Source organism: Rosa chinensis, chromosome 3, assembly GCF_002994745.2.
Source record: "Rosa chinensis cultivar Old Blush chromosome 3, RchiOBHm-V2, whole genome shotgun sequence".
In the NCBI taxonomy this organism is placed as follows: Eukaryota; Viridiplantae; Streptophyta; class Magnoliopsida; order Rosales; family Rosaceae; genus Rosa; species Rosa chinensis.
Genome location: NC_037090.1, coordinates 16,039,722 through 16,181,857, shown reverse-complemented (window position 1 = coordinate 16,181,857; position 142,136 = coordinate 16,039,722). Strand labels below are relative to the sequence as shown.

Here is a 142,136-nt window from a genome sequence, read left to right as displayed (position 1 = left end):
TGCAGGCATGTTTGCAGCATATTTGTGTGATCTCGTCACTTTAATGGGGATCGAGATGAGACATAGTGGAGACAGGCCACGACAATTCCTGTCATTCTGTCTCATCAAAATGACAACCTGCAAATCTAGCGGTAAAGAGATCACCTTGCAAGGGAGTGGCTGACAATTGTTGGAGTCTCAAATCGTAGTTGCCCATTTGTCTGTAAGGACCCATCAAAGAGTGTTGTGATTGCGTAATTGGCACATAAATGGCACACTCAAATATGCGTAAGTACGATACTTGTACCAAGTCACTAGCTATAACGCAGAGGTAGATTGAGTGGCAGTGGGTCGTAGACGAATTAGCATAGCTGCATGCAATATTGCATCACCCCAAATGGATATAAGGAGATTGGTGCTCATTACTGATGTCCTGACTACCATCGTAGTCGTTTCCAAGAGACCATTTGGTTGCGTTCATGGGACTATAATGTCTAACATCAGTCCCATTGCAATAACCATCAAAAGTTTTCGATGTAAACTCTCTAGCATCGTCAAGTCTGATTGACGGAATAAGATGATCTATGCCAGTTGTTATATGATATGTGCTAGGAGTGTAGCACAAGTAGCATTACAAGCGGACAATGGCACAACACGTGACCAGAATGTTTGCGTGTCAAGCAACATCATGAGATATTTAAATGTCCGCAAGTTGGTTAAATCAGTCCATAGAATCCCCATGGGTTCTATGAAAGAACAAAATGAGTATTATCATATCCTTTGCATAGGACGGTCTCAGTCCTAATTTTCCTAAATAACGGGCTTTGTAAAACAAGCGAGAGGCTTTAGAAGAAACCAATGAGGATTTTGGTTAGGCCTGAGCGTTTGAAATGCTACTTGAAGCAAGTTGGTGATTGTAGCATCACCTGGGGTACCATCACCTGGGGTACCAGCACCATGATGGACGACATGTCATGGATAGGGACTGCGCCAGCCCTAGGCTGGTGTTGGACTGAAGCGGTGCACTAGGCAGCATCGTCGGTCACACTTAGTCTAGGAATCAACTTTTGATTCATACTTCGTTTCGCTTGAGAGAAAGGATGTCCATGTGAAGTCTTTAGTAGATGGATCATCATATCATGACCAGAATGACCTATCCTGTCGTGACAAAGCCAATATGTGTCTAAATCCAAGAGATATTCTCTCATAACTTCATTGGATTTAATAGCTTGAATAGTGACATAGAGTCAACTAGAGAGACACATAAATTTTTCTAAGATGCACCTTTGTTCGCAATCATTAGAGGTATTGCAAAGAAACTCATTTATGTTCTCTACATGCGTTTACGCATGGAATCCGTTGGCTATTCATATGTGTGATTTGCCTTAGGAGCGTAGAGAGTTTCTGTGACAATAATCAAGGTGCCATTTGGCAAGGGGAACTTGGGCTATTCCATGTCCTTGAATTAATATTGATGGACTAGCCATCGTAGTCACAAAGTCATATGCTCAGAATCAAAATTGAGTCATAATGAAAAGAACTCGAAATTTTATTCATAAGCGAATGAAGTTACATCATTATCACTTTGACCAAAGAAAATATAATCTAAAATGCTAGTTAATGCAAAAAAATGGTAGTCGTCTAACTTCTTTAGGTAATTCCAAAATAAATGTGACAATGTGAGTAGAGAGATATCGGTGGAGCAAGACTCGCTTAAGTACCACTAATCTCAGAACCATCCTAGACATCACACTTACTTTGGGTGAGCCTACTTTGAAGAAATACTAAACCATTGACATTTACTACAAAGTATATGGCAATTGCCTATTACATCTCTTGGAAAAATAAAGACTTAAACAGAATTGGCGATCTATTAATCCCAGCCAGATTTGTAGTCTTCAACCCTTCACTCTAGATCATCTTCTTGATCTTTTTGTTCCACATAGTGAGCTTCTCTTGCTTCACAAAATGCTTTGTAGGCGGTGACAATTTCTTCACAAGCTCTACAAATGTGTGCCCAATGACCGGATACTCCACATCGAGAACATACATGTCTTTGCTCAAACTCCATTTATTGAAGTGCTTTGAAAGTGTCATTTAGATGGCTCTTAGTGTTGGTGGCGCCACCAACATGGCCAGAGGCGTTACCTCCCTCTCTCTTTGCACGTTGACCTCTTCGGTTCCGTGTTCACCTATTTTGGCGGTTACCTTCCCAAGTAGAGTGATTATATGGACCAGAACGTTCAAAAGTATCCCTAAGATTAGGGTTTCGCTCTTGGTGCCCTCTCTTAGGGGCACGACTATAATTGGATTCCGGAATAAGCTCTGTTTCCACGGATCTCGAATTATAGTTCTTCACAAGGATGTTGTCATGCTTTTCAGCGACATTCATAGCTCCAATGAGCTCATGAAATCTTGTGATCCGTCCTGCAGTAACATCGGTTCGATAGTTCTTAGTAACCATCAATGTAGAGACGGGGAAGGTAGAGAGAGTCTTCTCAATCAACATCGCATTTGTGATCTCTTTACCATAGAATTCCATTAAGGATTTAATGCGAAATGCTTCTGAGTTGTAGTCAAGAACTGACTTGAAATCACATGAGCGGAGGCTATGCCATCTCACTTATAGGTCAGGAAGCAGGGAGTCACAGAAGTTGCCAAATCTTTCTTCGTGTGAGACCCACAACATTCTGGGGTCTTCTTCATTCATACACTCGTATTGGAGCGAATCATCCATATGACGAGTCATTAGGATGATGGCTTTCGCCTTATTTGCCTCTAAGGCTGCTCTATTTGCTTCCAAAGCTTGAGCTTGCTCAACAGTTCGCACGACCTGGTTAGGCTCAGGAATCGTATCCTGGATTCCATCGGCCTTGAGATGCTGGCGGACATCACGTATCCACCTGTGATATCTAGAGCCAATTGTTCCCAATGGAGCAAAGTTCAATTTGTTCAGGTTACTCATCCTGAAAGAGAACAAGAAATTAGGGTTAGTTTCGGAGCGTAAAAGGCTACCACAAAAACATATAAAATTTCTTAGCGTAGTTGTTCCCAATAAATTATGAATTTCTAAGCGTAATCGCTTCCAAGAAATTCAATTCTAAGAGGTATTGGATTAGATCGAAACAATGATGTAAGTGGTTGATCATAAATTCTCTACAAACTCTAAGTTTGGAGATCTCAACAAGCTCCAAACTTGGAGTAAGCACGAACCGCCACAGTTCGGCTTAATTTGGTCTCCTCTGTGATGAAGAAAGAGAGGTAGAAGAAGGGAGGTTGCAAGTCTTCGAGAAAAAGAAGAAAAGAGTGAAAAAATTCAAAAACGGGAACTTCAGTCTTAAAAACTTACTTGTCGAGGCTTGAGAACATGCGCGTGTTGGAAAACAGGTTGCGGGGATGTGCGAGGCAGGCGAGATTTGGGCGAGGCTAGCTGAATGCGGGAGCTGCGGGGGTAGGATGAGGGCGCTACAGGGATACGAGGCAGCTGTGGCAGAGCGCGCAGGGGCGCGTAGGAGCTGCGGGGGCAGCGAGCGAGCGTAGTGTTTCGGGGGCAGCAAGCGAGCGTAAGGTAGGCTGCGGGGGCATCGAGCGAGAGTAGGGTTGCGGGGGCAGCAAGCGAGCCTAGGGCTGCAGGGGCAGCAAGCAAGCGAGCATAGGGCTGCAAGCGCAGGGTGCACTCGCGGGGAGCAGCGAGCGCAAGGGTGCGTAGAAGTTGCAGGGGATTTGGTGAGAAGAGTTTTAGGGTTTTGGTTTTTAGGGTTAGGGTTAGGGTTAGGGCTTGTGCTGATAACGTGTTTAAGGAAAACTAAAATTGAGAGAGAATTGAGTCGTACTCTCATTGATAATAGGGGACTCTTTATATAGAGGATTACAAGGCATAGAATCAGAGTTTTACAAGGAAGCTTAATATTACAATTGATTGGATATCTCGAAGATTCTCCGATATTATCTCTAATTCTAACCATATTACCACTAGGTCAAGTAACCTAGAGTTTGGGCCAGACACATATTCTGAATTTACTTGAACAATTCTATTATTATTCAATCTATATTGAAATTAGTCTATTTACATTATTGTTCTATGTCGTTAAATTTAAATCAAATCTCAACTGAATATAAACAATCAACTAAACATATGAACATGAGTATTTCTTGACTAGCTGATCGACTTGATTTATGACCCGATCGCATAATATTTTCAAGAAATTCAAAAGCTAGTTTTCTTATTTTTGCTGTTGGAGAATTATTAGTCGACTACGTGGGTTTGACAAGACTCATTACCGCCAAAAAGCTAGCTATCAAGCCACGAATGTAAAGAGCCTTTACTAGAGACAGTGTTTCTTAAAGCTAAAAAAAGCGGTCACCCATTTTCGTTTCTTTAGCTAGTAACATCAAGATCACACTATTTTAAAGCATCCGAAATCATTTTTCTGGTTGATTGCAACTCGTGGATGATTGAATCAAAGAATGTGCAAATAAAAAAGGACAAAATTTGATTATAAAGAAATGTAAAGGAGACGTGAAGTTAGGTGGTGTTATACTTAATTTTCTTGTTGTCTCTTTTATTTTTGACAAGCACTTAATTTTCTTCGTTGGAAGAGGACGAAAGAGCAGCCAATCATTTTGGGGATAAGAGTTCCGGTTAATTACGTATCTACATGCATCATCATGCAATCATGCATGCCTGTTGCTTCTAGCCGGTGATCGATCACTTCGATCACTGTACATTAAAGTGTTTGATAGTGATCCCAAAAAAAAAAAAATTGTGTCTGATAAGGATGGCCAGCTGGGTGAACAATGAACAAAATATATCACACAAACATATATACATATATATCTTGAGTTAAAAAAAAAATGTAAATGTCTACACATACATGTCTTCATTTTAAATTATATTTATTTTTGTTTTCGTCTTGCAAGTGTTTTGCCTTTTCTCTATTAATTTGATTTTTGTATAACTATTATTTTTATTTTCTCGAGTTGCGTACCTAATAATGGTGGGTTTCTGATTAGGGATAACAATGACTATCTTTAAGCTTAAGGATTATTATGGGCTGATATAGACTGCATTTTCATAAATTTACAGGTAGGAGATACTCTTCTACGAGATGATCTCAAGTGTTTATGAAGCTCCTTGGACTATTGGAGGGTCTCTTCTATTTTTAAGGATATATTAGCATCTTAGAATTAAGTTCACAAACATTTTCTTTCGCCACACTTTCACGGGGCCAACTGAAAATGTTGAACAATATGTAACTAATTAACTCAGATTATATTGATCACAATTATAATTGGTGTGATAAGGTACTCTTCTACTCGAATATATTATAATATATATATATATATATATATATTACTCGAATATATTAATATATATGTATATATTTTTAAGTGAACCTTGTATTAGATCTCTTGTAATTTTATATTCATATTTCAAGTTTATACCACTCATGCGTGGAGTTGAAACTTGAAGGTCTCACTATAAATTATTATGAATCCACCATTGACAATAAAGACAAGAATAATGTAGATGGTTGGACGATGGTGTTGCATTTTGTTAATGAGAGTGAGGCGGGCTACATCATCATCATCATCACAGTCTTATTCCCTAATTATATCGTTGTTTTTTTAATTAATTAAGAGGCACAACCGCATTATCATTTTCGTATTTTTGTTTCTCATGGAAAATACAAAAGTATACACATTGAGATTTTACATTAGAGTTTTTATCCATTTACCTCATTTTTATGGATTTTTTTTCCACTTAACTTATTAAGTTTTTTTAATTTCCTCTTACCGAAAACATTCTAAGGAGGTATTCCTTTAGGAATGACAAAAATCCTCAGCGGGGCGGAGCTCCATTGGATACTCGCCCCTAATGGGGGGAGAATTCGGGGACAAATGGGGAATGGAGATGGGGATCCCCAATCCCCTCTATCTAAAATTGGGGATGGGGCGGGGATGGTATTGTGATCCCCATCCCCAAACCCGTCCCAATAATATATACATATATTTAACTTATATATTTTTTAATTTATTTTTTATAATATAAATAACAAATATATACATTTACTACTTTACTTTAATAGCTACAATTTTACTTTAATGGTGTTTTGACTTTTGCACTCACTGAATTATGATTTATGAATTTAATCATATTTTAAATTTATTTGTTGTAGATTTTGATTTTAAAAAAGAGAATATGAGAAAAAATTATTTTATTTATTAAATTCTTATTGGGGATTTGGGGCGGGTTTGGAGGCTTAGTTCCCAATGGGGATGGGGATGGGGAATCCCCAACATATTTTTATTGGGGATTGGGGCGGGGATGGGGGTAGAAAATGACCCCGGGGATGAGGATGGTATTGTGATCCTCATCCCCAACCCGCCCCATTGCCATCCCTATATTCCTTAATACCCTATTATGATTTTTTTTTAAAATTTTTGTTTTGTTTTTAATACCATTTGACCCTCACCCCTTTGCTACTTAGAGAGAGAGAGAGAAACTATAGGAGACTTTGTCGGAGCCGATCGCCGGAATAAGGCCAACTTTTGTCGGATTCTGACCAACTTTAGCCCGAGTCCGATCACCGGTCTCAGGAATCTGGTCACCGACCACATGAATTTCTGAAAACCTCTATTGTCCCCAATAGACGACTGTTGCCCCCCAGTAGAGGGGCAATAAACCTCTATTGCCCCCCAGTAGAAGGGCAATAAACCTCTATTGCCCCCCAATAGAACTTTCTATCACCGGAATGGGAACTAATATTCCTAAAATTAGACAAATAAACTTTGATTAAAGAAAAAACGAAGAGATTATATCAATTCAAAACGTCTATTGCCTTCCAATAGACGTCTATTACCCCCCAATGGACATTCAATTTTTTTTTCCTTTCCTTCTGTCCCATTACTTAAAAAAAAATCATCTAATTTGGGCACCCAGAAAATGTTTTGAGCACCCACACATCCTCTCCCTTTTGTGAAGTCGTGAAGTCGTGAAGACGTGCCACCGCAGCTTGCTCCGGCTTCTTCCCGTCCGCGCCACCGCAGGTCACTCCGCCTCAGCCTTCTGCTTATCACCTCCCTCTACGATCAATCCCCGCTTGCCACATCCCCAGCCTCACTCTCGCTCCTTCTTCGCCTCTAAATCACAGAAGATCAAACCTCTCCTTGGCCAGTGTTGTAAGGGCGTCCTCTACTCCAGTTTCTTAGATGCAGCGTTGAGGTCGAATCGGAAAGCAGCGTTGAGCCTCGAGGACGTAGTCAGATCCAGTGGTGATTTGGCTCCTCAGAAGCGGAAGTTGAGGTCCGATTCGTCGTCGGCGATGAAGCCAAGTTCGGTCTTGTCGCCGGTGGAGTGTTCGGTGTCGTCGCCGATGGAGTGTAAATTGGCCCCTGTTCCAGCCAAAACACAACCAGAATCTACTTAGTCAAACAAGAAAAAATGCAACTATTTTAAATATGGCCGGATGATTCAAGGATGTCAATTTCCTCCAAGACAAGCGGAGAAGTGTTGCAGGTACATCAGCGCTTATAGTTAAATAGGTACAAGAAGATCAATTTTATAATCTCTGTTTGTATATATCATAGAAAGACAAGACCATGGCAACTGCCATTGAACTCATATATAGTCGTTTTGGTAAACACCACACAAGCTAGCTAGCTGTGTCGCCTTGATCGATCAGCTCTTTCAACATGAAGTGCTGGACATCTTGTTTTGTTGATCATCAACAAGAATAAATGGATGGTTCTTTCCAACAAATCCGATTGTTTTTTCCGTAGAACATTTTCCTCAAGAATTAATTATATACTACTTTAAGGAAAAATAGAAGGTTTACAAATTGACGTTTTTAGACCATAAGAAACCCTTAGAATATTGAGGATTGATTTGGATGTGTAAACTCATTAGATCCAAGTGTACTGGGGACAAAAAAAAGTGTATTGGGGAAGAAATGGAAGCTAATTAAGTTTCAATTTTTGTTCAATCAAATTAGAAGTTAGTCTCAGATCTTCCTTTTAATATAATGAGTTGCATATCCGGTGCAATTTTACCGACCAAACAGAGCCCTAATGGTGGAGTACAAACCTCGAGTAAAAATAAAATAAACAAACAAACCAGAAGAAAGGGTGCATGAGACAAAAGACCTTTTCATCATCATAATCGAACTAATAATATGTATAACTTCAAGATCGTTTCAAATTATTTCGTTTGTCTACGGATTTCAATCTAGGACTTGAACCACAACAATAAGTAAATGAAAAACTAGGGTAAAAATTCAGTTAAACAAATTAAGAGAGAAAAATAACTCAAGACCATGTTTGGTAGTTTTCTTATAAGGACATTTTCTTTTGAATTCATTTGAGGCCCTCGAGTGCTATTGCGTACTAGTTCACTTCTGAGCCCTTCAAAATTTGCTTGAAATCCCACTAGTCTAAGCAGGAGCAGATCGAGCCTGAAATTTCTCTTAAGAGGGCTCTACTAGCTTGTAATATAGATATTGTAAAGGACCAGCCCCCGAGCCTATCTGTAGTTCTGTCATTGCCTGAAGGGTGGACACAACTTCTCAGGAGTAAGAGCAAGTGCACCGGTGCTCTTTTGCCCGGGCAAAGTGAGGGAATGATGATGTGTTGACCGGCCATTGTCAAAAACACTCCTCCATCGGTTGTATTTTGACCAGCTAAAAGATGGCTTTTGATGACCCAGGCCAAGGAAAAGGGCATGGCTGTGACTTTTTTCTTGCCCAAGTCATGGAGCTGCCAGCGTTGTAGGACAGGAGAATGTGGGTGACATCAGGAAGGCTGCGAAGAGACAGACGCGGCTAAATCCAAGGGTGGAAGACACGGCTAAATCCGGTGCTCTTCATCTCCGCCTGTGTTGCTTCGATCTAGGCCTGGGGGTAGCTTCTGGGCGGTTTGACGCCACAGAGCGGCAAGACGAGGTGAGGCGACCTCGGGGGGGGGGGGGGGGGGCAGGTCCTTGGCCGGAGGACAGAGAAAAATCCGGGTCGGGTCGGACGAAACTCGCTAGGCCTGGTGCAGCTGCGAGAGAGAGAACCGGAGGGGGGGGGAAATGAAAAAATAAAAAAATTTCGTCCTTTGAAACAAAATAGAATTTTTTTTTTGCTATTTATAGAAAATTTTCAGATCTCAAAAATTCATAATAAATTCATACGAACTCCGAATATTGCGTTCCATGTATGCACGAGATCGTATCGACGATCTCTATAACTTTCATGAAGGAAGTCTCAAATTATGTATGTGTAAAAAGTCGATTTTCGAGACCCCCTAAAATTATATAATAATGAACAGTGTTGACCGGGCAAGAAAAACAACGGGTGTAAACCCATGTCCAGTGGCAGTAAATAGTAACTTGACTGGTCGAATTCTTGACTTCTCGACTTTACATTTTCTTGACTACGGGTGCACCTGCTCTAACAATAGTGCTAACATTAGGCTTGACAATGAACAAGCTCGAGGTGGGCCCTCTTCTACTTACCAAGCTAGGAGAGGCTCAGAGCGGAATCTAGGCGAGGAGGAGGTAGGATCAGCAAAAGCGGTTTATGCCGTTGGGGAGGAGTCGACACAGTTGTTGCCCTAAGAATGTTATGAATAAAGAGGGGTTCGTATCTTGTGCTTGGAATACGTTGCTGACGAATGCTCCGATCAGATACAAAAGCAAAATCCCTAATCGATGGAACCATGTTCGGTTGCTTGTTATAAATATTGTAAACTAGGAATGCAAGATCAAACATTAGTAAGTTTACCAGTGTAGTATTTTAGATGTGCGACAAAAGATTTGGTAATCATGGGGACAAGAATGAATTTGGTAAACTTGTAATGTGGGTTTTGATCATCGTGTATCACCTTCACTAATCTAACCACCACACTACTGTAGTACCGTTTACTATGTCTTCTTTTAACAACTTGGTTTTGCAGTCTTTAATTAGTTAATCCAATATCATCAGCTAGCTATATCGGTAGTTACTAAACTAGAGGCAACCGCCGTAATTGAAAAAGACAATTAGTGAATGGTAGAAGAAGAATGACATCATACATCCAGAAGTTATCAACTGCCACCCAAAAGTTAGTTGCTTTAAAATGGTTGAGGTATTGGACCCGACACAAATATTACAGATCTTGTCTAATTTTTTTTGTTGTCTAAGAATTAATCGCTCTAAGCCCGCCATACATGGTGCTCTCCATGAGGTTAACTAAGAAATTTGTATTTAATTTATGTTCCTTCAATTATTACACGAGAACGAAAAAGGAGATCGATATTCTTAATACAGAGGCATGACTCGTGCATGATTGAACCATGCCATTCTCTCATTGCTAATCACACGAGGGCCATCTAAACAGTTGTTTGATTGGTTGGAATCCATTGTTAAAATCAGAGGCAGAGGGGCCAAGGCCTAATTTATTCTAAAATCTTTCTTACATGGAGCAAGTCTGTGTTTCATTATCAGTGGAGATGGATCTTCTTGGATCCAGATTCCTCAATAATCAGCCTAACTAGCTATATAGGCATTACATTACATGCATGTACGCTACCCTGTCTGATATTTTTATTACCAAATCAGGATCAATATCCTCAAAGCTAGTATCTATAAACAACAAGATTCTAGCACTATGCCAAAATAATGCGTCCGAATCCGAAGCACGACAAAAAGCAAATGGAGGGAGATCAAACTAATTGGAGATAAATAGTCTGATAACTTAAGCAACTCCTTTAGTAGATAGTAGATATCTAGGAACTAAATTAAATTACTTCAAATTTGAACAATGATTCACATGTCGCATAGTTAAGGCGTAATGAAAGTTTCGAGGTAGCAAGCTAGCCTCCTCCACTAGTGACACCGGAAACTAGTATAAAATCTAATATAGGAGATGAACCTAATTTAGCAATAATACAAAGATATTGAAACTAATTGAGAATGTGATTTGTTTGGTCATTCATTTTGTCACCACCAGCTAGCACTAGTGCAGGGCCGGTCCCGAGATTGTACAGGCTTGAGGCAAATAGTTAAAATGTGGCCTTACATGAAGTTTAAATAATTTTTTTTTTCAAATAGCTATAGAAAATCATTTTTCCATTATAAAAATAATATCAACGTACAAAAAAGTATATAATAAAAATTATGTTACTGTTTATAGATTATAAAAGAAAAAATGAACTGAAAATGTAAAACAGAAAAACTTATATTTCAAAAGTCATCAGAGCAAAGACTATATCACCACCGCACTAATACAACCAACCAGTTTCAAACTCGCAAAGTTGATATATATTATACGAAGCATATTGGAACTCAAAGCTTCAGAGGCCCCCCAAAAGCTGGTGGCCTGAGGCAGCTGCCTCAGCTAGCTACCCTCAGGGCCGGCTCTGCACTAGTGTATAACAAAGACAAACAGGTTGGAAGGAAACAATTAGAGAGAACTATAGGAAGGTGAGTCATGAATGAGGTCTCCAATTCTGACTCATCCATGACTATGACTCACAAAATATTGCTGGCCCTTCCCCAGTCGTGCCACTGCCACTTAAAAGCGACGATGAAGGCTAGCATTACGGTGATGATGATGATGATGATGATGAGTCATGGCCTTGTATGGATTCATGGTCATGCATCCATGTTCTGCGTCGACCTCAAAAGCGTCTGAAAAGGGTTAGGGTTTTCGCGATCCTGCGTGCTGGAATTTGACCCATCACCAGAATTCGGGTTAGCCCCCCGGACAAGAAATGACTAAGCGGGTCCCACTCCACGTCATCCTTACATGGCGCCGTGTTGGAGTTTGTGTTTGCACGCCAAGTGTGGGCTTCTGGTTCATTCAAAGACGTCTCTTGCCACATTCCTAAGAGCAAATGCACCCATGAACCAAGGGCAATTGCTGATTTGCTAATAAAATTGGTACTGCCAATCCACTATTCATCTCAAATTAGCAATTGCCTCCAGCTTATACAATGCACCAGTGAAAGGCAATTTGACTGCCAATCCACTATTCACACTTCAAATTTGAATAATTCATTGAATTAATAATTTGATTAAAAGCATAAAAATTTTATTTCATAAAATTAAAATTTTTAATCGATTTTTTTTTACCTTCCAGATTATTTTTAAAAGTGAAAAAATAAGTTACCGTTGTCAATTAATTGCAGCCATTGGATCGACTGATCCTATGGCTGCAATTAATTAACCGTTGCAAAAGAGGATCAGTGAAAACAAAAAAGAGATAGAGCGGCTGGCAGCAAGTCATGTCAGTGGGGAGCCCACCACCATCAGTCGGGCGATTTGCTTGCTGAAAATTAGTCACCCAATTGCCTGGGCAGCTGGGGCCCTCCAATTGCCCGAGCAATACTCTCCCGCTGCATTACCTCATTTCACTTTTCTATCCAATTGGTCAGCCAATTGGTACTTGGCTGCATGTGCTCTAAGGGTTTTGACCTTCTTCTTGCTTTGGGGTTTTATATTTCAACAATTCTAATATGGACTAAGGTATACGTGGACCTTAGGAAAAATGGAGGGTAACTCTTTGTTTATATTTGCATATGGGAAAACCAAATCATACCTGTGACTTTTTCCTGGTTGGTTTGTTTAGTTAACTTGACTAAATAAGCAGCAGACGTTTTCTCCATACCCAGTCGTTTAGGGTTTTCAACTTTCAACCAAGTAGACCAGGTTTAGACAGCAACGGTTCTATTTAGAATTAGCAAGAGAAAAGTGAGAGGGAAACACCGTTTCGTTTGTCTTAGCAGCCAGAAGTAGTCTCTGCCCTCTAGTAGTTTTGTTCACAGTCGTTCCACTTGTTTTTTTTTTTTTTTTGTTGGCATTCGCAGTCATTCTACTTGGTTGATAAACCTTGTTTCTTCAATTCTAGTCTATTCTATTCATTAATTCTGTAAGGTTGGAAAGAAACAAATTAATCGGAAATGAATTAGTCGCCTTTTGTCCCTATTACTTGTCTTATTCTATGAACAGAAGCCCTAGAAAGTTCATGCATGAGTTTAAAGAATTGAAGTTGGTTTTGATTTTTGAGTACATACATTTGACTCTAAATGGAACCCTAGTAATAAAGCATGTGGGAGACAAGACCAACGTGCGCTTACTTGAGCTGTATTTGACATTTGGAAATTGTGGATAAGCTTAATTTCTTGGTTCAATTGGAAAGAAGAAGAATGAGTTAAGAGATAAGATAAGGTTGAAATTTCTTTTAGGACACTGTTCAATTTGGGAGTAGTGTGGGTTTTCACTTTAGCGATTCTTTTCTCGGCTGTGAAAGTAAAGTTTTCTCCCTCCATCATGATTCTTAAAAAGACCAGGGGCTACTAGCTTTCTTTTTTGCAAGTGCATGAAAAACGACTTTTATCAACCTCTTTTGTTTGAAAAAGAGGAAAACTATCTTTTTCTGGTATCATGTATTGATACTACCTGGACCTGGTAGGTACCTTTATAATGCATGCAGACGTTTTAATTTCTTCAGGAAAATTCTATTGATTTTGATCAAAAATTAACTTGGTAATTTGGTAGGCACCTTTTGCTGAACTTTGCATATACTTTCTGGCGACACCGGAAGGTGTTTGATGACTTTAATACTACATTCACTAGTACGCCATCCGAAAATTATCCCGGTCCGAGTTAATTTTTCTTGTTTGTGCAAAAACCAAAGTTGGTGATAGTCAATTCCAACGGCCATTGAGTCTAGAAGGAGTTTACGTACTGACGATAGGAAAGGAGCCTGGTTAGTGAAGCTACATCTAGGTTAATTAAGTAGGAGTTTATGTGTATATGGTAATGCATGTTGAAAAATTAGCAATCTTTTGTTTAACTTTCTCACTTAATATTCCAATTGCATGAACAATCTATCACGAGAATCAAACTATAGTGAAAACCATCCATCGGGTAATATTAAACAAGCCAATAAAAAGATCTATGATTTAATTAGTATTTTGTGAAAATATCTCCAAAAAGTAAATAGTTCGGATCATAATACTTCACTTTGAGATGAGAAGTATAATTCAAAAGGTTGAAAATGATAATGTCCAGAGAAAGTTGCATGCATGATTTGGTACAATCTTACTCTACACTCTGAAAACGATGCGAACGTAGATTTTAACATGCGGACTAATATTTTTCTTGACTTTTCGGTCGTAGATGCTCATTTTTGACCATCTAGTGTACTATAAATGATTTCAAATGTAATTTCACAAAAGAGACGGACCAAAAATTAAGATGGGCTTTGAACAAGAATTGCCAACACTATTTTTCTAAAAATAGCACCCACTTATGCAACTCTGAATTCTTATTGGCACTTTGCCCTCTTCCCTTCACCAAAATGCATTTCAGAACCACGTACCCAATGGGGTTGGTCTAGTGAAAAAATACTAGACTGTAAGTGAGGTGGACGCTGCATGGCTTCTCCTAATAATAGGAGGTCCCTGATTCGAACCCCATCTTGTGAGAAACATCCCTTGGGGAGGGGCTATACCCAAGTTGCTCTCAACCCCAGAGTGATAGCTCACCCGGCTACGATTTTTATAACCAAAAAAATAAATTTCAGAACTTGGACCCAATAGTGCAACAAAACTAATACGCCATCAGAAAATTATCTCGGCCGAGTTAAGTTTTTTGTTTGTATAAAAACTAAATTTGGTGATACCGTGATAGTCAATTCCAACGGCCATTGAGTCTGGAAGGAGTCTGCGTACTGAAGATAGGAAAAGGAACCTGGTTAGTGAAGCCACATCTAGGTTGATTAATATATGGTAATGCATGTTGAAGTATGAGCAATCTTTTGTTTTAGTTTCTCACTTAAAGGCTTGTTTGTTGTTCTTCTAAGTACACTGTGTAACATTAGGATTAGAACCGTTCATTTTTAAGATCTTTTTGAGAGACTACTTATGCAAAATATTGATCAAATTGGAGATTCTTAATATTCCAATAGCGTGAACAATCTATCACGAGAATCAAACTGTAATGAAAAGATGTATGATTTGATGTTGATTTGATTAAAGAAATAAAAAGAGGTATGATTTGATAAGTATTTTGTGAAAATTTCTCTAAAAAATAAACAGTTCAAATCATAGTACTTCTTCACTTTAAGATTAGAAGAATAATTGAAGATGTTGAAAATGATCGCTAATGTTGGAGAAAGTTGCATGCGTGCTTTCGTAATGTTTATGTTGAAATCTTACTCTGAAAACGATGTGTTTAACGTGCGGAGTGCGGACTAACATGTTTCTTGACTTTCACGTTTGGGTTGTAGATACTCATTTTTAACTATCTAGTGTACTATGGTTGATTAGTTGATTTCAAAGGTAATTTCACAAAAGAGACGGACCAAAAATTAAGATGGGCTTTCACAAGAACTAAAACAAAACTGATATCCGTAGTTAGTGTTTGGAAAACGAAAATTTATGCCGAGACTATTGTTTTTTGGACAAGAGTTGCCAACACTAGTTTGGGTTCTTCCATTTGCACCCACTTATGCGACTCTCAATACTTCTTGGCACAGAGGGCCCTTCACCAAAATGCATTTCAGAACCTGGGCCCAATACTGCAACAAAAACTAAAGCCCTAGTTTGCCAACAAAACCAGTGTCTCTCTGTGGCCTGGTTTTGATTTGTTTTGTTGTTTGGGGGCCTAGCTTAGCCAGCTCTTTCTAGAAACTACAAGGTGAAGCAAGCAATGGCTGAGCCTTCAGAAACCCCCTGAAGAATAAAACCAGTGTATAAATGCAAATGCCACTTCCACACAGTACCAGATTCCTCGCATCTTGGAACAAATGGACCCAAATCAACGATGCTGCTAGTTCTCCTCTTAGATTCATCACCCATCTCACTTATCCTCGCCACCATCATCTTCATCTTTCTCTTTCGTTTCGCACTCTTCTTCTTCTACCTCGCCCTTCTCTTTCTCCTCTGCTCAGACCTCGTTCACCTCACTTTCCACCTTCTCGGATTTTCATGACCACCACACAGGCCGCCTCCGAATCCCCCCAATCCTCCACCAAAACGGTGAGTTTTCGTTGCTTTGATCAGTTTAGAGTAATGGGTTTCTGTTAATTTGTGGCTAGGGTTCAATTTTCTTCGAAACAATTTGACCTTACTTGAGCAGTATTCATAATATCTTCAAAATTAGTTATATGTATCAATATGTATCCATATTTATCGAAATTTTAATTGATGTTCGAAATTTTCATGAAGAGGGCTTGATTTGTGGTTTGCAATGTGAAATTTGGGATTTTGGGTGATGGGTTTTGGATGTGCAGGTGAGGCTTGTGATAAAAGGGAGGGTTCAGGGTGTGTTTTACAGGAACTGGACTATAGAGAATGCAACCCAATTGGGGTTGAAGGGTTGGGTGAGGAACAGGAGAGATGGGTCTGTGGAGACTCTGCTATCTGGGAATTCCGATGCGGTCCAGGAAATGGAGCAGAGGTGTCGACGAGGTCCTCCATCTGCAATGGTCACTGGGCTTGAGGTTAATCCCAGCACTGATGACCCTGGTTCTGGATTTGAGCGCAAACAAACGGTTTGATCCGTCTTTTCAGATTCAGCATCCATTTCGTATGTATAGACTTATACGGTACATAGATTGCGCTTCTAAGGTTCTGAACCTTTAATAAGAATTGAGATCAATCACGAATTATGTGGTGTTGTTGTTCAAATATTACACCACTGGACGACTTCTTATCATTGCATATATATGGACTTATTGGGTATATAGATTGTGCTTCTAAGGTTTCGAACGTTAATAAGAATTGAGATTAATCACGAATTATGTGGTGGTGTTGTTTAAATAATACACCACCGGAGGACTTCCTATCGTTTTGTTTCAACTTTCTAGTTGGATGTTGTTGTATTGATGAGTATTTTGCTTATGAAGCACTATAACAACTATGATGGAATAGAACAAAAATATGCATGGCACATTTACACATTATGCTTGTTTTCGCTAAACCTATAAGGAATTACTGATATCATGTGAGATTTACAGAACAGTGTGTCACTTGATAAGTTAGCTTGGGATAATGTAGAAGTTGATTGGTAGAAGTGTTTGATAAGGATGTTTGTGTTGTAAATGATAATTACTATTCATGCAATATGTATTGCTTAATGTATGCGATTGACAGACTCGTAATGTATGCGATTAACATACTTGTAATGTGCGATCGATTAGTATAGCTATTATGTATTGCCTTTTGTATACATGATGTAACCCGATATAAACTTCATGGTGAGATGAATACAATACAATTATCTAACTCTCTACAACACGTTATCAGCACGATACTCTAACTCAAGCCCTAGCCAGAAAAAAAAAAAAAACCCTAACGCCCGAAATTTCTTTCACCAAAAACTACCGCAAGCTTTTAGCCCTTGCTAGCCATACCGTGCGCTACTCCTGCAGCCCTTGAGCACCCGTGTGCCTCCTACTGCCCTTGCAGCACAGCAGCACGCTCGTTCCTGTGCAAATTAGCCTGTTTGCACGCCCCTAAACGTCTTGATCAGGACCTCAGATCAAAATCTTTCCTTCATCAAAGTTGTTCATCTCTGCCTCTTCTATCTGACCTCCAAATTTCAGCACTATTGGAGTCGTTTTGAGATCTGTACATCATTCGAAGTGGGAGCTGTTTAGAAGTGAATCTGCTCTGAATTTCAACGAAGCGAATATTCTCTGAATTTCAACAAGTTTTAAAGATTAAAGTTCCTGCTTTCTTGTCTTTTAAATTCCTTTATTTCCTGCAGGATTTTCAATATACGAACAAGGGTTCGATTATTAATAAAGCGGAATTGTGGGGATTCACGCTTAACTAACTAAGAGTGTTCGTATGAACTAAGAGTGTTCATAATGCTCGGACTAAGAGCGTCCGTAAGCATCAAATTGTGACCATATTAAAACATTATTGTTTGGTCTAATCCAAAAGAGATTCTTGGAAATTGTTTTCTTGGTAGCATAGCTTGGAAATTTTATTATTTTAGTTTTCGTAGAAGTTTAGCTCCGAAACTAATATATCTTCTCTTTTTATTTTCAGTATGTCGAATGAACCTAGACTCGACTTTCCCATGCTTGACTCAATAGGCTCGGATTACCACAGTTGGGTAACCGATGTTGAGAACCACCTCACTTCAAAGGGAATATTACCCATAATCCAGGCACCTAACCCGGATCGTGTGTTCGTGCGAACACCTACAAAGCATGCTCAAGCAGTTATCTTGATGCGACACCATATGGACAAGGCACTCAGATTGGAGTATATGTCGATCAAGGATGTAAGAGAGCTATGGGTAGCGCTAGAAGAACACTTTGGCAATGTCCAAGATTCCCTCCTCCCTGACTTGAAGGTTCAATAGAACAATCTGCGTTTTGCTGATTTCAAGTCTGTTGCTGAATATAATTCAGAAGCTCTTCACCTACAGTCCATGTTGAGGTTTTGTGGACAACCTGTCACAGAGCAAGAGCTAATTAAGAAACCTCTCTCTATCTTCCCCGTTTCAGCCATTGTGGTATCAAAGCAATATCGCACTGAAGTCAATGCTAGACGGATCACGAGGTTTCATCAGCTTATCAATCTTATATCTGTAGCTGAGAAACATGATAACATACTCATGAGGAATTATAATTCAAGGCCCATTAGAACTAAAAACGTTCATGAGGCGAATTATAATGCATCCAAAAGAGGGCGCAAGGAGCGGAACCCTAAGAATAAAGTATATGAGGGACGTATGGGTCCATATAACCGCCCTAATAAGGAAGGAAACCGCAGGTTTGGTGCGGATACACGTGGTGGCAATGCCACACGTGGGAGAGGTGGTCGTGGTGGAGGCGCCATGGCTCGTGGTGGTGGCACCAACCCTCCTAGGGAATGCCCACAACGTGCACCTCAGTTAAAGGGAGACAACCACAATGACATGTGTTATCGATGTGGATCAAGTGATCATTGGTTCAAGCAATGCAAGGCAAGCGAGCAACTAGCTTCAAGATACATCGCATACAGGGGCCTGAGGGAGCAAGAAGTGTACCTTGCAGAAGAAGAAGAAAATGGTGGAGACATCCATCTCACCATAGAGGACTTCAAAGCTGACGATGAAGTGCACAAGGATGCCGCAGACTTTGATTAGATTAGTCCTTTTATTTTCCAAGAATTTTTGTAATGGCAATATGCCTTAGTCAATAAATGACAATTGTATTAAACTCTTTCTTATGTGATGCATCCAATGAAATATGATGTCTAGGAAAGTCATTGAGATTAATGGTACTTAAGAGAGCTTCGCTCCACCAACATCTCTATATACTTTCCTGGTCATATTTGATTGGAGTTACCAAACGGATAGAGTGACTACAATGTGTCTTAGTTTTGTTATAAACTAGAGAATATGAGAGAGATAGAATAGAGAAACAAAATGTAGGAGGAGGTAGAAGTGTCTATTTCATTCTCATTAGACCCCTTTATATAGGAGTAATTTTTACATCATAAGGACATAACTAATGAATGTTTACAGTGGACAACCACATTTATATAATATTTATAACACTCCCCATTGGATGTCCACCACTAAATGATATGGTGTTGGACGTGCTTAATGTTGTCTCATCAAAAACCTTGCCAGGTAACAAAAACCCAGTGGGATAAAAACAACCCTGGTCGAAGGAGAAAAAGAGTGCAACGCGCATATGTCCTAGGTAGCATAATTTTGAATGTTCCCCCTGATGAGAATCTCTCTCTGATTGTTGCAAGCGTTAATCATGTATGTAATAAAATACATACACCATGTATATTAGATATGGTGTGTTGATCACATAGGTGAGACCATGTGTGCTTTGCATAAAGGGGACTCATCATGAATTGCAATTCCTGCAAAAGTTAGGGCATTACCAATAAAACTATGATGTTCTTAATGAATCTTACCAGACATGATAAGAGTAGAACCAATTTCATTTGCTCAAATTATAGATAAAGATATTAGTTAAAGGATAGCAATATAAATGAACAACAATTGACACATTTACCTTTATCCGAGCATTGAAATTTAAGTATGACATACTTAGCTATAAATATCAATTTGTGTAATTGATAATTTCATATAGGCTCAATATGAGCTCTAGATAAATTCATAACTTCGCGAATTTTAGAATATGTTGCAACATTATGAGTATGATTCGAATTCGATTTCTTAGTCTTATCATAGTACTCATTGAGGCAATCAGTCACTTTGACTATAATTGAATGAGTATGTATGAGCTTTAGACTTTTGATTCCATGAGTGAGGTTTAAGCTCATTCATTCATGGACTTGCCTTTTGTTGAGTCACAAATTACTTACGCAATTGTGCCCCATAATTATGAAAATTGATTTGTCTTCCATGCTATTTTACCTTTTTAAATCCATTTCTTTTTATTTGTAGGAAACCTTGCATTGAGAATAAAATGACTATTTGAGGCTTGAAATGTGGAGATTTGAAGCTAGGGGAAGAAGATACGGAGATTGGAAGAAAATTGCAAATCGACTTTTCCAGCGATTTTTCCGGCGACTTTTCGGGCAAACTTTCCAGCGAGCTGCCACTCATGGAGGGTCTTTTCTCCAGCAAAGGAGGACCATGGTGGTGAGAATCTCCCATCACTTGAAATTCAAATATCTCCCTACACCTTGTCCTTTTATCACCTTGCCAATTTGGGACCATTTGGGGGACAATGGTGTAAGAGCATCTCTTGCACACTTGGGGACCAAAAGATGACACAACTAGCTGATCAAAAAGAGGCCAAAGACCAATTATTCAGAATTCTTGACTCCATTCAATCATCTTCATCCTATCCAAGATCCACTTTTCTCTCTAGAGAAGACACCACCATTTCCACCACTAAAACCACCATCTCCATCTCTAAAACCTCAATTTCCACCACTACAACCTTCATTTCCTCCACCATTCAACACCACAACTCATCTTGGAGATCCCAAATTTCACTATTCTTACAAATATCAAGAGCTTGGAGCAAGGAGAAGGAGGTGACTACCACCACATCATGTTCTTGGAGACCCATCTCCACCACCTCTTCCGGCATCATCAATAGTCACCTTTTACTCTCTATCTCTTTATGTATTTGATGTTTAATAGAATGTTGAAGCTTGTGTATCTAGCTATGTGTGAGTAGTGAACTAGTTGGGGCTAGGGTTGAAAGCCCTAGCCAAACTTGCTTGGATTGATGCTTTTGTTTATAAATTAATGAAAATTCATGTTGTCATTCTCACATGCTAAGTCAATAGTTGAATGCATTACTTAGACCTAATCAATTTGAGTTATGTGTTTGCCATGACATGAAGTTTTTCCTAGAGATTGATTACCTCTAGGCAAAAAGGGAGCATGAAAGCACACCATGTGTGCATGTGAGGGCAGTGAGCTAAAATCACCTAGAGATATGATTGGTTTGCTTGCTTGGTTACCTAAACTCTAAGCTTTATGCATTTAGGGGCAAATGATTGAGACCTATCCGGTAATTGAATTTGTCTCTAGGTAGTTAGCTCTAAACTTATCCGGTTAGAGTTAATAAAATGAAAGGGGTTTAAGCCTTAGTAGTCCTATCCGGATGCTAAGAGGGTAGTTGGACAATTAGCTTTGCATCATTCATATTCAATTGCTTTAATGCTTGCAAGGGAGGCAAAAGGTGAAACCCGATGCCCTAACTCCCATCCATTTGATAACAACTTGTTTTGTTTAGGTTAGTTTATATTACTTGCTTTCATTGTTTCAATTTGAATAGAAACCAATCTCAAAATCAAAATCAAATCTCTACACACCATCTTGCACATACTCACCATGAACTTTGGTTCACTTGTGAGCCTTTGTTTGTGATTGTACATTTGCATATTCTTCTAGTTTTTCCTTAGGTTTTCCCTAGCTAGGAAAGGATTTACCAATCTTCGTGGGTTCGACATCCTTACTTAATCCCCTATTCTATAACTTGTACCTCTTGCACTTGAGGGTGGCTTTAATGCTAACACCTTTGGCAATATGAATCGGTCAATGATTTGATTAAGCAATATGCTTATAATGACACATAGGATTTGGGGATTTGCTTTTAGCAATTTTCCTTTAAGATCTTCATATTAGCCAAGACAACATGCCATAAGTCTCTCGTCAATATAACACTGTACTTATAGAAAAGTTGTCGCTTGGAGAAGAATGATAAGCCTATGTCTCTATAAAGAGACTTGTGTCATAGTGATTTTAATTCACTAGAATGAACACCCTCTTGTATTTTAGGGGTTATAAAGTCCAAATATATCATCACGTTTACAATATTCAAATTCATTAGAATTGCCTATTTCCAATTTGTCCAATAGTATAATTTATCGACACAATGAAACGTGGTGGTATTCAACCCTTGATGATATTTAGTAGCGCTACTATAGATGAGATATCATCAAATTTCTATCTCACACATTCATATATGCATGCATTAGCTATAGTAAGCTTTGTTGATATCAAGTATTCATTCCTCTTTTAGGAATGTATTGTCTCTTTAGGACAAATTAATTAGAGAATGTGGATATTTGTATAACCTCATGAAGAGTGTTATAGAGCTTGTATAATATTTCCTTAAAGGGAGATTAAAACATTGGACTTGGTGGATATATCCCACATAATTCACTTCGTTATATTAGTCTTTCCTCCCCCTAACGGCAGGAAGACTACCAGATTTGACCACACAAAATATGTGTTCATAAATATTGGATTGAAAATCCATTGGTGGGTGGCGGGCCCAAACTAATTTTTAGGTCAAGAAGATAATGAATTGAGATTTTTTCTCAAAGTTAAAATGAGACATGGTGAATAGATATTACACACCAATTCATGTCTTTTTTCATAAACGATATTGCTCCCTTTAATGGCGGGAGGATTGTCCCATTAAAGTGACAACTGGCCAATATGCGATAAATTATAATTTCCTTGTTAGGAAGATTTGCAATTATTGTTGTATTATACAACAATGTAAAGTATGTAGATGAGTCTACATGATATAAACAATGAGACACTAGACACGCCAAAACAATTTTCATTTGGCTTAATGAAATTTTTAGTTCATGATACAGTATACAGTTGTATACTTATAGTTGATTAATACAACTTAATTTAGGTGAAAATTTCATCACCAAATATATGCAATATATTCCACATAGGTAACATAATACGAGCTCGATCAGTTGGAGCCGGCCATCAATCAAGATCTGCAGCTCTTGAGATGATTGTTACCTTAGCTTTTGGAAGCATCAATTGTGAAAAATTATCAACAATTGCAATGGATCATGTCCATAGTTGCATTATATGCAAGATAACTATGTTTGTCATTATATTTATCATGAACATTCATGGTTCAAATTGAATTTATTAATGAACATGTGGTTCATATTATTGTTTGACACTGAAAACAAATGTCAAAATTATAAACTCAAATTTCGAGTATGGGACATTAGTCCATATGAGTATAAGCATATACTTCAATAATTAATAGATTTAGGAACCATAACCCTCATACTCAAAACATTTGGTTTGAATCTGCACAATTAGAAGCATGTTCTAAAAGTGGAGTGAACAGAGGTTCACATGTACTCATAAAGAGAAGGGACAAAGGTCCTGACATAATTGGTGATTAAGAAATAAGAGGTTTCGATCTATTTGATTGTATAACAATCAGTAGAGGAATTTTAAGTCCTCATATAATTGGATCAAGAAACATATAGTTTCGATCTCATTAGAAATTGACAACTTTATGTCAAATTATCAAATAATACAATAATAGGAAATCGAAATGAAGTCGTCGAACTTATGAAAAATGCATACCTCGATTCTGTTGGAAACATAATTAACATTGTTGATACCAATATGTGAGTACCATATGCCAAAAATAGAGGGGGTACTCATTTAGAGTAAATAATTGATATATGCATTAATATGACATTATAACAAAATAATCAATAAATTTGCTGTAGTCTAGTTGGTTAGGATATTTGGTTCGCATTCAAAAAGTCTTGGGTTCAAGTCCCAGCGATGGAAAATAATTTTGTTATTTTTTTCACAAACGACATAATCATATGAGGTAGATATGACAAAAATAATCATAAGACATCATGATTGAATAAAATAAATAATTATGATAAGTATCAAATAATGGTAATACAATGAGCTATTAACAACAATAATTACAGGAGAATAGTAATAAAATTAGTTATTAATAACAATAACTACCAAATAATGGTAATTGAAAACATTATCATGATAATGGTTGCTCTTGCAACAAATACTCATGACAAATTCAGTTATGAAAGAATTGTAATAAAGGTAATTTAAATATAATAAATATGATTAAACAGATAAAGATAATGAAACATAATTATGTTTAATCGGTACCAAAACATGGGCTTAAAATGACTTAACAAAATAAATATAGACAAAAAAAAACTCCTAAACATAGGCTTAAAATTTATCGGTGTCAAGAAAACCGCCGCTGATCATGTAATCAATATGTTTTCTATTGTTCACAAAAAATCAGAGACTTTGAGCTTGTAATCTTCACTGATAGATTCTCCACATAATTTTAGTTGGGAGGTAATCATATGTATAGTGGAATTGAAAATCAATGACGGATTTAAAGTTCTGAATGAGCAAAATGTGTCTATTAATATCGTGCTCTAGATAGAACAATGATTTTCTGATGAGCAAATCGATCAGCCAATGCTTGCCAAATCTCAAGTGGATCGTTCACCGTAAGGTATTCATCTTTTAGGATCTTATCAAGATGATAACGCAAGAAAATCATAGGCTTGGCGGGATCTTGCATAGATGACTTATTGTCGACTTTGATGGCAATGCCAAGGTTTTTAGCTATAAGGTGAATTTCAGCATCAAATAGTTCTTGCCAGAAATTTGAAGAGGATCAAAGTCCAATTTTGTTAGATGCGTCATCTTTCTACAAAGAGAAAAGATGAGATATATTAGGATCCACAATTATTAGAACAGTATGTTCTATGAAAAATTCATATACGAAACAAAGGTTTCAAAGAGTTCATAAATATGAACAATGGATCCCATAGGGAACACACAAAAAAACATTTGTGTGATGTCTATAAAACCATAGGTTCTAAGACTACTCGGTCAGAGGACTCGAGTCTTGAGCAATGGAACATATAGTTTTCATTGTCGTATTTGAAATATAAATTTTCAACAATTATATTATATAAAATATACATACAAATATATGTAAATGATCGCATAAAGAAAATTGATATTCATCTAGGAGAGAAAAAAGAAAAACTCACAGATCATTAGCCTTGGTCATAAGCAACTATGTTGCACCATAAGGCTTGCGGATCATCATGGTGTTCAAAGAAGAAGAAAAACAAAAATAAGAGCAAATTCGTGCTGATTACGTGTTATAAACTAGAGAATATGAGAGAGATAAAATAGAGAAACAAAATGTAGGAGGAGGTAGAAGTGTCTATTTCATTCTCATTAGACCCCTTTATATAGGAGTAATTTTTACATCATAAGGACATAACTAATGAATATTTACAGTGGACAACCACATTTATATAATATTTATAATAAGTTTGAATTTATTTTGGATTAGACTTTTTGAGACATTTGATGTAATTATTGGATATCTTTATTAATAAAGTATCGTATTATTATTCAATGTCATGGACGTGTTTTAAATCCGAACATGATTATTTTTCAGTATGTTTCCTGGAGAGTTGGAATGCCTTATTGATAGTGGCACCACACATACTATATTGCGACATAGGAAACTATTTCTATGGACGACGCCTAGTCGATCTTCTGTGACTACGATGGCTGGACCATCACAATTGATTCATGGTCGAGGACCAGCTCAATTTATGTTGCCACATGGCAGAAGTATTAATGTCACCGAAGCTCTATATGCTCCTAGGGCTGGAAGGACCCTATTGAGTTTTAAAGATATAAGAGCCAATGGTTTTCATGTGGAAACACATTGTGAGAATGGAAAAGAGTTCATTTGCATCACCTCTAATGACTACAGACATAAATGAATATTAGGGAAATTTATGTGTTGATCTAGTGGGCTGTATGCAACCACTATTATATTATTGAATCCAACCATGTCATGAGAGATGACTTGTGGTATTCTGACACATATAGGCTTTGGCATGACCGTTTGGGACATCCAGGTCGTGATATGATGATCCGTATATTAAAGACTTCACACGAACATCCATTTTTCAAAACGAAAAGAAGTCAGAACCAAAATTCAATCCAAGGTAGGGCTGGCGCCACTTATTCCCTGTGGCCCAAAAGTGGTATTAACGCCACCAATACCTCATTGGTTCCTTTTTCTACTTCTAAAGTTAATTGTGACTTCGTGGCTCAACCGGATACTTCCATGGTTGCTTCTAAAGCCCATCTTTCGTTTTGCAAAGCTTGCTCTTTAGCAAAATTAGGATCGAGACCATCCTATGCAAAGGACACTAAAGAAAATATTCCATTCTTACAAAGAATCGAAGGTGATATTTGTGGACCTATTCAACCAACTTGCGGACCATTTAGATATTTTATGGTGTTGGTTGATGCATCGACACGATGGTCACATGTCATGCTATTGTCCACAAGAAATGCTGCATTTATTAAACTCCTAGCACAAATCATTAAATAAAGGTCTCACCACCTTGATCATCTCATTAAGTCAATTCGTCTTGACAATGCTGGAGAGTTTACATTAAAAACGTTTGATGACTATTGCATGTCCATTGGGATTGAGGTTGAACACCCTGTTCCTCATGTTCACACCTAAAATGGTCTCGCAGAAGCTACTATTAAAAGACTTCAAATGGTCGCTAGAGCATTGGTTAAGCGCACCAATCTCCTTGTTTCTGCTTGGGGCTATGCAATATTGCATGCAGTTGTGCTCATTCGTCTGAGTTCTACTGCCACTCAACCTTTTTCTGCGTTCCAGATGGTTTCTGGATATGAGCCTGATGTCTCACACTTGCGCATATTTAGGTGTACAGTTTATGTGCCAATTGCGCCGCCACAGCGCACCAAAATGGGTCCTCAAAGACGATTAGACATTTATGTTGGATATGACTCTCCAACCATTATCCGCTACTTAGAACCATTGACAGGCGATCTATTTACAGCTAGATTTGCGGATTGTCACTTTGATGAGACAGTCTTCACATCGTTAGGGGGAGATATGAACAATAATGTTCAACATGAATTGTCATGGTCTATTCCTACTTTGTCTCATCTTGATCCCGAAACCGCATAGTCTGAAATTGAAGTGCGGAGAATTCTTGATCTTCATAACGTAGCAGACTCTATGCCTGATGCGTTTTCTGATATCGCTAAAGTGACAAGATCACATATACCTGCTGCAAACGTGCCTGCAAGGATTAATGTCCCTAAAAGTCATGGACATGGTGCCACCCCTAGGGGTATTGAGTATGGCACCTCCACCACTAATAGTGATGGCAATGTGGCTTAAGCCACATGGGAGGCCCAAAGGTTCGATGGATTCTCGCCCGAGAAAGAAAGCGAGTTTGGCACAAAAAGATCTATATATTAATCATCGACATAAATAACCCGTCTCATGAAGATATTCCGGATTATGGTTATGTCCAAGAAACATCATTGAGGGACGCTCCAATGTTAGAACCAATTCTAGGGAATAGGGAGATCTCCATGAATCACACTAGTGTACATAAGACGTTGAATCGAGATTCTATTACCTTTGATGATGTGTTTGCATATTCTATTGCTCAAGGAATTATAGAACACGATGATATCAAACCTCGCTCCATTGAGGAATGTCAACAAAGAGCAGACTGGCCTAAATGGAAAGATGCTATCCAGGTTGAATTGGATTCACTAACAAAGAGACAGGTATTTGGGCCTATAACGCTGACTCTCCTAAGTATAAAGCCTGGTGGTCATAAATGGGTCTTTGTTAGAAAGCGTAATGAGAAAAATGAGGTTGTTTGATACAAAGCCTGCCTTGTGGCGCAATGTTTCTCACAACGCTCTGGAATCGACTACGAGGAGACATATTCTCCCGTAATGGACGTTATAACGTTCCCCTACCTTGTCAGTTTGGTAGTTTCCGAAAAACTTGACATGCAACTTATGGATGTGGTTACAACATATCTCTATGGGGATTTAGATTTAGAGATATATATGAAGGTTCCAGATGGACTTCAATTACCCAAATCAAGTGGCTCTAAACCACGGAGCGCGTTTTCAATAAGATTGAGATGCTCACTATATGGAATGAAACAATCCGGATGGATGTGGTATAACCGTCTAAGTGACTACTTGATTGGGAAATGATATGTCAACAATGAAATATGACCATGCGTGTTAATAAAGAGGACAAGTTCCGGATTTGGAATTGTAGCAGTTTATGTCGATGACATGAACCTAATTGGAACTCTAGATGAGTTAAAGGAAATTGCTAAGTACTTGAAATCCGAATTTGAGATGAAACATATTGGGAAAACACGGTTTTTCCTTGGACTAGAACACGAGCACCGTAGTGATGAGATTATGATCCATCAGTCAGCATATACTCAAAAATTATTAAGGCGCTTTAATGAAGATAAAACAAATCCTGTGAGTACTTCCATGATCGATCGTAGTCTTAAGTCTGAAAAAAATCCGTTTTGTCCAAGGGATGAGGACGAAGACTTATTAGAGGCTGAAGTGCCCTATTTAAGTGCAATATGCGCATTATTGTACTTAGCTCAATGCACAAGACCGGACATCTCATTCACAGTGAACTTGTTAGCTCGACACAGTTATGCACCAACACGCCGCCATTGGATTGGCATAAAGACAATCTTTCGATACTTAAGAGGTACGATTGATATGGGCTTATTCTATCCCTACAGAGAGAAAAGAAATAACGGAAGTGTGGGATCGGACTCCACAAGGCAAAACGCCACCTTCCGTGCTCCTCCTCCCTTCCATCAAAATGACAACGATGTCTTGATGGGATTTGCTGATGCAGGGTATCTCTTTGACCCTCACAAAGGTCGCTCCCAAACAGATTATGTCTTTACTATGGGAAGCACTGCGATATCTTGGAGGTCTACAAAGCAGACCCTTGTTGCTACTTCCTCAAATCATGTAGAGATTATCGCTCTACATGAAGCCGTGCGAGAATGCATATGGCTAAGGTCTGTAGTTAGACACATTCGTGGAACTTGTGGTTTGAAGTCTACCACAGATGAACCTACATGCATTTATAAACATAATGCAGCTTGTATTGAGCAAATGAAGTTAGGTTTCATCAAAGGTGACAACACCAAGCATATATCGCCTAAGTTCTTTTACAATCAGCAACAACAAACACTTCTAAATATTGAAGTGAATCAAATCCGTTCAGTGGATAATGTAGCTGACTTGTTTACCAAGTTGTTACCTAAATCCACCTTCGAGAAACATGTGAAGAACATAAGATTAAGAAAGTTATCCGAACTCCCATAATTGTAGAAATCAGGGGGAGACCTTGACATCAGGAGGAGGTATGATGTCTACATGTTTGATCTCGAAGAGTGAAGGAAGTGTTGTGCTATTTTTCCCTTCGACCAGAGTTATTTTTGTCCCACAGGGTTTTTGTTACCTGGCAAGGTTTTTAGTGAGGCAAATATCAAAACGTCATCTCCGAGTTTGAGCAGCACAAGGGGGAGTGTGGAAGGATGTCGACTACTCCACATTCACGCGCATTGTGCTCTTTTTCTCCTTCGACAAAGGTTGTTTTTTCCCACAAGGTTTTTTTTACTTGGCAAGATTTTTGACGAGGAAACTTAGAAGCGCATAGCAGAGGCAACACTATTGACATGGAATATCCAAGGGGGAGTTTTGTAAATGATAATGACTATTCATGCAATAAGTATTGTTTAATGTATGCGATTGACAGACTCGTAATGTATACGATTGATAGACTCGTAATGTATATGATTGACATACTTGTAATGTGCGATTGATTAGTATAGCTATTATGTATTGCCTTTTGTATACATGATGTAACCCTATATAAACCTCATGGTGAGATGAATACAATACAATTATCCAATTCTCTACAACATGTTATTAAAAGAATAGCATGAATTTGTGTGGATTATACCCACCAGGTCTAAAGTTTTAAGCTCCAAAAAAGGGAAGATCATATAAGCCTTATAGAGCTCGACATGAGATTATACGTAAAAAGATCCACATTCTACATAATTTATCTATGAGAGATGATTGTCTTGGAAGTGACAATGTATGCCCCAGAAGTGGCATGGGTAGCCAATATCAATAAGCTTATTATAGCTAATGCATGCATATAAGAATGTGTGGGATCTATAATTAATGATCATCGATGATAATTTACATTTGGTAGTTACTAAAAATCATTAAGGGTTGGATTGACACGTTTCATTATGAATGTCAACGAAGTATATTACTGGCCAAATTGGAAAGAGACAATTCCATTGAAATTGAATATTTGAAACGTGATGAAATACATGGACCTTTAACCATACAAGTTACAAAAGGGTATTTACTAAAGTGAAGATAAATCACTACGACACAATGTCTATTTATAAAGACATGAGATTGTGAACATCTTCCCTTATACGAATGACAATTTTCTATAAATACAGTGTTACATATAGCTGTTATATTGATGAGAGATTTATGGCACGTTGTCATCATATATTATGAAGATCTTAAAGACACATTTCTAAAAGCAAACTCTCAAAAGTAAAGTGTCATTATAACCGTATTGCTTATCAAACCCTTGAGGGATTGAAATGCAAGTCCATAAATGATTGAAAGAGTCTGATGCTCACTCATGGAATCAAAGAGTCTAAAGCTAGCTCATAAGTACTCATTCAAATTTCCTCAGTGAGTACTATGATAAGACTATGAAATCGAATTCAAATTACGATTATAATGTTGCAACATTTTCTAACTTTCGCGAAGTTATGAATTACTTAGAGCTCTTGAAGAGCTTACATGAAACGTATCAATAGACAAAGATATTGATGCGTATGGCTAGGTATGCCATGATGATTTTCAATGTTTTAAACTATACAAAGTTAAATGTGTCAAATTCTTCATATTGTTTAGTTGTTACTTTGTGTATGAATTTGAACATATGAGATTATTTCTAACCTTATCATATGAGGTAAGATTTATTGAAAATCGTCTAGTTTTGTTGGTATTGCTAAAACTTTGCAGGTATGAAAATTTGTGATGAGCCCCTATATGCAAAGCACACATGGTCTCACTTCAGTGATAGACACATCAAACTACTATACATGGTACATGTAGCTTATCACATACATAAATGAGGCTTGCAACAATCAGGGGGACATTTTCATGAGGGGGAGCATCCAGAAGCATGCTACCAAGGACATATGCGAGTTGTGCTCTTTTTGTCCTTCGACCATGATTATTTGTTGTCCCACTGAGTTTTTGTTACATAGCAAGGTTTTTAATGAGGCAACATTAAGCGTGTCCAATACCATCATTCATTAGTGGACATCCAAGGGGGAGTGTTGTAAATATTATTATCTATGTGGTTGTCCATGTAAATACTCATTAGTTATGTACTTTGATGTAAATCCTACCTCCATATATAGAGGCTAATGAGACTGAATGAGAACACTTCTACTTCCTCCCAACTAACTCTCCATCTTCTCTCTACTTCATAACAAATATTTATTTTCTATTATTTATAATTTTACCTCTTTTCCATTCCAATTGATGAGGTTTTCATAGTATTTGTATAAGAGATAGTTACGTAAACACAATTTGCTATTAAGATTAGGATTAATTATTCAAAAAAGATTAGGATTAACTAATATATCCTAGTGTAGTGTGTACCATAAAGACTGACGTACCGCGTACCCGTACCGCAACGTTCCGCATTTCAGGTAACACAGATCTAAACATCTTAGGACCCCTTGGCAATTTCCAATTAGAGCAAGTTCACCTGTCCTCAAGAAATGTCAAGTAACTGTTCACTGCCACTGGACATGGGTATCCACCTGTTCTGTTTCTTGACCAGTCAGTACTGTTCATGTTTCATTGTTCATTGATGTGAGCCTTGGAAAAATGTATTGAGCTTATTGGAGTTCGTACGAGAAAGTATTTAACGATCTCGACAAATGTCAAAGTACTCGAGAATATTTTCAGAAATTTTCACAAGGTGAGATCCTCAATGTAAGAGTTGGAAAATAAAGTACACGTCACGACGAGTTCGTGAAAATTTTCGGAGAATTATTCAGATCACCGGGCTATTTTTCGTGGTTGTTCGAACTTTTGGAATTTTGGAAAATTAATTTAAGAAAGAGAAACATGTGGCGTGATCCTAGCCATCCACCTTTTCCCACCGATTGATCCTAGCCTTCATTCATTAATGGGACACATCTATTTAAAGTGGTGAGCTGTGGGAAGAGACAGGAAAATTCGAGAGAGAGAGAGCTCGGTGCTCTCTGACCTAAGACGCAGCGCGACCCGACAGGAAACCCGACCAGAAATCGCTCCTCCGGCCACTCCACGGCGGCGCACGGACACCATTGTCTTCGTCTCGCCGTCGCCAGCAACCCCTTGCCCTTGGATCATCCATGCACTGAACGGAAATGGAGAATCGACGACAAGAAGCAACGACTGTTCCGGCGGTTCTGTGGTGTTTTCTGGCGACTCCGATCACCGATTTGCTTGCATTTGGTATGGAAATTCATCCCCTCGTCATCTCTACACGTCTATGTAATTAGTTTTTCAATTCGATCGAGTTTTGATGAATGTGTTTCTGGGTTCTTTCTGTCTCCATTACAGTTCCTCACTGCCGGCGATTTTTCCGGTTTTCTGGGCTTCGCTTCTTACGCGATTGCAGCTCTAGACGAGAAATTGTGAAGCTTTTTGGTGCTGACGTCACCCACGTTCAGGGTTGGACCGAGCTGGCAGATGGGTTGGCTGGGCAAGAAAAATGTCAAGCCTTTGGCTTTTTTCTTGTCTTCGGTCAAGAAAGTCAGGATTTTGCCCGGTCAAGAAGCTACCGGTGGAGATGCTTTTTTCTCCTCCATGGTCACCACCTCAGCTTTTCCTAGCTGGTGACTTGTCAAGAAGCAACCGGTGGGCTTGCATTTATGGAAGCTTCACTACGGTTGGTACTTTACTACATCCGAGCTGGTTCTGTTTGCCAAGTTGATTAGTCCTGTATATGTCATGGACTCGAGAATATGATCTATCAACAAGAGTGAAGCTTGATCAATAATCTCTCGCTGAACCAGACATATATGCACATGGCTGTGTAACTTCATTGCCATGGCATATAGGCCTTCTTTCTCAGGTACTTTTTGTCCCTAATTCGTATAGCACTATCTCCGACCCCATTTCAACAAGCGCAGAAAAGAACCAAATGGGACCCAGAAAAAGTGTTGCAATGAAAGTGATGAGTCGATCACACTGATCACATGCTTTTGCTCCATCTCGAACTTTCGTTGTAGGATTTGGAAACAATATATGTTGATAATGAATGAGCGATGATCGGTAGATTGATGATAATTATAACCCGGCGGCCATGTCCATATCGTCCTACCGATGAGATAAACAAGCAGATGCCAATGATAAAATGATCTCATATCATTCTTTCCTATCGGAGAAGTGACGATCTTCGCTACCCGTAAGGCATTACCCACAATTATGCCCTACAATGCGTGCTATTATGGTTTTTCAGCACAGCCAATTGAAAATTGCAATTCATGCAAAGCTAAGTTCTGCAGATAGGTATTTGATACCGAATTTAAAAGGATAAGATCGTGTCCTCCAGAAGTGGAGGCCAGATTTTGATTCGGATAATCATCTAATGACTTGGTTGGCCCAGCTATTTTACTAATTTGAATCGCAAGCTTCTTTTTCATGCATATAAAGGCTTTCGATATATGATCTGGAATTAACTTCGTCATTCCCATGCACACGAAGATTTATTAGTTTATTAATAAAAATGAAATTTACAAGTTCATCTATTTTCATAATGTTTGATCTTTTCGTCATTTTGGATATTTCACATTTCTTTTGTATATTTATCTTACTTTTAAGTCATAAGGTTCTATTTTAATTCAAATCGATAAAAATGGCATAAATAAAAAATATTGTTCAACCCAAAGTCTCGAACCGCATTATTGGCCTTCTAGCGGGTCGTTCATGTCTGGTTTTGGGTCGGAGGCGACGGCGATTTGGAGTAGTTGTGGATTGACGGTGTTGACAATAGGGTGGTGATGGTGTTGGGTTTCTTTAGTCTCAGGTCTGAATGTCCGGCAATCCTTTTGGTCGGGTTTAGGTCATAACGAGTGTTGTCTCGGTCGATCAAAAACTGGTTAGGAGGACTTTGGTTGGTGAGTTAGTGTTGACACAAGTGAGTTGTCTAGTTTCAGAGTTCTGATTGGTTGGACGAGATGTGAGATGTCAAGGATTCACTGCTCTTGCGTTTGTTATCTTTGCCATACAATTGTAGTGCAAATTTGGAGTCAATCTTTATAGAGTTCCAGTGTGAAATCTAGAGGTCATTTCTGTGTAAGAGATGTTGCCTAAAAGGCTAAAACTCATTGTAAGTTGTTCATTATTAACGAAGTACGTATTTGATAAAAAAAAAAAAGGGTCCCGAACCGCAGATGGCATGATGTCTTTGGTCCATTCCGCCCTTACTACAATTATCACTGTGCACAAATATCTTAACGTGAACGTCAGACAAAACACTTCCAGATCACAGTTCACAGTTGACAGTTCAGAATTAGGTTAAACAAATTAATCACCAATGACATCAACATTTGGAATTGACTGCTCGACACTGCATTAATTGAAAAGCGTCGACCATAACTACATGTAATGGCTCCACTCCGATGACTAATCCCAACAGACTTAATTCCTTCTCTCCAGTTCCATGCTTACTTTCCTTCATAACCGCACTATAAATATCCAAGCTCTCCACAGAGCTCGACATCAAAACTCAAACAAGCTCATAGAGTTCACCACCGTCTAGCCAGAAGAACATAAAAAAAGCACAAGATCAGGCTCCATGAAGCTCAGGCTCATAATCGAGAAGCTACAAAAGGGCCTCTTGCTCTTAGCAACCAAAGGTCCTCACGATGATCAGCACGATGAATTCGATGAAGACTTGGACGTAGCGAAGATGGTACCCGAGGATGTAAAGGAAGGATATTTTGCAGTGTTTGCAGTGAAGGGTAAGGAGCCAAAGAGGTTTGTGATTAAGCTAGAGTCCTTGAATAACCCTGCATTTTTGAAATTACTAGAGCAGGCCAAGGAAGAATATGGTTTTCAACAGAAAGGTGCTCTTGAAGTTCCATGCAGACCTGAGGATTTGCATAAGATTCTGGAGAACAGGAGGGAGAAGAGTAGGACCAGTGCTACATGTAATAATACTAATAGTAATATCCCTACCCTTATAGAAGGATACTAGCTAGCAAGATAGCTAGTCAAATTAATGTATCAAATTTCATGTACGATTTAGTTCTCTCCCAGTTTACAAATGATTATGTTTCCTTAGCTAGTTTGCAGTAAAAATACTTTAAGAATTTATCTAATTGCCATTTTATTTACTTGGGAAAACATCACCAATTGTCACTGAGTTATTACTTATTCGACACTTAACTCACTGTATTTTCAACAATATCACTTAACTCACTCAGTTTTACATCAGTCTTTCACTTAACTCACTGTTGTTAATTCTGCCGTTAGAAGCTGTTAAAATTGAGGGTATATTTGTCATAACTCATATATTCACAGGCTTTTATTGTACATTTATGGTGCTGCGCCCTGTTAGGCAAATTGCCTTGCTGAATGGTGTTGTTATTAGTAGGCTGGAAATGGACTTGGAATTCGCCTTCACCTTGGCTCATGCCTTGGGTTCGCGGCTGTTTTTGTGGTGGTTACGACAGTGCTTGGTGGGCCGGTTTGCCATATCTTAATTGGAAGGCTAGAGATTATAATGTCGTGCAAATTTTTAGATTTTTATGACATTAAATGGTTGTGTTCCAAGAAAGCAATTTCTCTAATAAAGAGTCTAAAGTGCCTTAGTGATTTTGTAAAGAGGCACTCATTCACTTTGTATTGAGAAAGTGAAGGTGCATATGACCGTCGAGAAATTTATAAAATAGAGATACTCATAAAAGATTATAGTAAATCTGAACTCATTGTCTCAGACCCTTGATAGGACTCTAGGAGGAAGACCAAACGTATGAAAGTACTTCAAGTGCATATATTGAAGAGATATGCAAAATACATAAAACGAGAAGGGTAAGAGATATAGATGTGCATACCTAAACTATAAATAGTTTTAGAGATATGTATAAATTAAAGAGTTAAAAGACTTGAGAAATTAAAGTAACAGAATTCATGGAAGAATTAATTTGGATATAAGTTCTACCCAACGTTGTATATTTCTCTTGATTTTATTTTATTTTATTATTATTATTATTATTATTTTGTAATTTCACGTTATCAATATGAGACAGATATTCAAAATAGCTTCAAAACTTACTTATAAGGGTTGATTTATGTATTTGATAATACTGTTATCAACTAGCACTCTAGCAGTGGCTTACAATTTTCAAAAATGACTTGAATGAGCTTGGCACCATCAACATCATGTCCTTTACAAGTTCTAATAATTAATGACTGATGCTTCTCTCGAGTACTGATCTAGTATTAGTATTGCATCTAACCTGGTTTTGTTAGATACAATATAAAGCGGGTTCTGCTATCCAACTTTATTAGCTATGTTAACCGAAAAACTAAATTGGGTAAGTCGTACTCATTCATTATGATATGTGGTTCGACATAGTAGAAGGACTCCGATTTCATTAACAACTAGCAAATCGCTTACAATTTTAAGAAATGACTTGAATGGCACCATCAACGTTGTCTCTATTAGTACGAGTTCTAATGATCGATGCACTTCACTAGGAATGTACTAGTATTGCATCTAATCTGGTTCTGTTAGTTTAATTATTAGCTATGTTAACCTCAAGATATAATCTATTAGGTATAATACTTCAGAGTATTAAAATTTTAGAGCTGAGAATCGTTAGATTGTAAGTTGTTCTTGGTATGTGTCACTCAATGAGTTAATCCAACAGCTTTTAACTCTAAATTTCAATATTCTGAATCACTGTAGACAACCCCAAATCTAATCTAATAGTACAGCTCCTTTCTTTCCTAAGGTACTTTCTTTGTCCTATGATAAGTACTTCTCCGACCCCATTAACGAGCACAAAGGATTGGCATCAAAAGATCCAACCAAATTAATTGGACCCCGAACAAAAAAAGGGTGGCAATGAAAGTGATAAATCGATGGCACTACACTGCTACACATGCACTTGCCCCATCTCCACTCCCTTTTTAGAATTTGGTGACAATATATTTTAATTATGAATAAGCAATGATTACTAGCTATAGCTTGATCGATAACAACAAGGTCTGGTAAGCAGGAACGTTTCTCTTGCCGTACTAAACTATCTATATATCTTCATCACACATTCAAATGAAAATGCATGTATTAATTAGTTTTTGATCATAATTCAGATTGATAATTGATAGTCTGGCGATCAGTCGAGATGAGACTTAAAACATCTTTGGTTAGGAATAAGGTTTACATTACCTGCTATCCATATAGAGTTCTTTCTAGTTGCCATCAGAACCGAGGTTGAAAATGAAAAGTTGATCAATGAAGACCAAATGATGAGCCAACGCGGCAAATGGACTCCAAAGTTTTATAAATATCTTTTGAACAATGGAAATTTCCATAGTTTTGACTTGATGATATTTTGCACTTTCTGAAATATTTTCAAGTAAACAATTGCTACTTTTCTATTTTTTTTGTTTTATGTAATCCAGTGGTAAGGTTAATATTTTCCACCACGAAACCTCGCCCAAAGCGGGGCATTCACCAAAACATTCAACTACCAATGCCAGCAAACCCAGCCACCAAAGGAGCTAACCACATGCAACTATGCAAGTGACCAGTTCACCATATATCAATCGAGAGAAACCAAAGGAACCACACAACAAGAAAGGTGTTGGCAACATCGATCCTTCTCGAGCCAATTGCTTAAAAACCATGAGGATAACCCAAGCAAGATCCGCCATAAGGAACGAATAACATCATGCATTTGCAGTAAGCTTGAACATAGTCAACCGTCAATGGTGTAGAACATGTGCTAGAAAAAAAAATTCTAACAACCATTAAGGAAGAGAGGATCAATCGTATTTCCAGTATGTCACCACAATTGTAAAGAGAATGAAATAGCCAGTAGAGCACTCTTCGCTAGTCGGTGCTTACTAGAATACATTATTTTAGTTGGGAATCTTGTTATTATCTCATGAAGTATGCATAAAATTGTAATCTGGTGTTTACGCACCATGTATTCTGCAGTTTCATTAATCAAAGCTAAGGTCAGCCGCACAGACGCTTCTTCAAAAAGAAAAAAAAGGAATAGAGGAAAGCAGTGAGAGTGAGCACGTGCATGGTTTTCACTAACTTCTTTTTATCATGCGTGAGATAATAATTAAAAATACATAAAATAAATAACAATTAAAGATATAAATATAACATTTTAAACGAATTCACTCTAAATCGTATTTCCTAACATAAAGGAATTTAAAGACAATTTTCCGTGTGTTGTTCAAAGCGTAATTGTGATGTATTTTAAATTTTCTTAACTTTGGTCTATGTGTTATTTGAGTGCACTCTTAAGCGTCTGTTTTAGGATCTATTATTAAAAGTATATTTGTGACTATCCAAATTAGCATATGCTCTAGAGTTGCTAGTAGCGGCATAAGTACCCATTACATTTATAAGTTTCTTGAACGCCTAGTACTAAGTACTATGTTTTAGGGTTCTTGTGATGTCTCGAGTTCTCTTCATGCTTAATGATTTCTAGGTGTAAACTTGAGCAAATACTATGTTGCATTTTATAAACTAAGTTATGACATTGCTACCAAATGCTTAACATACCAAGTAAGAGAAAAATAATATGACTCGCATCTTCATACCAAAGATTGGTCATGATCATCTTCATCCAAAATTAGAGAAACTCAATTGAACATGATACAATTGCATGATTATTCAGTGGTGGAAAACAATCCCCCTAACTCGTATATTCAAACGATATCAAAATCCCAAATCAAAATAGTCTTTAATTCTGCCCAATTTATGGGTTTATTCGGTATTTGGATAAGCATCTATTGTCATGTGTTATAAAAATCGAAGACCGAATCAACCTAAAAACTAAATTGAATAATCGGTCCTCATTCAATGTGGTGTGGTTTAACAGGGTGGAAAGACTCCAATTTCATTGCGCAACTACAAGCAATTGGCTTACAACTTTGATAAATGACTTGAATTCCCCCACCATCAAATCATGTCCTTTACAAGTTCGAATGACTGATGCACTTCACTAGGAATGTACTCACACCTATCCAAGTTTATTAGCTATGTTAACCTCAAGAATATGATCTATTAGCTATTTGAAAGCTCAATCTAAACACTCATTGAACTGAAGATCCACATGATGGTGTTACTTTTCTTCGAATGGTACATAATATAATTGATCCCTTGTTTCATATGGTACTTTTATGTCCTATAATTCGTATAGATTGGCACATCTAAAGATCCAACCAAATTCTAATTGGACCCCGAACAAAAAAAGGGTGGCAATGAAAGTGATAAATCGAGCGCACTACACATGCACTTGCCCCATCTCAACTCGATCCCTTCTCAATATTTGGAAACAATTTTGATTATGAACAAGCCATGCTGACTAGCTTGATAACAACAAGACCTGGTAAGGTACCTTTTCCTTACCGTACTAAACTATCCATCTTCATCACATATTCAAATGAAAATTTATTAGTTAGTTTATGATTCAGATTGATAATTGATATTCTGGCAACCGATCGAGATGAGACTTGACACATCTTTAGACATGAATAAGGAATTGCTATCAGAACAGAGGTTGAAAAGAAAAAAAATATCAAGGGAAAGACCAAATTGAAGAGACAAAGAAGCTAATGCAGTGTAGAGTTTTAACTGTATTTGAAATTATGGAAGAAAATGTCAACCAGCAAGTTAAGCTAAATTCCATTATTTTGACTTGAATATATATTTTAGAAACTACCAAATATCTTCAAAATCAGTAAGTTAAGAAGCAATTAATAACTTATGTAACGTAAATTGTAATGAACTCAGTTTTACAAGCTAGTCAGTTTGTTGCTTTTGGAGAGCTTTTTTTTATCCGGCTACTACTTGACATGTTCTTTGGTAATATTATCGGTTTATGAATGTAAGTTTATGTATTTCTCAAAAAAAAAAAAAATGTAAGTTTATGTAAAAGAAAAAAGGTTAGCTAGTTGATTCATCTGATGCTCATTATCTCACTTTATATTTGAAATTTTATCATGAGTTTTTTGCACCAATAGTGTCGGGACACTTAAGGGATTGTCAGAATGATACCCGAACTTACAATGTTATCAATGTAATATCTGAACTCAATTTTTCTTATCAACGTAGTACCTCCGTCCAATCTCCGTTATGAAACCATTAACTATGATCATGTGTCTCGCATGTGAGGTAAAAAATAAGGGTAAAAAAGACTTTTTCACATGCCTTCAACCCTAAACGAGATCAAAGTCTCCATTCACTCCAAAAAAAATTCTTCTTCATGAGTTAATTCTAGATTCTATGTTAGAAAAAAATAAAAAAACTTCCAAAACCAATTCATATTCTTCAACCCAGATCAAATAAAAAGAAGGGTGGGGTTCTAGTTGGACCTCTAAATTTTCTATTTGGACCTTCATCATTTTTCAATAGTTATTGGACTTTGTTAACTCATATAAAAAGACATATAAGGATACAGAGAGAAAGAGAAAAAAAAAAAAAACTCTTCTTACCTCCCATGACAACGTCGTTCGTTTTTCTTTTTACTTTCAAAGTATGTTCTCCCTTCAATCTCCCATACTTGGATGCGAGATGATATATTTGTAGAAAATTTTAAATTATTATTGTTTTCTATTAAAGTCTCATGTTTTGAAGATGAAATTAGATAAGTTTGGCCTTTATACTTGTAAGCAAAACTACTCCTTGTTTGTTTCAACTTTTGGAAGGGATAGATGAACGCAACAGTAACAAAAAATACTTGTAATTTCTCAGTTTATTCTGCTGCTTCCCTGAACTCTTTCTTCAAAGCTTATATCTTCAATTCTCCATGGCTTATGACACTCGAAAATATTGGATTGATTCATAGAACCAGGGGAACCAACATCAAAGAATCTCGCTTTTAGGAAAGGCTCTTCTTCGAGTTCGAGCGTTAATACCAAGAAGACTCACGAGCAGTGTTAATACCTAAAACTTGACTTGACCAGTCCAAATCTGCAATTTGGTCAATTGATTATGCTTCTTCTTCTCTTAGTTGAATTAATAGAGATGATAAAAAATAGAACAAAAGATTGTTGAACAATAAATTTAATTGTTCAAAGATATTTTTGTAAAATTAAGGAGGTGCACTTAGCTATTTAAGTATTTAGAAAAGTGAATTAGAGGTCCAATAAGTATGAGAAGTTCAAATAACAAATTTTGAGATCCAACTAGAACCCCTTAAAAAGAACAAAAAGTCATTCTAAAAAAAAGAAGAACAAAGTCACCCAGATTATAGAAAGAGAGATGCCAATCTCTTCTCCATGGCTACACTGGTTGCTCTTCTCCAGACTCCACATGTTGGGAAAATTTCAACCCATATAAAACTAGATCTTCAAAATTCAATTACAAATCAAGCATTTTCACTATATGATTCATATAAGATCACTATAGAAAATACAATCGGAAACTAAAAAATCAAATTATTCAAAATCTCAACAGAAATCCACAAGGCCAACCTAGGTTTTCTAAGCCCAAATATTTACTTTAATCAAGAGAAATTGGTAGAGGAAGAAGACGAATTGGAAATGATCTTCATGAATTTAGAGAAGACAAATTCAAATTAGTAACACTTGAACCCAGAAGAATTATCTTCATGTTCTTGAACCAAGCAAAAAAAGGAATCACAACAATGTTGATTCATTCATGTTCTTGAACCCAACAGAAAAAAAAAATCTAATCAATTGTTGAAGATCAAATTTTGGACTTGAGTTCTTATTGATTAATTCAAGTATTGTTTGATAAGAAAAGAAACCCATAAACTCATACTCATACAAACCTAGAAACCAAGAACAAAGAACCCAGAAATTTGTCGCCAAAGATACACCAAACGTTCATGAGGACTGAGAATGAACCCTTAATTACTTGATTCAAATTGAAACATATTTCCAATTAATATCGTGAGTTTAGAGAAGAGAAATTCATGTTGGTATATCAGAGAAAAGGTCAAGCATGGTAATGGAGGTAGAGTAGAGTCTAGAGTGAGAGATTGCATTTGAAACTGGGCTTTTAGGAGGAAGAAGTTGAGAGGCAGAGAGGGTAGACGAAGAAGACGAGACTGTAGGAAGAAAAAAAAAATATTAAAAAAATAAAAGGTAAATAGGTTTTTATTTTATTTTTTATTTTTATTTTTTATAAAATATATTAAAAATAAGTAAAATGTCGGGAAAATGATCATTTACCCAATTTCAGCTTAAAAATTGCGCACTTGCTCCACCAACTGTTTTTTAACCCCATTTATCCAAAACACTCTAAGAGATTATTTCCCTAATACCTAATTTATTTTTTTATATTTTTTATGGGACTTTTTTGCCCTCTCCTTCTTTTTCACTTAGAGGGAAAAGTCATCCTCCACCTTGCCGGCCTCCGGTGACCAGTGGCCGGGGCGCCGACTCCTGTGACCGGTGACCTGAATCCCGCGACCGGTGACCGGAATCCTGCGACCGGTGACCGGAATCCTGCGACCGGTGACCATATTATTGCCCCCCAGTAATCAGATTATTGCTCCCCAATAATCTATTGACTCTATGTTATTATTTGTGAGAATTATGTTTTTGATAGCTGATACGTTTAATTGTGTTTACAGAGTGGAATTGTACTGTACTATGTTGGTCTATTGGGGGGCAATAGACATATTATTGCCCCCCCCCAGTAATCTATTGACTCTATGTTATTCCCCCAATAATCTATTGACTCTATGTTATTATTTGTGGGAATTATGTTTTTGATAGCTGATACGTTTATTTGTGTTTATAGAGTGGAAATGTAGTGTACTATGTTGGTCTATTGGGGGTCAATAGACATATTATTGCCCCACAATAATGTGATTTTTAGACGTCTATTGCCCCCAATAGACATTGAATTTCTCTCTATTGGCCTCCAATTGACATTCAAAACATTTTTTTTTTCTTTTTTCTTTCCCTCTGCCTCTTATGTTACTTAAAAAAAAAAAATTAATTTGGCACCCAGAAAAATGATCGGGCACCCACATCAATACCGGACGCGTTTCTCGCCTACCCGGTGTTGGACTCCGGCGAGGTAGGCTGACCAAAGCTGCTTTGTCGTCTTCAGGAGTGGATGCTGCTTCTGCAATCGTCGCCGCAGACCGGAAAGCCCAGATCGCCGAAATCGACCCTGCTCGTCGCCGTCCGATCTCAACAGAGTCCTCGATATGCGGCCTCTGAGGCGTCGTCTTCGGCCTATGGGGCGTCGTCCGACCTTTGCGGCGTCGTCCGGTCTCTGTGGAGCGCAGCAACGGGCACGTTGCGGGGAGAGAGAGAGAGAGAGATGAGGGAGAAAACCCAGATCGGAGGGATGAAAGAGAGAGATAGATACGAGTGCAATTTAGAAATTAAAATGAGGGCAATACTGTCAAATACTGTTGAATTGGGTAAATGAGGTTAAAAAACTCTTAGTGGAGTAAGTGGACAATTTTTAGCCTAAAATCGGGTAAGTGGTCACGGCCCCTAAAATGTCAGATATAGTCATACATTTAGGGAAAATCAGTCTTTTTATTATCATTCGATGCGTCACATGCGTCTCACATGCTTGGATTAATGGCACCGTGATGGTAAATAGACAGAGGTATTAAGTTGATAAGAAAAATTGTGATACCTGGACTTATTGATAACATTGTAAGTTCAGGTATCATTCTGACAGTCTCCTAAGTATCCAGACACTATTGGTGCAAAAAACCCTTTTATCATAGATAGACTATTTGAGTCATATCGTTAGCTCACACATTATCGGTGGGTTCATGGATACTTCTTAAATTAACATGTTTACCCAGTACTTGGTTACTGTTTCATAGGTCTCGTCCGGTTGCGTCGGTGAGAATTGTCGTTCAACGTGTTCATATTTGTGATATTTTCTTCAGACAAAGCAATAGTACTTTGAATCACATCACATCATCAACTACCAGTCGGCCATGCACTTAATTTTCTTATACTTATCTAGTTATCTGACTCTCAAAGATCCCTAAGTACGTAGATCAGCATATATACTCTGACTAGGTGGAAAAAAAAATGATCCCGGAAACAGGCAGGAACTTGCACAAGATGCACACTGAATGTAAAGATGTAATCTACTCCAAATAATGATCCAAAACAAATTTTTGGTATTTGAAATATTTGATTTCTTAAGCCTCGAGTCGCCCCCAAAAATTTTAATTATGAAAAGAATTAATAATGTATGTCAAGCTAGTTTACTTTACGAGTAGTCTATCTTTCATTATCTGGTAGGAAGAAGAGGGGTTTGTTCCGGTTTGAGCACCTTGTGTGCCTTGTCTGTCCTAGTATTGCGGCGAGTTCCTTACTTCGTCAAATAATCACAACCTTCTAGTGACATGATGAAACTAAGTGTTACTGGATTTATTTCTCGGTGATAACATAGTGGGAGTGGGAAAGCTGGTATTAATTATTGACGTATGGCTTCGCCTGAGTTGCTTTCCAGAATGTAACTACAGTTGTAAAGCAAACAGAGAAGCCAGTATAGCACTCTTTGACTCTTTGCTAATATGTGCTTGTTAGAATACATGGAATTTGTAGAGACGCCTAATATTATTTTGGGACGTTCTCTTGATGCTTTTTATAATACGAGGTTTAGGGAATATGTCTCATCTCCTTGTATTTGCAGTTTCAATAATGATCAAGGCTTAAGGACAGCCTTACCAACTCTTCCTAAATTTTTTTTTTTAAAAAAGATAGATGTGACATATATAGCAAAACAACAAATATGTAAAACTAAGATAAAAGATTTAGGACCTTTAGAAACTTTATATTACTTATTTATTAATTACCACACACACACATATATATGAAGAATTGAGGATTAGACGATATTAGTTTCTCGGAGGCGGACAATATAGGAACCATGTCCCAGCCTCAAATTCTAAGGTAAAAGGATTGACATTGGTTAGCCTCTTCTGCTATTCATAGAATTACTCGCATGCAATTTAAGTTAAATGCTAATTCTAATTTGTTGGCAACTTTGGAATGGCATCAATGCAAGAAGATGATATTCTTCTTCTCTAAAGATGTACTCATTTTGTGAGTAATTCTATGAATAAAGAAGAGGCTAACCAATGTCAGTTTCGTGTTATTTAACTCTCATTCTGTACAAATATCTGATATGCATGGGCAGCATGCATGGTACGTCAAGACTCAAGACCAAACTCTTCCGGATCACGAATCCACAATTCGTGAAGCAAACTCAGCACTGACCTGGCCATCTGGGTTCCGCGGTGAGGTCAACATTTCGAATTGACTTATCATGCTCGGCATTTAATGACATGTCGTCGATCACAACTACATGAAATGGCTCCACACTGATGACTGACCCCTACGAAACTTCCGCCATTCCAATTCTTGTTTTGATTTCCTTCCCACACCCACTATAAATTTCCATGTTCACCGCAAAGCTCGACATCAAAACTCAAACAAGCTGGTAATATGTGTCCACAACAGTTTCCCCAGACCAAGAACATGAAGAAAGCAGAAGACAGTAGCTTAATGAAGCTCAGGCTCATAATCGGCAAGCTACAAAAGGGTCTCTCACTGCTAACTGCAAGAGGCCCTCCTGATCATCGTTGCAGAGGCTGTGATGAAAAACTGGAGGTAGCAGCAATTGTACCAGAAGATGTCAAGGAAGGACATTTTGCAGTGTTTGCAGTTGTGGGTAAGGAGACAACGAGGTTTGTGACTAAGCTAGAGTCCTTGAATGACCCTGCACTTATGGAATTGCTAGAGCAAGCCAAGGACGAGTATGGGTTCCAACAGAAAGGTGCTCTTGAAGTTCATTGCAGGCCTGAGGAATTGCATTCAATTCTTGAAAACTGCAGGATGGAGCAAAGTAGATTTGATGTTGCATCTAATGATAATTTTCTTACTGCCCTGGAAGGGTACTAGCTGGCTGGCTAGTACATGCAAAGCATCCTCATGTATGATCGAATTAGCTCGCTCCGAGATTACAACCTAATTAAATGTATCAATTGTCATGTATGAGTTATTCCTATAAGACGCGTTAGTTATTATATAGAAGTACTCTGTGTCGTAATCTAAATGCACATTCAACGAATGAGATGAATAGATAAAATTCATATTATTTCATTGTACTTTTGATTTTTTCTTTCTTTCTTTTCTGTTAATTTTCTAAGTCATCGCAACATTCTAGAGGATTGGCTTAGATAATCTCGCTGCTCTGCACCCCGTCAGGGAGGGGAAAAAAGGGTCCTTGCTAGGGCTTGGGAGATATCCTTAAATTGGCCAGTTTAGAGAAATTGCTCTAATTAAGCTGGCCTATGTATGTATATTATGTGATATGTCTAATATCTTGGCTAGCAGATCAGACTGATGAACAGATTTGTGAACATCCGGGCGGGTTTGGCAATTTTATTTTTTGTTTTTTGAAAGGAACAATTTTGTTTTTCTAAACATGAGATATTTTGTCAGACAAAAAAAAAAAAAAAAAAAAGAAATTTTGGCATTTGTCATGCTAAATGAGTTGTCCTTATTGGTCAGCCCTACTGCCCCTACATGCCTTGCCAAAGTTTTGCCCAAAGGCAAGACCACACGGTAATATATTTTCCTATGTTTATCAGAAATTAGCTATTTTTCTTTATCTTCTTTGTGCATGGTTCGTTGGATACTTGGTGGTTGGTGCTTTATTGGCAGTATTAATAGGGTTGGAGATATTAATATTTAAGAGTTGAATTTACTCCTTCTGCCACAAGTTAACGTCAGCACCGTCACGTACATTTCCCTTCATGCAGGCATCATCCATCCCTCGATTCTTTTCCAATTTAATCCAGGAATGGGCTGTGACCACAAATGGTCACTTTTCAACTGCGAACACTAATACCTGCAGGTTTCTTATTTCTTTTTGCAGGTCCTAGATAAACAGTAGCCGCAGGTTTTACATAGACTTTGTTTTAACTGTGACATATACCTGTGGTACTGCCTGTGATGTCAGCCAATGAATCTGTTGGGTAAAGAGATCTCAGAGGTCTTTCTAAAGGAACTAGTTTGTCCAAATTAACACAGAACCAGTTTTAAACTTTATCAGCAGTTAACACTTACGAGAGAACAGAGATCGATAATTGAAGTGCATCATATATTAAACAGAAAATAACAAAGTACATGTAGAGGTTACAAAATTTCAAAGAGCAAGCAACTTGTAATGGTTATCAGGTAAACAAAACACAAGCGCTTCTGAAATACCAAAGCTAGGTCCGATTTTGCATATTAGCTAGGTACAAAAAGTGTCCATTAGCTTGCTAGGTAACTAACTTATCTATGCGGCTAATGAATATAATGATCTTAGGATTCAAGGATCAGTGCGAGGCTTCTTGGGGGCATTCCCATTGTGGTGAAGTGGATCCGGACCAGATGGAACCTTCCTCAACGTAACACCAACAAGCAGCTCCTTCTTCTCTTTCAGACCAGCAACCATCTGTGTATTTGCATGCAAACAAACCAAGATCAGTAACGATTTAGTATAATTAATCAACGGGATAGATTAGATTATAGTGGTTGGATGAAAACCTTTCTGTTTTGAGTACTCTCAAGAGTAACAACACCCTCAGCAGGAAAGCAACCGAGATTTGAGAGCTTGCAATCTGGTAAAGACATCATTATACAACTTTAGTCTCCAAAATAACCACCAAACTTTGGCAAAGAAATAGAGAGGGAGAGAAAGAAAAGAGATACTGACCAGCAGCAGCTTCGACATCTATGATCAGCACCAGGCTGCAGGTAGCCACAACCAAAACCAGAAAAAAAGCTATAGACTTTGACGCCATTGTAGTGCTTAATTAATTAAACCTAACTGCAGAGAGAACCAGCTGTAGTACAAGAGATTTCTCGCTTGCTGTAAATGAGACACTTTCTTGCGAACCCGGACAATTTATAGATGGACCAGAGGATGCAGTCAAGTGTGAACCCTAGTTATTAGTTAGCTCACAAATCATTACTCTTGCAGCCAATATTTCCCTATAATTATTACACTGTCTCTTAGTCTTTGATATCAGAGAGAGAGAGAGAGAGAGAGAGAGAGCTTCTCATTAGAGCCTAAGACATCCCCAGGTGTGAGAGTGGCAGATAGCTGACAGCGCCGTCTTACAGTGGATATCATAGGCAGCAGCTAGAGCTAGCAAGGTATAGGTACGTCACTCCACAGCTTAGATGGTTCGGTTCCTTTATGATATATAACGAGGCCAGATATGTAGTAGATTCCTTTCCTCGCTGCCATAGCTGCACATACCACCTGGAAGTAGTACTCGAACTCAAAATTCAACCTAGTTAAACCCAAAAAGCCTAACCTTACTGGTACCATATGCATGCCAATGTATCGTATCTCAGTACTTCAGGAAAAATTAATGATGTCATATATGCGAAGTAATATCTATCTCTACATGTCAAATACCAAGTGTACCATCATATATATATATGCTTATCGATCCTCGTTATTACTCATGAACTATGCAGGGGAATAATGTACGTAATGTACGTGTACTTAGTTTGCTGGCCGGTTTGCAGGCCTGAAAGGGTATAATTAAGGGTGATGGTGATGGTGATGGTGATGGTGCATTATGGTTAAATGGACTTATATGTACTCTATCACAATTAGCGAGATCAACTAGCAAGATTCTGCAGGATTATATATTCAATTTTCGTGGAAAGAAGTGAATGATTGAAACGATAGATGGGAGTTTTGCTTTCACAACTAATTACTCTTTACTGGCTTTGAGTTGAACCTGTAAATTTTTTAGTTACCCAGAAGAGTAATTAAGTTAAAGACTTTTGTGACTGAGACCTGACGTCACACACTAGATTTGGCAGCTGGCTTTAACTTCATGCAATCTGCCGTTGGCAAATATATCACGTCAATGGATAACTAGTACTCCAGTGCAGTAACAGAAGGATATCTGATTTCGTCTCAAAATACTTGAGTAAGATGATATGTTATCATATACCAACTTCCTTCAGGCTAAACTTTTTTCTATGGTTCGAAAACTTCAGGTTAACCTACGCCTGCTATGAAGTATGAACTCATTGTGAATTTGTGATCTCTACTCCCAAGAATACCATAAGTTAACCTTTTGGATATGTATAAAAATCTTCATTTGGTAAACAATATAATATGAATAAATTTTTCAAACTCTCTAATATGTTTCCAAGGATTGAATTTTTAAGAGAGTTTTTCAACTATATTGAATTAGTAAAAAGGTTAATTTAACGTTTCAGGGATTGAACTTTTAATTCAACTATTGAATTAGTAAAAAGGTTAATTTAACGACTTAAAGTTCAGAACATCGCATGCTCCAAATGTAATACAAGTTTTTGGTGAAGAATAAACCAAAAAACTTCTAGAGCATTTCACAATTTTACTTTAATACTTTTAGATAGTTTAGTCATCAAAAAACTTTCGAACACCAAATTAATGACCGACTCAACAAGTTATATGTTGAATTCCCTCAAACTTCCTTAGAGTACTGGACATGAAATGAGGTATCCTCCTAAATCCTATAATCTTTTTTTGATCAAATAATTGCATTCATATGAAAAAAGTTACAAGCGGTATGCATGCTACAATCAAGGCCACTAATGGACCACTCACCACTTACAATAAGGTCAGACCAAAAGGCCTAAATACCACTTCCAAATAAAGCTACTAGATTTCCGGTACACCATGAGGCAAGGAAAATGGTCATACCGACCAAAGAGACTCAAGATTCGACGAAACGCCAACATCGTTGGTAAGGAAGTGTCGGCGTACCAACTGAGTAGTGGCTCTAACCCATGAAGGAATAACAAATACTCGAGCCAACTTCGCCTCCTGAGTAGTGACTACTCGTGATAAATGCGGGTGAACAACGTCATCACTAGATAAGTGGTGTTATGTAATGAGGCACCAGCAGGACCACAAAAGGTCAACAATAATCAAAACATGCATTTTTAGCTATGCTAGTCTTTTAAAAATTATATAAAATAACTTAAAATGAATGTTTTAAATTATAGAGAGCCTCATCTCGATCAAAATAGTTAAAAGTTATAATAGATAGCCCCTTAAGAGTCTGGTGTAGCTGCTAAAATAGATAAAAAAATAAACATGCTCTCCAAAATTGCTATGGAGTCAAAATAGAGTCGGCTAAAGATACTCTAAAGATGATGTTGCCCTTCCACTCTTGCACTTTGAAGAACAAGAAAAAAGTTTCAAAACTTCGCAACTCAGATTTAAGTCCTTTAACACCAAATATCAATATTTCAAAAAAAAAAAAAACACCAAATATCAATTAATTAAGTGTGTCATGCTAAATCACCGTCATCCAATAAAAACGCTAGAAACATCACAAATAAGGCGATAGCCCATTTCATAAACTAATTTAACAAAAATTAGAAAAGAAATGAAAAAAAAAGGGGAAAAAATCACACTTTCCCTAGTCTTCTTAAACGGAACCGTAATCCTACCTCTAGATGGAAATGCTAGAATTCCAAACTGAACACGGAAACATGTTTGGGGTTTTTGTCCATTTACCTTAATTTTTAGAATTTTTTTTAATTCCCCCTTATCCATGAAGACTCTAATAAGGTCTTCCCTAATATCCAATTATGTTTTTTTTTTTTAAAAAAAATTTAGACTATTTTACCCTCACCCCCTTGTTACATAGAGAGAGAGAGAGAGAGAGAGAGAGAGAGAGAGAGAGAGAGAGAGAGAATGAAATAGAGAGAAGCCATATGAGACTTCACCGGAGTCCAGTCATTCAGTCTCCTATCGCCGGAATTTGGTCCCCCCCCCCCCCAATAGAGAGGCAATAAACCTCTATTGCCCCCAATAGACCTTTATTGGAGGGGCAATAAAGGTTTATGAAACCTCGCCGGAAGTCTCCAAAGATGTTGTCGGAGATCTCATATGGGGCCAAAGGGGTTTATTGCCCCCTGAATGAACCTGTATTATCCCCCACTAGACGTCTATTGCCCCCAATAGAACTTTCGGTTACCGAAATGAGAACCAATATCCATAAAATTAGACAAACAAAACTTTGATTAAGAAAAAAAACGAGGAGATTACATCAATTCAAAACATTTATTGCCCTCCAATAGATGTCTATTGCCCACCAATAGACATTTAACAGACCTCTATTGCCCTCGATAAAACCTTTTTTTTTTTTCTTCTTCTTTTTTCTTTTCTTCTAGGCCATCTGCCCCCATTTTACCAAAAAATAAATTGATTTAGGGGGCAAATAATACCTCCGAAGAGGGATTCTAAAGTTCATGCTTTTGAGAAGAAGTGGTCCTAAAGTTATCCTATTGAGATGGAGAAACTGGACGTGCCACAGATGATTAAAAAACATGCTATCGCATTTTTTTTTGAAAGGGCTATCTCATTTTAACAACACGCTAAACAAAAAATCTACACAAACAAAAATCAAACCGAGAGTCACCACCCCAATCAAATCATAATAAACAAAACAATCACTAACTAGCAACATCCCAAATTGAAATCAAATTTTGGATTAGATGATTATTTTTTGTTATAGATAAGCCCAATATTTCGGAGAAACAAACCACCGCAACAACATAGACGACGTTGGAGGAGCTCCTCCTCTCCTACATCGTTCGCTGCTACGACACTCAGAGCTGGGATTCTGTTGCCGCCTAATTCCTCAAGCGTAGTTCCAACCTCCACCGCCTCACTCCTCAGATATACAAACGCAAGTTCTACGACCTCTGACGCCACTTCAACCACCTCAAAGACGCCGTTTGCAACGATGACGACGTCGACGACCCCTCCTCCTCTATTCCTTGGATCGATCATTTGCGGCTGTTCATATTAGAGAGAGAGAGAGAAAAGTCTCGGTGATTCGCAGAGAGAGAGAGAGAGAGCTCACAGTGATTCCATTTGGTGGTGGCGTCGCGACTGTTCAGATCGGAGAGAGAGAAAAGTCACTGCTGATTCACAGAGGGAAAGAGAGAGGAGAGAGAGCAGTCACGGTGATCAAAGAGAGAGGAGAGAGAGATTGATGGTGAGTGACATACAATGTAGTTTATTAATTAAATTAAGGGTAAAGTTGTCATTTTATTTAAAATTGGATTAGTGAGAATAAAAATATGCTAAATATGTGAAATAATTCTTACTCATTTTGATGCTTTAGGTCAAATAGCCTACGTAGCCAATCTCTCTAAAATTTCCATTTCTCATAATAGCAACAAAACCAGACCATGAATCAGTGGTGTTTCTCGAGACAGGAGATGGAAGTCCACTTTCCGTCGCTGAGAGATGGCATCTCTTTGAGTAAAGAGTCAAATTGTGCTCTCAATACTGCTCCTATCTCCACCAGCTCGGCTCCAAGCTCAGACTTCCTCACCTCACCATAGTCAAGGCCATCATGTTCTGCCACCGCTTCTACGCGCGTCAATCCCACGCCAAGAATGACCGGCACACCGTTGCTACTGCCTGCATTTTCTCACCGGAAAAGTGAATGAGTCACCGCGCCCTCTGAGCGACATTGTTAGTGTGGCATTTGGTAACCAGATCCAGGATCAGATCATCAACCAGATGGTGCACTCCACTATCAGTCTTCATGATATGAGAGAAAGAGATGAGTTCTGTAGAGAACAAGGGCGTGTTTTCAGAGAGCAAAAGAAGGAATTGATCATAGCTGCGGAGAGACTTGTGCTGAGAACAATTGATTTTGATCTCGACGTTCAGCTACCATACAATAAGACTCTTGTTGCTGCTCTCAAGAGATTGAGTAAGGAGAAATTCACTGGGTTTAGGCTCCCTGAGCTTACTAAAGTGGCATGGTGTCTTGTGGATGAGGTGCTTACTACATCGTTGTGCTTGCAGTACAAGCCACAATATATTGCGGCTGGTTTATCATTGTCAGTGCTTCGATTCTGAAAATGAAACTTCCTGTAAGTGACAAGTGGCTGGAGGGGCTTGATGTTTCACCCAAAGAGTTGAACGAGGTCATTCAGAGCAATGTTTTAAAAAGCGCGCGTCAGGCGCGCCTTCAAGCTCAAAAGGCGTGAGGCGTGAAGAAAACTGAGTCTGTTTTGCAGATGAGGCACAGAGGCGGAGAAAGCGTGCCTTAAGGTGTGCTAAGCATACGCCTGGAAATTTTTTTTTATGACACCAAAACGACGTCGTTTTGGTGTTTTGAGAGGGTTTTTCATTTAGTTCGTGTATTATACCCGAGCGAAGCCCCAAATCCCTCAACAGCCTCCTCCTCGAGACCCCGACTCTTCACTGTCAAGAGCACCCAATCCCAGTCCCAATCTCTTACTTGAAGATAAAATCATGAAGAGCCCATATGTTTTTTGAAGAACTGGAACAAGAAGGAGGTATGATCTGATTGGCGAATTGGAGCTCCGGTTATAGAATCTGATTGGCGAGTTTAGTGTCGAATTCGGATCGGCCAATTCTGCGTCTGTGCGATTGAAGGTTTGTTGTCTTTTAAGAGTTCGTATTGTTCTTTAATTTGATTACTGAATTAGCTTTAGTGTTTTTGCTTGATTGTTCATACTGTAGGTGAGTAATCAACCTGGATTAGCTTTAGTTTTTTTGCTTGATTGAAGGTTTTTTGTTCTTTTAAGAGTTCGTATTGTTCTTTAATTACATATCCTAGTTTGATTTACATCAACAAACCTTCAATCAACAAACCTTGATTTGATTTACATATCCTAGTTTGTTCGTGTGAATTGTGTGTGTTGAACTGTTGATCTGCTTGGTAGTTGGAAGGATGGTGTATCATGGATGTGAACATAGCTTGTTTCATGACTTCACACATGGTTATTTGATAAATGGCATCCCTTAGTAGAACCCGATCCACAACCTGGATGCTTTGATGTTTATAATTGAACATTCAATTTCAAAGGTTTAATAGGCTGAATTTTTGCTAAGAGAGTAAACAAGTTAAGATGAATATCCTGCCTTTGCTGAAGCCTCTGCTTGTCTTGCTTGTAATTTTGTTCCCCAGTATTGTTAAACCAATTAGGAAAGCAGCTGATGATCACGACTGCCCAGTTTGTGACTATGAATGAACAATACCTTTGATTCCTTTGTAATATTCTCTCCTTGAAATTGTGTAGGCACAATGAGTTCTAGTACTAGTGGGACAACAAAGAAAGATCATGCTTGGCGATGGACTAAACCAATTACAGGAGAGTTGAAGTACTTTTTGTGTGCATTTTGTGATCAAAGAAATACTGGTGGCATCTTCAGGTTCAGCAGCATTTAGTTGGCACTCATAAGGGAATCAAACATTGTAACAAAGTTCTACCAAATGTGACAGATTGGTGCACTATAGCGCTTAAAAGAAATGATGAAGAGAAACGAGCAAGGATTGCGGTGCGTCGGGAGATAGGGGGATTGGAAAGTCTAGAAGAAGATGATGTAGATGATCATGAGGTGACAAATGTGGCTGCAAGTGAGAGTGATAGTGCTCAAACTCCACTTGGTGGTGGTTCTACGGGTCAACCGAAGGCTAGAGGACCGATGGACAAGTTTGTATCCTCAAAAGCTCGTCAAGTTACATTGAATACCTCATACAAGAAAGAAGAAAGACATGATGTGTGTAGAGCAATTGGGCGCTTATTTTATACTAGTGCATTGCCTTTCAATGTGGCAAATAATCCTTATTATTTTGCCGCATTGGAGATGGTTGCCAAATATGGTCCCGGTTTTCAACCTCCATCAAGTCATGAGTTAAGGACTTGGATTTTGAAGGAAGAAGTTGAAGATGTTCAAAAGTTGATGGTAGCACACAAAAAAGATTGGAGCCACTATGGATGCACTATTATGTCGGATGGTTAGACGGATGGCAAGAGTAGGGTTATACTAATTTTTTTAGTAAATAGCCCTAAAGGTACATGGTTATTGAAATCGGCTGATGCATCAGATACAATCAAAAATGGAGAGTTGATGCTAAATTACTTGGATAATATTGTGGAGGAGGTAGGGGAGGAGAATGTTGTCCAAATTGTTACGGACAATGCTTCCAATTATAAGTGGGCGGGAAAGGAACTAATGAAGCATATAAGCAAATTGTGGTGGACTCCGTGTGAGGCTCATTGCATTGACTTGATGTAAGAAGATATTAGCAAGATGAAAGTCTTTGAAACTACCATTCAAAGAGCTAAGTAAATTGTGAAATTCATTTATGGGCACACACAAGTTCTTTCCATTATGAGGAAATTCACCGGCAACAAGGAGATTATTCGGCCGGCGGTTACAAGGTTTGCCACATCTTTTCTCTCTCTTCAAAGTTTATATAAGCAAAAGGAGGCTCTTATTAGTATGTTTTCATCAAAAGATTGGTATGAATGTGGATGTACAAAACATAAGGATTCTTATGAGGTGAGGAAGTGGATCCTTCGTGACACACATTTTTGGAACCATGTTGCTTATTGCATAAAGAGTGTCTTGCCTCTTGTTTGTGTCTTAAGAGAGGTTGATTCGGAAGTGAGACCCGCCATGAGATTTATCTATGAGTTGATGGATGCCGCAAAAGATAAGATTGCAAATAATCTTGGAAATGTGGAACAAAAGTATGAACCGATTTGGAGGAGAATAGATAATAGGTGGAGTCCACAACTTCATCAACCATTGCATGCGGCCAGTTATTACTTGAACCCTCAATTCCGATATGAAAACAACTTTAAAAATACCGAGCATGTGAAGAAGGGTTTGGAAGAGTGCATGGATAGGATGTTAGTTGGTGAGGCGCGTGTCGCAGCGGAAATACAATTGGACTTATATGAGCGAAAGCTTGGTAAGTTTGGAAGTGCGATGGCCGAATCTACTAGAAAAATCCGATCACCCGGTTAGTTGTTATTTGCTTAACTTACTACTTTTAAATGCAATTTTACCAAATGTCTATATGATTTTGATTTATTAATTTATATTCATTTTATGCTCTTAGTGTTTTGGTGGGAAAAATATGGGACACAAACACCAGAGTTGATGAATTTTACTACTTGGGTCCTTTCCCTTACTTGTAGCGCATTGGGGTGTGAGAGGAATTGAAGTACTTTTGAAATTGTAAGTTCTTTTTATCATTTTTAAGTTGAATTGTTAATTGTTAATAATTGCTAGTCTATTGAATTAATTGTCGCATTTGTGTGTTGAATGTTGATTGTAGATTCATACTAAAAAGAGGAATAGACTTGAACACAAGAGGATGCATGCTTTAGTCTATGTGAAATATAATATTACTCTAAAAGATAGGACTTTGAAAATGAATGCTACAATGACCGATCCTATTGTAGTGGAAGAAATTGAATCTGATGATGAATGGATAACAGAGATAGAGGATCCGGTTCTTCCCGCCGATCCATATTGGCTTGAGGACAATGTGGAAGATCTAACATTGAATGATGAGGCGGTAAGAAATGTGCCAATTGGTACATATCAAAGTACCCTAATTGATAGAGAGCCTACTCCTTCTCTTGATGAGCCTATTGTTTTATACAAAAGGAAATCTAGTGAAGGAGCATGTTCAAGTAAGTAACCATGTTTAAATAATTGTATAACACTATAACATAGTATTCAAATAATTTCTCAACTCTTATCTTTAATTGTCTATCACCTTTTTGTATAGGTAAAAGAAAGGCTCCAAGGAAATCAATGCGTCTTGATGACATTGCGGATGATAGTATTAGAATTAATCCATATGATGAGACCAATCCTCTCTTCGAGCACCCACTACTAGAATAATGTCATTAGACATCACCACTATTAAATCGGTCAGAATTGCACCTGATGTTAAAAATCATGTTAACATCAGTTTGTGAAGAAACCGATTTCTATTGTTATTATGGACATCAATCACCAAAGAAACCGATGAGAAAAGTTTTGTACGAAAAATTTACAAAAACGCGGAGGGACTAAGTTTAAAAGTTTGAGAAACGCGGGGTCTAAAATTTTAATTCCCCCCCAACATTTAGTAATTTTATCTAAAAACTCTCACTCTAAGTCTCTGACTGCCTCCTTCGCGTCCCCGACCTGAGCTCATTCTCTCTCGCTCTTCTCTGAAACCCTAGCGCTCTCTTTCCATGGCTGCTGTCTCTCCCTTATTGAACTACTGCCTCCGTCCCCTCACCGGCTCCATCGCCTCTGCCGGTGCTTCTCTTCCAACGCCACCACGTCGTTGCTCCGAGATCCGAACCCCAACTGGTCCAACCTGTTTCCAAGGAGTTTATCCTCCTTGATTGGTGCAACTTCTGATAGAACATGCAGACAAGACTTGTCTTGGAGGACGGACATTAGCATGCTTTGTCTTTTGTACTTGGGTGAGAGCACGAGCTGTCTCCTTTTGATGTAGTGCACGGGTTGTCCCCTCATGTGCTACTGTAGTGCTCATTTCTTTATCTTTTGTTATATAGGTTTCCTTGTTAGAATTGTCTCTTTCTGTTAAAGTCGTAAAGGCTATAAAGCCATGTTCCTTGCTTTGAATTATTAAGTCATTCCTATATTGTTAGCTTCGTTCTCAGTTCATTCCTCGAATTGATTAACAAAACCGAACAATTTGGTATCAGAGCCCCCACTGGGCCTGAGAAAGAGAGATAAGCCGCAGCTTAGAGTGACTTTCAAAACAGGAGAGATGACGAGTGAGGGGAGTTTTGTGCAACCACAAATTCCTCGATTTGATGGTCACTACGACCACTGGAGTATGCTCATGGAGAATTTCCTTAGGTCAAAGGAATACTGGAGCTTGGTTGAAGTTGGCTTCGAGGAGCTGACGTCCAGTTCGAACATGTCAGAGACTGCTCAGAAAAGGCTTGACGAGATGAAGCTAAAGGATCTCAAAGTGAAGAACTACTTGTTCCAGGCAATCGATAGGACAATCCTGGAAACCATTCTGAAGAAGGATACATCAAAAGACATTTGGGACTCGATGAAGAAAAAGTATGCTGGAAATGAAAGAGTGAAGAAATCAGTTCTCCAAGCCTTGCGAAGGGACTTTGAAACCCTAGAAATGAAATCAGGTGAAACTGTTACCAATTATTTTTCTAGGGTTATGTCTGTGGCAAATAAAATGCGTATCTATGGTGAAGTAATGAAAGATGTGACTATCATAGAGAAAATCCTTAGGTCTTTAACAGACAGATTTAATTACATAGTCTGCTCTATTGAAGAGTCTAAGGATCTTGATGCAATGTCCATTGATGAGCTACAGAGTTCTCTAATAGTCCATGAGCAAAAGCTCCACAGACAGCATGGTGAAGATCAGGCTCTCAAGGTGTCCTACGAGGAGAGAATAGGAGGAAGAGGACGTGGAAGAAGCACAATGAGAGGCAGAGGCAGAGGGAGAAGACGTCAGACATTCAATCGAGCCACCATTGAATGCTACAGGTGTCACAAACTCGGACACTTCCAATATGAATGTCCAGGTTTGGAAAAGGAGGCTAATTATGCAGAAATGGAAGAGGAGGAGGCTATGTTGCTCATGTCTCACGTGGAGTTATGTGGGAAAAACACCGAAGGGACTTATGTAGAGTTGAATGAACATGAAGAACTGACATTGATGGCATATGTGGAAGAGCATGGTGTCAATAGAAAAGATGCATGGTTTATTGATTCCGGATGCTCAAATCACATGTGTGGTGACAAGAAGATGTTTCATGAACTGGATGTTGGTTTCAGGCATTCAGTAAAGCTTGGAAACAACTCCAAAATGAACGTGATAGGAAGAGGAAGTGTGAAGCTACATGTTAATGGAGTCCATCACATTGTAGCAGAAGTATACTATGTTCCGGAGTTGAAGAATAATCTTCTCAGTGTGGGGCAGTTACAAGAAAGAGGTCTCGCAGTCCTAATGCAGGGAGGGAAATGCAAAATATATCATCCAGACAAAGGATTGATCATTCAAACCTCGATGTCGGCCAATCGAATGTTCATACTCTTTGCCAATGCAATAACAAAGAAGACAAGCTGCTTTCACACAACATCACAAGACTTGCCTCATCTTTGGCATAGCAGGTATGGACACCTCAGTTACAAGGGATTAAAGACACTACAAGATAAGGGCATGGTGTATGGTTTGCCTAAGTTTGATGCTTCCAAAGTAGAGTGTGAAGATTGCCTTGTTGGGAAGCAGCACCGAGACCCCTTTCCAAGAAAGAGTGCATGGAGAGCAACTCAAAAAATGCAACTCATCCACGCAGACTTATGTGGACCAATCACTCCAGAATCAAATGGCAACAAGAGGTACATTTTGTGTCTCATTGATGATTATAGTAGAAGATCTTGGGTGTATTTTCTGGTGGAGAAGTCGAAGGCTTTCAATTATTTTGTGTGCTTTAAAAGACTTGTGGAGAAAGAAACAGGTTTGTTCATCAAGTGTCTTCGTACTGACAGAGGTGGGGAATTTAATTCAAATGAGTTCACTGAATATTGCAAGCAGAATGGGATTAAGAGGCAATTGACCACCGCCTACACTCCGCAACAAAACGGAGTTGCAGAAAGGAAGAACAGGACGGTTCTAAACATGGTTCGATCTATGCTTTCAGAGAAGAAAATGTCAAAAACGTTTTGGCCTGAGGCAGTCAACTGGACTGTGTTTGTGCTGAATCGATGCCCTACCGTGTCAGTCAAGGATGTGACTCCACAAGAGGCTTGGAGTGGTGAGAAACCCTCGGTGGAATTTTTCAGAGTTTTTGGGTGTATAGCTCATGCTCATGTCCCTGATGCCAGGAGAACCAAGTTAGAAAACAAGAGTGTTGCTTGTGTGTTACTTGGAGTTAGCGAAGAGTCTAAAGCTTACAGACTCTACAATCCTATCACAAAGAGGATAGTGATTAGTCGAGACGTGGTCTTTGAAGAAGATAAAGAGTGGGACTGGGATGCAAGCTATGAGGAGCAGTTGTTGATGGACCTGGAATGGGGAGAAGATCAGAAGGATACCAATGGCAGTGAAGATGAAAGTCCAAGTAGTGAAGATGATAATGGAGCTGAAGACATAGAAAATGCTAGAGGAAGTGGTTCAAGTGCTGGAGAGGTGAATGAGGATGTGACTAATTCACCAAATCAAGGTTTCGAAACTCCTGAAGCTAGAGAAGAGAGGAATAGGCAACCACCAGTTTGGATGAGTGATTACACAAGTGGAGAAGGACTTTCTGATTTGGAACTTGAGGCAAACATGGCTCTAGTGATGTCTAATGATCCTGTTTGTTTCGAAGAGGCAGTAGGAAGCTTGATGTGGAGAAAGGCCATGGATGCTGAGATAGAAGCAATTGAGAGAAACAAAACATGGAAGCTAGTCGAGCTACCCGCAGGAGCAAAGAAGATAGGAGTAAAGTGGGTTTATAAGACAAAGTACAATGAGTTTGGAGGAGTGGATAAGCACAAGGCACGACTAGTTGCCAAGGGCTACTCTCAGCAGCAAGGAGTGGACTTTACAGAAGTATATGCTCCGGTGGCTAGGATGGATACAGTGAGGTTGATACTTGCATTGGCTGCCCAGAGGAGTTGGACAGTCTATCAGCTTGACGTCAAATCAGCCTTCCTTCATGGTGATCTAAATGAGGATGTTTTTGTGGAGCAACCTTTGGGTTATGAGAAGAAAGGTAGTGAAGACAAAGTGTACAAGCTACAGAAAGCATTGTATGGGTTAAAACAAGCACCTCGTGCTTGGTTTAGTCGAATTGAAGCTTATTTCACAAATGAGGGTTTTCAAAGGTGCAGCAGCGAGCAAACATTGTTCATCAAGGCTGGTCATGGAGGTAATATCTTAATAGTAAGTGTATATGTTGATGACCTGATTTACACTAGTGATGATGAGTCAATGATGGTTGATTTTAAAAGCTCTATGATGAAAGAGTTTGAAATGACTGATATGGGAAGGATGAGGTTCTTTCTTGGCTTGGAAGTTTTACAAAAGGAGGATGGGATCTTTGTTTGTCAAAGGCATTATGCCTTGGAAGTTCTCAAGAGGTTTGGTATGGAGGATAGTAATGGAGTGATGAATCCAATTGTTCCTGGAGTCAAGTTAGGCAGAGATGGAGGTGGCGTTAGAGTTAATGAGACCTACTTCAAACAAATTGTTGGAAGTCTCATGTACATTACTGCTTCGAGGCCTGATTTGATGTTTGTTGTTAGCCTAATTAGCAGGTTCATGTCACAGCCAACAGAGTTACATTTCCAAGCAGCTAAGAGGGTGTTGAGATACTTGAAGGAAACTGTTAATTATGGCATATTTTACAAGAAGGAGGGAAACAATAAACTCATTGCTTATACTGATAGTGATTATGTCGGAGACTTGGAGGATCGAAAGAGCACGTCAGGTTATGTGTTTATGCTTAGTGGAGGTGTTGTGTCATGGTCGTCGAAGAAGCAGCCTATAGTTACTCTTTCGACCACCGAGGCAGAATATGTAGCTGCTGCAGCTTGTGCTTGTCAAGCAATCTGGGTAAGAAGGATCTTGGAGAAAATGAATTATGTTCAAGATGGAGGTATCATTATGATGTGTGACAACAGTTCTACCATTAAGCTTTCAAAGAATCCAGTGCTTCATGGGCGTAGCAAACACATTGACGTAGGGCTGGGCACGGGCCGGGTCTGACTATAATTTCACTGGGCCCGGAACCGGCCCGTTTTTCACTAGGCCCGGAACCGGCCCGTTTTGACAGAAACAGGAACAGGCCCGGGACCTGCCCGTTTAACTTCGGGCCGGGCTTGCGGGCTTTCGGGCCCAGAACCTTTATTTTTTGCTTAGTAGGATATATATCTACCTTGCTATGTTCCAGATTTCATTCATTTCATCATTTCAACCAGTTCAGATTTGAATCAAAACACAATATCAAGATCCAATGTTGAAGCTGCAAATTGAACTATCCAAAATACATAAAATCCAAATTCAAATACAAGTTAATTACAATACCCGCAATTGAAAGTTTGAAATACAATGACTCAATTTAAATATGAAGTTCAAATGTCCAACTGTCCAAGTTTGAAATACAAATATGCAATTGAAATAGAAAGTCCTAATTCAAAATTTCAAATACAACAATTTAGCAGCCCTTTTTCCAGTTCTCCATCGAGCAATTCAACAGCTACCATCCATCAATTGGACTCCACAGTTTTGCTTTTGCCTACAACAACCATCATAGAGAGATTTAGAAAGCTAAATATGACATACAGTCGAATTGAATTCAATAATAAAAAGAAAGCTTGATGCATTTATGCTCTGAGGGCTTGTGTTCCATCTATATTTATCAATGCACTACCTTCCAGAGGTTGCCTCTATAAATCCTATTCTTCTACCAAGTCAGCCAGCAGCTATTCATTGCTTTCTATACTAACAAAAATTTGCGGAAATATATAAGCACACGTACTAAACATTTTTTAATCGGCAATTTAAGCTTTTTTCTTCATGATAACATTCCATCAGACCAATCATGAATTCTGAAAATTCCCACAGACTTCGATTGAAAAGCACTAATCTCATTAAGTAGACAAAATTTGCATCCAGCTCAGAGCTTAATCTAGTGATTAGAATACAAGTGAAAGGCCAGAGATCCCTCACCTTGACCAAGAGTGAACCTGAATGGTGTATCACGACTCGAATCGAACTCAGTCCCATCCAGCGAAGTCCCGGTGTAATGTACTGAAATTCAATCACAATTGAAATCAATCCCAATCCAAAACAAACCAAAAACGATTCCAGAAAAGCTCAAATTCAAGAAAACACAAATTCAAAAGCAGTGTTGAAATCGGCACCGCACCTTCAACCTCGTCGTCGCTTTTTGGGGTTTCCCAGCTTTCACCTTCCTTGAGAAGTTTCTTCATCAGGCCCTGCTTTCCGATCTCCTTCTACTCACCGACCTTGAGAATCGGGGCTTCAATCTAAAAGTATTGAGACGGAAGGAAGCCTGCAATCACAGTTTTTGCCTACTCACTATGTTAGTAACATAAGTTCATCTAAAAGTAAATGAAAAGAGAGCATATTGTTCCAATGAAGAAAATAAACTTTACACGATCACAGTTTCTGAAGCTTGCCACTGAAATATGCATAAAGAAAGTGAGAAGTAATCATTAAATAGAAAACTCTACCTCTTTCTAAGCTGAAAGATTCAGACTCCAGAAGTGAAGAAAGGAGGAGCTGTGCAGCCGCGCAGGTGAAGTGAAGAGAGAGAGCAGTCTGGGCGGCGTAATTGTCGATCTGCGTCATGGCCTCGGCGTGGTCTCGATCTGAGTCTCGGCCTCGGCGTGGTCTCAATCTGCATCTCGGCCTCGGCGTGGTCTCGATCTGCATCACGGCCTCGGTGTGGTCTCGATCTGCTTCACGGCCTCGGTGTGGTCTCGATCTGCATCACGGCCTCGGCGTGGTCTCGATCTGCGTCACGGCCTCGGCGTGGTCTCAATCTGCGTCACGGCGTCTGGGCTTCACAGCATCGGCGGAGGAGACGGCCCAGCTATGGAGAAACTGAGCAGCATGAATCATGTGTGTTCTGTGTTCATATCGACTGGAGATTAGAAATGTGGAGGAGGCGGCCTGAACACACGAGATCTTGTAGAGATTAGAAATGAAGGCTGAACATTAGGTTTTAGGTATTTGAGTGTAGAATATAATCTTGTGTATTCGATCCTATGATGAGGATTTTACTCTCTATATTATGACTAATAATACAAGGACATCTGTACTTTAATCTCTTAGACGGGCCTGACGGGCTTTTGTCACTTTGAAAGACAAGGCCCGGCCCGAACCGTTTGTTTGAAAGTCAAGGCCCGGGCCCGGACCGTTTCGACAAAAAAAAAATAGGGCCCGGCCCGAACGGGTCGGGTTTTGACGGGCCGGTTCGGATTTGCGGGTTTTCGGGCTTAAATGCCCAGCCCTACATTGACGTAAGATTTCATTTTCTTTGTAACTTAACTCAAGATGGTGCTGTAGAACTTGTGCAGTGTGGTTCACATGAACAGCTAGCAGATTTGCTAACTAAACCGTTGAAGTTGGAAGCTTTTCAACGACTACGTGCTCAGATGGGAGTTTGTGACGTGATGGATGTAAACTAATTGCTCAAAACGCATTAGTTTAAGGGAGGGGAATGATAGAACATGCAGACAAGACTTGTCTTGGAGGACGGACATTAGCATGCTTTGTCTTTTGTACTTGGGTGAGAGCACGAGCTGTCTCCTTTTGATGTAGTGCACGGGTTGTCCCCTCATGTGCTACTGTGAGCACCAAATGCCAGCATGGTTCTAAAGCTCGCCTCTCTCTCTCTCCCGCCGCCTCACTCTCCTCTCTCTCTCTCTCTCTCTCTCTGTGTCTCTCCCCGGCACGGCCGCACGACGCCTTTTCTTTCTTTGACGGTGACGCCGTGATGGACTGACGGTGCGCGGTGAGTCTGGGTTTCTATTTCCCTTAATTTCTGCTTCTGGGTCTTCACTCTTTAATTGATTTATGGCTTCCTCTTAATTTCTGCTTCTGGGTATTCAATTTTCAATCTTCAAGTCTGGGTTTGGCTCGAACTCTACTAGGTGAAGCAGCTTCAATTTCAGTTTTCGACTCGATTTCTGAAACTTCAATCTTGGTAAGTTGCTGCCATCTTTCTTGCTTCGATTTCTGGGTTCGAATTGCATCTGTTTCTTTTGCTATACGCTATACATATATGACTGATATGAGATGAAAATTGGATATGTGATCTGTTTTGTCCTTCTGGATTTCTGGGTTCGAATTGCATCAGTCACTTTTTGCCTTTCTGTTTTGACTTTGGGTTTGGATCAATGATGAATTTACACTACCTACCTGCAATGTGGTTAACTTTCAGTTTTATTTTTAACTTTCCTGCGTTTAACTTTGCACAACTACACAAAAATTCAATTAGATGTACCTAGCTAGCTATCATTCAATGCAGATGTAAGTTCAGTCTTTAATCGGATCTGTACTATAGCTTCCTGCTCTTAATTTAGTCTTTGGTTTCTGTAACCATAAGAGTACATTTATATCTCTTTTTTTATTCTGAGAAGAAGATGGCAAGGCTTATAGATTCAGTAATTGGAAACTTTTTGTTGGATTTGATTGATTAGAAATTAGGATTATAGCTGAAGCCTCAAACAGAATTAAACTTGCCTAATATTATAACAATGAATGTAAACTGACATAAAATGTGGAGTTGGATTTCACTGTGATGTTATCTGCCAGATGATTGTTTTATAGAAACAAAGAGTGTTGCTTCTATTTTGATTTTTGAACAACAAATCTGACCTCTTGGTCAAATAGTTTCTTCAAATACCTTCATTAGGTTTAACTGAAGGGAATCTTTTGTACTACAACTCTTGCAATGGTGATATCTATGAGAAGTATTCCCACTTTGTAATAACAAATCAACTTATCGTACATTGATAATATTTATTTTTTTGTATGTTGGTGTGTATCTATTCTTTGAGAGAATTGCAATCTACTGGATGGAACCAAATTGTACCTCAATTATATTTGACTTCACCACTGGTTCTAATTACCCCAGGGCCTACGGCACCTTGTCTTGTACTTCAACTTTGATTTTCACCACGGAGCTAATTTTTCAAAAACAATAATGATTAGTGCTCAATTTAGTGTACATTTTTTTTTGTTGATTCTCATGAAAGCAGATCCAACACGGTTGCATCCACTAAATTTGTGCACTAAATTGTGTTCACCGTTTTTGATAGATGGATGAAAAATTAGCCAAGGAAAAGGCAATTAATGAGTGGCTTCCAATTACTTCTTCGAGGAATGCAACATGGTTATGTGCATGTCTTTGCTGCTATGAGGTTAAAATAAACTTTTCTTTAAAGAAGAATTTTGTGCATGTCTTTGCTGCTATGAGGTTAAAATATATCTGCAACATGATTTCATTTCATGAAATATGTGACCTGAAGTTTTCCTTGATTTTTGTGATTACAGAACATCCATGGTTACAAAACACAAAGAAAGCCCCAAATTTTCCATTAGGAGATATTGCAAAGCCCAGGCTCAAGCAGTTTTCAGTAGTAAGCAGTTCTCAGTAATAAATAAATTTATGGGTAAGCATCTGTTTATGAGTCTCAGTATTGACTACTATTGCAAGTGATATATGATTCACGAAATATGTGATTATGTGAAATTTTCTTTTTCTATCAAATGCTGCAAGAATTGCAGAACACTTTTGTTAACGAAGTAGAAGTAATCAGGGACATGTTCACATTGATGGACGCTGATAAAGATGGTAAAGTAACTTACGAGGAATTGAAGACTGGTCTTGAAAAGGTTGGTTTGCAGTTGGCTGAACGAGAGGTTAAGATGCTGATGGAAGTGATAAGGTGTGTGCTTTAATTTCATTTGAAAACTAAAATCACGATAGCTTTGCTTCTAACAAATTTTTAACATTATGTAACGGCTTATGTATCTTTAATATATACAATCTATTCAACAATTAAAATAATGCCTTCTGTCTTCTCTTTGCATAGGCTGATGTTGATGGGAATGAATTTCTGGATTATGCAGAGTTCGCAGCAGTTACAATTCACTTGCAAAAATTGGAGAATGATGAACATCTCTGGAGAGCATTTATATTCTACGACAAGGATGGAAGTGAGTATATTGATTTAGTTGAGCTAAGGCAAGCATTGTTAGATATGCCACTTTCAACCCACCTCTTCTCTTTGATGGCACTTCCAGGTCTTATCTCAATACACTATGAGGTTTATGCTTCAATTTCACTGTTTCCATGTGTTAGTGTTTTTGCTTTGTATCTTGAAGGTTGTGTACCTATTACTCAATGACTTCCTGTGACTCTCTCTCCTTCACTCTATTATGCACACACTGAATTTGAATTTGCTTTCAGTTGGTGTTGCTCATTTGTGAATCTTTGATGAGATTGATTTTTTTTTTTTTGGGGTATCATGATAGACTATCATGAAGCGAAGTGATTAACATGGTTGTAACATGGTTATGCAAGTTTCCGCTGAAGTTCATGGACTTGATTTCTGTTTGTGTAAATGGCTTTCAAGATTAAACTCCACTGGTAGGTTTTATTTAGTCAAACCTATTAATGTTTTACTGCACATTTCTGTTTACTCCAGTATGTTTTATACTGCATTGCTTGTCCTGCCTCTTCTTACTGGGTGTCAAATTTCATTGAGAAAGGTTGGATTGATTGCCAGTTGAGCTATATTTGATGTATTTGAACTTTTGGTGTCACCTCTAATTCATGCAATTTTGAAATGAGACAGAGATCGGACTGGGATTGACAGGATTTGACGTATTTTTCTCATTCTTGGGAATGATTTTTTTCTTTGACAAGGGATTACTTGCAATGGGAAATGTGAGTGTATTTTACATCTACTCTTCTTGCTAAGTTATCTGCTTCCTGTGCATTTATGTTTTGTTTTATGTATTATTGGATACGATATGTGTTTTAACACTTCTTATTTTTTAATCAGATCCTCTTCTTCTCAGGGGTGACTTTAAGTCTTTAACAAGGGATTATTAGAGGTGTTTTTGTAATTGGAAGATTGTATTTTTAGTGATATACAGTGATTGATTTTTGTTATGTTTGTTTTGTCATGAATTGATCATTGATCATTGATTTTTGAATTTTGTAGTTGTGTAGATACTTTTCACGAAGAGAAGAGCAAACGTGAAAGAAGAAAAGAAAACAAAGCTTTGACTATGGAATTGTTGGCTGTGGCATATTCGTCCCTTGTAGCCAAAATGGAGGAGATTATATATAGGTTGGGCATGCTGGAATTTTCAGCCACACAGAAGTATTCTCTTGCATCTAATTCAACTTACAATGTGGAAGAGGCTGGTGATCTGTAAGGCAGAAATAGAGGAATGTATAGATTTGATAATGGAAGAATTAGAGAGAGTTTGTAAGAGTTAGTGAAAAAGTTTGTGAACAAGCTTTTATGATATGTAAAACGATAGCATATTCGGCAAACATTATAAGATTGTGATTACTACTCTTATCGCCTAAACCTGCAGCATCGCGCGGACGTACTTTCTCTAGTATGATGTCTAGATATAAAGTTGAAATCAGTTTTAACCATAAAAACTGATGTCTAGTAATACAGATACATCAGTTCCAAAATGAAAATCGATGTTATTGAAATATACAAACATCGATTTTTTGTCGAAAATGATATGTTACTGAGTACCAGACATCAGTTCCAAAATGGAAATCGATGTTACTAAAATATACAGACATCGATTTTTCGTCGAAAACGATATGTTACTGAGTACCAGACATCATTTCCAAAATGGAAATCGATGTTATTAAAATATATAGACATCAATTTTTTGTCGAAAACGATATGTTACAGAGTACTAGACATCAGTTCCAAAATGGGAACCGATGTCTGTAACAGTATCAGTCATCGGTTCTTAAATCAATAACGATGTTAAAACGCAAACTTGTGTTGTGTAATCTATATTTCTTTAAGCATTAAATACAATAAAATGTGGGTTTAACAATAGTAAAACATGTAAGTTTGTTATCATTTAAACCTATTTACATCGATTTATAATTAGGAACCGATGTCTACACAAATACTAGACATCGGCTAAAAACCGATGTCTGCATTTTCCGGATCTTTCTCATCACCCACAAAGACATCGGTTGAGTTTTTGTTTCTCATCGGTTTTTGGCCGATGTCTGGGGCCATAATTCTAGTAGTGACCATGGTGATGATAGTGATGAAGGTGGCAGTGATGGAGGTGATAGTGATGGTGGTGATAGTTTGGGTGATGATAGTTTGGATGGTGGTCTTCTAATTGATGAGGATGATGATTTCCAAGGATGAAGTTGATTTCAATAATTATTGTTCTTCTTTGGTCTTTCAACTTTATATCTTTGAATTTATTATAGGTTTGGTGATTTTGTTGAATCATATGGTTTTAGTACTTGCTTATTATGAATGGATGACAATTTATAATGTTTTTTTGGTTACAATACATGTTCTATGTATAAGACTAGTTCTGTAAGTAGATACAGGAAATTTATACGTAAGGCTTACGCCTTACGCCTCAAGGCGAACGCCTTGCTAAGGCTCTCCCGGCTACGCCTCAGCCTTTTAAAACATTGATTCAGAGGATGCAAAGCAAGATCTGCAGAGTAAAAACCAAGCTAGCTAGTCATACGCTTTGTTAATTTATGTGCAAGTTTCATGCCATTAAATGAGGGGATTCCTTTGTAAATTTGATAACATTGCCTTAACATCAGTTTTTGGGCTGAATTGAAGTTTCATGCCATTACCTTGTAATTATGTTAACATCATTTAGTACACTAAGAGTTGAGTTTACTTGGCATAATTTGGTGTTAGTTCCCTCATTCAATGGTTTTGGAGAATGGTCTTGTTCGTGGGAGGCCAGGCGCTCTTCTCTAAACGGCCGCATGTGCCATGATCTTGGGTGATGGTAAATTTTGTAACTGCTAGATAGCACATTGGTAATGGTAAGATGAAGCAAGATGTGCCATTTCTTCAACGCTGTCATACATATTTCAGAAGCTGCAAATGTGCTACATTTCCATTGTTTATTATTACTTCAAAGCATATGAGAACCTACAGGTTCTCTGTGACCCATTAGCTTAAATTGCTGCATCTTCCCGTTGTTTCATCCAGAAAATGCAATCGTATTCTTTCCTCACTAGATTCACATAAATTTACAGCTACAATCTTTCAAAATGGGTGTGACTGATTAATAATGGGGTATAGACTCGAGATACCTTGACACATTGAAGAGCTCATTGCATCAGGTAGGATGAGACTTTCCCATCAAACTTGTTTCCATTTCCATGCCCACTTGAAATTGACATGGAATGGGGCCAAATTGGTTTCCAGTGTGGAAGAAACAAGATTTTCACCTGTTAGTTATGCAGCAGGAGCCTGCAGCCAGGCCTCAACAAACCCTGGTATCATATAGTCTCTGTGGTTAACCATGGCATCATGAAACTTCTATGCTGCCATCCAAGCCTATGTTCAAGCACTTCGTGAGCTGTTTTATCTGCCGATTAACTCATCTGGAATAACATCTCTGTGGCTTCTGGAGATTTGACAAAGAGACCCTTCTGGAAATAGTATGTAGAGAGCATGGAGAGATCGGCCAGTCTGTCAGAAGGGCTGTGTAGATTATTCCGAAGCATACTCAGAAATGTGTTCCCGCACATAATTTCACAGTATCGCCAGCTATGCAGATTCTCTTGACATTTCCTCTTTGTTAGCTTCTTATCGAGTGTCATACTTACCAGAAGCTCCACTGCAGGCTCCAGCTTATGAATTTATGATATTTAGTCAATAACCATGGGTCACCTTTCCCTAACTCTGCGGTTATTCCTGTGTTGTAACCATGATTCATCTTTCTGTAAATAGTATGTAGAGAGCATCGAGAAATCAGCCAGTCTCGCTCAGAAGGGCTGCTTAGATTCTTCCGAAGCATACTCTGGAATCTGTACCCGTACATAATTTCACAGTATGCTGGTTAAGCAGATTCTCCTGACAATTCTTCTTTGCTTAGCTGCTCATCAAGTGTCCGACTTACCAGAGGCTCCAGCTTATGAATTTATATTTAGCGAACAACCATGGCTCATCTATCTTCAACTCTAGACAGTCTAACTACTCTATAAAAAGTACAGACCATTGACATCTTTTCATAAAAAGAAGGGAGTAAATAATGTTGTACGTGTTCCCCCTTAAGGAAAGAGAAACCAAGCGTTGCACATCAGTAATTGAAAAGGTTCAGTTCATTCGTCAAGGGAGGAACAAAAAGTACCATATATTCTTTTTCTATACTAGTGCTTCTTGAGGCCAGACCAAATTGAGACAATTAAAACCAACATAACAATAGTACTATATTTCTCAAATGTAGTCAATACATATTTAACAAGATGATACGTTCCTACTTTAAAATCTTTTTTACAAATCGACAGGGTTCACTTGTATTAATTTACCTCGGAGCAATTATTAGAGCCTACAGGTTCTCTCAAGCAGTTAGATATTGCAGTTACAGCAGCTTCAATTGATCCATCTTCCCCCTGTTCCATTCAGCAGATAAAATCATACTCTTTTCTAAGAAAATCTGTGCAATGCAATGTCATAACAAATATAGCTACAAGGGATCGTGCAACTTCACCTTCTCTTTCCAATAAAACATATTCCCATACTTCCCAGCCAGACGACTCCAAAAGCTACGTGGAACATCTAGATCAACCAAAGCTCCCACATTGAAGTTTAGTATATTGCCTGCTCAAAAACCATCAGCATAAATGATCCATTTTAGGGGTAGTAAAATAAGCACACATAACACTGGCATGTAAAACCACTGCAAGTGGCCTAGTGGTTCTTGCCTAGTTGGGTGTGCTCCCCAACCTAGGTTTGAACCCCGAAGCTGTAAAAGTGGCCAGGCACTGTGCTGCAATGCACAGTTGAAGTATTTCACATGCACCGAAGCGGTTTATCTTGGGCCTAGGAAGCCTTTAGGTACCCCTTGACAAAGTTCAAAAAAAAAAAAACACCGGCATGTATGAATCATTTACCAAATGTGGGATCAGCAACAAACACAATAGTTCTATCATCCACTTGCCAGAAATCTTTAATCGCCAAGCCTACGTACACAATATCGATACATTGTAACTATCTCACCCAAAACCATATCAGAACCATAATATCAAAAGCAAAACCTCAGTACCAAACTCCTATCAACACTAAACACACCTGGTGTGTCAGGATAGTTCTGAGCAAGAACCCTCAACTTGAATCCAGTATCCTTCTCTATATTAGCAATCTCCTGAGCTAGCCTTTTCTCCTGAAAATTTACATACATTATACGTGAGTGGTCTTAATTCTTGAATTTCATCCCATTGCTAAAAAATACAACAACAGTCCACAGTTCGTATTAATAAAGCAGACCTGGCCATCGGAGAGGAAGCCGGCTACATCAATCACTGGACTGAACTCTTTTGGAAGCAATTCTGGCTTGTTCACCCCAACTAATGCATGAGCAACTCCTACACCTACAGAAATGTAAAGGGTTTTGACGTTTTCAGTATGCTAATATTTTATCTTGCATGCAACTGAAGAAAAATGAGAATACTTGCCTGAGAGAGATAATCCGAGCGTGAGAGCCCCCGAAAGCGCGAAATTTAAAGATTTGGAGCGGAATTTCGAAATCCAGTCATTGCTGGATTTGGTTGGAATTTGGGTTGAAGAGAGATTTGACGAGGACGTAATGGGTGGATGGAATGAGAGAGGTGAGGGTGTTTGGGAAGTGGAAGATGAACATGGAGGAAGGAGAAATGCCATTGTTTCCTGGTTCTGACAGCTGCAAAGGGCTTCCAGAGTTTCAGGATTTTGGATAAGAGGATAATTGAATAGATTTTGGTTTCTCTTTAAAATTCTTAGATATAATTAAAATTTTGTGCATTTATTTCCAGCCAATTTTACTTGTTTCCTTACAGTTCTTTACTGTAAATTAAGATTTTTTTTTTTTTTTTTTGAGAATGAAATTAAGATTCATTTGATGGGATCGATTTGGTTGAATTTGCTGCAGCTACGGGTTTCGAAGTTTTTTTTTTCACCCTGAAATTCTTAATCCATTTATGCTGAAATGTAGTTTTTTTTTTTGAACCAAAAAAAATTTCAATGGATGAACCAGCTATTACCTGTAATTTATTCCCAGTAATAAATGGATATTTTATCAGTTCCACAACTCATTTATTAATTAGGAAAAGACCTTCACACACAGGCGAATGAGATCCACACAATAATATCATTTAAGTAATTGAGACTTCGAGATGGTAATTGTATGTATGTTTTAAACACTTGTATCATAAACATGCTTGGAAGAAACTAGGACGTAAATCTTGAAGGCATGCTTTGTGGAAATTTGGACTCAAATGAGAGTCCTACAAACTGATAACCCTCTGCCACATTAGACTCTTTGAATAACAATCAGCTGAAAGCAAGAGTTCTTTTTGTACAATCTCAACCAAGTCAGAAGACTTAAATAACACTGAGAAGTCTTTTCCAAAATGACAGTAAAAGAACTACAGGGGTTCTTTTACTAATAGACCGGCAGGCAAAACCATGTCAGGAACACAAAACTTTGACTTGAGGATCACAAGACCACACGATTTGCCAAGATTTCTAATATTCACTTGTAAAGCAATGGAAGTAGCTGAATCCTGTTGCAGCGCAGCTAGGAAAGTTATCCAGGCAAATCTCCTACAACTAGGTGCTTTTCACCCTAACCTCTTCACAAGCTGGTGCCAAATCAAATAGCTTGACATAAACTAGAAATCAAGACTGTTTGCACACCTCATATTTTTCATACCATTCCCCAATTTATGCAAGTACCAGTATTCATACTAACATTAGAAGAACAGCTATGCATTCTTGCCTTCTAAGGAACACAAATTTAGTATTTTCAGTAACAATTATGTTTCAATACGAGTATTAGATGATTTACAACCAACATTGTTCACCGACCATCAACATCTCAGATTCACAATTGTTTAGATGTCAGATTGGTCCTCTTAGAATAGCAGAAGTAGATGGCAAAAAGTCTTAAGACACAAAATTCAACAACGATGAGGAAAAGCCTGAAATTGAGCAGATTTGATTTAAGCTTGCAGTACAAAAGAAGTATGATAAACCATATCACCTTCAGTCTATAACAGTTTCAGCTTAGCAAAATGATATAACAGTTCAAATAGCCATAACAAGAGCATGCCCAGAAACAGCTAAGGGAAATAAACCGGCCAGTTGATATAGTAGGCATCTCTGAGGTCCTTGTCCATGTACTCATTCCACTGCAACAAACAAAAATTTCATCAAAAATATCAACACCCATTAGATTTCACCAAAACAACATAAACCCACCAAAACTCTCAATGTCTTGCATAAAAATCAGCAAAAAGATTAAACCTTTAGGTCATAATCATCCGAAACAGCATAACATTACCTTAAATTGATAGGGCTGCCCTTTCTTCAGTGCCCTTTTCCAGTGATGCTGCTCAAACAGCATTGCCTTGTCATGCCAACTGCAACCATTTCAAATTAGCCCAAACACAAAAATCAACACAAACCCAAACCCAACAAATTAACCTAAATCACAAACTGGGGTATCAATCCAAAACTCAAAAAAAAAAAAATACACATACTTGAACTGATTGGAGAGCTGCCACATGTAGGGATTGAACAAGGTCAGCACAGAGAAGGCAGCGGATCCGATCCATATGTTCACAAACCTTTCCGGGTCGGCGTGTGGGACCCCCGGGTCTCCTCTGTAAGCGTTCCCAAAGTACTTCTCCATTTCCACACTCTCTCAGTCTAAGCCTTTCCTTATCTTCTACCTCTCCGATGAGTACAAAGCACCCTTATATAACTTTGTATTGGGCCGGGCCGGGCTAGTGTAATTAGGCCCACGAGCCCATATACCCCACGCTTGGTTTAGTGAAAAGCCTCTATAAAACAAACCCAAGAGCCCCCGACTCTCTTCATCGACTCCTCTCTTCTCTCTTCGTCCCCAAATCTCATTCCTTTTGAATTTCGAAGCCAACATTGCCATCAGGGTCTGGTGGTAGATTTATCAATTTCAATTTTTGAAAATTCGTAAATTTCCCTCCATATACCTAACCTCCTCCCCCTCTCCAAAACCCTAGTTCTATCTCTTTCTACATCCTCGTCTAGGGTTTTCGTTGTTCCTTTCAATCTGATTCGGTACTCTGCTTCTCACTCTCTGATTCATGTTTCGGAGTCTTCGAATTGAAGAAAGACTCCGAAAATTTCAATCTTTTGAACCCAATTTGTAGGGAGAGCCGTTCGGGATCGGGGTCCCCGAGTTTTCTAGGGTTTCTGAGACTGTGGTTTCTTCCTCCCTCCTCTGCTTGTATGATTCTGTTTGGTTTCCGGGAAAAGGAGGGGAGATGCACGCGTTGCGGGGGTGACGGGTTTTCGGGTTATGATGCGGGTTCAAGAAGAGGCTGAATTTGATATGAGGGTTTGAATATGAGCCATGGAGATGGGGAAAGTAGCAGAGTGAATGATTCCGGCGATGCGGCCCGAAGAGCACAACCGGGAGCTGATGAGTTTGGGCGGGCGGTTTCGAAGGTCGCCGTGGCGCAGATATGTGAAGGCGTGGGGTTTCTGGGCATCAAGGAGTCGGCTTTGGACTCCCTCGCTGACATTGCCATCAGATACCTCCGTGACTTAGGAAAGATGGCCAATTATTATGCTAACTTGGCCGGTAGGACTGAATCTAATGTGTTTGATGTTGTTAGAGGGTTCGAAGATTTGGAGTCATTGCAAGGGTTTTCGGGTGCCGCGGATGTTACACATTGTCTAGCCGGGTCGGGGACGATGAAGGGACTTGTTCAGTATGTGGGTACTGCGGAGGAGAATCCGTTTGCTCAGCCGTTGCCTAGGTTTCCGGTGGTGAAGGATCGGAGGTTAATTCCGAGTTTTGAGCAGATGGGGGAAGCTTCGCCCGGCAAGCATTTGCCGAATTGGTTGCCGGCTTTCCCTGATCCACACACTTACATTCACTCACCAATGTGGAATGAGAGGAAGACAGATCCTCGCGAAGATAAGATTGAGCAAGCCAGGCAGCGGAGAAAGGCTGAGAGGTCTTTGTTGAGTCTGCAGCAGAGGTTGCTCTGCAATGGTTCATCTCCGGGTTTAGCCTCAACCTCTGTCCCAGTCTCGGTGGTGGCGCTGGATGGTGGTAATGATGGGAAGGGATTGCAATTACAAGGGAGTGAAAGTAATCCCTTCCTTGAACCACCACTCCAGCCGGGTGAGAAAGATGTGTCTCCAGTAGTCTTACCATCAAAGCTTTCAGATGAATCGGCCAAAGGGAACCGTTCTTCTTCAGTTTTAGAGGCATTTGCCCCTGCCATTCAAGCAGTGAAAAATGGGGTATGGATGGATGGAGAGGGAGAGGAAGAGAGGAGGCTACTTCCGAATTCAAGGCCCCCTGTTCATTTAAATTTCAGACCCGTGAAGAAATTTCTTGGCGAATCATCGGATTTCAGCCTCCTAAAGAAGGGTTCAGGGAGACCAGCAAATTGGGTTTTGCGAGATGAAGAAAGGGATGAAAAGAAGAGGAGAGCTGAGTTTATTCTTAGACAATCCATGGAAAACCCACAGGAACTCAATCAGGCATAGATTAATCCATTAACTGGGTTTATCAATGGAAGCTCTGCCATCTAGGATTTGGCACTAGCAGTGGGGCTATCAATCCTTCGGAGTAGAGGAGGATCGTGGCTGTTGATGTAGAAGAGTAGGAGTGGGGCTATGGATCTTCAAATTAGAGGAGGATTGGGGTTATTGACGCTCAAGTAGAAGAGGATTGTACCGTGTTGTTCTAGTATGGATAATGAGATGTAGTGACTAGCTGTAGTCAGTCCCACTCTAACATTTTTACATAGATTTGTGGATGTTGCTTTCTTTCCGTTACATGTTAGTCTTTTGCTCTTTTGGCCAGCAGTTGAAATTGTATCACATTGAATGAATTCTATTATTCTTGAGTTTATATAGCAACAGCAACTCCCATTGCCTTTCGAGTCTATATTTGGGCATTTGGCAGTCATCTCTTTTTAATATATCCTAAACTTCTCCGCTTTGTAGGAGAAGAATTTGGAGTCAAAATCTGAGATGACTTCCAAATTTAGGTGATGGGGCTACAAACAAATCCCATTGCAATAGCTGGAAAAGCAACTAGTTCAAATAACTAGAACAGGTATCCTCTGGTTAGAAGCTACATAGGTAAAGGCAAAATAAAGTAACATAATCCAAGGAAACAAAAACAAGTAACATAATCCAAGGAAACAAAAACAAGTAGAGAAGCAGTATTCATGATTTTCCAGATGCTGTCAAATGCATATAAAGCACTAATGCGCCACATGCTGCCACTCTTCTCTCTGAAGGCTAGAAAATTAACTGAAAACAGTGTTCTGCTTGAATGAATTGAAGACCTTAATGTTTCAGCTTCAAATCCATCTCCACGGGAAATACTTTCCCACGATGGTTGAAGATCATAAAGTCTAGGTTAGCCGGTAGAGCAACTATCCTGCAGTTCAGAACAATAGGGTCGTCACATATCCAATCAAGCATCTTATACAGCATTTAAAAGTCACACCTCTGATTTCAAGTACAGAAAATGTAGACGAAATGGCAGCAACTGAGATTTTGCATCACCAAAACTACCAAAACTAGGCTTTTGCAAATCTTACACCTACAAATCATAAAAACAATTGGCCAATTGCTCTGTGAAGAGTGTACACTAATCACCTCTATGAATATGCAGCAATGCTTGATGCTTTTTTAGTCTTTAATAATGCATTACAAATTACTTCTGTGGAAGAAAGAATAAACTTGAGAACTGATACAGATGAAGGTATGGTGGTAGATCCACATTTCATATTTTTAAGTAGCATCTGTCTGTGCAAGAATGGGCTACAAAGACTACCATATATGAACAAATTATGTCAGAACCAAATGAACTCAGAATGCTTCAAAAAAGAAAACAATGTCAGGATGTTTATACGTTGCTGAGACCTATTACGACAACTGATATGTGCATTAAGGGGCAGCCCTTTTGCTCTCTCCCTCTTTTGTCTAAATTCAAGTCCTTTATCTTTTTGGTCTCTATCATTATAAAGATTTACTCTCCTCAATCCTACTACTCTCACTTTGAACTCTCTCTCTATACTTGAAATTTAATTGAACTTTGTTATGTCTTTCCAAAAACTCCTTTCAGAATACAGACATAATGTTTCAGTCCTACATACTGAAACTTGTGTCTAAGCAATAGCATTCTGATTTTCAAGATAACTATAATAGTAAACTATGTACTACATCATTACCAGAACCATTGAACACTCCCTTGTACTTGCAAAAGGCGAAAAAGTTACATAAAGGTTTCTTTTTCAATTGGTAGGAAGTGCTATACATCTTCACAACAGCATGTCAACAGGTAATAACTCTATCAATAACCCCACTACAAGGAGAAGTAAACGCAGCCCGTACCCTATGCTTGTGTTACCAATCTCCCCCAAAAACAATGAAGAGAAAGGAACCAAAAGCTTTCTCTTCAAAATAGTTAGGATATGAACAAATTTACCCTATATGTATTTTGTCCTGTTACTTCCCTCAACCAAACACATGAAAATATTAAAACTCCTTACATTCTCTCTTCTTCATATCTCTAACCGACACCTAACACTTAAAGAGTTAAAATTTAGAAGTTGCAAACAGTAATGTGCAAACTTAAGCACTAACAGTAATGAGCAAAATATCGCAAGCTCAAGTGCATAGCATAACTACTACAGATTCAATTCAACTTCCAACAAAAAAAATCCAATCACACCATGTCATCGATTTCGGAAACAAACTCTTAACACATACCTATTCTCTTCAGAATGGGGATGTATTGACAGAAACGTGCCCGGAACCGTGAGCCCTGCCCACAAACTCAACACTAACCCTAGAAGCAATTCAGCCACCACCTGTATTTCCCAGTAATCCACTCTCAGATACATAAACACTTGAACACAAAACAAAACCAACTATAGCTATATATATATATATATATATTCATTCTCAATCTTACAGTGATTGGTGGTCCTGAAAACTCCTCCTCCATAATCTTCAACAATCCCCTATCTGCAACCAAATCAAACCAACGATCCAACTATCAATCACAATTACTGCTCCGAAATTCAATTACATATAATTGGGATTATTGGGGCTTACACTGAACAGTTGAGTAAGCGGCATGAAACAGAATCAGAACTCCCAAGATTCCGACCAAGAATCCCAGACTGAAACCCATTTTCTTTTTAGCTCCGATCTCCGGTATCGGACTCTACGACGTCGTTTACGATATGCAGGGTCCCTCCACAACTTCTCACTCAGCTTCCTTCAGCTTTTTGCTCCGTTGAAGAAGTGGGCGTTCGCGACTTGGGTTATGTATGTGCCGCCCTTACAAACGACATGACGTTTTATTTTTACTATATGTCGTTTCTCTCGTCATCTTTCCCATAACCAGAAAAAAAAACCACTTGGGTTTTAGAGCTCTGCTGGGTTCTCATACTTTGCTTTACATGGGTCTACTTGTGAATCTTCTTCACCTTTCTGCATTTTCATCCATTGCTTATAAACCTCACAGTGTTGAATATCCCAAAGCAAATGTAACAATTAAATGTAAGGTATAAGGTACTACACTGATACTAGTTTTACGGTCTTACTGGGATAAATTTCATGTTTTTCTTGTTTATTAGTTTTAAATTTTATTTATCTGAACTGGGTTTTTGCTCTTACAGGCCTATGGAGGAGAATTGGATGCTTTGCCTCACTTACAAACTCTTAGAAAATTTCCAAGGGAGGAGCTTGTTGAAAAAGTTGCCCTGGTCAGATTTGACTCTACCCTTTTGCTTCAGGAACAAGAAAAAGAACAAAGATTTCAATCCAATGCTGTTTTTACCATTAAGTATTTACACCAGTCCGGGGCTAAAGTAGTTCTTGTTAGTGACTGGAGTGCTAAAACTAATCCTAAAGTGTTTGCTGCACAGTCTGTTGCAGGTATATAATGCCACTCACTAATGTTAGTTTCGTTACCAGCATTTCTATGATGATTATGAAGTGATGTTAGTGTTGTATTGTGATCAATATTTCAGATTGATTTAGTGTTTGATGGCTCCATATGTAGGTTTCTTGTCATCAATTCTTGACTACAAAGTTGTTCCGGTACAATGCATTTCTCATAACACGGTATCAAAGACAGAAGGCTTTGAAAAAGCAGATATTCTTCTCCTTGAGAATCTTTCTGATTTTAGAGGGGAAGTTGCCAATTGTTCAAAATTTGCTCGAGTTTTGTCATCGGGAGTTGATATCTTTGTTAATGACTACTTTTCCCGGTCTCATAAGATTCTTGCATCGACCTGTGGAGTTGCTCGTTTCTGTTATGCTTGTTTAGCTGGTTTTCACTTTGAGGAGTCCCTATATCACCTCAGAAGGCTTGCAGAAACTAGTACAAAACCTTATGTAGCAATTGTATGTCACCATTGCTTGTATATGAGTTTGAATTGTTGTGTTTGGTTCGAGTCATGCTATATACTTAAAAAATTTATAATCTCGGCAATGCAGATTGGAGGCAGTAATCTTTCTGATAAAGCCGCTGCTGTGCATACCTTAGCTTCTATATGTGATGGGTTAGTGTTTGTTGGAATGATGTCATTCCAAATAATGCATGCATTAGGGCTATCTGTTCCCTTGAATTTGGTGGAACATGGAGCACTTAAAGAAGCTTTAGATATAGTCCAGTTTGCACACAATAGAAATGTACAGATCCTATATCCAAACGACTTTTGGTGCAAGAATGATCGTCATCCGAAGCAATTGGAAATATATCCTGCACATGCTATTCCGGATGGTGAGACTGCATTTGATTGACCAATAATATGATGCCATTCCTTTCCTAAATGTTCAGAACATGTATGAATCGAGTATTTCACTGACCGTTCTTCTTGTTACAATAAGATAGTTTCAAGTTCTGATGTTCTAGACGTGTATCACACTGTCATTGATTTATTATGACAAAGAATTGTGAAACTGAGTTTTTGATTCAATTCTTTTCCGTCTATTAGGGTGGGTACCTGTTGACATTGGGCCTGTATCGTTAGATGGAATAAACTCCATTCTCACTAAATGCAAGGTAAGTTTAAATACTTTTGAAGTATTGTCTTACAGATTAAGAATTATCTTTTAGCTTTTAACCATCAGTAAACATTGCATCTTGAGGTGACAGCATAAAGCTGTGCAGTTTTAAGGTATAGAATGCATGTAGTGTTCATAACAATGTGTTGCAGTACTATATCTAAAGTCTAAGTCCCCAGCCTTGATGCAGCCGTGGAGACGGTCTATCGGGCTGCAAAATCATAACCACTTCCACTTGGCTCAAGTTTCATCTTGAAGTCATATTTATCTTCTTTCGTGATGGCATTATGTTCCCTTTTGTGTTGAACATTCAAGTATTTGTAGTAGCTGGCTTTGTCATGGACACATAGTCAGACCTCCCTTATATCTTTCAATGAACTGCAGAAAGTTACCTGGATTGGTCCAGTGAAGTTTCATACGAACAGCGGCACAAAAGGAGCTTCTAAAGTGGCGCAATTGCTTAATCAACTAAGTCGAGGCAACAGCAACATAACTGTCATTGGCAATATGGCATGTCAAGCAATGGTGAAGGAATCAAATTCCATCTTTCACTTGAATATGTTAGAGAATGCTTCAGTTGTATGGGAGTTTCTCAAAGGAAGAAAACTTCCAGGCATCATGGCTTTAGATAGAGTAAGTTTTGCAGTTTTCTTTCATAAAAATTCCATGTTTTAACAGCAAGCTTTAAAGACTGTCAATGGAACAAAGTTACATGTCATGTGTCCCATCATGATCGGAAAGAACATCTACTAGTCTAGTTTCCATACCAGTATTGCTATATTTGTGCATGTTTATTATTAGATTGTAAAACCCTCATTCTGATTACTGTTCCTCAACAAACCACCTGCATGGAACTATATTAACTGCATATCTTAGGACTCTTGCCTCATATTCCGTGATGGTGGTACTAGTTCCTACCATAAGGGCCATTAACTCAGTACACTTGGCTTAGATAGACATCTAGGTAGTGAGGAGCTGTTGCATCAAAATATGATTTCTTCTCACCTAAAAGAGCTAAGACATCACTCATGCATCGGCTTCAAGATAGTAGAGGTACAACTTGTCCAGCATTCCATCCTACTATTTTAAAAATAGTGTCAAAATTCTTATAATAGTCCTTTAGTGCAGGCATTCCCTTTTGATATTGACTGGAAGGCAGCCTATTCAGATCCTGCTCAACCTTTGGTGGTTGATATTGGAAGTGGTATAGTATTTCATCTTCTTTTCCCTTGGTTTTCCTTTTCCACTTATTGTTGGACTTTGGTTCCTTATAATACATAAAAAAAATAAAAAGAGTAATACAAGGGTTATTTTTTTCTCACAAGCTAAAAGGATGTAAGTGACAATAACTTACAATTGGGAGAAACAGATGCCCTGGCTTGTTTAGTTAAAGTAATTGTATAATTTTGGAGAACCTTTTACCATTTAATCACAAGATTTTTTTTTTTTTTTTGGTGTTTAGGATTCAATCAGAAAGTAGTTCTAGTAGTTTTGTGTTCTTTCCTAACTCCAAATAATATTGACAGGTAATGGAATGTTTCTTTTCGGGATGGCTAAAACAAGGAAGGATTTGAATTTTCTCGGTTTGGAGATTAATAAAAAGGTCTCAGGGATTTGGAAATTTTGTATCCTATTTGCTTAAATTCCTACTATTTGACTAATGGTACATTTTCAACTCTTTTTCAGCTGGTAAAACGTTGCCTGGATTCCAGTCATCAGTCTGGTATAAGAAATGGGTAAGGTTGTGCCTTAAGCTGTGCAAAATTTATGGCCATGTGATTTCATGGTCCTGTTGCCTTCTGCATAATCTTGATGTGACCAGCATTTCTTTTCCATGTGAATGTCTGAATAACATGCAGCATAAATGTGTGTTCATTAGTGTAAGTTGTCATTTGAATGAAATCAGCCAATATATGTGTGTCTGTGTATTGTCGAGTTTGAGTTTGGAGAGTAGGAACTGCAGTATTTTCATGGATAGAATTGAGCATGTTGAAAATTTTGGTTCTGGCTTCATCATCTAAGCCATGTTTACCTTGTTTTTCTGTACTTTAGGTACTTCATCGCAACAAATGCAACATCAACATTCCGCTCCATAGTTTCTAGTTACCCCGGAAAGCTAGTACTTGTGTCAATACAGGTTGGGATCTTAACTTTATGTCTATTATCAACTTGCAGTGGTTGCTTGTTTTCTCTAGTATTTTGGTGATGTAACTGTGCCTGTCAGCACAATATACTATCTGTTGAAGTTAAGAAGCTACAAGTAGATGTCCATTTAATTTCATGCATAATGAAGATGTACCGTCATTTGGAAAGAGATTGTACACCAGATTACTTTCATTTCAGACCTTCTTTGTATGTGATTCTTTTGATCTTTCATTCTCTTCTCTATAGTTAATTTGATCACTTCCAAACAAAATCCTTTAAGAGAATTACCTCGTGTCACATATCTTTACTCTGTTAAAAAAGGATTATTATGTTTATTATATTGTTCTCCATCACTTGGTTCAAATGACATTGCAAGTAGATGTGTAGAACACTATGTTTGATGTCGCAAATTAAATGCATTTTCTTTCCCTTATAGTTCCATTGTCCTTGCCTTGATTGCTAATAAGTATCCCAGATTTGAGCCTGGATCCTCAAAGTGGGTTTGGGGGATTTCTGGGTATCAACCAAAAAAAAAAATTGATAAGTATTCTTCTCCCCATTTAGTGTCCAAATCCTGATTTCAACGAACCAGAACATCGATGGAGAATGCTGCAAAGGTCATTAGTCGAAGCAGTTGCTGATATCCTTACAGTTGATGGAAAGGTAAGACTACTTTGCAACTGCTCTTCCGTGAAGCTCCATATCAATTCTGTAATCACTTTCTTTTCCCCTCTTCACCCTCAAAACCAACCACTGTAAGTGATGACACCATGTACTCCAGGATGCAATGTAAGACTTAGAACTACATAAATCTAGAAAAACTATTTATGTTAGCCACATGACAATTCTTACTCTCATTTGCTAGGTGTTTCTGCAATCTGATATAGAGGTTGTCTCTGTGAGAATGAAGGAACAGTTTCTGAGACATGGCAAGGGCAAACTTACTATTGTGCATGAGCAAAGTTATGCCATAAATAATGAAGGGTGGCTCAAGGACAATCCATTCGGGGTTCGGTCAGACTGGGAACAACATGTCTTAGATCGTGGGGCCCCTATGTACAGATTAATGCTTTGTAAATCAGCCTCAAGTGAATGAAGTTACTGCAGCAGCCAATGGATGAAGCTGGCTGCACCTTATACCACTAGAACTAGATGGATATATCTTCTCAAGTCAATGTGGTCCAGGATCCTTTCTTGGGGCATCGATTTGTTTCTCCAAGCAATGTTGTCTTTTAATGGTAATGGATGTGAGTTGCTGTCTTTTTGGGATCTTTTTAAACTACAAATGGCTAGTTCCAGATTCCTGGCTTGCACTTAACCTAATAAATGGATGATAATATTTTTAAGTTGTCTTGTAGTATAACATTGTTTTAGGTTGAGTTTATTGAAAAATGTCATTAAAATATGCTGAGCAAATATGCAAACTGCAGGGTTCAAGAGCTTTCAAAGTAAGAGAAATGATGGTGGGATGAATGGAAGCTATTGGTGAAGTAGATGCTGTTTCAATAGAACAAGGACTGAATTTGTTTGAGAATACTACCACATGATTAAAGTCGAACCCCCGTGTCTGTATGGCAAAGGAAGCAGCTACAAGCTCCATAGCTATCTCAAGTTACTATCTGTTGTATTGTTTGATCATTTTGATTATCATTATGATTGTTGTAACTTGTCCATAACAATTTTGGATGCGTATAATGTAAATCCCTGGGTTTCAGAACAATGTGATTCTTTTTTCATTAGTCCACTCCTTCAGTTCCTACTTCCGACTGTCATGAAATCCCTTTGAAATTGAATGCCAATATAGCCTGCATAAGCATGTCTGCAACCAAAGGTTTGGCAACAAAATCAGAATGGGTTCCTTGATTTTGTTTCTACTTTCTATTTGATATAATTAATTGCTTTTCTGTAGGGTGAGATGCCCTCCTCTTTGGCTTTTCTCTTTCTTTTGACATTTTGCTTTCTTATACTAACACAAACACATGATAGAGAGGTTCTTTCTTTAAAGGCAAAATATGCTCTTCTTTCTGAGAGATGCTACTATCATTACCTACATTGCATGTGCCAAGTCCACTGCTGGACTTCTTTAAGCAAGATTGCCTTCATTGTTGGCAATTTATCCCTTGGTTGAAGTATGCATTGATAAAGTTGAAAGGTATTAGTCTTCATCATGTGAAGTCACATATTCACCCACCCTGTAAATGTGGTTGAAACAAGACTTTAATTTGAATTCATCACACATGATTATGAATAATTACATCACTTATCTCATGAATCTTAAAAATATCATCTTTAGCATGTAACTTTTGCAATTTATACAAATACAAATGAAATTTTATAGTGTTCTAGAGTATTGAAACTCTAGAGTCAGAAGCCGTTAGATTAGTCATTGTTTACGATATGTATGATACAATAAGATAATCTAACAGCTCCCAGTTCTAAAGTATTGAGCACTGACATTTTGAAATTTAAGATCATCGTATTAATCACTGTTTGCGGCATGTCCCACACAATAAACTAATCAAACGACTCATAGATCCCAAAACTATAGAACACCTTAAAAAACACCCTATACACAAAGGATGTGATCGAGTTTCCAGTAATTATTGGAATCAACAGAAGTATAGAAGTGTGAGTTTTACAAATCACAACTGTCAAAACTAGGCCTTGACACATCACACACACAAATCCAAGTTGTAAAAAATTAGGTCACATTGAGTAACCCAACCCTATGATGTTCATGTAACATGTGTCTCACAATCCCTAAAACAGAAGCAAAAAAAAAACCCAGTCGGTGGATACCATCCCAATAAATCAATAATCCTAATTTTTCGACCCCCCTCGGTTTTTCCTAGAGTAAAACAAAAAATAAAATAAAAAATTTAAAAATCGTTTCTTTTCTGGGCTTAAACGTCCGTCGGAAAATTGAGTCTGCATTTCATTGATCGCCGGCGGAGCTTGTTCCTTCTGTTCTTGGGTTCTCTGGATTCTCCGAAGCCTCCTTCAGGTAATTACGAGTGTGAATTTTGCAGATTTGTGGGTTATGTGATTGAGATAGCTTTAGTTGATTCTTCGTTTTTGCGTAGCTCGAAACCCTAACCCTCGTTTTTGGCTACTGCGAAAGTCGAGGAAATTGGAATTAGGGGAAAATTTCTTGAGTACTTCGTTCTGTAATTTTTTTTTTTTTTAATTAACTTTTTTTGGGATGAAGGTAATTTTTAGAAACTGTGTTGCAGAGTTGAGTTGAGGTTGTGATTTGGAATTCTGGATCTGTAGAACGAGTTTTTGCAGAAGAGAATTATCGTTTTCCAGCATTTTTTTAGATACCAAACAATTTTTTTTTTTTTGGTTCATTACTGGAGTTCAATTGCTTGCTTTAAATTTGGTGAAATAGAATGTTGAACATGCCAATGTAGGCTTTAATGGCTTTAATTTCTGAAATATGATACTGGGCTTTGCTAGCATGATGTGAATTCTAGTATTTATGGTCTGTTTGGGTTGATAGATTTGCTTTTGTTAGCTTTTTAAAACAGTTTGGTTGATACTTGTGAGCTTCTATGTATGCTTGATGGAGTCATGTTTGCAAGGATTTGGATTACCCAAACTGGGGAAATTTATAACTGATCTTGAACTAGGGGATTTGAAATTTAGATAGGATTACCTTGATATAACTGAATCTTTGGTTCATGGATCATGAGGGCGTGCGAAGATAAATCAATAGGTTGCTGCATCCTACTAGTTTAACTATGTCTTTGTTTACTGCACTGATATTTCCATGAGAAGCTTAACTCATTAAAATGTCGGATTTGTAGCAAGTTTAAGGCAACAAAGTATTGCTCGAACCAGAACTTGAGCATGTAGGTTTGGGGTCAACAGACATCATGGACAGTGAGGCACACCCGCGTCAGGAAAGTATTTTGGTTCAGGAGGGAGATCCTGCTTTAGCCCCATCCACCTCAAACCATGTTGCCATTCAGCAGCCTGGTATGTTATTGTAATCAATTATGAATTTCATTTTACTTATATTGGTTTTCTGATGGTTAAGTGACCTTCCGAGGTGCAACTTTGCATAATACAATTGTTGTGAATCTGCAGTTAAAAAACCAACACGGCAATGGGCTGCTTGGACACATCAAGAAGAGCAAAGTTTTTTTGCTGCACTACGACAAGTTGGCAAGGTATGCCATTGTCCTTTCTTATCTTGGCAATAGATTATTTCAGCATATATGGATCCCTGACTTCATGTATTTTGATTGCAGAATTTTGAGAAAATCACTTGTCGTGTTCAAAGTAAAAACAAGGATCAGGTATTTAATAAAACTATTACTTTTGACTGTTTTCAGCCAGTGGTTCCTGAATTCTTCTGTCAACATCTTGATTTTGATCATCTGTTTTTTTGTGTCTTTCCCTCCATGCTTTGCAGGTCAGGCATTATTACTATCGTCTTGTGAGGCGTATGAACAAGCTGCTGGGTCCAGGATTATATTTGGATTCCAGAAATTCTAAAGATACTAATGCTGCTATGCTTAGATGGTAAGATTAATTATTAATCAGGTTCAGTTTATTGGTTATGTATATGTTCTGAAATTTTCGAGATTGAAGTTGGATTTAGATTTTTTCAGTCACTTTGGGCCTTTGGGGGCATTTGACTTAAAATCTTCTGTAGAGAGCTATTGTTGATATATGGCTTACGGACAACATGATTGACAATTATCTGGTTTTCTTGACATATAGGAACGCAAATGATTTGCAGTTACATATAGGTCTTATTGTACAAGTTATTATCAAGGATAAAATTGTGTAGATGTTTCTTATAATTGCGTGACCCTGTTACAGGTGGTCTTTGCTGGAAAAGTATAGCTGCAAAGCATCAAAGCTTCACTTGAAGCCCCGACGGTTTAAGATTTTTATGGAAGCATTGGTTAGTACATTCTACTATTTGATCCATGAATACTTTACTAGATTCGGTGATTGTAGAGTACAATTCTGCTCACCACCATTAAACCTTGCTGCACTGTTATCTCCACTCATCATGTGTGATGTGTTTTAACTTTCCTGAGAATTTCAATTGCACCTATTAACCATGGTTATCCATGATAAGGTATGTGACACATGATGGAGAAGTGGGGAGCAAAATTGAACTCTATATAATGGTGATACGTTTTGCTTATGCTGGACCAACTAACATGTTTTTCTTATAAAGGAACACCAACTCCTTAAAGACCGGAAGAAGACTGTCAGGAAACGGCCTTCTCAGGGGGAAAACTGCCCTCCTGAGGCTCCCAGCACTGTCTCAAATCAGAGTAGACCATCGGAACATGATCGTCCAGTTAAACTTGTTCTCGTTGACAGTCACAATATTCAGAAATCAGGACCTGGAAAAGCATCATTAAAGCGCAGTGGAAGCATAGGTGTTAATCGTGGCAACAAAGGAGATGCAAGTACCATGAAACCTGCTAGACAACGACGTAAACCAGGTGATCTTTCTGTTTGTATACCTACTTTGTAGATACCAGTCACTTTCTCTCTTCAGAAGTTAGGATATCTGGCCCCCACATATTGATTAATTTTGGGGGTCAGTAGTTGAATTCACAGTCTTCTTGCTACAGTTCAGAACTATATTCCGAGTTTATGTTTTGTCTCTCAGTTGTGCATTGTCTTCTAAGTCATTGATGTGCCTTTTGTTTTTATATTTCACAGTGATGTAAGGATGGGCATGAATATCTGATTTCAACTTTGGATGAGCCTAGATGAGTCTAGTGTCCTCTTTTTCTGCCACAAAAAAAAAAAAAAAAGTGATCTGTTATCCTCTTAATAGAAGAGGATAATCCATTGGATTTGGACTTTTGACTCTGTCTGATTAGATTTTTATACAAGTCTATCAATGCCTTATTGACTTACATAATTTTTCTTTTCAAACTAACGCTCCTTTGTCAAGTGTAATTGCTGTTCTTGCCCCTTTGAACTGAACTTCTGGGTTTTGTTCCTCATATTTTCTTTGGCTGTGAAGAAAATTGACTTATTTTCCTTTAAAACGTAATTAATTCAAATGCTCTGCAATTTCTTCTTTACATGTAAAGCTATGATGAGGTATTGCTTCCTGATTCAGAGATAATTTGTGGTATCAAGTACTTTTTGGAAATTTTGTTCTCAAACCAAGCAGTAGTACCTCATTCTCAATCTAAGCAAAACTAATATGCTCACACACTCACCTTATTGAGTAAACTCTGGTTCCTAATTAATTAGCAGGTGTTGTCTCTTCAACAGCAGCATATAAAAAGTGGGAGAAGGCTGCAATTGCTGGGGTTTCTTTGGTTGCAGATGCTGCTGAGCACTTGGAGCGAACAATCGATAAAGATGTTGGACAAGACAAAAGCAGTGCAGGTGAATCATTTCCTACCCAGATTGTCTCTTTTCTATGTTTATGAAAAAGAAAAAGTACAAATAGATACAGTCGTGAAACATTTCTTAACAGTTTTGTTTTTCCATTGCATTTCCAGAGAAAAATAGTGCTGTTCCTGTTGGAAATTTTCTGCCTCCTATGCCCAATTTTCCACAAAATATTTATGCAGAGAACAACATAAACAACTCTGTGAAGCTTAAACTCCAGTTGTTCCCAATTGATGATAGTACTCGAAAAGCCTTGGAAATGGTGAGCAGCAACATTACTTATATTTTCAAGTACAGTTTGTTATAAATTTTTATCACCGGATCAGTTTTCAGCTCATGTAAACAAATTTGGCTTTTTAATCTGTCGCAGGATAAACATAATCCTCACCTGGAGCTTACGCTCCCTACTCGGAAAAAGATATCCTCAGTTATGGAACACCTAAATCGCAAATGGGGAAGTTCAAGTGTGGCATCAGGAGAGCTAATGCTTTTCCCTAATAGTGTCCAGCAGGATTGTCCAACAGGCTATCTGAGATGGACACAAGACTCAAATGTCAGTGCAGGAGATGTATATGCTATGATTGGAAGCCCTCCAGTTTTCCGATTAAGGTTCCTAATTTTTCTTGTTCTTTTTTTTTTTTTTTTTTTTCAACTCCCAAATTACAACACATTAAGTCACTATGTAATTACTGACTTAACAATATCTCCTTGCAGGTATGGTTGGTTCTCCACTACTGAGCTTGGATCTGTTTCATCGCAAGCACCTGTAGCATCTTGCACGATTCCAGTTGAGCATGATATGAATGTGGAGAAGATGAAGGATCCTGTATTGGAATCAGCATCTATTTCTCCACTATCAGCTAGTAATCAATGTGTAGATATCCACAAAGACCTCTTACCCTCAGTGACAAAAAGTCATTCTCTTGCTCAAACTTCAGCTGGTGAGCCCAACCAGAAGAATAACCTTGAGGGAGACCCTACAGAAAGTGCATCATGGCATGAGAAGGTTGCAGGTGATGAGGGTATCTTAAGACATCAAGGAGAAGTGGTAAATTATCCTCTTTCCCATGCTTTAAATGTTAATATGGCTCATAGGCATACATATTTTCAGCTACTTCACTTATACACAGAAGTGGAACTTCTTATTGTGATTTTTATGCTAGAAATGCTTTATTTGGATTTTTCATGTTAACCTTTTATCTTATCTGTTTTTTCTGATCATTTAATTTGTTTTTATATACCTAGGATGGCCTGAGATTACATAACGGCACTGCACTATCAGCCAAAGAGTGGGCTGATAGCCTAACCAACATTAGTGTTGGAGATCTCCTTTCTGGGGTGCCTCATGATCTAGATGCTAACTGCATTGATCAACCTCTTGCTGGAAGGTCCCAGTGTCTTCCGCAGATCCCATTTAGCTGTGATTCATTTGATGCTGCGATTGCTGCTCATATTTCTAGACAGAAGAACAAGATGGGATGTGAGCCTACTATGGTATCCCATGTATCGTCCATCTGGGATGCTGAAGAAACATGTGATGCCTTTGTGTTTCAAAAGAATTCGGCTTTCCGTCAACAGTCTACGAGTTCATCTGGTGTTGCTCCTCCAGGGGCCTGCAAACTGATGGCTAGTACAAGCTTAGTGGGCTGTGATCGTATGGTTGAGGTATCATTTTATAATATTTTCTTTTCTGGTGTCGACATAATATTTTTGTTTCTCAAGTAATCATAGTGGCTGGGAAATAGGAATACTAACACGAGTAAATTACAACTTTCCTGCAGGACTTACCTGCAGTAGAGAGGCCAATTAATGATCCTCAACGAGATCCTATGGATGAGTGTCAGTCTGATCCACATATCCTAGAAAGTTCAGTGAAAGATTTCAACGCTTTAGCAGATATATACTGGGTATGTTTCTTTTCCAGCATTTTATACTTTCAACTTTAAGCTCCATGACCCTCCTATGACTTATTGAATTCTGCACAAACCTGCCCCTCTTGTTTTGTCAAGAAGCAGGGTCATTTTGCTGAAGCTAAACAAGTGCATTTATGCGTGTCTTAATTGAAATCCTGTCAACAAGGGCTAGTGGATTCATAAATTTTAATTGTAGTATATGCAGGCATTTTTCAGCTATTTTGTGGATATTTCTGATTTTCGTTTTCCTCTTTTGTACAGCCTGAATCATTAGGACCATTAGATTTGGAGCTACCATCATCTAAATACCATAACGAAGATTTTATTCTGAACGATAGTCTCAGTGGGCTGAACCGCCTTATTGCCAGCAGTCTGGATGCATTTCAAAATTGCTCTTTCTTTGGTTCAAACAAGAAAGAACCAACGCCATCAGTTGAGGCTCGAGAAACTATTTCCTTCTCAGATTTTAAAATTGGCAATGGAATTTGAAATCTGCCGAATCAAATATTAGGGATAAGATTTTCTTCATGCTGGGGCTTCAGTTCAGTGACTATAACATTTTCTCAGTTTAGCTGACTTCTTGAGGATCACATGCCATAGGTGTCCATGCTAGCCCAAACGGAATTTTAGCTGGGTGTACATTTCTCAGATCAAATGACTTCAATTTGTACAAATTAGAAATGAAATTAGTGGCAAATTATTACTCTGCTCACCTTTTTGTTTGTTCTTCTTTTTGTAAATTGTATCTCAGAGCTGATGTATGACCTCTGCAACCTGACCAGATGAACTTGTTAATGTTATCTGTACATTCTTCCATCTTCAATTATGTTCTGTAGCCTATGTTGTCGATTTTGTTTCGACTTTTCAGATGCTTTCTTCGTGTGATTTTTCTAATAATAGTGATCATGTAGAGTACATGTTATTGAAGGCTTGTCCTCAATAGATTCGTATTTTGGATTTTAGTACAATTCAATTGCTTTACTCTTCTGTTTGTTGAGAAAAGGCGTATGACCAGGTAGTAGTGGATGAAACAACGTAATTGATTTGTCGAATTATGAGATTACTACGTAATTTGGACTTCATGCATCAGAGGATAGGACATATTCGTGATTGAGCATCAATTTGTGGATTGAAACTAATATAACATTATTGCCTCAATATGATAAAGACTATATATCAATCCAAATTGTCTAGAAACACATCCCTGCTTATATGGCCCAAACAATGTGTAAACAACCAAAAGGTGATCAAGTGAGCTTGATAGATTGATAAGTTCCGGGCATATGTTACATTCTCTATTCTTTTAGACGTATCACTTCTTACCCTATGACAAATACAACAAAGAGAATATGATGATGATGAACCAGAAACGCAGTGTCAAATGTGTCGGTTTTAAACAACTCTCCTCGTTATTACAAGAAACTACATGAATCGACACATACAAGAATTTCTCAAATGCGTGTTTGAATTTTAGCCTTTACGTCACTAATAAATCGGTGGAAACTCTGTTGTGATGACCCATCTGCAGCCAAAGCTTCCCCCAATGTCTGCTTTGCCTTCTTGGTCTCCTTCTGCAATAGTCGATCACCCAAATTTCCACCCATCAGACGGTTGACCTTCTGTGCTACCTCCAACCTTGTGATTGGCTTCCTGTCACAAAGATTGAGACCAATCCTCCAATCATCAACCACTAGTTTCCTATTAGTGATTTGGTCAGTTTCAATAGGAAAACACAGCATTGGAACACCAAACCACATACTTTCCAGTATGGAATTCCATCCACAATGAGTTAAGAACCCTCCTATTGCTGGATTTGAGAGCACCTCAACCTGAGAACACCAAGGCACCATTAACCCTCTATCGCTCTGGTCTTCCAATCCAAAGGGAACAATATACCTTTCTTCGTCGTAGCTTATAGTGTCAGGGCGTAGTACCCAAATGAAATTCACTTTACTAAGCAAAAGGCCCTGAGCTATTTCCTCAAACTCATTCTTAGTAACCTGACAATAGCTACCAAATGAAACATACAAAACAGAACCTTGAGGCTTGGTTTTGAGCCAGTGTGTACAGTCAATCTCGGACATCAGATTAGTAGCCACAACATTCTTGGTGGGTTCACTGGGGAAGAGGGGGCCAATTGCATATGTAGGTTGCTTGTCTTGCAAGGCTGAAAGAGACTCTGCTTCAAGTTCTTGAACTGTATTACACAGTATAAAATCTGCCCTTTTAACTTCGCGGAACGCCTTCTTAACGATTCGCATCATCGGAGCTGAGGTATCAGTAATGTACAGGTGTGACATCAAATCCTTTGGTTCAATAGCCTGCACACCAGGTATGTAATCTATGGTGTCCTCACAATTATCTGATAAATTAACCAACAAAAACAGAGTCAGGCAATAAATAAATATCTGGAGTATTCACAGTTGGACAACATAACATGCTTCTCAAATGTAACATAACTAAAGCTCAAGAGAGGACAACATACCATGACAACCAAAATGACCATGTTTTATGAGGAGGTCCAAGTGGTAGTAAATGTTTAAGACTAGAGCTGGTTCAGTCCAGAAGGAGATATTGATAAGGTTGTACTTGTTGGCTATCATCACCGGCCATGTGTAGAAGGTGTCAGCAATCAAACAATTGATTGAGGGGTCAGACTGTACTAAATCCCCAACAAGTTCATCAACATGGGCAGGGAAGACATGGATATAGCCCTCAAGAAATTGTTCAAGGTTCTGAAACCGATTGAAGGACAGTGGGAAACCATCATTCACTGTTCTATAGCGTATGTCAAGGCCGGACTCACGCGCCGCAGCAAAGATGTCATCTTGATCTTGATCTTGCTCTTGTGTAGTGCTGTTCTTCGGTTTGGATCTGGTTATCTGGTGATGAATGTATTGAGTGTTGACAAAAGTGATGGTGAAGCCATTTGATGCAAGGTTCATGGCCAACTGGGTGAAGGGGTTGACATGGCCTTGGAGAGAAAGAGGTACCATGATTGCATGAGGCTTTGGGTGATTGGCCTCCATGGTTCCAAGTATTTGCTAGCTCTGTGACTCTGTCTTGTGTGAGGATTGAGAAAGAGGACATAGGCTGAAACCTCACCAATCCTTATAATATAGCAGAATGATAATGTAAACAAAATGGGATGGGTTTCAAGAAAGAAATTGACAAGAGAAGACTTTGAAAAACAGAGAAGATAAAGGTAATAACTCTTGTATGCTATTTATACAACAATTGATGAAGACGTAGCTACTACTAGAGAATAGATCACATGTGCTATCTGATGTACAATTTGAAGCGTGTGGTTTGGGTGAAGTCTGGAGTTGACATATTATTACTTTACTTTATTACTTTATTAATATAGGAAAGAGTTTACCGTTATTACTGTTCATCGGGGTCGAAAAGACGTTATTACGGTTTCTTCTTTCTTCTACGGCCGTATTACCAAGTTTGCCGACACAGAGTGGGAAGAAAGGAAAGAAGAAATTGAATGTGCTATCAGGTACTCTCAATCAATTCCGTCACTTTTTCAATTCACTTCAATTTTGATCGACGCCCACATGAGTTGTGTGTGGTTTGTTTAGCTCGGGTTTTGAAATGTTGATGGTGATTTCATTGACTGATGCAGGTAATGGTTTTGTGAAAGAGAAATGCTATTTTTGCTTCCTACTGTTCTATTTTTTTGCTTGCAGCGATGTCTATGATAGATGGTTTCATCCTAGTTTTCTATTCCTTTTGAAAGCATATATAGACTAGACTAGACATTTTGCCTGGAATTGCAATTGATTGTGCATTAGTAATATATACAATTACATAATATTATACAATGTGATTTAATACCAAATGTTTCCATCTTTCAATGAGCATTATGGTGGTTTTGTTGACTGTGAATCCATGGTAAACACTAGGCCACTTGATTACTATATATGTATGTATTATTTGCTACTATGATTTTGGGTATTACTTTTACGCTGAGAGAAAATTATTTTAGTTTTCTTTGTGAGAATGGGCATAAGAACTCCAGCAATATGTGCTTAATGTTGTTAAAAAGGTCCTGATTCTTATTCTTTATGAAATAAAGGAAAAGCCAATAGATTTGCTTCTTGAAAACCACTTTACTGATAGGCCGGCATTTCACAACAAAAACCACTTTACCGATATAAGAGAAACTGTGTCACCATGTTTTAAACACGTCCAAAAGATGATACAAGGTAAGCAATTTCACAAAAAAAAATTGCTTATCAGAAAGATGCTAAAAGCTTTGAAGTAGATCTTGATAACAGAAAGATGGTTGTGCCTGAGCTTAATCAGAAAGATGAGAAAAGCCTTGAACATGTCCAGAAGATGCTAAAAGGCAAACAATTTCACAAAGAGAACGATAGAAAAAATAATCATGCTCAGTCATAGGGCTGGATTCGGCCCAAAACCGACCACAATTGGGCCAAACCACTACCGAACCGAAATGGGTCGGTAAGCCCAAACTGTAACCGAAACCGGGCCGAGCAAGGCCCAAACCGAAGTTTCGGTATACCGATTATTCGGCTGGCTTGATTCGGTAATGGGCTTCCACCGAACTATTGGGCCATCTCAATTTTTTGGGTTTGAGAAGGCCCATTTCAATTTTCCAGCTATTTACTTTTAGCAGCCTAATTTTTTCATACTTATTGACTAATCAGTTTTCCAGTTTTTGGGCTTTTACAGCACAGTTTTAGCCTATTTATGGTTTCCATATTGACTGCTACTGTAGCCCACTACATCATATCATCCACACATTAAATCATTGAGCTACAACTACAAGTTATAGAACCTAGAAGTGTAAAAGTACATCATACGGCACATTGCCACATTTTACAAGTCCACAACAAAGTACAAAGCTGCAACTCATCCAAAAGTCCAAAAAAATAAAAATAAAAGAATAACACAACACTTATAAAGAAATTACATGACCAACAATTAACTGAAAAATACGCAGCCCCATTATACATAAAACTGAAGAAAAAAAACACAAGTTAGGTTGGTTTAATGTTCCGATCAGCCATCACCTCATCTTCTCCAGTATGGGGATGCCGCTGCACAGTTTCAGTTTGTCAATATTATACTAAAACATAACGCAGCAACTTGATGTAGCAGCCCAGAATTGATGAATTTAAAGAAAACATGATGTATCATGAAAGATATGAACCTAAACATCTTTATGTTGCAGCAGTGGTCGTAGAAGAGCTTGGTTCATCCAATCTAAGTCCAGCAGTTTCTACAAATTAAAACAGAAAATTGATAGAGAGTAAAAGCTCAAGAAAATTGCAGAAATCGCAGAAACGAGTAAATTCAATCAAATATTTGCAAAATTATACCTCTCTCCATTGCTTCTAGCTCGCGATACTGCTCCAGCTCAGCCACAGTTGGTTCCTTGTAGAAGCAGTTAGTGATAATATTTGAGCTGCTTTAAAGATCCCTTTTTCATAATACTTTTGGATTACAAACGGAGAAGATAAAGAACCAGGATTGTCCACTTACTACCTCACTTTTCCTTTGCAATATTGCTTACTATAATGTCAAGGTTTCTCTGCGTAACTATTTTAATGAGCAGCTGCTTAATTCATTTGTATAATTTGTAACACTGCCTATCAAAAACATACAAGTTTGTCTCAAACTATATAGTCCTCAACAGTCAACACCACCACAAAAGGCACAAATCATATACCAGTTTATTCAAGTTATAGCTAACCTAAAGCTAAACAAGAAACAAAATACAAGAAACAAAATATTAACTCAATTGAAGGAGAATAAGTGATTCTCACCTGCAAATCTGCAATAGTACTTTTTAGCTCCAAAACTACCTTCTCAGATAAAGAAAACAAAAATTAAAAATCAAGAAGAACCAAATTAAAAACCAAATTAAACAAAACCAAATTAAAAACCAAATTAAAAATCCAGAAGAATGCTCACCCTCTGCCTTCTCTTTCACTCCTTCCTCAGCTTCTGCACCTTGCCGGAAGTCGTCGACCTTGTAGAACTGGAGGACGGTGAGCTTGACCTTCTTGACCTTGGAGTTTCTTTTGATCAAAATCAAGTAATCGACAATAAATATTGAATAACAACATAGAATAGGGGTAGAGATTACCTTTCGGTGAAGGAAGTAACACTTTTCCAGAATTAGGGTTTCGATGGTTTGGGGATTTTGAAACAACAAAGGTTAATCAGTCAAAATTGTGGAGAAATAAGGCTGGGGATTTGGGATATGTCGTACTGCAAGAGATTTGTCCATGGTTTTGATGATTTTAGGGGCTGGAATCTGGGATCGATGATTTTGGGGAGGGAGGCGGGTTTGGGTCGAGAAAAAAGAAGAACTGATGAAGTGAGAGAGGCTGGGGTCGAGTGAGTAAGTGATAGGGTATTAGGGTTTGTTGGTTTTGACTTTTGACAATAAGAACTAAGTAAGAAATAAATATAAAATTTGTAGCATTATATATCGAGAGCAGCTTGTGCTCTAGTGGATGGGCGCTAAGTCTGTGAGGAAGAGGACCTGGGTTCGAACCCTGCCTCTTACACAATTTTTATACATATATGTATATTTTGCGGTATGTATACATTATATTCGGCTGGTACGGTATACCGTCGGTATATAGTATGACATACCGTAGCCGAGCCGAATGGAGCCAACCGGTACGGCTCAGCCGAGCCGAAAGTCGGTATACCGAATTTTCGGCCCAAATCGGTTCGGATCGGTTCGAATTTCGGCCCATTCGGTTGCTTCGGCCCAAATTGCCAGCCCTACTCAGTCATGTTCAATTTGACCATTATATATATATATACTAGTCTCCAATCACATGCTTTGCATGTGTAAGAAAATTTTAATTGTAAAAAAAAAATTATCTGCAAAAGAAAATAGATTTAGTAGGTAGTTATTGTAGAAATGAAATAGTGAGAGAGAAAATAGGAGGTTGTGGGATAATTTCTTTTCAATTTTCTTAATAAAATCTATTTTATAATTGTCCTATTTACCTTTGTGATTTAATTTGTTGTCAAAGTTTTTTAATCTTTCGGGGTTAAATCTGTCAAAATTTTCAATTTTGGCTAACAAAGCCTCTTCTCTTAATAATAGTATAGATATATATATATATATATATATATATATATATATATTTTCATTAATATCAGAAAAACGATAGAAAAAATGGTCATGTTCAATTCTGATAGTATAGTGACAAAATTTCTGTATTTTCAGAGTAATTTCATTCATATGAACTGAACTTTTCAAGGCAGTGCTCAAGTGGAACCTGAAAGTATTGAAAATGGTATTGGTGTTCTGAAACTAATGGGACACTACAGTGGTAAGTTTGCATTTCATGTTTATATTTTCATATTCTTCGTCAATGTCTTGCAAATATTAATGTCTGAAATGCGTGTTTGAATTTTAGCCTTTACATCACTAATAAATCGGCGGAAACTCTGTTGTGATGACCCATCTGCAGCCAAAGCTTCCTCCAATGTCTGCTTTGCCTTCTTGATCTCCTTCTGCAATAGTCGCTCACCCAAATTTCCACCCATCAGACGGTTGACCTTCTGTGCTACCTCCAACCTTGTGATTGGCTTCCTGTCACAAAGATTGAGACCAATCCTCCAATCATCAACCACTAGTTTCCTATTAGTGATTTGGTCAGTTTCAATAGGAAAACACAGCATTGGAACACCAAACCACATACTTTCCAGTATGGAATTCCATCCACAATGAGTTAAGAACCCTCCTATCGCTGGATTTGAGAGCACCTCAACCTGAGAACACCAAGGCACCATTAACCCTCTATCGCTCTGGTCTTCCAATCCAAAGGGAACAATATACCTTTCTTTGTCATAGCTTATAGTGTCAGGGCGTAGTACCCAAATGAAATTCACTTTACTAAGCAAAAGCCCCTGAGCTATTTCCTCAAACTCATTCTTAGTAACCTGACAATAGCTACCAAATGAAACATACAAAACTGAACCTTGAGGCTTGGTCTTGAGCCATTGTGTACAGTCAATCTCGGACATCAGATTAGTAGCCACAACATTCTTGGTGGGTTCAGTGGGGAAGACAGGGCCAATTGCATATGTAGGTTGCTTGTCTTGCAAGGCTGAAAGAGACTCTGCTTCAAGTACTTGCACTGTATTACACAGTATAAAATCTGCCCTCTTAACTTCGCGGAACGCCTTCTTAATGATTCGCAGCATCGGAGCTGAGGTATCAGTAATGTACAGGTGTGACATCAAATCCTTTGGTTCAATAGCCTGCACACCAGGTATGTAATCTATGGTGTCCTCACAATTATCTGATAAATTAACCAACAAAAACAGAGTCAGGTAATAAATACATAACTTGATTAATGATGTCTTACCAGCTAGTTTGTACCTAGCGCATTATTTTTTCAGACTGAATTCATTTCACACTTTCAAACAATAATCCACATGATCATGCGTAGACAATCTGACAATATAACATGTTTATCGAAAATACTAAATACAGGTTAGACTCTCAAATAAATATCTAGGAGTTAATGATATTTATATTCACAGTTGGATAACATAACATGCTTCTCAAATGTAACATAAGTAAAACTCAAGTGAGGACAACATACCATGACAACCAAAATGACCATGTTTTATGAGGAGGTCCAAGTGGTAGTAAATGTTTAAGACTAAAGCTGGTTCAGTCCAGAAGGAGATATTGATAAGGTTGTACTTGTTGGCTATCATCAGTGGCCATGTGTAGAAGGTGTCAGCAATCAAACAATTGATTGAGGGGTCAGATTGTACTAAATCTCCAACAAGTTCATCAACATGGGCAGGGAAGACATGGATACTACCCTCAAGAAATTGGTCACTGTTCTGAAACCGATTGAAGGGCAGTGGGAAAGCATCGCTCACTGTTCTATAGCGTATGTCAAGGCCGGACTCACGCGCCGCTGCAAAGATGTCATCTTGATCTTGATCTTGATCTTGATCTTGATCTTGCTCTTGTGTAGTGTTGTTTTTTGTTTTGGATTTGGTTATCTGGTGATGAATGTATTGAGTGTTGACAAAAGTGATGGTGAAGCCATTTGATGCAAGGTTCACGGCCAAGTGGGTGAAGGGGTTGACATGGCCTTGGAGAGGAACAGGTACCATGATTGCATGTGGCTTTGGGTGATTGGCCTCCATGGTTCCAAGTATTTGCTAGCTCTGTGACTGCGCGTTGTTTGAGGATTGAGAAAGAGGGCATAGGCTGATACCTCACCAACCCTTTTAATATAGCAGAATGATAATGTAAAGACTTTTAAAAACAGAGAAGACAAAGGTAATAACTGTTATAAAACAATTGCTGGATGTGTTCATATACGGCACGATGCTACGACCATACAGTAGATCACATGTGCTATCTGAACTCTGAAGGAGCCGGCTGATGTGCAATTGAAGTGTTTGGGTCAAGTCTGGAGCTGACGTATTATCACTTTCACTTTATTACTTTATTATTATGGGTCGAAAAGACTCTTTTGCCCTCAACTTTTTTCTACTACAAAAGAGTGGGAAGCTTTCTACCGTGGGCTTAATTCTCCCCTTTTTCCCAATTCTCTTTCTCAGCAATGAAAGCTTTGGACCTCCCCAGCCATCAGGTACTCTCAATCACGTTTTCAATTCACTTCAATTTTGATCGACGTTCCATATGAGTTGTGTGTGGTTTGTTTAGCTCGGGTTTTGAAATGTTGACGGTGATTTCATTGACTGATGCAGGTAATGGTTTTGTGAAAGAGAAATGCTATTTTTGCTTCCTACTGTTCTTTTTTTTTTGCTTGCTTGCAGCGATGTCTATGATAGGTGATTTCATCTTAGTTTTCTATTCCTTTTGAAAGCGTATATAGACATTTTGTCTGGGATTGTAATTGATTGAGCATTAGTAATATATACAATTACATAATATTATAAAATGTGGTCTAATACCAAATGTTTCCATCTTTCAATGAGCATTATGGTGGTTTTGTTGACTGTGAATCCATGGTATGCACTAGGCCACTTGATTACTACTATGATTTTGGGTATTAGTTTCAAGCTGAAAGAAAATTATTTTAGTTTTCTTTGTGAGAATTGAGTGTTAGTACAGTTTCTGTGCCAAAGAAGACCATAGCATCAGGGGAATTGTTAAAGTCATAGCGTACCAAAGAAGTAAAATTAGATGTGCATATGTTTTGTTTCTCAATAGATGAAATTGGTCGGTTTATTTGAAACACAGTTTTTTTGCAGAACCATAATTCTGATTTTTGATCCGTTGTTCTATCTTTTCTTTTTCTACTGTTTCGTTGTTTTTGGTTGCTGGTAAACGCTATCGTTGAGCTTAATTGAGGACCGGTTCTGTTCTGACAGAAGATACATATAGACACTGACAAATACATTTTATTCTGTTTCTCCGAAATCAAAGTAATAAATCCATGTTTATTATACAGTATTTATACTTGTATAGGGAAAGATCAAGCTTGGTAGTTTCGAGAAAAGCAATCTATTTCTAAAGACGGACATATGTAATTCTTATTTTCCATAACTTAACAATGTAATCGAGTTTGAGTTATCCTGTTGAACACCTTCTCGGATTGAGTATTATATTTGATGTTGTAGTGCTTTCTATTATTATCTCACTATACTAAACAGATAATTGATTTACAAAAATGTTTTGTTCTGGAACCTGAGTTCTCTGTTGTTCTTTATCTGTAGTCTGTTGGTCGGGTAGCTATGGTTGCTGCTGTGAAGACTTCTTGATTCGACGGTGTAACGATGGCTCCACCTGATCCTATTCTTGGAGTTTCTGAAGCATTCAAAGCTAGCACAAATCAGAAGAAGCTCAACCTTGGAGTTGGGGCATACCGGACAGAAGAACTCCAGCCATATGTGCTTAATGTTGTTAAGAAGGTCAGATTCTTATCCTTTATGAAATAAAGGAAAAGCCAATAGATTTGCTTCTTGAAAACCACTTTTCTGATAAACTACTTTACTGATAGGCTGGCATTTCGCAACAAAACCACTTTACTGATTTAAGAGAAAGTGTGTCACCATTGTTTTAAACACGTCCAAAAGATGATTCAAGGTAACCAATTTCATAAATGTTTTGTTCTGGAACCTGAGTTCTCTGTTGTTCCTTATCTGTAGTCTGTTGGTCGGGTAGCTATGGTTGCTGCTGTGAAGACTTCTTGATTCGACAGTGTAGCGATGGCTCCACTTGATCCTATTCTTGGAGTTCTGAAGCATTCAAAGCTAGCACAAATTAGAAGAAGCTCAACCTTGGAGTTGGGGCATAGCGGACAGAAGAACTCCAGCAATATGTGCTTAATGTTGTTAAAAAGGTCAGATTCTTATCCTTTATGAAATAAAGGAAAAGCAAAATAGATTTGCTTCTTGAAAACCACTTTACTGATAGGCCGGCATTTCACAACAAAACCACTTTACCGATATAAGAGAAAGTGTGTCACCATTGTTTTAAACACGTCCAAAAGATGATTCAAGGTAAGCAATTTCACAAAGAAAAATTGCTTATCAGAAAGATGCTAAAAGCTTTGAAGTAGATCTTGATAACAGAAGATGGTTGTGCCTGAGCTTAATCAGAAAGATGCGAAAAGCTTTGAACATGTCCAGAAGATGCTAAAAGGCAAACAATTTCACAAAGAGAACGATAGAAAAAATAGTCATCTTCAATTTGACCATTATATATATATATATATATATATCCTTTATATTTCATTAATATCAGAAAAACGATAGAAAAAATGGTCATGTTCAATTCTGATGGTATAGTGATAAAATTTCTGTATTTTCAGAGTAATTTCATTCATATGAACTGAACCTTTCAAGGCAGTGCTCAAGTGGAACCCGAAAGTATTGAAAATGGTATTGGTGTTGTGAAACTAATGGGACACTACAGTGGTAATAGTTCACATTTCATGTTTATATTTTCATATTCTTCGTCAATGTCCTGCAAATATTAATCCTGTTCAAAAATTGATTTTTCTGCACTTTCTGTGTTTGGTTACTTTTGTGAGGCAACGTCTTTGTATTTTGAATTGTTAAAGATTCATGCTGACTTGATTTTTCTGAAATTCATGTATCATATGTAATGTATTTCGTTTTTGCTTTGTTGGTTATGATATATGCCTAAATTCATATATGAAAGCCTTCTTCAATTGTTATATCCATGACTAATGAATTCTTAAATTCAGAATGAACAATAGTTTACATCCTGGAAGTTCTGTCAAGGCAAATGGGTGCATATCAGATTTGGTGCAAATCTGATTGTGTTCATATTTGTTGTTTGCAGGACTTCTGCCGGCAAAAATTTTGCAAACCTGCTTTCTAGATTGCCTTCCACAACATATTGTCAACAATACCCTCTATATTCCTGTTCAGAATAAACTGATTTAGGGAAATTCTACTACTGGTATGTTGTTCAAGACTTGGCTCAATTTGTAGATTATCCAACATTTTAATCAGTTAATATTAATTCGTTCAACTAATCTCAAACACAATTTTTGTTTTCTTTGGTAGAGAAACAAAGAGAGATTGTCAGCAAAGGAATAATCATCAGACGAAACCAGTGTTGCAGAAAAATCTTCAAACCTAAAAGACAACATATCAGTTAATAGCAGGTTGCTCATGTATCTTCCTACAGTTTTGTTCATCCAAAGTCTAGCTTTGTTTCAGAAGAAATTGCTGCTAAAATTTTGATCCAAGACCCAAATCTGCAAGTTTCAACAGAAACAATTGGTGTTCAAGATTGGTTTGTATCAATAGTATTTATTGTCTATACAAGCAATTACTCTCTCAAACAATCTTCATAATCTTCAATAATAGTAAGTTCCGTGGCAAAGCACGGGCAAAATTTCTAGCACCAGCAAAGAACTGGTTTCTTGTACTATTGATACGGTGCACGAGTTGTCTCCTCTTGTGAGGAAGAATTCCAGATATTTCCTTTGGATAAGGATTGCCTATGTGCATCCTCATTGCTAAGGGTACTGTGGTGATCATCTTGCTGTGAGATTATAGTGTTATTATTTCATCGTTTCTTTCGATATGTATCTAACATCATATTGATTACTTTTAGAAAGCTTTGTCTTCTTATTGGAAGTTTTGCTCCAGAAGGCAACAAACCGCCACCCCTTGGTTGAACGTTGAAAAGTATTCCACTGAGATAATTCTCTAGTCTTATTAGTCGCACATGGAAACCCATAAAGCAAGTGAAGATGAAAAGAACCCAACAAAAACTTATCATCGAGATTTGATTTTCAGAGGCTGTGCAGAACCACATAGCAAAATGAAAACTTTAATCCGACTGATATGTATTTCTAACCTCACGTATACATGGAGACAAGGACATGCACTTGTAAATTCCTTCACATAGTCTGGACCACCGTAGCTACCATTCATGAATAAGAAGTTTCACCAGGGCTACGAGAGCGCCGGTGGGTACCTGTCAGCAGCAGATGCAGACGACCGGCTGACCTTGATTTTGATTTCACATGCATTTACGATCACAAATTCCCCGGCCCACAGAGTATGCTAGTAATCGATTCTTTTTACGTTGCAAGTGCGTAATGAGTAATGACATCCGACATCTAATTTAGGATATATGCTAATATTTAACAAATGTTTCCTTTTTGTAACCAGAGTTTTCATTTCAGGTTCGAAAACAAGTTTAAATTGCTAAGGAATAAGTTAACAGATAATCACAGCGATGATAAACAGTTTTTTTATTATTTTCATATATGGGTTCTGATTTTAAACAAAGTTTTTTTTTCAAGGGAAAGACGATAAACTATATTAGATGAAACTGAGAAGTACATGGAGCGATGCAAAAGTATCGAAAGAAAAAACAATAAAGCATAACAAGATGCACAAACACATCTATAAAGTAGGAAAACAATAAAAGATAGCAAGATGCACAGACGCATCTAAAATGAAAAGTAACCATGTGACTTGATGTCGGACGACATTGCTACACTGCATATGTCACGAGAACAGTGTAAATATAATAGTAACTGTAACCGTAACCGATGAGACGATCACCTAGGAGAGGTGATTCACTCACCAGGAGTTTGAAAGTAACCGAGGGTGTTAGAAACTCGAAAATTAGCAAACAAACTCCTAAGAACCAGAACCAATACCAGATCAATATGAGCAGCTGTCTTGGATCCAAAATCCGGATTTGAATGCGACCCAGGTCCCAAATACGGATCCAAATCCGGCCCAAATCCAAAATCAAGTATGTCAAGACAAACTTGACAAGTAATACTGCCCAAATCCACCAACAAAGGCCCAAACCCAAATCTGAAAAACAGATCAAGGCCCAAGCCCAAAGAGAGTGAACCCTAGCAGCCAATCCAACAGAGCTCTTATCCATCCCGTCGTTGCTACTCTTACAGTCACTGACGCACCCATCGATGGCAAATCTGTCCTTTATGCCATAGCTGCGCCTGTTCCACCCATCATGTCGGCGACGCAGGACCACGTAACAGACCTTAGAGCACACAAACGGCCGAGCAAGAACGAAGCCGGCGTCATTTATCCCCGTCGCCATCTCAGTAAGACGGCACCACCAACCCTTCTGATGATCAGACAGAAGATAGTTCCGCCATGCCTGCTGCCATCCATGATGAAGGGAAACGACTTGATCTGACTGCAGACTTGCCGAAGCCGCTCCTAATCTGAATCCTGACCTCGAAGACATTGGTCATTGGGGTCCTTGGATCCCAAACCTTCCAGCCACTAGTAGCCACCAATCCTGTGCGCCGAACCGAAAGAAATTTCAATCCCCAGTGCGAAGCAGTCTAGGTAGAAGAGAAATCCATCGCCTCAAAACGAGTCAAGGACCTCGGCTTCTTTGAGATAAAGGAAGAGGCGGCATGGGCCGTACTCGAAGTCTGTGACACCAAGGGAGGCGCCAAAAGTTTACTCCATACGAGATGGAGGAAGGTGCAGAATCGCCTACCCATGGGAGGCGTTCTCTAAAACCCTAGCAGAGAGAGTTACCAATCAAATAGTTACTTGTTTATAAAAGAAAAAAAAAGAGTTTAAACAAAGTTTCAAATCAATAAGTTGCATGTAATCGACGAATTATTGGATATATATTGCGTTTAATACAATCAAAAATCCTACAAACTCCAAAATAATATTATGTACTATACTCATTGATAGTTAAACAACATAACATAAATGTTTTTATAGAAACTAAAAGTAGAGTTGTACACCTTCATATAAGAATCTAGTCGACAACATATATAGCATTTTTCTCAGTGTAACGACGTAAACAAAATTTGAAGATATTTAGGCTAGGGCTACATATCTACCATGAGAACCAAAATGACCGTGCTTTATGAGGAGGTCCCAGTGGTAGTAGAAGTTCAAGACTAGAGCTGGTTCAGTCCAGAAAGAAATGTTGCCAAGGGGTTGTACTTTTTGGCTATCATTGCTAACCATCCGTGGATCCACGATATCAGCAATCAAACAATTGATTGACGGATCAGACTGGAATAAGGCCCAGTTTGGGATTGATTTTGGAGGTGCTTTTAAACCTGCTTCTGCTTTTGGGCTAATGCTATGGTGTTTGGTAAAGTGTGTAGAAGCGGCTTTTGGTCCGAATTGATTCTCCTCAAAGCTGAAATTGAGAAGCAGCCTACTACCAGCTTTGGAAAACTGCTTCACGGAAACACGGAGTGAACAGGATTCATTTAATGAAATTTTACTCTCTTTTCCAATTATGTCCTCATCTTTTAACCTCGACCCAGATAGGGTTTTATTATTCTCAGCTTCTCTCTTCCAGTCTTCCCAGCCTCCTCTAGCGTCAAAACTCAAGACACCTTCTTCCCATCGATCGATCTCTCCTATGTCTTCAAAACCCGATTTCGTTGCTCCTCCGCCACACGCCCCAAACCCAAAGCATTCCCGGACCTTCTTCAACCTCCTTTCGTACTTGGTAAGCTCCTCATCAGAACCACTCTCCACATCCGGCCTCCTTCTTTTTCCTCCTCCCAGCATATATTATCCCATTCGAAGTTCCTTCTTTTTCCTGGATCTGTTCTAGTCATACAATCCGACGAAAACCCCACTGACATGAGCGGCGGAGGGAACCGAGTAACCATCAATTTCGCCTAATCACATCTTCCCAAGCCTATGAAGAACCACTGTATCAAACCCAACAGCAAATTGAGTCGAAAGTTCTTACTTTTCTCTATATGCTTCCCCTGCAGAACAAGTAGTAACAGATCGAAACAAGAGCTGCGGCCCTGTTTCTAGATTTGGTCAATTTGTTGTATTTTGGGTTCTAAATTTCCGCAGGCAGAGACGGGGTAAGGAAGAATCACTCTTTCAATTCAATTCCAGTTCCTCCACATTTTCGTAGTTTGATTTCATTTATTTGATTATGATGCTACCTGGGATTTTTTTTTTTTTTGCGCTACTGGTTCGTTTATATGTATATATTTCAACCTTTGTATATTAGTGTTAAACTTAAAGCCCTGCAGAATAACGTGTGTTCTGTGTGACAACGGTTGGGTTGATGACTTGATTCCACAACAAATATGGTTGAGCATCATAGAGTTCATATTGCAAGATTAGTTTGTTTTGGTTGGTTGTTTGAGTTCGTGTTTCTTTTTCTGTTTGTTCCAGCTTTCTCGATTATGGGATGGAGCCAATTGAAATTGGGTTTGTTGGAGCCAATTGAAATTGGGTTTGTACTTTTATGTTTTAGTGGAGGATTCTTGTGTGTTACTGGAAAGCCATGGCATCATGGAATAGGAAAATGATAAGTTACGATATTGTAATGTTTAATCCATTACGTTTGCCATTTCTTTATTGTTCTGTTTGGTTTTGAAATGATGCTGAAACAAAAAGTGGAAAACCCAGGTTCTAGAGGTTGAAGAAGAACAAGTAAAATACTGGTTTCGTAATTTTGGCATCTTAAGTGGAAAACCCAGGTCCTTCTATGTCCATGCTATCTGATAGGAGCATTTTAATGCGACGTTTTACTTGTTTTTCCCTACATTTCTTGCGTTATTTCCTTATTAAAACCCTATTTAGGAAATTTTTCATTCTTTGATTGGGAAAGTTCCTATTTGTAGAAAGTTTATATTTTTGTAGTTTCTATTTATCATTTTTAGTAAGTTTCCATTTTCAGTTTAGGAAAGTTGCCATTTTTCAGTTTTGGAAAGTTTCTATTTTTCTTATTAGTTTCTATTTTCAGGACCTCCGAGCTAAAAAGTGGAAATGAACTCATAAATGGAAAGAGGAGCTTGCGAACACCAAGGGGAGCAAAGATGAAGGTACATTGGAGTAGATGAAAATGGAAATGTACTAAAAGATCAATTTTACACATATTCCTACTCCGGCTAGGATAAACCAAGCCAAGCAAAGAAGAAGGAGCGGCCGCCTGACCAAATGAACTTCAAATGAGATAAAACCTTCTAGATCCATTCTAGACACCCAAAGGATCATTTCTTATGAAGAGTACCAGAGCAAAATATGAGTGGAAGGCCTTCAAACAATCAGCCCAATTTTCTACAGAAGTAAAACCGGAAAACTGGACCTGTAAGAGGTCCAGCAGCATTTCCGGCCCAACCACATGGATTGAAGCTCTGAAAATTTGTCAGGATGATCTACACTCATAGTGGAACATTTCATATGAAGAAGTCGAAGGCATATAATGAAGTCTTGTTAGAGAAATAATTGAAGGAATAAAGGGGCAGAAAATGACCTGAAAACAGCTCAACACCACATATTCATGTTTCCCACCCACATGAAGAAAGCTAGATGCTTTTCTCTTTTCCTTGGATATATTTTTTCTACAATCTCTTTAATAGATCATCATCACTTCCATGTTGCTGCACCTTCATGCTTTGCTTTCATTTCATCATTTCTCTTTCTTTTCCATATTCTACAAATCACTTTCATACTCCACTTTCATTATTTTTCTTCCACTCATCATTTCACTCTTCTTTTTCTTCCCTATTTAAACACCTTCTCCTCTCACTCTCAATCACATCTTCCTTCATCCATCTCATCTTCTTTGTCTCTCCATTTCCTTTCCATTTTCTCTCCATCCTCTAGTGCATTCAACGTTTCAAGCAAGGGAGAAGAAGAAGAAGAAGGAGCCGTGAGCATCATCATCCATCCTCCACCTTGAAGCTTGCTTTCGAGATTCAAGAATCCATAACGTTTCATCCTTCATCCCCATCTCCATCTCACGGTGTAATTCAACCTCTTTCTTTGTAATCTTGCTTAGTTTCGTGAGAATTGTTTTTAGTTGACATTTATGTTTGAACAAGGTTTACATTCTGAAATTTTATGATTGAATAAAGAATTTCGATTCTTATGTTGTGATTCCAAAGTTGCTTATGTGTGATTGTTCGATTGAATTTGCTTTATAGATATCTTTTGTATTTTAATCTTATGTGGTTCGAAACACTTAGGGTTTTGATATGAATGGTGCTAGGTTTAAGAACATGAAATCGACTTTTCGTTTTGTGTAAACTTGAATCAAATTAGTAAAGGTTTTAGACAAAAATCGAATTCAATTGAAGAGGATTGCAATTAGGTGAACTTATTCATACTAAGTTGTACACTTGAGTTGATAGCCTTTCTATGTGTTTCATGCGTTGAACATGTCATGATTGACTAGCTTTCTAGGGCTTGATTACATGTTTGATAGGATTAGTCTATGTGCTTTCACTTAGATTAATTAGCATTGAAAAGTAAAATATGGGAAATCGTTTGCTTTCGAATGTTTCACATGATCAACTCCTTTCACATGACTTGGAAGAACAATGTAGGGTTAATTCGAATTCAATGATAAACTTGGGTTTAATCTTTGTTTCTTATGTTTCATTCTTGTACATGTGTTTTTATATTTTCTTTATTTTATTTATTTTAATTTTCAATTCTATAATTCTTAAAACCCTCCCCCCCCTTATTTTTGTTCTCTTGTATATATTTATTCTTTATTTTATTTCTGTAAATAATACTTTTCTTTATTTGTTATACAATTACAGGTGTACCCTCAATCTCCAGAATAGAACGATCCCTACTTACTTATACTACTAACGATATTTTCATGGTTAAATTATGCGCTCGCTTTTGAGCGCATCACTATCTCCCCAATTTTGGTTTCTACTCATCTGGGATACAATCGTCCTCTGATATTCTAAATTGGGTTCATTCATTCATTCATTTTTTTCAGTTGTATAACACGTGCAAGGCATTTGATTCATGAGAGATTGTGGCTTTCTTACTTCATTTTGAGAATTAGATTCAACCATTATATTGTTTAGAAATTATGAGAATCGTTTATTCCCAGTAAAATAATTTTGACCTATTTATTGGTTGTGCTCTGTGGAGTGGGAACATGATATATCCTGTTGCCTTGAATTATATGTTTTTGTTGGTGTTGAATTTTTTCTCATCTACAAAAGAACATGGTTTTTTATTTAATTAATTGTTTTTGTACTTCCTTTTTTTAGTGGGGATTCTTGTGTCTTATGGAAAGCATGGCATTATAGAATAGAAAAATGATGAGTTGCGATATTGCAATGTTTAATCCATTGTTTGCCATTTCTTTATTGTTCTGTTTGGTCTTGAAATGATGTATAGCTGAAACAAAAAGTTAGTAGTGAGCTGTTCAAATCACTATATTGCTAACTGTCGTGGCCATAACGAATTGCAGGTTAAACTATGCTCATCATCGAAACTTGGTATCTCTCATTGGTTACTGCGATGAAGGTGACACTATGGCACTTGTTTTTGAGTATGTAGCCAATGGAAATTTGCAGCAACATTTATTAGGTGATAATTAATGATCATTAAGATGAGTTGGTTAATTAGATTGATGTTCTATGTGCGTATCTAGTGTACTTCATTAATCCAGGATCATCTTAAGAAAAATAGTTGAATTCTATAACCTGTAACTAGTGCATCACCATATCTAACCAATCTTTGGAGCAGATCTAACATTGGACTTTTTGACTTGGAAGGAAAGACTTCAAATTGCGGTGGATGCAGCAAGAGGTTAAACACTGAATTGCAATTAAATTTTAATAAAAGCATCAACGTGAGAACTAATTAAGTCGATCATCATCAGTTACCATAGTTGAAATGTCATTTTGCAGGGTTGGATTATCTACATAATGGTTGCAAGCCACCTATAGTCTATAGAGATCTGAAGGCTTCCAATATCTTGTTAAATGAAAAGTTGCAAGCCAAGATAGTTGATTTTGGTCTTTCTAAAGTTCTTGCAACTGAAAGCGCCACTCATATATCAACTGATGCCAAAGGAACATCCATAGATTTTCTGATTTTATTTTTGTAAACTAGGATCATTCTCTATTTATTTGTATTATTCTTTCGTAGGTGTGATAGGAGCATTTTAATGTGATATTTTAATAGTTAATTCCTCACATTTTGCTTAGTTAATTCCTTAACTGAATCGATTTTTAATTCAATTTCTATTTTTAGGTACATTGGAGTAGATGAAGGTGAAATGAGCGTTAGGTCCATAATTACCTGGAAATGATGGAGAAAAATGGAAATGTACTAAAAGATCAATTTTACACATATTCCTACTCCGACTAGAAGAAACCAAGCCAAGCAAAGAAGAAGGAGCAGCCGCCTGACCAAATGAACTTCAAATGAGCTGAAACCTTCCAGATCCATTCTAGACACCCAAAGGATCATTTCTTATGAAGAGTGCCAGAGAAAATATGAGTGGAAGGCCTTCAAACAATCAGCCCAATTTTCTACAAAAGCAAAACCGGAAAACTGGACCTGTAAGAGGTCCAGCAGCATTTCCGGCCCAACCACATGGATTGAAGCTCTGAAAATTTGTCAGGATGATCTACACTCATAGAGGAACATTTGATATGAAGAAATCGGAGGCCCAATATGAAGTTTTGATGGAGAAATAATTGAAGGAATAAAGGGGCAGAAACTGACCTGAAAACAGCTCAACACCACATATTCATGTTTCCCACCCATATGAAGAAAGCATTCTTTTTCCTTGGATACATTTTTTCTACTCTAAAAGATCATCATCACTTCCACATTTCTTCACCTTCATGCTTTGCTTTCATCATTACCTCATCTTTTACATATTTTACAAACCACTCTCATACTCCACTTTCATTATTTTTCTTCATCTCATCATTTCACTCTTCTTTGTCTTCCCTATTTAAACACTTTCTCCTCTCACTCTCAATCACCAATTCATGAATCCATAACACATCTTCCTTCATCCATCTCATCTTCTTTGTCTCTCCATTTCCTTTCCATTTTTCTCTCCATTCTCTAGTTTTAAGTTTATGCATTTTTAAGCAAAGAGAAGAAGAGAAGAAGAAGCCATGAAGCCTCCTAGCCGTCATCATCCACCTTGTGCCGTGATAGTGAAGTCTTGCTTTAAAGATTCAAGATCAATGTCTCAAGCTCTTCATCATCCACTCCCTTCATGGTGTAATTCTATCTTTTTCCTTGTAATTTCTTTTGGTTTTCTTTGTTTAGATTTGTAGAACTATGAATTCTAGTTAACAAATAATGTTAAGGGCAAAGTTTAAAGCCCGTTTATATGTTTTGAGATAAAGTTGTGATTTCTATATGTTGATTTTTATGTTGCTTTATGATTAATTGAGAATTTTCATATTCCTATATTGTGATTCGAGAGTTGCTTATGTGAGTTTGTTTAATTAAATTTGCGTTATAGATAACTTTTGTATTTTAATCTTATGTGGTTGCAAACACGTAGGGTTTTGATATGAATGGTGCTAGGTTTAAGAACATGAAATCGACTTTTCGTTTTGTGTAAACTTGAATCAAAGTAGTAAAGGTTTTGTGCAAAGACCGAATTTAATTAAAGAGGATTGCAATTAGGTGGACTTTTCCATACTAAGTTGTACACTTGAGTTGATAGCCTTTCTCTATGTGTAATGCGTTAAACATGACATGATTGACTAGCTTTCTAGGGTTTGATTGCATGTTTAATAGGATTAATCTAGGTGCTTTCACTTAGATTAATTAGCATTGAAAAGTAAAATATGGGAAATTGTTTGCTTTTAACGTTTCACATGATCAACTCCTCTCTCATGACTTAGATGAACAATATTAGGGTTTGAATCAATTTTAATCATATGTTTCGGTTTTTGATCTTTGTTCTCTCACTCCATTTGTATTTTTATGTTTTTTTGCATTTTAATTATTTTGTTAACTTAGTTTTATTTTCGAAAAAAAAAACCAAAAACAAAATCCCCCCTTTTTCGTAAATAATGTTTATACTTGTGAATATCTTTGTAAATATTATACTTTGTTTTAATTTTAATTGTTTATTTGTTTGACAATGACAGGTGTACCCTCAATCCCCGGAATAGAACGATCCCTATTTGCTTATACTACTAACGATATTTCAGGGTTAAATTATGCGCTTGCTAAAAGCGCATCAATTTTTGGCGCCGTTGCCGGGGATTGAAAAATCACTTGTTGAATATGTGAATATTTGTTTTGTTTATATGTTGTGTTCGAAAAAAAAAATGGTTAAGTTGTGACGTTTTTCTAGTAGTATTGTTTGAAAGTTTTTGTTTATAATGTGTCTAACCTTACTAAACAAAAGAAATGTAAAGCGTTAATTATAAATATCGTTAAATTCTTGATTATTATAAGTGTGTAAAATCGTATGAGTAGATAAGGGCCCTTTTGTTAATATTGGCCTTAACCCTTCATTAGTGCCTTTCTGAGGTCTCATGAGGTTGAGGGCGGCTTTTATTAACATTTGGAGAACTGTCTAACACATGAGTTATTTCCAAGCTGAGTAAGGGGCATATAGATGGTGTCTTAGGTTGAGACCCTAGGTGATGGGTTCAAATTGGATCTCAGAGATACTATAGACCGTGCGTAAACCACAATGTGGGAGTAGCCGATAGGGGCCTAAACCTCAATGAGGGAGTAGCCTCCGTAGTGTCACCAAAATGAGTCCTCCCTCTCACTTACCTCTTAATCTGGCCATCTAGCCTTCTGAAACAAAGGAAAGAGACTTATGTTTAGGCGACTATCCATAAATCGTATCTCACCAATAGTAGTGGTTTCTATTGGGCTCGACTTACAACTTGCAATTAATTGAGATATTAACTTTATTTGTAATGATAATAATACACTTGAACTTAACCTCCACATGTAAATTGTGTTGTTTTGTACATTTTTTTTACTTGTATAAACTCTTACGTAATTTATTTGTGAAGTTTGTGGAGAGTTTGTAATTTATACTTCTCTTTATACTTGTAAATTTGTGAATAGTGACATTTATGTATAAATCACTGACTTCTAATTACCTCACTATACACTTTACTAACTTCTCTAATTCTTATTGATGTTCAGGATTTCTATGAATGACCAAGCCTTCTAGACCCTCTACAATAAAAGAAATTGAAGCAAGGCTCGCTCGTTTGAAGAATCCTTCACTTCTTGAGTTAAAAGAAGAGGAATCCACATCACCTACATCAACTTCGTCTCCACCATTACTTGCACCACCGCTTCCACCACCACCTGAAGAAGTCCAAGAAGAGAGAATGGCATCTATTAGGGAACTCTCTACAGCAGCTGTCCAAGGAGGACCCCCTACAGGCATAGTATACCCTGCCCCTGCAGCAGGAAGACAGGCAGAGTTTGAGCTTAAGAGTGGATTGTTGCACAAGCTCCCTATTTTCCATGGACTTAATATGGAGGATGCTAACAAGCATATCCGCGAATTTCAGTCTGTGTGTGCAAACATGCAACCACAAGGAGCTGATGAAAACATTCTGAAGATGAAGGCATTTCCATTCTCCTTAGCTGACAGAGCCAAAGATTGGCTATATGAGATTCCTGCTGGACGTATTACTTCATGGGAAACAATGAGGAAGGCCTTCTTGGAAAAATACTTCCCAGCTTCAAAGGTCATCACACTCAGGAAGAAGATCAGTGGAATTGAGCAAGCCCATGATGAGTCCTATGGTGCCTACTATGAGAGGTTCAATTCCTTACTTGCACAATGCCCTCAACATCAGATGAAGGATGAGACCCTACTGACATGTTTTTACGAAGGACTCTTACCCTTAGAGAGGCAAATGCTTGATGCTGCAGCTGGAGGAGCTTTTGTGGCAAGTCACCTGCAGCTGGGAGGGAACTTATTGAAAATCGTGCCCTAAATACTCAACAGTATGAGGGTGTGAGACAAACCACTCGTAGGGTAAATGAGGTGAGCACTAGTCCTGCCATTGAAGATCAATTGAGCAAACTGACCCTTCTTGTGAACAAGGTGGCGACTACTCAAGGACAAGGAGGACCCTCTGCTTGTAGGGTATGCTCTGCCCAAGGACATCCTACGGATCAATGTCCTCAACTAAGTGAGAATGGTGGTTGGGAGTATGTGAATGCCATAGGAGGCTATCAAGGGAACCAAGGGGGTCCCCAACGTCCAAGGTATGATCCATATTCGAATACCTATAACCCTGGATGGATGGACCACCCCAACTTCAAGTGGACGAACAATGAAAATGTTCAGAACCCTCTTGGTGGCAGTTTCCAACGTCCTCAAGGACCTCCTTATCAAAGACCTTACATGCCTCCTCAACACAACGTAGGGAATTCCAATTCTCACAATGATAAGATGATAGAGGCATTGACTAATTCCACTCAGGCATTGACTAGTGCCACACAAACTTTGCTACAAGGACAACAAGCCCATACCAAGGATATTGCTGACCTTAAGAAGCAGATGGGACAAGTGGTGGACTTCATGACCAAGTTTCATGACACTGGTAGGCTTCCGAGCAACACAATTCCAAACCCAAAAGGAGGCTTTGAAGGCTCCACCAACTAAGGACAAGAGGAAACCACGTCTAGGCTGAGAAGATGTTAAAACCAAGCGCTACTTGGGAGGCAACCCATGCAAATCAGATTTGCTTTCTTTATCCTTATCTTTTATTTTTCGTTTTTGCTTATTTGTTTTAGTAGTTATTTTCGTAAATTTCATCCCTATATGCTTAAGTGTTTCATTGCATGCTTATTCTTGATTACATTGAGGACAATGCAATATTTAAGTGTGGGGGAATGGATTTACACTTTTATCTTGAGTCATATATATTGAAAAATACAACAACAACAAAAATCGAAAAATGTCAAAAATTTAAAAAATTTTGGTTACTTTTGTTTTTGTTTTTGAGTCTTAGGATGCTACTAACGTCTAGGATGAACATGTCTCCGAATTCATGGCTGAAGGTTTTCACAATCAAAATAAGACTTAATTGAATTCTGTTGTTAATCGACATTGTGATGCTTGTATGAAGATTTGAGATAGGATTGTAACTTGGTTCATTAAGCATGCTAGGATTAAGTCTGATTCATTTGACCCAAAGTGAGTTCTTGTGCTAAAATACTTTCTTTTCGAGTGCTTATTGATAATTCTAGAATTTCGTGGCTGTATTTGCAAAACCTCATCATTCTTTGGAAATCCAATGATCATGTGCCATAGATTTTAATGGACTAGAGAGTACTAGAACTCGGCTGTTGTGACTGTCAAAACTTGTATACCATAATATGCACTGATCCTAGATAGGATAGAAGGCATTAGGGTAACTGATGCGCTCAAAGCAAGCGCGCAATTTAACCCTGAAATATCGTTAGTAGTATAAGCAAATAGGGATCGTTCTATTCCGGGGATTGAGGGTACACCTGTCGTTGTGTAACAAATAAAGAAAAATATTATTTACAGAAATAAAATAAAGAATATAAATATATACAATTGTATAAACAAATAAAGAATTAAAATAATAAAGTATTATTTACAAAAATAAAATAAAGAATATAAATATATACAAGTAACAAAATAAAAAGGGGGGTTTAAGAATTATAGAATTGAAAATTAAGATAAATAAAATAAAGAAAATGTAAAAACATATATACAAGGGTGGAATGAAAGGAACAAAGATCAAAATCAATTCCATGTAATCAAATTCGATTCAAACCCTATAATTGTTCTTCCAAGTCATGAGAGAGGAGTTGATCATGTGAAACATTCGAAAGCAAATGATTTCCCATATTTTACTTTTCAATGCTAATTAACCTAAGCGAAAGCACCTAGATTAATCCTATCAAACATGCAATCAAGCCCTAGAAAGCTAGTCAATCATGACATGTTCAACGCATTAGACATAGAGAAAGGCTATCAACTCAAGTGTACAACTTAGTTATGGAAAAGTCCACCTAATTGCAATCCTCTTCAATTAAATTTGATTCTTGTCCAGAACCTTTACTACTTTGATTCAAGTTTACACAAAACGAAAAGTCGATTTCATGTTCTTAAACCTAGCACCAATTACTGACGCGCTCAAAGCAAGCGCGCAATTTAACCCTGAAATATCGTTAGTAGTATAAGCAAATAGGGATCGTTCTATCCGGGGATTGAGGGTACACTTGTAATTGTGAAACAAATAAAGAAAAGTATTATTTACAAAAATAAAATAAAGAATATAAATATATACAATTGTATAAACAAATAAAGAATTAAAATAACAAAGTATTATTTACAAAAATAAAATAAAGAATAAATATATACAAGTGAACAAAAATAAGGGGGGTTTAGGATTCTTAAAATTAAAATTAAAATAAATAAAATAAAGAAAACGTAAAAACATATATACAAGGGTGGAACGCAAGGAACAAAGATCAAAATCAATTCCATGTAATCAAATTCGATTCAAACCCTATAATTGTTCTTCCAAGTCATGAGAGAGGAGTTGATCATGTGAAACATTCGAAAGCAAATGATTTCCCATATTTTACTTTTCAATGCTAATTAACCTAAGCGAAAGCACCTAGATTAATCCTATCAAACATGCAATCAAGCCCTAGAAAGCTAGTCAATCATGACATGTTCAATGCATTAGACATATAGAAAGGCTATCAACTCAAGTGTACAACTTAGTTATGGAAAAGTCCACCTAATTGCAATCCTCTTCAATTAAATTCGATTCTTGTCCAGAACCTTTACTACTTTTGATTCAAGTTACACAAAACGAAAAGTCGATTTCATGTTCTTAAACCTAGCACCAATTACATGCAAATCCTATAAGTGTCGACCCAAATAAGATAAACATATAAAAGTTTTCTGTAAAGCAAATTTAATCGAACAAACTCACATAAGCGACTTAGAATCACAATTATAGAATTCGAAAACTTTATTTAAACATAGAAATTGGGCTTAAACTTTGCCCTAAACATTATTGTTAACTAGAAACAAGTTCATACGAAATCAAACAAGGAAACCAAAAAGGTTACAAGGAAAAGGAACGAATTACACCGTGAGTGGAGATGGAGATGGAGAGCTAGATGGTTGGATCTTGAATCTTGGAAGCAAGCCTTCAAGGTGGATGATGGAGGATATGATCTTCACGGCTCCTTCTTCTTCTTCTTCCTCTCCTTGCTTGAAAATGCAGAAACTTAAAACTAGAGAATGGAGAAGAAAAATGGAAAGGAAATGGAGAGACAAAGAAGATGAAATGGATGAAGGAATTGGTGTGACTAAGGAAAATGGAGAGGAAATGGTGAGACAAGAATATGAAATGGATGAAGGAATTGGTAGAGGAAAATGGAAAGGAAATGGAGAGACAAAGAAGATGGAATGGATGAAGGAATTTCTAGGAAAATGGAGAGGAAATGGTGAGACAAGGAGATGAAATGGATGAAGGAATGTGTGTGGGAAAATGGAAAGGAAATGGAGAGACAAAGAAGATGGAATGGATGAAGGAATTGGTATTTTGAGAGTGAGAGGAGAAGTGTATTTATAGCCCAAAAAATGATGAATGGAGGGTGGAGATGAACATAAATGAAGGGCTAGATATGTTAGACAAATTTGTAAAAAATATCTTCCCACTTGTTTATCACTTGTTCAACTTGAATTGATTTTCCTCCTCAAGATTTTCCACTTGCTTGCAACTTTGATTTTCCTCCTCAAGATTTTCCACTTTGTTGCAACTTTGATTTTCCTCCTCAAGATTTTCCACTTGCTTGGAGGTCCTAAAAATAGAAACTAATAAGAAAAATAGAAACTTTCCTAAAATGAAAAATGGCAACTTACTAAAAATGATAAATAGAAACTATAAAAATAGAAACTTTCTACAAATAGGAACTTTCCCAATCAAAGAATGAAAACTTTCCTAAACAGGGTTTTAATAAGGAAATAACGCAAGAAATGTAGGGAAAAGCAAGTAAAACGTCGCATTAAAATGCTCCTATCAATTACATGCAAATCCTATAAGTGTCGACCCAAATAAGATAAACATATAAAAGTTTTCTATCAAGCAAATTCAATCGAACAAACTCACATAAGCAACTTAGAATCACAATTATAGAATTCGAAAACTTTATTTAAACATAGAAATTGGGCTTAAACTTTGCCCTAAACATTATTGTTAACTAGAAACAAGTTCATACGAAATCAAACAAGGAAACCAAAAAGGTTACAAGGAAAAGGAACGAATTACACCGTGAGTGGAGATGGAGATGGAGAGCTAGATGGTTGGATCTTGAATCTTGGAAGCAAGCCTTCAAGGTGGATGATGGAGGATATGATCTTCACTGCTCCTTCTTCTTCTTCTTCCTCTCCTTGCTTGAAAATGCAGAAACTTAAAACTAGAGAATGGAGAAGGAAAATGGAAAGGAAATGGAGAGACAAAGAAGATGAGATGGATGAAGGAATTGGTATTTTGAGAGTGAGAGGAGAAGTGTATTTATAGCCCAAAAAATGATGAATGGAGGGTGGAGATGAACATAAATGAAGGGCTAGATATGTTAGACAAATTTGTAAAAAATATCTTCCCACTTGTTTATCACTTGTTCAACTTGAATTGATTTTCCTCCTCAAGATTTTCCACTTGCTTGCAACTTTGATTTTCCTACTCAAGATTTTCCACTTGCTTGCAACTTTGATTTTCCTCCTCAAGATTTTCCACTTGGTTGCCACTTTGATTTTCCTCCTCAAGATTTTCCACTTGCTTGGAGGTCCTAAAAATAGAAACTAATAAGAAAAATAGAAACTTTCCTAAAATGAAAAATGGCAACTTACTAAAAATGATAAATAGAAACTATAAAAATAGAAACTTTCTACAAATAGGAACTTTCCCAATCAAAGAATGAAAACTTTCCTAAACAGGGTTTTAATAAGGAAATAACGCAAGAAATGTAGGGAAAAGCAAGTAAAACGTCGCATTAAAATGCTCCTATCAAATTCTCCCACACTTAGCTTTTGCTAGTCCCTTAGCAAAATCACACTAAGACACACACTAACACTCAACGAAAATTAAAGACTCTACAAAAACAATGACTCTATTGCCCTTCAACTTTTTGTCTCAGAAATCTCCTACTTTCACAACATCAAGATTAGCACTCAACCAAGAATCAATATGTAGATATTCAAGAGTTAATTAAAACATATAATCCACACATACACAAGTTGGACTTGGTTGTGACAATGGTGACGGTTTCTGACTTTCTGTTAAGCATGCTTGGAACAAGTATGATTCATATCCTCATAAGGTATATCCACTCTTTCTTCTCTCAGAATTCAAGACAATGCTTAAAAGCTTATAATCACTCAATTATATGTGAGAGAAAATATTTTGAGGCAATCAAATAGCTCACATATATAAGAAACGAAAAGCACTTTGTGAATATAATTTTTTTTTGAAAAGATCTCATGAAGGATATCAACTACTTGCACGGATGGACCCAAGCCATAGGTTCAACTCTTGTAACTCATCTCCACAAATCAAAGGCTGTCCCATCTTAAGGATCAAGAAGGTCTTATCAAGGGTTGTAGTGGGGCTAAGGCTCAAGGTTTCAAGAATTGAAAGGTAAGGATTTATCAAAGTGTCCTAAAAACCTAGCAGAGCACATGTAGATGTAGAGACCTCAAGAAATCCACCAAGGCATTGCAAAAACGTCACTTTCCCTAGAGGTTACATAAAAGGGCCTAATGTCTTCATGTTGGGCCAAATCTTCATTGTAAACTTCCCTAGAACTATAGTGGAATGGACAAAGGCCAAATTTTTCTGTAGTGGGCCTTCAGTTCAAAGTAAACTCCAAAATCACTAAGTATGGGGGACTAAAATCCATAAACATTTTTCTTTCTTTTCTTTTCTAGCCGTACACAATTTTTTTTTTTTTTTCATTTTTTTTTCATGGCTTTCACATAATTTTTTTTTTTCTCATGGACAAGTCTACCCCCACACTTGAACTTTCACCTCTTCTCAATCTTCTTTCTCAATGCCAAATCCTCAAGTAAAGTCCCAAAATATAGCTCCGCTAAGTTTTTAGAACAAAGGGTAGGAGTGTAGCTATACTAAGGTTCATGGTTAAGGATTTAAGGGTGATGAAAGAAAAGGCTTAATGTAAGCTCAAAGGGGTTTATCTAAGGGAGTCCCACGACGGGCACAAATAGGGACACATGCTTATTTAGCAATGGTGGTAATTCCTAGGTTACCTCTATCCCTTCCAGAATCAGGGCCATGTATTGACAAACGTCTCAACAAGCACAAGAGCGAATTCTAGCATTTTCTAGTCCATCAAACTTAATCTATGGCAAGCAATCAATCAAATGAAAGAATAATGAGATCATCAAAACATCGCCAAGAAATTAAGAATATATTTTTCAATTATCACTCCAAGAAAAAGGGACATGGCTCAAATATCTCACATGGGCTTTTATGAATCAAAACTCATCCTAACATGCTCATATTCTGTACCAAGGTTACGAAATCCATATCCACTACACATGCATGCATTTTTCATATATCTCAATTAACCAAAGAATACCATTTTAAAAATCATCTCAATTTTGTGATCCTCTTTTAATCATGATTTCAGAGATATAGAATCATCTTAGACAGTTGAAAGGGCATTCTAAGACTCAAAAACAAAAACAAAAGTAACCAAAATATATTTTTTTTTTTAATTAATTTAATTTCAACACTTAGGTACGGGAACAGGGAGTCTCGATGTGCAATGGGACTGAAACAGCTACCCTTTTTCAAGACTATGTTTAATCCAATATACCTTAGTGTATCACAACATCAATTAAAAACACAAAAAACACAATCCAACATCAACTATTTTTCATTTTATTTATTTATTTATATACTAACTACTAAAAACACAATAAAGCAATAACCCTTCCCCCATACTTAATTCATGCATTGTCCTCAATCTATAAACAAATATAAATCATGCAAAGCATAAATCAAGCATAGAAGAGAAAGTTAACACAACGAAATCTAAAACAACTTAAAATTCATGAAAATAAAATAGAAGGAAGAGTTCAGGAAAGCAAATCTGCGTTTGATGTCTCCTCCACATCTACAGTTGAAATGGGTTGCCTCCCATGCAGCGCTTAATGTTTAAAGTCTTTCAGCCTAGACTTGTACCTCTATTTACTCCTTTGGAGGAGCGGTATGCTGGCGAGTGGCAGCCCTCTTGCTGGTTTCAGCCTCCGGAGGAGGGTTCTCATGGTGTGATGCAGTAGTGTCCTTGCGAGGAAACCCAGGAGGATAACTCTGCAAGTTATTGACTTCCTGAGCAAGCTTGTTTATTGCAGTGTGACAGCGGATCAAAGACAAGGTCATCTCAGAGATGTGATCGATCATGCATGTGACTCTCCAATCTGTCACCATAATACCATCGCGGAGAGAGGAACGCAAATCATCAATCGAATCCGACAAGCTTTCCAGGGTGGCCATGGGCCGAGGAGCACTAACAGCTGGTGAGGAAGAAGACTCTCCGGGATGCAGTCTGGGAGAGCGACGAGGCAGAGGAGGGGGACTGCGGGTACGCTCACGGATAGGATGATGGTCCCCTGGACCAGTAAGCCCAGCTCTAGTGGCCGCTTGACGACCTTCTTCTTCCAAAGAGAGAACACGGCGTTGATTGACGCCCCTGCGAGAGGTAACCTTGGTTCGAGCCATGAGGAAGTAGAAGGAATTTGAAACTGCACGCTTAGACAAACCTTAGTAAAATCTGGAGGAGACAAAAAAGGATGTATATGTAAAGCACAAAATAGGGTAGAAATCTCAACAGGCACACGGTTTTAACAAAGCTTCTCCGGGAAGGAGAAGAGTTATGATAGTTCACGGCCCAAGAAACTCCCCCACGTGTAAATATTCCTTTCTTTTCCTGGATTTATGGCATGCTTTCGGCTATAGCTTGTCTGTCACGGATCCTCGAAATTCGTTTGATTCCCCCACGCGTCCTTTCTTTTCCTTGATTCACGGCAATTAAACCTGCTTTCTGCTGTAGCTTGTCTGTCACAGCTCCTCGAGATTCGTTTGGTTCCCCCACGTGTCTTCCACGCACCAACAGCTTTTCCGTGTTTTCGGGTGACTTTAATCCAACGCGTAGATTTAATCTCAGAGATCGTCGATCCAACGGTGGAGATCTGCTCACTCGTTCTATAAATAGGTGCATTCTGAGCGACTGTTCACTCCAAAAGAAAATTCTTCCGAGTTCCAGCCTTTCTCTCTCAACCCTTCAGCCTTTCTTTCGAAACTCAAATCCTTTCTTCATCAACATGAAACCACGAACTCTGCAACTAATGGAGCAACAGACCCAGCAACAAATCGAGGATGGAGGAAACAACCAAACAGCCGGGACTAACAACCGGTGGGCTCCCACACCGCCTCAACTAAGAATCCTCAAGGGCCTTTACTATGATAAGGGTTTTAAGTACCCAACTCCAGAGCAGATGATTCAAGAGATCTGCCTTCATCTGAAACAGTATGGGCAGATCGAGGACAAAAACGTCTTCTTTTGGTTCCAGAACCTCAAGGCTCGTGAGAGGCAGAAGTTGAAGGAATTTCGGAACGTTCCGGTTGGTGGATCTCTCGATCTCAATTTTGGATCCACTAGTTCTACTGATGATAGTAGATCCATTGATCTAAACTTTGGGTCACGTGTCGGCTATGGTGTTGACCCATATTCCTCCTCACCCTTCAACACTAATACCAGTACTGCCTCCTTTGGCACAACAGGAGGACAATCTTTCATGGAACAACGAGGAGGAGATCACCAGGAGATTGAAACCCTTCCACTATTCCCCATGCATGGTGAGGACATCTTTGGCAACATGAAGACTACTTCCAAGGGAGGTAGCGGCTATGGCGGTGACTCTCGCATTTCCCTTGAGCTCAGCCTTAACTCCTACGGAGATGCAGACATGGTTTAGTATATAGTATTTTTATTATTATTATTATTTTTTAATATATAGGACTCAAAAATAAAAGACAAATATATATATATATAGGACTCAAAATGAAAGACAAAAATATTTATAGGACTCAAAATGAAAGACAATTATATAAATCTCTTCCCCCACACTTAAATATTGCATTATCTTCAATGTAATCAATTAAAAGCATGCAATGAAATAAGTAAGCATAGATAGAAGACATTTACGAAAACAAATCCTAAAATAAAAACAATAGAAAAAAAAAATGAAAAATAAAAAGAAATAGGGAAAGAGAAAGCAAATCTGATTATATTCTGAATTGGGTTGCCTCCCAAGTAGCGCTTGTATTTTACGTCTTGCAGCCAGACGGTACCTACGTTAAATAAAGTTAGTAACTATAATTAACAAAGAAATACAAAATAAAAACAAGTATAACTATTAATTACAAACTACAAGTATAATTAACAAGTATATTGTACATAAGACACAAGTTAAGTACTCAAGTGAGTATAAAACGTGAAAAGTATTTTTACAAGTTTAAAGTGTGAAACAACAAAATAATTTACACGTATAGAGTATTCACAAGTATTTCTTTTATTATAAACATTATTGATATCGAATTAAATTCCAAGCGGTAAATCAAGTGAACGTGCAGCCCAAGTATAGTCGCCTAGACACAAACTCCCTTTCAAATCGTTTGGGCAACCTTACTGAAATGGCCAGGTGGGGGAGGACGAACACGAGAGGAAAAATCCATTTTGGCATGAGCTACTCCCACATAGTGGTTTAGGCCCATTTGCAAGCACTTCTGGATTCAAAAACCCGTCATGAACGTTGTCCCCTTCCTAGACACCATTTCACATAGGCTTTCTTACTAAGATGAAAAAGTTCATAAGTGTGAAGACAGTTCAACAAGTGTTAATAAAGGCCGCCCTCAACCTTAAGGGACCTGAGCTAGGTACCAATAAGGGGTTTAGGCCAATATTAACAAAAGAGACTTCACCTATTCCTCTCAATTTACAACCTACAATTAAAATTCATGTTCAATAATATAAATAACATCCTAGTTAATTTAAACTAAGTTTCAAACAATTTATATACAATAATTATAAACAAAAACAAGTGATTTTTCAATCCCCGGCAACGGCGCCAAAAATTGATGCGCTCAAAGCAAGCGCGCAATTTAACCCTGAAATATCGTTAGTAGTATAAGCAAATAGGGATCGTTCTATTCCGGGGATTGAGGGTACACCTGTCATTGTGTAACAAATAAAGAAAAGTATTATTTACAGAAATAAAATAAAGAATATAAATATATACAATTGTATAAACAAATAAAGAATTAAAATAATAAAGTATTATTTACAAAAATAAAATAAAGAATATAAATATATACAAGTAACAAAATAAAAAGGGGGGGTTTAAGAATTATAGAATTGAAAATTAAGATAAATAAAATAAAGAAAATGTAAAAACATATATACAATGGTGGAACGCAAGGAACAAAGATCAAAATCAATTCCATGTAATCAAATTCGATTCAAACCCTATAATTGTTCTTCCAAGTCATGAGAGAGGAGTTGATCATGTGAAACATTCGAAAGCAAATGATTTCCCATATTTTACTTTTCAATGCTAATTAACCTAAGCGAAAGCACCTAGATTAATCCTATCAAACATGCAATCAAGCCCTAGAAAGCTAGTCAATCATGACATGTTCAATGCATTAGACATAGAGAAAGGCTATCAACTCAAGTGTACAACTTAGTTATGGAAAAGTCCACCTAATTGCAATCCTCTTCAATTAAATTTGATTCTTGTCCAGAACCTTTACTACTTTGATTCAAGTTTACACAAAACGAAAAGTCGATTTCATGTTCTTAAACCTAGCACCAATTACATGCAAATCCTATAAGTGTCGACCCAAATAAGATAAACATATAAAAGTTTTCTATCAAGCAAATTCAATCGAACAAACTCACATAAGCAACTTAGAATCACAATTATAGAATTCGAAAACTTTATTTAAACATAGAAATTGGGCTTAAACTTTGCCCTAAACATTATTGTTAACTAGAAACAAGTTCATACGAAATCAAACAAGGAAACCAAAAAGGTTACAAGGAAAAGGAACGAATTACACCGTGAGTGGAGATGGAGATGGAGAGCTAGATGGTTGGATCTTCAATCTTGGAAGCAAGCCTTCAAGGTGGATGATGGAGGATATGATCTTCACGGCTCCTTCTTCTTCTTCCTCTCCTTGCTTGAAAATGCAGAACTTTGCAACTAGAAAATGGAAAGGAAATGGAGAGACAAAGAAGATGAGATGGATGAAGGAATTGGTATTTTGAGAGTGAGAGGAGAAGTGTATTTATAGCCCAAAAAATGATGAATGGAGGGTGGAGATGAACATAAATGAAGGGGCTAGATATGTTAGACAAATTTGTAAAAAATATCTTCCCACTTGTTTATCACTTGTTCAACTTGAATTGATTTTCCTCCTCAAGATTTTCCACTTGCTTGCAACTTTGATTTTCCTCCTCAAGATTTTCCACTTGCTTGGAGGTCCTAAAAATAGAAACTAATAAGAAAAATAGAAACTTTCCTAAAATGAAAAATGGCAACTTACTAAAAATGATAAATAGAAACTATAAAAATAGAAACTTTCTACAAATAGGAACTTTCCCAATCAAAGAATGAAAACTTTCCTAAACAGGGTTTTAATAAGGAAATAACGCAAGAAATGTAGGGAAAATCAAGTAAAACGTCACATTAAAATGCTCCTATCAGTAACCACCAAAGCCAAACAAGCATGTGTCCCCAATTGTGCCCGTCGTGAGACTCCTTAGAATGAACCCCTTTGAGCCTACGTTGAAAACCTTTGTTTCATCACCCTCACTACCCTACCATGAGCTTAGTACAGGATATCTCTACCTTTATCTTAAGGACTTAGTAGAGCATGACATGGTATGTAGGGGTGACGATGAAAGACAAGTGTGGGGTGGGGAAAATCCAAGGAAAAAAAGAAGGAAAAAAAAAAATTTGCCTTGAAAAAAAAAGAAAGAAAGAAAGAAAAGCGGCAAAAGAGAAGAAAAATTGAAAAGAAAACTCTTGGGAAATTGTTGAAGTGTGGTTTTGGACTTGCAAATTTGTAGAAGGCTCAAAGTTGAAAATTATGCCTTTGTCCATTCCCATGTTGGTTAGAGTGAAGGTTTGGCCCAAAACAATGATATTTGGTCTACAAAAATGATGACATAAGGTGGTCCTTATATGCTCTGCTAGGTCCTTAGGATTTTTTGTATCCTTAATCTTCATTTCGAAAACCCTAGCTTAGCCCCATTACAACCTATTTTAAGTGCTGACTTGATCCTTGAGATGGGCAGTCTTTGGTTAGTGGAGTCAGTTACGCAGTCGAGCTTATGGTTTAGGTCCATTTGTGCACTTAGTCATTTCATGAGGTCTTTAAAAATTCTTCACAAAATGTGTTTATTGATGAAATATGCAAGTTGTTTGTTGCCTTACAATTTGTTCTCTTGCATATACTTGAGTGTGAAGCTTTTAAGCATAGCCATTTCTGAGAGAAAAATCGAGAGTATGCCCTGTAAGTTTGGATTGGACTTGTTCGAAACATGCTATCATTCACTGTATAACTTAAGTTCTCCATATCTTGCTTAGTCATATGAATGTCACAGGTTTATTAACCTTGGAATTATCTTTGTGATTTTGATTAAGTGTATAACGTGAAAGCCATGAGTTTGGAGTCTCTGAGACAACAGTTAGGAGCAATAAAGTCATTTACTTGCTTTTCGTCAAGTCTTTGTTCTGTTTTGGATTTTTTTTATTTTGTTTTGCTAAGGGACTAGCAAAAGCTAAGTGTGGGGGAATTTGATAGGAGCATTTTAATGTGATATTTTAATAGTTAATTCCTCACATTTTGCTTAGTTAATTCCTTAACTGAATCGATTTTTAATTCAATTTCTATTTTTAGGTACATTGGAGTAGATGAAGGTGAAATGAGCGTTAGGCCCATAATTACCTGGAAATGATGGAGAAAAATGGAAATGTACTAGAAGATCAATTTTACACATATTCCTACTCCGGCTAGGAGAAACCAAGCCAAGCAAAGAAGAAGGAGCAGCCGCCTGACCAAATGAACTTCAAATGAGCTGAAACCTTCCAGATCCATTCTAGACACCCAAATGATCATTTCTTATGAAGAGTGCCAGAGAAAATATGAGTGGAAGGCCTTCAAACAATCAGCCCAATTTTCTACAAAAGCAAAACCGGAAAACTGGACCTGTAAGAGGTCCAGCAGCATTTCCGGCCCAACCACATGGATTGAAGCTCTGAAAATTTGTCAGGATGATCTACACTCATAGAGGAACATTTGATATGAAGAAATCGGAGGCCCAATATGAAGTTTTGATGGAGAAATAATTGAAGGAATAAAGGGGCAGAAACTGACCTGAAAACAGCTCAACACCACATATTCATGTTTCCCACCCATATGAAGAAAGCATTCTTTTTCCTTGGATACATTTTTTCTACTCTAAAAGATCATCATCACTTCCACATTTCTTCACCTTCATGCTTTGCTTTCATCATTACCTCATCTTTTACATATTTTACAAACCACTCTCATACTCCACTTTCATTATTTTTCTTCATCTCATCATTTCACTCTTCTTTGTCTTCCCTATTTAAACACTTTCTCCTCTCACTCTCAATCACCAATTCATGAATCCATAACACATCTTCCTTCATCCATCTCATCTTCTTTGTCTCTCCATTTCCTTTCCATTTTTCTCTCCATTCTCTAGTTTTAAGTTTATGCATTTTTAAGCAAAGAGAAGAAGAGAAGAAGAAGCCATGAAGCCTCCTAGCCGTCATCATCCACCTTGTGCCGTGATAGTGAAGTCTTGCTTTAAAGATTCAAGATCAATGTCTCAAGCTCTTCATCATCCACTCCCTTCATGGTGTAATTCTATCTTTTTCCTTGTAATTTCTTTTGGTTTTCTTTGTTTAGATTTGTAGAACTATGAATTCTAGTTAACAAATAATGTTAAGGGCAAAGTTTAAAGCCCGTTTATATGTTTTGAGATAAAGTTGTGATTTCTATATGTTGATTTTTATGTTGCTTTATGATTAATTGAGAATTTTCATATTCATATATTGTGATTCGAGAGTTGCTTATGTGAGTTTGTTTAATTAAATTTGCGTTATAGATAACTTTTGTATTTTAATCTTATGTGGTTGCAAACACGTAGGGTTTTGATATGAATGGTGCTAGGTTTAAGAACATGAAATCGACTTTTCGTTTTGTGTAAACTTGAATCAAAGTAGTAAAGGTTTTGTGTAAAGACCGAATTTAATTAAAGAGGATTGCAATTAGGTGGACTTTTCCATACTAAGTTGTACACTTGAGTTGATAGCCTTTCTCTATGTGTAATGCGTTAAACATGACATGATTGACTAGCTTTCTAGGGTTTGATTGCATGTTTAATAGGATTAATCTAGGTGCTTTCACTTAGATTAATTAGCATTGAAAAGTAAAATATGGGAAATTGTTTGCTTTTAACGTTTCACATGATCAACTCCTCTCTCATGACTTAGATGAACAATATTAGGGTTTGAATCAATTTTAATCATATGTTTCGGTTTTTGATCTTTGTTCTCTCACTCCATTTGTATTTTTATGTTTTTTTGCATTTTAATTATTTTGTTAACTTAGTTTTATTTTCGAAAAAAAACCAAAAACAAAATCCCCCCTTTTTCGTAAATAATGTTTATACTTGTGAATATCTTTGTAAATATTATACTTTGTTTTAATTTTAATTGTTTATTTGTTTGACAATGACAGGTGTACCCTCAATCCCCGGAATAGAACGATCCATATTTGCTTATACTACTAACGATATTTCAGGGTTAAATTGCGTGTTGCTTAGAGCGACATCAAGGTGCCATACTAAGCTTTAATATACCACTTCAATTTAATCAGATGTCGTCACTGAGAGGATAAGTTCGTGGATATGTATATTTGTACTTTGTTGTAGAATAAGAGAATTTGAGAGACGAAGCTTATAGTCAAACATCTCTTTTGTGCATTGTTCTGTAGTTTTGCTATTATACTTCTAGTTCATGCACAATTTGATCAATCAGGTATTTTTTGATTGATTATCTAAAACTTGAAATATTGAACTTGATGATTAATGTTAGCCAACTTGATGATGGCGTATCCTTGAAATGGAGTATGGAAAAAGAAATGAAGTATTTTACGTGATATGCCACATTTTCCTTATGAAAAACAAGTGAAGATAGCTATTGCTATTATGGCTCTTCATAATTACATAAGAAGATATGCTCAACTAGATATTGATTTTGATGAAAGTGGAAATTACTCAAGTGAAGAGACTAGTGAAGAGATGGAGGATAATGAACATGATGGAGATGGTCCAGGAAGATAAGAAATGGAGGTGTTAAGAAATGCAATTGCACAAAGTCTAATGAATGCATCTATTTAGCATTTAGTTGCAAATTTCAAGTGACTTTAATATTTTTTGTGTAATGGTTCTATTGAACTATGGTCGGAAAATTAATCCAAATATTCTAGATGAGATTTTGTGTAATAGTAAAACATAATATGCATATTGAAGGGTTTAAAGTAAATTTTTTATTCGGTCCAACCAAGGGTACAAGAATAATACATGAGAATTTTTTTTAATTTGGTATGGTTACATAATCAGAAAACAAAATTAAGTATTTTAGTAGCATATCTTAGCATGTATGACCATTTTGGTAATTATACCCAGCTAAACCACTTTTGCCTTGCAACTTACCAAACACCTATAAATTGCTTTTGGACCTCACAGCACTTTTAAAAACAGTTTACCAAACACCTCAGCTGCTTCTACTCACAGCAAATTCGGAAGTGCTTCCTCTCACAGCAAGTTCGGAAGTGCTTCCCCTCACAGCACAGCAATCCCAAACTAAGCCTAAGTCTCCAACAAGGTCATCAAAATAGGCTGGGAGACACGGAAAGCACCCACAAGAAGCTGGTCCAAGGTTCTGAAACCGACTGAAGGAAGCATCACTCACTGTTCTGTAGTGTGTGTCTAGCCAGACCGGACTCATGTGCTGCGGCGAATATGTCATGCCGGTCTGGATGATCAAGTTCGGTGTTTTTGGGTTGCGATTTGGTCATCTGGTGATGAATGTATTGAGTGTTGACAAAAGTGATGAAGCCTTGCGATGCAAGCTCCATGGCCAAATGGGTGAAAGGGTTGACGTGGCCTTCGAAAGACAGATTGAGGTACCATGATTGCATGAGGTTTTTGGGGACTGGCCACCATGGTTCTGATCTGTTTCTATTCGAGAAACGAGGGCAACTGGTACTAAAATGACATCTATCGTTCCTTGGTAATATGCTATAAACGAACCATAAGTCGACAAGCCACCCCCATCCCTTATTCTCCTTTTGAATAAATGTTATTGTATTAGCCTATTAGGGAGTAGTCACAAATATATATGGAACCCATTAAGAAAGTGATCGAAGATGAAAATTAAGAACTCGACAGAAACTCAAGGAGCTGGCCCATTTTTTTTTTTTTAAGAAAGAGATAATTTCATTAATTTATCCATAGACAGAAAACACGTACATCAGATGCTGTCTCATACCAAACTCATAAATGGCACAAGTTACCAAGCAAATGACAGATGACCCTCACTGTTAACACATACGCTCACTTATTGAGCCTAACACAAAAAAATCCAAACCCTCACAACCTAACTCCCCAAGAGACCTCAATTGGTGTACAACTAGAGAAACTCAAAATTAAGCCGATAAAGATCTAAAATCCATTTGATAGGCTAAAAAACTAGAGAAAATTAGTAAAGGCCGAAGCCACTAAGACCACTAGAAAAACTAGACAAGAAACTAACACCAAATGTCCAACCCACATGACCAACAGACCTGCCCGAGAACATAGCCCAAATGCCTAGCCCCAACCACCAGGACCGGCCCTTAAGTGTTGGTGACGAGCAGATACCCGCACCAGGACCCAAAACTCCATCGCCGCCGCCACTGACAGCCATCGAAATCGCTGCCGCCACTGACATCCACCGAAGTCGCTGTCGCCGTCGCCGTAGCACACTGGTTGACCACCTCACCAACACACCAAAGCCAACGTCCCAATCGAACCAGACTGCGAGATCTCCACCAAAACGGATCATGTACAATCCGTCCACCCACCGCCATAGCTAGCCTCGCATCCATCCCATCTGCCTTTGAGCCATATCCTCTTCCAAATTTATAGGCTGCAACATATTGCACCCTGTCACCAGTTTTCGTCAGCCGTTTGTAGTAGCCAAACGCTTCCGATCCCGTCACCAGTCCGTAGCCAAATCAGAATCGATCTGGTTACCAACCGGTTCAGTTCTCCTTCACGCTGGCAGCCTCGCCGTTCATCCAGAAACATCCATAAAACTAGTCCCGTCCGACCACGCACAACACACGCCAGCAAGGCCAGAGGCCCGCCCAGCATGGAGGAGCAGTCGGACGAGCGAAAGCCCTGAAGAAGGGAGTAGGACGCAGAGGCGCGGACTAGGGTTTCACGAAAATTGTATGTAATGTATATATGTTTTTCAAGGAGCTGGCCTTTAGTTTCAACAGCTTGTGTAGAACCATTGTGAGGCTAATATATACATCAACGAAACACAAGGACTATTTGTCAGGAAGTAAAAAGGAAACACAAGGACTTGCAATCATCATCACGAGTTCATCCCTACACATGGTCTGGACCACTGCATGTATACCACTCAAAATGAAGGAGAAGTTTCACCTGCATATTTCCCTACGTACACAAACGCCGGGGGGAAACTGTAAATAGATGTGTAGCAGTGTAGATATGGCCTTTATGGGAAAGTTGCTCACCTATGTATGTGCCCAAGTAAACTAATTTTTTATCTATTGTCATTAAATATGACATGTAGGTTCACGAGTTAAACAATTTCCATAACATTACGTTAGAAAATCAATGTAATATTTCCCTAATATTAAATTGAAATTAAAATCACTTTCTTAAGATTGAACTACATACATATATATATATATATATATATATATACTAGAAAATGTCCACACACCCGATGGGTGTGAGAGTAGTGGGGGTTATAATTCTGACAGTAGAGAGTTTAAAATAGTTATTTTCTTTTATTTTATTTTTTTATTGTTTTATTTTGCTTTTTACATTTTTATCCCTAATGTTAAAATGTAATCCATGATATTTTAATATTAGAGGGTTATAAAGTTAAAAAAAATCAGTTTTGGCTAACAACACCTGTTCTCTTAATAATAGTATAGATATATATATATATATTAATTTTTTTGACGTAATCATTTGATCAATCATTTCATCGTAATCATTTCAAGAAGTCGGTTTCAAATCATTGCAGTGGCATGTACGTGTTGGATTGTAGTTTCTCACTCTCGATCAGACTAGTACAATCACGCATCCAACGATACTACATTATCAAGACAGTAAGACACCCTGGCATCGAAATATGGATGATAGACGGACATAAGAGTAAGCAACTTCACTTTACTGATTGATCAGCAAACTTATCCTAATAATCTTTCACTACTTGGATGATTAGATATTATAAAATCCTGATAGTATGATAGGTTAGAATATTGATCTACGATTAAATTACACAGTAATACTGTGATTTGAGCACCAGCGTACTTGTTTGACTGGAACCACGAAAGCACATCCTGAAGCCTCTAGTGCCCTGGTGGATTGCAGATTAACATGGCAGAACATGTGCGCCTAGGAACTTGCATGATCGTGTTTTAGTGTTTTGAATGAAATTAAGCTTCAGACCAAAATAATAATAATAATGAAATTAAGCAATCAAATTATTTGTGAACTATTTCATCAATTTGTGTTTATTATAAAAAAAATTAAAATTAAAATTAAAATTGAAAAAAAAAAATCTGTCTAAGTCTCGAAATGCTAAGTCTTAAGTCACTGCCCGACTAAAGCCTACCAATTTTGAAAATATCGTCTCTCATGTCTTTTTTAGACAGTCACAATTTAAGCCACACACTTTAAGCAGCACGGGCGGCCAAACCAAATTTTAGCGGAAATGATTAGGAAGTTCTTTCTATTAGCTAACCATAGGAGGTGACCAACCAGTGGTTGGCAAGTGGCAACCACCATTCCTAATGTGCTATTAATGTAAAAGACAAGATGGGAATATATACTGGCAAACCTTGCTATACTGATATATAACATCTCCAGTCTTATTTGGAGCTTATACTCTTCAACTTTGAGTTCAAAATATCTCACTTAGCTTGTAATCATTATCATCCTCCTCTCGTCCAAAAACTCAAGGAGCTTTTGAGATGGAGAACAATCACTCAAAGCCTCACGCTGTTCTATTTCCTTACCCTCTCCAAGGCCATGTAATCCCAGCGGTCCATCTCGCAATCAAGCTCGCATCAAGCGGCTTCACAGTCACCTTTGTCAACACTCGGGCAGTCCACCACCAAATAATCAAGTCCCAAAGTCCCGATAACGCCATAGAAGACGACGTTAACATCTTCAACGGGGTGTGTAAATCAAGCCTTGACATACGTTATGCAACAATCAGCGACGGTTTTCCTATTGGATTCGACCGATCCCTCAACCACGACCAGTTTTGGGAAGGTGTTCTGCATGTTTTCCCAGCTCATGTGGATGAACTTGTAGCAAAACTAGTCCGATCCGACCCACCGGTCACTTGCTTGATAGCTGACACTTTCTTTGTGTGGCCAACAATGATGGCAACAAAGTATAACCTTGTGAATGTGTCATTTTGGACCGAACCTGTTCTGGTCTTAACCCTCTACTACCATATATACCTCCTCAGAGAAAATTGTCACTTTGCTTCTCGTGGTAAGTACCCGGCCTTCTCTCTATTAACTGTCTCAACCATCTCTATTCCTTGCTTCTTGTTTTCCCTTTCAAGATCTATAGTTCATAGTTTTGAGTCCGGTTGCATTGCTGATCATATAATGTCTAAACTAACGTATTTTTAACTTGCACCCAAGTAACTTTTTGGTCTTGACATTGCATGTATTTGTACTATATGAGATATTTTAGTATTGATATGTGCTTATGTCCACCACCCATTTTGAGATACACGACAAAAAATTTGGAACCACAATTAATTCAAACGAATTTTCAAACAACATAATATAAGCACGGGATCTACACAAAGGAAATAAATAAAAAGATGAGCAGGTGATCTCATTTCAAAAGTTTTATATTTTCTCTTGTTTTATTGTTAATCTAGACCATTAATCAATTCAAGTTTTGTTTAGATATATATTTAAGGGCAAATTTCATTTTACCTCCCTGATCTTTACACTCTAAATCATTTGTGCCCCTGCACTTTTAATTTCATCACGCGTACGTACCAATTTCAATCAATCTTGTCTAACCCTTAGCTTTTTTGCCAAATATTGTGTGATGTATTTTGAAATTATAGTCACATACGATATAATTTTGCATGCCACATTATTGAATCGTCATCATACAAGGGAGCCCATTAGAGCCACATTTTCAATTTACAAAATACTTGACAAAAAAATGAATTATTAGACATGATTGATTAAATTGGAAAGCATAGGGATACATGTGATGAAATTAAAAGTGCAGGGCCACAACTGATTTAACATGTAAATGTTAGGAAGGTAAAATGAAATTAGCTCTATATTTAATGCTAATAGTGTGACAACAAAAGATATATATGAGATAGGACTCATACAAGACAAGACAATAATATTTATCGAGATTAACAACTTTTCTATGTAGATAATCATCGCAAAGATACAATCGACTACATTCCAGGTGTGAAAGCAATTGAACCAAAAGACTTGATGTCGTACCTTCAAGCTACTGAGGTCACATCCGTAGAACACAGGATCATATTCAAGGCATTTGAGGAAGTTAAAAGGGCAGATTTCATTCTTTGTAACACGGTTCAAGAGCTTGAATCAGATACCATATCTGCCTTGCAAGAAAAGCAACCTACATATGCAATTGGCCCTATTTTTCCCAATGGGTTCACGAAAAGCACCGTGGCCACGAGTCTCTGGTCCGAATCTAATTGTATCGAATGGCTCAACACTAAACTGCATGATTCAATCCTCTATGTCTCATTTGGTAGCTATGCGCATGCGAGTAAAAAAGACATAGAGGAAATCGCTAATGGGCTTTCGTTAAGCAGAGTCGGCTTTATTTGGGCTCTTCGGCCCGATATTGTCAGCTCCAACGAGACCCAAATCCTACCCATTGGATTTGAAGACGAGATCAAGAATAGAGGGTTGATCGTGCCATGGTGTAGTCAAATTGAAGTCATCTCACACCCCGCAATCGGAGGGTTCTTAACACATTGCGGATGGAATTCAATATTGGAAAGTATATGGTGTGGTCTGCCATTGTTGTGCTATCCATTGTTGACCGACCAATTCACCAATCGGAAACTAGTGGTCGACGATTGGAAGGTCGGGATTAACCTCTGCGATCGCAAACCGATCACAAAGGAGGAGGTGAAAGAGAAGGTGAACCGTTTAATGAGTGGAAAGTCAAGTGAGGAGTTGAGGAGGAATGCGAAAGAGGTCAAGAACACGTTGGAGAGTGCATTGGATGAAGATGGTTCATCAAACAGAAACTTCAATCGATTCATAGATGACGTTAAGGCTAAAATCCAAGATAAACATGGGCTTGGCATCAAAGCATTAAATGGCAATCGCTAGGGTTCCTAGAATGTTACATATTCCAATAAGCCAATGTTGTCAGTTTTGTTTGTTTTATTTTTTCAAACACCAGGTGGGCTGGCACGGCGCTTACGTTCATGTTTGTCCACTTTCTTGAAATGTGGGAAGATATTGCACTTCTGTGTCACTATATGGTTGCGTTCTATCACATTTTCGTGTAGTTTTAGAATTCTAGTGCTATAGATTGAAGATATTTTATTAGGATGTACTAATCAGAGCTATGTGACTCTATGGTACCATTATGGAACATTCTGTTTTTGTTTGTGTGTTATATGTGATCGAATCTACACCATTGATTATGTTGATAGACAATGAATGTGTTTGTTGCAATGGAAATTTTTTTCATAAGGTGTTTTTAATTTGGTTATTGTCAAATGATTTTTGAAGGGGGATTGTCAAATGATTTTGTCTCAATTAAATTTTGGAAGAAAGAAAAACACATGGATGTACGAATTAGACTTCTATTATTATTTTTTTTTTATGTCGAAATAAGTTCAATAGAAAATTTATGGCTACCCTAATTTCAAGAGCCATGCATATTAGTGGTTACCAAACTCGGAAATTTATGAGAATCAAAACCACGATTAGAGCATCTTTAGTAATGCTAGCCATTTTTTAGTCAAATTTTAGTTAAAGTAACTAAAAAATCATTTTGGCTAGCTACTTTAGAAATACGTCTATATCAGTGCTCTCTATTTTAGCTAATTTTGAATTTACATGATTTTTTAAAGAAATATTAAATAGTTTAAATGTATTTATAAATTACATAAAGTAACTCAAAATGAATGTTTTAAATTATAAAGAGTTTCATTTCGCTCTCTATATTTAGGAGCGAGATAGCTCAAAGTTATAGTAGAGAGTCACTTTAGGAGTCTGGTGCAGCTGTTTATCTAAGCTAAGTATGCTCTCTAAAATAGTTAATAAGCCAAAATAGAGAGTTTGCTATTCTTCAAAAATAGTTGCAACAATATATTTACGGTACATGCAAGGAATTCCAATTAATTCTCAAAAAAAAACACAGCAGATCTTTAATATATTCTTACCTCCAAGGGATTAGTTAACCTTCATTTATATTAATTTGCAATAGTTTATAATCCTTCTTTCCTTTTTTTTTTCTTTTCTTAATCAGCGAAATGAATGACCTAAAGCATTACATATGTGACATACCTTCAGATTATATTAGAAGTTCGTTTAGTTCTACTAGTTGGTTGATCTTGTGGGAAGAACTAGTGGCTATTCTTTTGCTCTTTTTGAAGTAAAAGATCCGCTAGTGGGTTGGGTGCTTAAAATAGTTGGCCGATTTGCATGACAGCCCAGCCCAAATCGTATCTCTTTCCAAACCCGAGCTTTAGGTTATGATCAGCACTTTCCATTTTTCTGAAATGAGGGTCATTACTTTCTTAAATGAGGGTTAAAGGAATACTTGGGATAAAACTTTATCCATCTCTTTTCTTTTCTTGTTTTTGAAATGGAGATGGATTTCAAATAATTTCATAAATGATACGAGGATATATACATGACTAGTTTTAAATACACATTCTTAATTACTTAATACACACATTTTACTCAATACATCACATATTTAATTTCTTATCCTAGCGTTTTATCAAAAACACACCCAAAATGTTCAAACTATCTTCAATTTTCATAAACTAACATCCATTGTCAATCACACAAACAAATCCAAGATCAAGGCAGCACCATAATCAATCAACCACGTGTCCAAGATCAAGGTAGTGTCATATACCATAATTGAAGACCTTGATGGGATTATAACTTTTTTTTTTCTTTTTTCTCAATGAGTAGAAATATGATTGGATAAAAGGACACATATTATTTTCATGCTAGAGGTGAATAATAATTTAGGAATTGTTTAAACGAAAAATCAGAATTTTCGTGAAACCCTAGTCAGCGCCTCAATGAGTAGAAATATAATTTTTGAAAAATCATAATTTTGAGTTTATATTATTTTTTAAATGAACATTAAATAGTTTAAATATATTTATAAATTACATAAAATAAACCAAAATGAATGTTTTAAATTATAGAGAGTCTCATCTCGCTCTCTATATTTATGAGCGAGATAGTTAAAAGTTATAATGGAGAGCCATTTGGGAGTCTGGTGCAGCTGCTAAAATATATAAAAAGCTAAACATGCTCTCTAAAATAACCAAGGAGCCAAAATAGAGAGTCTGTTGAATATGCTCTTAGTGACTCTCAATTATAACTTTTAGCTATCTCACTCATAAATATAGAGAGCGAGATGAGACTCTCTATAATTAATGTCAATTAAAATATTCTTTTTTGAGTTATTTTATGTAATAAATAAATACATTTAAATTATTGTTCAAGTAAATTCCTATTTGTGTGTCTGGCTCAAACCCTAGGTTACTTGACCTAGTGGTAATAGGGTTAAATTAGAGATATTATCGGAGAATCTTAGGAGATATCCAATCAATGTACGATTATGTTTCCATGTACAACACTGTCTCTATGCTTGTAATCCTCTGTATAAAGAGACCCCTATTATCAATGAAAGCACGATTCAATTATCTCAAATATTGTTTCCCTAAAACACGTTATCAGCACGAGCCCTAACCACAAAAACCAAAAACCTGAAAATCTCCGTTGCTACCGCAAGCACGCTAGCTGCCTCACCACCATTGAGACTCACCGCCGCTACTCTCCTATAGCCTTGCCGCATGTCTGCTGCCCCTGCAGCACTGCCGCATGTCCGCTGCCCCTGCAGCACCGTTGCATGCCCATTGCATCCTTCTCCTCCTAGTTTCTCCTCTCGTTCCTATGCATATCAGTCAGTTTACAAGCCCTGAAAATTCTAGTTCGGAACTTCAGATAAAAATCATTTCTTCATCAAAGTTGTTCGCCTCTATCTCTTCTATCTGACCTCCAAATTTCAGCCCTATTGGAGTAGTTTTGAGACCTGTACACCAATCGGAGTGGGAGCTATTCAGAAGCGAATTTGCTCGAATTTCAACAAGTTTGATTCGCCTAGGACTGAAGCTCGTCTCCCATCCTCCAACGAGGATCGAATACGCTCTGTAATCCTAAAAGGTATGGTTTACTAAAAGTTCCCACTTGTGAAGCTTTTTTTATTCTTTTTCGCTTCTTTTTCTTGGGGACTTGCAACCTCCCTTCTTCTACCCCCCTTTCTTCATCATAGGGGAGACCAAATTAAGCCAAACTGTGGGGGTTCGTGCTCACTCCAAGCTTAGAGGTTGTTGAGATCTCCAAACTTAGAGTTTGTAAAGAATTTATTATCGACCACTTACGTCATTGTTTCGATCTAATCCAATACCTCTTGGAATTTAATTTCTTGGAAGCGATTACGCTCAGGAATTTTATATGTTTTCGTGGTAGCCATTTTCGCTCCGAAACTAACCATAATTTCTTGTTCTCTTTCAGGATGAGTAAACCTGAACAAATTGGATTTTGCTCCATTGGGAACAACTGGCTCTGGATATCACAGGTAAGTTCGTGATGTCCGCCAGCATCTCAAGGCCGATGGAATCCTAGATACGATTCTCGAGCCTAGCCAAGACATGCTAACTGTTGAGCAAGCTCAAGCGTTGGAAGCAAATAGAGCAGCTTTAGAGGCAAATAAGGCGAAAACCATCATCCTAATGACTCGTCATATGGATGATTCGCTCCAGTACGAGTGTATGAATGAAGAAGACCCTAGAAGGCTGTGGGTCTCACTCGAAGAAAGATTTGGCAACGTCCGTGACACCCTGCTTCCTTACCTAGAAGTGAGATGGCATAGCCTCCGCTTCTGTTATTTCAAGTCAGCTCTTGACTACAACTCGAAAACACTTCACATTAAATCTTTAATGGAATTATGTGGTAAAGAGATCACAAATGCGATGTTTATTGAGAATACTCTCTCTACCTTCCCCGTCTCTGCATTGATGGTTGCTAAGAACTATTGAATCGATGTTACTGCAAGACGGATCACAAGGTTTCATGAGCTCATTGGATGTCGCTGAAAAGCATGACAACACCCTTGTGAATAACTATAATTCGAGATCCGTGGTAATAGAGCATATTCCGGAATCCAATTATAGTCGCGCTCCAAAGAGAGGGCGCCAAGAGTGAAACTCTAATCTTAGGGATACATTTGAACGTTCTGGTCCATATAATCTCTCTACTTGGGAAGGTAACCGGCAAAATAGGCGAACACGGAACCGAATAGGTCAACTTGGAAAGAGAGAGGGAGGCAACTCCTCTGGCCATGTTGGTGGCGCTATCAACACTAAGAGCCATCTAAATAAAGCTTTCAAAGCGCCTCAATCAATCGAGATGTATGTTCTCGATGTGGAGTGTCTGATCATTGGGCACACATTTATAGAGCTCGTGAAGAACTTGTCACCGCCTACAAAGCATATTGTGAAGCAAGAGAAGCTCATTATATGGAACAAGAAGATCAAGAAGATGA

At 37.8% G+C, this 142,136-nt stretch overlaps 13 protein-coding genes and 3 long non-coding RNA genes across 23 annotated transcripts; 10 read left to right on the top strand and 6 right to left on the bottom strand.

Annotated features, from left to right (window-relative positions):
- The first annotated feature begins 15,631 nt into the window (after positions 1-15,631).
- On the top strand, positions 15,632-16,807 carry LOC112192850 (acylphosphatase). The gene is made up of 2 exons (XM_024332751.2): positions 15,632-15,985; positions 16,240-16,807. The coding sequence occupies exons 1-2, from the start codon at positions 15,704-15,706 to the stop codon at positions 16,504-16,506; spliced, it is 549 nt and encodes a 182-aa protein (XP_024188519.1). The 5' UTR covers positions 15,632-15,703; the 3' UTR covers positions 16,507-16,807.
- Positions 16,808-34,890: 18,083 nt separating this feature from the next.
- On the top strand, positions 34,891-35,608 carry LOC112195213 (auxin-responsive protein SAUR72). Its single transcript, XM_024335584.2, has one exon. It carries the CDS (start codon positions 35,068-35,070, stop codon positions 35,467-35,469), a length of 402 nt encoding a protein of 133 aa, XP_024191352.1. The 5' UTR covers positions 34,891-35,067; the 3' UTR covers positions 35,470-35,608.
- Positions 35,609-45,867: 10,259 nt separating this feature from the next.
- On the top strand, positions 45,868-46,591 carry LOC112194705. Its single transcript, XM_024334920.2, has one exon. The coding sequence runs from the start codon at positions 45,930-45,932 to the stop codon at positions 46,383-46,385; it is 456 nt and encodes a 151-aa protein (XP_024190688.1). The 5' UTR covers positions 45,868-45,929; the 3' UTR covers positions 46,386-46,591.
- A 17,983-nt stretch (positions 46,592-64,574) lies between these two features.
- Positions 64,575-66,747, top strand: LOC121052012. 2 transcript variants are annotated; one of them, XR_005807771.1, is made up of 5 exons: positions 64,575-64,817; positions 64,931-65,009; positions 66,127-66,228; positions 66,362-66,480; positions 66,628-66,730. It is a non-coding gene; the product is annotated as an uncharacterized LOC121052012 (long non-coding RNA). The 2 variants fall into 2 exon arrangements; XR_005807770.1 differs by having other exon boundaries at positions 66,362-66,747.
- A 4,513-nt stretch (positions 66,748-71,260) lies between these two features.
- On the bottom strand, positions 71,261-72,816 carry LOC112191264 (thylakoid lumenal 15.0 kDa protein 2, chloroplastic). Its single transcript, XM_024330597.2, has 6 exons — positions 72,531-72,816; positions 72,343-72,446; positions 72,148-72,238; positions 71,970-72,038; positions 71,567-71,676; positions 71,261-71,468 (listed from the first exon to the last, which is right to left on the bottom strand). The coding sequence occupies exons 1-6, from the start codon at positions 72,733-72,735 to the stop codon at positions 71,376-71,378; spliced, it is 672 nt and encodes a 223-aa protein (XP_024186365.1). The 5' UTR covers positions 72,736-72,816; the 3' UTR covers positions 71,261-71,375.
- Positions 72,817-74,022: 1,206 nt separating this feature from the next.
- On the bottom strand, positions 74,023-74,798 carry LOC112191266. Its single transcript, XM_024330599.2, has 3 exons — positions 74,595-74,798; positions 74,396-74,474; positions 74,023-74,243 (listed from the first exon to the last, which is right to left on the bottom strand). Exons 1-3 carry the CDS (start codon positions 74,744-74,746, stop codon positions 74,175-74,177), a joined length of 300 nt encoding a protein of 99 aa, XP_024186367.1. The 5' UTR covers positions 74,747-74,798; the 3' UTR covers positions 74,023-74,174.
- Positions 74,799-74,925: 127 nt separating this feature from the next.
- On the top strand, positions 74,926-76,971 carry LOC112191263 (transcription initiation factor TFIID subunit 8). Its single transcript, XM_024330596.2, has one exon. The coding sequence runs from the start codon at positions 75,442-75,444 to the stop codon at positions 76,597-76,599; it is 1,158 nt and encodes a 385-aa protein (XP_024186364.1). The 5' UTR covers positions 74,926-75,441; the 3' UTR covers positions 76,600-76,971.
- A 165-nt stretch (positions 76,972-77,136) lies between these two features.
- Positions 77,137-79,387, bottom strand: LOC112191265 (membrane magnesium transporter). Its single transcript, XM_024330598.2, has 4 exons — positions 79,189-79,387; positions 79,046-79,098; positions 78,841-78,941; positions 77,137-77,503 (listed from the first exon to the last, which is right to left on the bottom strand). The coding sequence occupies exons 1-4, from the start codon at positions 79,265-79,267 to the stop codon at positions 77,410-77,412; spliced, it is 327 nt and encodes a 108-aa protein (XP_024186366.1). The 5' UTR covers positions 79,268-79,387; the 3' UTR covers positions 77,137-77,409.
- Positions 79,388-79,474: 87 nt separating this feature from the next.
- LOC112191262 (phosphoglycerate kinase) lies at positions 79,475-85,053 on the top strand. Of its 2 annotated transcripts, none has more exons than XM_024330594.2 (13): positions 79,475-79,643; positions 79,758-80,016; positions 80,144-80,487; positions 80,581-80,866; positions 81,081-81,148; positions 81,535-81,783; positions 82,279-82,354; positions 82,677-82,753; positions 82,837-82,886; positions 83,203-83,287; positions 83,860-83,958; positions 84,161-84,533; positions 84,726-85,053. In XM_024330594.2, the coding sequence occupies exons 1-12, from the start codon at positions 79,539-79,541 to the stop codon at positions 84,389-84,391; spliced, it is 1,929 nt and encodes a 642-aa protein (XP_024186362.2). In that variant the 5' UTR covers positions 79,475-79,538; the 3' UTR covers positions 84,392-84,533; positions 84,726-85,053. The 2 variants fall into 2 exon arrangements, with proteins under 2 accessions (XP_024186362.2, XP_024186363.2); XM_024330595.2 differs by having other exon boundaries at positions 84,161-84,542.
- A 935-nt stretch (positions 85,054-85,988) lies between these two features.
- LOC112192036 (TSL-kinase interacting protein 1) lies at positions 85,989-92,462 on the top strand. 4 transcript variants are annotated; one of them, XM_024331548.2, is made up of 14 exons: positions 85,989-86,299; positions 87,105-87,276; positions 87,388-87,470; positions 87,552-87,599; positions 87,716-87,825; positions 88,129-88,213; positions 88,496-88,769; positions 89,539-89,676; positions 89,793-89,944; positions 90,053-90,291; positions 90,397-90,730; positions 90,928-91,347; positions 91,464-91,589; positions 91,857-92,462. In XM_024331548.2, exons 2-14 carry the CDS (start codon positions 87,174-87,176, stop codon positions 92,082-92,084), a joined length of 2,340 nt encoding a protein of 779 aa, XP_024187316.1. In that variant the 5' UTR covers positions 85,989-86,299; positions 87,105-87,173; the 3' UTR covers positions 92,085-92,462. The 4 variants fall into 4 exon arrangements, with proteins under 4 accessions (XP_024187316.1, XP_024187319.1, XP_024187318.1 ...); XM_024331551.2 differs by having other exon boundaries at positions 85,990-86,299; positions 89,563-89,676; XM_024331550.2 differs by having other exon boundaries at positions 85,991-86,299; positions 89,560-89,676.
- Positions 92,463-92,839: 377 nt separating this feature from the next.
- LOC112192037 (UDP-glycosyltransferase 86A1) lies at positions 92,840-94,807 on the bottom strand. Its single transcript, XM_024331552.2, has 2 exons — positions 94,081-94,807; positions 92,840-93,957 (listed from the first exon to the last, which is right to left on the bottom strand). Exons 1-2 carry the CDS (start codon positions 94,622-94,624, stop codon positions 93,047-93,049), a joined length of 1,455 nt encoding a protein of 484 aa, XP_024187320.1. The 5' UTR covers positions 94,625-94,807; the 3' UTR covers positions 92,840-93,046.
- A 1,203-nt stretch (positions 94,808-96,010) lies between these two features.
- LOC112195190 lies at positions 96,011-97,941 on the bottom strand. Its single transcript, XR_005808879.1, has 5 exons — positions 97,720-97,941; positions 97,545-97,641; positions 96,950-97,435; positions 96,781-96,849; positions 96,011-96,667 (listed from the first exon to the last, which is right to left on the bottom strand). It is a non-coding gene; the product is annotated as an uncharacterized LOC112195190 (long non-coding RNA).
- A 986-nt stretch (positions 97,942-98,927) lies between these two features.
- On the bottom strand, positions 98,928-100,994 carry LOC112192295 (UDP-glycosyltransferase 86A1). The gene is made up of 2 exons (XM_024331954.2): positions 100,211-100,994; positions 98,928-99,904 (listed from the first exon to the last, which is right to left on the bottom strand). The coding sequence occupies exons 1-2, from the start codon at positions 100,770-100,772 to the stop codon at positions 98,949-98,951; spliced, it is 1,518 nt and encodes a 505-aa protein (XP_024187722.1). The 5' UTR covers positions 100,773-100,994; the 3' UTR covers positions 98,928-98,948.
- A 156-nt stretch (positions 100,995-101,150) lies between these two features.
- On the top strand, positions 101,151-104,659 carry LOC112192296. Of its 3 annotated transcripts, XR_002933475.2 has the most exons (6): positions 101,151-101,224; positions 102,315-102,509; positions 102,747-102,940; positions 103,412-103,517; positions 103,909-104,028; positions 104,136-104,659. It is a non-coding gene; the product is annotated as an uncharacterized LOC112192296 (long non-coding RNA). The 3 variants fall into 3 exon arrangements; XR_005808472.1 differs by lacking the exon at positions 103,412-103,517; XR_005808473.1 differs by lacking the exons at positions 102,747-102,940; positions 103,412-103,517.
- Positions 104,660-109,784: 5,125 nt separating this feature from the next.
- Positions 109,785-112,050, top strand: LOC112191823 (putative leucine-rich repeat receptor-like serine/threonine-protein kinase At2g19230). Its single transcript, XM_024331244.2, has 4 exons — positions 109,785-109,827; positions 111,301-111,419; positions 111,579-111,641; positions 111,743-112,050. Exons 2-4 carry the CDS (start codon positions 111,365-111,367, stop codon positions 111,940-111,942), a joined length of 318 nt encoding a protein of 105 aa, XP_024187012.1. The 5' UTR covers positions 109,785-109,827; positions 111,301-111,364; the 3' UTR covers positions 111,943-112,050.
- Positions 112,051-135,130: 23,080 nt separating this feature from the next.
- LOC112193049 (UDP-glycosyltransferase 86A1) lies at positions 135,131-137,982 on the top strand. The gene is made up of 2 exons (XM_024333063.2): positions 135,131-135,797; positions 136,719-137,982. The coding sequence occupies exons 1-2, from the start codon at positions 135,266-135,268 to the stop codon at positions 137,660-137,662; spliced, it is 1,476 nt and encodes a 491-aa protein (XP_024188831.1). The 5' UTR covers positions 135,131-135,265; the 3' UTR covers positions 137,663-137,982.
- The last annotated feature ends 4,154 nt before the right edge of the window (positions 137,983-142,136 follow it).

Excerpts from the sequence above, each read along its gene's own strand:
- LOC112192850 (XM_024332751.2), top strand. The coding sequence starts at position 15,704 with ATGCAAATGCCACTTCCACACAGTACCAGATTCCTCGCATCTTGGAAC. Across the intron at positions 15,986-16,239 it reads CCCAATCCTCCACCAAAACG|GTGAGGCTTGTGATAAAAGG; the intron begins GTGAGTTTTCGT and ends TTGGATGTGCAG.
- LOC112195213 (XM_024335584.2), top strand. The coding sequence starts at position 35,068 with ATGAAGCTCAGGCTCATAATCGAGAAGCTACAAAAGGGCCTCTTGCTC.
- LOC112194705 (XM_024334920.2), top strand. The coding sequence starts at position 45,930 with ATGTGTCCACAACAGTTTCCCCAGACCAAGAACATGAAGAAAGCAGAA.
- LOC112191264 (XM_024330597.2), bottom strand. The coding sequence starts at position 72,735 with ATGGCATTTCTCCTTCCTCCATGTTCATCTTCCACTTCCCAAACACCC. Across the intron at positions 72,447-72,530 it reads GCTCGGATTATCTCTCTCAG|GTGTAGGAGTTGCTCATGCA; the intron begins GCAAGTATTCTC and ends ACATTTCTGTAG. Across the intron at positions 72,239-72,342 it reads GCTTCCTCTCCGATGGCCAG|GAGAAAAGGCTAGCTCAGGA; the intron begins GTCTGCTTTATT and ends GTAAATTTTCAG.
- LOC112191266 (XM_024330599.2), bottom strand. The coding sequence starts at position 74,746 with ATGGAGAAGTACTTTGGGAACGCTTACAGAGGAGACCCGGGGGTCCCA. Across the intron at positions 74,475-74,594 it reads CAGCTCTCCAATCAGTTCAA|TTGGCATGACAAGGCAATGC; the intron begins GTATGTGTATTT and ends AAATGGTTGCAG. Across the intron at positions 74,244-74,395 it reads GGCAGCCCTATCAATTTAAG|TGGAATGAGTACATGGACAA; the intron begins GTAATGTTATGC and ends TGTTTGTTGCAG.
- LOC112191263 (XM_024330596.2), top strand. The coding sequence starts at position 75,442 with ATGAGCCATGGAGATGGGGAAAGTAGCAGAGTGAATGATTCCGGCGAT.
- LOC112191265 (XM_024330598.2), bottom strand. The coding sequence starts at position 79,267 with ATGGGTTTCAGTCTGGGATTCTTGGTCGGAATCTTGGGAGTTCTGATT. Across the intron at positions 79,099-79,188 it reads CGCTTACTCAACTGTTCAGT|ATAGGGGATTGTTGAAGATT; the intron begins GTAAGCCCCAAT and ends ATTTGGTTGCAG. Across the intron at positions 77,504-78,840 it reads CCCCATTCTGAAGAGAATAG|GATAGTTGCTCTACCGGCTA; the intron begins GTATGTGTTAAG and ends TCTGAACTGCAG.
- LOC112191262 (XM_024330594.2), top strand. The coding sequence starts at position 79,539 with ATGGGTCTACTTGTGAATCTTCTTCACCTTTCTGCATTTTCATCCATT. Across the intron at positions 80,017-80,143 it reads TGCTGCACAGTCTGTTGCAG|GTTTCTTGTCATCAATTCTT; the intron begins GTATATAATGCC and ends CTCCATATGTAG. Across the intron at positions 83,959-84,160 it reads TCCTTACAGTTGATGGAAAG|GTGTTTCTGCAATCTGATAT; the intron begins GTAAGACTACTT and ends CTCATTTGCTAG.
- LOC112192036 (XM_024331548.2), top strand. The coding sequence starts at position 87,174 with ATGGACAGTGAGGCACACCCGCGTCAGGAAAGTATTTTGGTTCAGGAG. Across the intron at positions 89,677-89,792 it reads ACAAGACAAAAGCAGTGCAG|AGAAAAATAGTGCTGTTCCT; the intron begins GTGAATCATTTC and ends TTGCATTTCCAG. Across the intron at positions 89,945-90,052 it reads CTCGAAAAGCCTTGGAAATG|GATAAACATAATCCTCACCT; the intron begins GTGAGCAGCAAC and ends AATCTGTCGCAG.
- LOC112192037 (XM_024331552.2), bottom strand. The coding sequence starts at position 94,624 with ATGGAGGCCAATCACCCAAAGCCTCATGCAATCATGGTACCTCTTTCT. Across the intron at positions 93,958-94,080 it reads TGGTCATTTTGGTTGTCATG|ATAATTGTGAGGACACCATA; the intron begins GTATGTTGTCCT and ends TTAATTTATCAG.
- LOC112192295 (XM_024331954.2), bottom strand. The coding sequence starts at position 100,772 with ATGGAGGCCAATCACCCAAAGCCACATGCAATCATGGTACCTGTTCCT. Across the intron at positions 99,905-100,210 it reads TGGTCATTTTGGTTGTCATG|ATAATTGTGAGGACACCATA; the intron begins GTATGTTGTCCT and ends TTAATTTATCAG.
- LOC112191823 (XM_024331244.2), top strand. The coding sequence starts at position 111,365 with ATGGCACTTGTTTTTGAGTATGTAGCCAATGGAAATTTGCAGCAACAT. Across the intron at positions 111,420-111,578 it reads TTTGCAGCAACATTTATTAG|ATCTAACATTGGACTTTTTG; the intron begins GTGATAATTAAT and ends TCTTTGGAGCAG. Across the intron at positions 111,642-111,742 it reads TGCGGTGGATGCAGCAAGAG|GGTTGGATTATCTACATAAT; the intron begins GTTAAACACTGA and ends GTCATTTTGCAG.
- LOC112193049 (XM_024333063.2), top strand. The coding sequence starts at position 135,266 with ATGGAGAACAATCACTCAAAGCCTCACGCTGTTCTATTTCCTTACCCT. Across the intron at positions 135,798-136,718 it reads TTGTCACTTTGCTTCTCGTG|ATAATCATCGCAAAGATACA; the intron begins GTAAGTACCCGG and ends TTTTCTATGTAG.